General features: G+C 37.2%; 2 protein-coding genes across 4 annotated transcripts; one reads left to right on the forward strand and one right to left on the reverse strand.

The window, feature by feature from the left end:
- Nucleotides 1-3621: 3621 nt before the first annotated feature.
- Nucleotides 3622-56147, forward strand: SLC30A6 (solute carrier family 30 member 6). 3 transcript variants are annotated; one of them, XR_008915485.1, is made up of 15 exons: nt 3622-3882; nt 10313-10399; nt 12154-12238; nt 12898-12940; nt 20253-20318; nt 25667-25747; nt 34959-34994; nt 35920-36014; nt 38375-38423; nt 43034-43153; nt 44282-44384; nt 45378-45425; nt 46225-46293; nt 50248-52634; nt 53498-56147. XR_008915485.1 is itself a non-coding variant. In XM_056813239.1 (14 exons), the coding sequence occupies exons 1-14, from the start codon at nt 3880-3882 to the stop codon at nt 50740-50742; spliced, it is 1380 nt and encodes a 459-aa protein (XP_056669217.1). In that variant the 5' UTR covers nt 3788-3879; the 3' UTR covers nt 50743-56147. The 3 variants fall into 3 exon arrangements, 2 of the variants coding, with proteins under 2 accessions (XP_056669217.1, XP_056669218.1); XM_056813239.1 differs by having other exon boundaries at nt 3788-3882; nt 50248-56147; XM_056813240.1 differs by lacking the exon at nt 3622-3882 and adding an exon at nt 3899-4261 and having other exon boundaries at nt 50248-56147.
- On the reverse strand, nt 54553-92706 carry NLRC4 (NLR family CARD domain containing 4). The gene is given in 18 exon segments (XM_056817410.1): nt 54553-54621; nt 54624-54739; nt 61481-61634; nt 61636-61649; nt 62088-62180; nt 89776-89905; nt 89908-89959; nt 89961-90058; nt 90061-90097; nt 90099-90200; nt 90202-90244; nt 90247-90282; nt 90285-90469; nt 90471-90649; nt 90904-91101; nt 91103-91245; nt 92570-92666; nt 92668-92706. Coding segments are annotated over 18 exon segments (1785 nt in total).
- Between the last annotated feature and the right edge of the window lie 37300 nt (nt 92707-130006).

Consider the following 130006-nt stretch of genomic DNA (forward strand, 5'->3'; position numbering starts at 1 on the left):
AAATAACAACTGTAACAAATAGAGTCAGGATCTATCAAATTCTTTGCCTTGTTTATGGTTTCTCATCTATAATGCTTTTATAAGTAATATCATGGAGATTTTTCATGGGATCTTTATTTTACTCCAAAGAAAGCAATGATTTTATTTTTACATATTCTTTACATAGTCTTTGGAAAAAAGCAAGATATAGAAATAAAGACAATAATAAATTTGCATCTGTCTCTTTCCACTAACAATAAAATTAGTGATAATTGATTGTAATCTTAGACTGATTCCCTCCATGAATGTTATTGGTTATTGTATTATTCTTTGGTATTATTTGAAACCACAGAAATTTTGACTGCCCTAAATTGCTGGATATTTCAAGGCTTATTTCATTTGAGAAATGAGGTTTTTTTAGCTATACTCTACTCTAAATTTTTTGTTTAGGCTGGTCTCTAATTCAACAAACATTTATTATGTTAATAGGGCCCCAGTGATAAAAGGAAAAATTGTCCATGCCTTTAAGGAGCTTCCAGTATGGAAGTAATTAATGGTGGCAGGAGAAGTAAGTGAATATATGTTTAGAAATAAATACAAAGTAACTTTTCCAGAACAGCTATTTATTCAGTAATTTCAAAAAGGAGAGAATGCTAATGGAGGGGTTGGCTAAAAGGGGGAAGCAGATAGCACACAATTAGAAAAGGCCTCTTGTGCTTTAAAAAGCTAGGGGCCTTAACTGCCAGGCTAAGGATTTTTCATTTTATCCTAGAGGCAATAAGAAATCATTCTTGAGGACTGATAGGGGGCTTTAGGAATAATGCTTTTTTCAGCTGTATGTAGAATGGACTGAAAGGGGGAATTCCTGGAAGCAGGAAGAAAATTTAGCATGCCAAGACAGTAGAAAATGAGAGGTGATAGAGCCCACATTGGGTTATAGTTTGTGTGGATGGCCAAAGCAGGACAAAAATAAGAGATGCTAGAAAGTGTAAAAATTAAATTTAAGGTTGAGACTGAATATAATAATTATTTGGTCGCCAAGGATTTTACTTATAAAATCCTAAATTGAAACACTCAGGTCAGAATGGAGTTTTATGGTGATTTAATTACAACAGGAGGAAGAAATTAAGAGGGAGAGAGAGAGGAGAGAAGGAAAGGGAGTTAACTCAACTGCTGCGGCGCCGTAGAAACTCAAGGGTTTGGCCTGGGAGCCAAAGGAAAAAGGGAGTCAGTCCTTATCACTCACCCACGTGCCCGATTGAAGGAAAGCTGTTTGAGGGGCTCCTCCAAGCTCAAGCTCTAGGATAGAACTGGCATCTAGCCCTCTCCACAGGAAGTCATGAGAACGCCAGAGGCTGTTCTCTACCTCACTTCCTGCGTCTCACATGTGCCAATGATGGCTCAAGCTTGGCTTAGGACAGCCCAGGGGGGCAGTTAGTTGTTTCTGATTTGTCATTAGCTAGCACATGCCTGTGTAGTGTGGGTGTGCACATTCCTGGGTGCTAGACCAAGCAAGATGGAGGAAATTTAAAAATCACAAAAGGGAAGATCAAAAAGCCTTGGCAACTTTTTGGGTATGAGGGTTGCAGGAAAGAACCCACGTAACTACAATGTTCCAAAATTGGATATCTGAAAAGATTGTGGCGCCCTTGAAAGAAATAAGGAAATGTGAAGATGGGAAATGTTGTTTGGGCCTATTTGTAAAGCTTCTAAGGTATCTGGGGGTAGGTACAGGTTGTTGGGAGTACAAGATTGAGGAGGGCAACAAATAAATATAGATTGGAGTTAAGGTCTCCTCAGCTTTGCTAGAATTCTCAATAAGCACACATTCTAATAACCAGGGGAACAAAATCTATGAATGGTTCATTGCAAGGCTGATGGAAAGGTCCAGGGGGTCCACAGGGTAAAATGGTTGGGTAGAGGTCAAAGTCTAGGGGTCCTGGTTTTAAAACAAAAAAGTAAATAATTTAAAATTTTAATTATTGGAAAGCCTGATAAAGTTGTATTTATTTATGCAAACTAATATTTCTTAAAACATCTCAAATTTGCTAGTTATCTGGGACACAAAGTAATTGAGGGATAGTTTTGTGCCTCAAGGAGTTTTCTGCTGACAGTTGACAGCTAGGTGGTACAGTGGATAGAATACCCAGCCTGGAGAAGACTCCTCTTCCAGGGTTCAAATTTGGCCTCAGACACTTACTAGCTAGGTGACTGGGTGACTCTGGACAAATCATTTAATCCTTTCTGCCTCAGTTCCTCATTTGTAAAATGAACTGGAGAAGGAAAAGGCAAACCATTCCAATGTCTTTGCCAAGAAAAATACAAATAAGGTCATGAAGACTCACACATTATTGAAAAACAACACAAATTTACAAAACAGGCACAAGAATAACACATAAACATTAAGTGCCTACTATATACAATATGCTAGGTGCTGGGATTATAAAGGCAAAAATGAAATTAGTCCCCACCCATGAGGTACTGACATTCTTATACATACAAAGATATACAGAAAATATATTCAAGTATTTTGGTAAGGGGAGGAAGTACTTTGTAGCAGTAGACAGTGGGCCGAACCATGAATTCCTCAACCTCCATTTAAGGAAGGGTATATGTACAGACATATAATTTACTGCCCTGTTGCATTCATTTTGGATTTTTTTTTTTACTTTTTCCATTGCTTCCCCTATTAGGTACCTTCCCAATCTCCACATCTTTTTCCTTCCTTTGTGTGCTATCTTCCCTTGTTTGACCATAAGATCATAAAGGTTTGAGCTAGGATCGTGGTTATGAATGAAGAACACATTTACAAGAGATGATGTGAAGGTAAAAAGATTTAGCAGTGAGTTGAGGAGAATGAGTAATGATGCAGCCATTACTGAAAAGTGTGAGCCAGGTTTCAGTTGAGCAATACCAGGGATGGAGTCATTTAGACTTATCTTCCTGAGTTCAAATCTGCCCTCAGACACTTATTAGCTGGGTGACTCTGAGCAATTCATTTAACTCTGGTTGCTTCAATTTCCACATCTGTAAAATGAACTGGAGAAGGAAGCAGCAAACCACTTCAGTGTCTTTGCCAAGAAAACCCCAAATAGGGTCACAGAGTCCGATTTAACTGAAAATGACTGAACTGAACGTTTCAGTAAGAACTAGTAGATGAAAGGATCGAGAAAAGAAAAGATTTAGGATGAAGTTTGGAATAGGCATTCTACAGGGTGAAAAGGCTGGATGGGGTTAGGATGAAACTTTGAGGTATTAGGGTTGAGAGGGATAAATAAGGAATCAATTGGTACAGGGTTGTTGAGAGTGATTTCGATGATGATCTACAGGACTTCGGAGTTTAATTGTAACAGGTATGACCAGATGAGATTTCAAAAAAGGCTTCAGACAAGTCTCCTATAAAACCCTCGCCCTTAAATAAAACACCCCGTCAAAAAAAGTTTTAGACAAGTCTACCATAACACACACATAGAGACATCCCCAAAAAGCCGTCGGACAATTTCCGATAAATGGGATGCTGGCTTTGTCACTTATTAATCTCTTAGGGCTCAAAAACTAACTTCCCTGAGATTTACTTTCAAGTTATAGCACGTGACACGAAGCCAGGATCTCCAGCCTCTTCGTCGCTGCTGCCGGTAGAAACGCTTGTCCTCTCCGTCAGTTAGGGAAAATGAAATGTAGCTTCATTTCTGCAGCCTAAACTGGATCAAAAAACGGAATAACTACTCCAACACGCTCACTCTAGCAGCTCCCTCCCAGACCTACCGTCCTCACTTCCGGATTCCTCTACCTCGGCCAACCGCAGGCATTTGTCCCACCCCTTCCGCTCGGAGGGGGCGGGGGAGCAGCCGGCCTGCCGCAGAACGACTTCCGGCGGCGGGAGCTGCGCGGCCCCTTATCATGGTGAGTGGGCTGCGGGCCCGGGCCTGGAATCGGGCCCGGGGTATGGGGTCTCCGGCGCTGCTCTGGGAGCGACGATTTCCCGGTGCCGCTGCACTGGCGAGGTTGGGCGGGGGCGGTGCGGCTGTCTTCCGTCCTTCGTCTCTCCGGAAGCGAGGCTACTGCTGCTTCCTGGAAGGTCTCTCCCACCCCCTCCCTCGTCGCTCTCAGCTTTCTCTTCCAGTCTTGTGGGGCTACATCCTCTTGTTTTGTCGGAGCTGCGAGCAGCTCTGGAGTTCGGCCGCTCCTGCTTTCACTGGCCTGGGGGCAGCTGCGGCTGTCCTCTGGATTGGAGTCGACGTCCCGCGCCCTCTGGCTGCCGAGTGCCCTGAGCTGTCCACAGGTGCCAACGACTCCGCTTTGCTTTTTCCTTAATGTGAAAAATAATTGAATTAAGAGCCAGCTCCCAGGGGGTTAGAGGACATTAGGAAAGAGTTTTCAGAATAAGAATTGCTAGTAACTCGAGGAGAGAATCTACGATTTATTAATCAACCGCAACGTCCCAGGCTTTAGGTTCTCCCTATCACTAATAAGAAAAATACCTGTCAAAACCACTTAAGATTTCATCACCTCATTTCCCCCGAACTGTTAAAGATGACTATTCAGGAAAAACCAACAAGCATTTATAAAGTGCTTACTTAGTGCTAGATCTTGTGCTAAGATCTGGGAATACAAAGAAGGGCAAAAGCAGACAAACTCAGTTTCTAATGAGGGAGACAGTACAAATGTGTGTATACCAGGTATACATATATAGAATATAGTAGACAACACAAACATATATGTTTTTTTATTTTTTTAACATTGTTTTATTTGGTCATTTCCAAACATTATTCATTGGAAACAAAGATCATTTTCTTTTCTTCCCCCCCACCCCCACCTCTCTTATAGCCAACATGCAAGTTCACTGGGTATCACATGTGTTCTTGATTCAAACCCATTTCCATGTTGTTGGTATCTGCATTAGAGTGTTCATTTAGAGTTTCTCCTCAGTCATATCCCCTCCACCCCTGCAATCAAGCAGTTGCTTTTCATCAGTGTTTTTACTCCCACAGTTTATCCTCTGCTTGTGGATAGTGTTTTTTCTCCTAGATCCCTGCAGATTATTCAGGGACATTGCATAGACACTAATGGAGAAGTCCATTATGTTTGATTGTACCACAGTGTATCAGTCTCTGTGTACAATGTTTTCCTGGTTCTGCTCCTTTCACTCTGCATCACTTCCTGGAGGTTGTTCCAGTCTCCATGGAATTCCTCCACTTTATTATTCCTTTTAGCACAATAATATTCCATCACCAACATATACCACAATTTGTTCAGCCATTCTCCAATTGAAGGGCATCCCCTCATTTTCCAATTTTTGGCCACCACAAAGAGTGCAGCTATGAATATTCTTGTACAAGTCTTTTTCCTTATTATCTCTTTGGGGTATAAACCCAGCAGTGCTTTGGCTGGATCAAAGGGCAGACAGTCTTTTATCGCCCTTTGGGCATAGTTCCAAATTATCCTCCGGAATGGTTGGATCAATTCACAACTCCACCAGCAATGAATTAATGTCCTTACTTTGCCACATCCCCTCCAGCATTCACTACTTTCCTTTGCTGTCATGTTAGCCAATCTGCTAGGTGTGAGGTGATACCTCAGAGTTGTTTTGATTTGCATCTCTCTGATTATAAGAGATGTAGAAAACTTTTTCATGTGCTTATTAATAGTTTTGATTTCTTTGGCTGAACACTGCCTGTTCATGTCCCTTGCCCATTTATCAATTGGAGAATGGCTTGATTTTTTGTACAATTGATTTAGCTCTTTGTAAATTTGAGTAATTAAACCTTTGTCAGAGGTTTTTATGAAGATTGTTTCCCAATTTGTTGCTTCCCTTCTGATTTTAGTTACATTGGTTTTGTTTGTACAAAAGCTTTTTAATTTGATGTAGTCAAAATTATTGATTTTACATTTTGTGACTCTTTCTAAGTTTTGCTTGGTTTTAAAGTCTTTCCCTTCCCAAAGGTCTGACACATATACTATTCTGTGTTCACCTAATTTACTTATAGTTTCCTTCTTTATGTTCAAGTCATTCGCCCAATTTGGAATTTATCTTGGTGTAGGGTGTGAGGTGTTGATCCAAACCTAATCTCTCCCACACTGTCTTCCAATTTTCCCAGCAGTTTTTATCAAATAATGGATTTTTGTCCCAAAAGCTGGGGTCTTTGGGTTTGTCATAAACTGTCTTGCTGAGATCTTTTACATCATGTCTATTCCACTGATCCTCCTTTCTGTCTCTTAGCCAGTACCAAATTGTTTTGATAACCACTGCTTTATAGTATAGTTTGAGATCTGGGGCTGCAAGTCCTCCTTCCTTTGCGTTTTTTTTTTCATGATTTCCCTAGATATCCTTGATCTTTTGTTCTTCCAAATGAACTTAGCTATGGTTTTTTCTAATTCAGTAAAAAAGTTTTTTGGTAGTTCAATGGGTATGGCACTAAATAAGTAAATTAATTTGGGGAGGATTGTCATTTTTATTATGTTAGCTCGTCCCACCCATGAGCAATCAATGTTTTTCCAATTGTTTAGATCTAGTTTTAACTGTGTGGTAAGTGTTTTGTAGTTGTGTTCATATAGTTCCTGTGTTTGTCTCGGCAGATAGATTCCTAGACTTATGCGGGTTTATTTTGTATCCTGCAACTTTGCTAAAGTTGTTGATTATTTCGAGTAACTTTTTGGTTGATTCTCTAGGATTCCTTAAGTAAACCATCATATCATCTGCAAAGAGTGATAGCTTGGTCTCCTCATTGCCAATTTTAATACCTTCAATTTCACAAACATGTATGTTAAGTCATTTCAGTCATGTCTAACTCATAATCCCATTTGGAATTTTCTTGGCAAAGATACTGGAATGTTTTACCATTTCCTTCATCTCTTTTTATAAATAAGGAACAGAGGCTAACAGTTAAGTAACTAACTTGCCCAAGTCACAAAGCTAGGAGAAAGTGCCTGAACCTTATCCACTGTACTTAGCTGCCCCCATTAGGTATTGTAAACCTCAAAATTTCTTAGACTTATAAATGTTGGAAATTTCACCATTGGGAAATTTCATACTTGAAAAATTCCCTATTGATAGTGGGTCTTGGCTATTGGAATGTGAACCCCTTTGGCATGAGAGTTTCCCTCTCCTCCCTTCTTAAGATTACTTTAGGACAGAAACCTTTTGCTGAACAATGGAAAGACTTTGACCTATGCTTAAGCATAGAACAGGAATTTCTTTGAGTCATGATTGATTTTAGAATTGATACAATGGAGATACTTGGAATCAATCTCCACCCTACTCAGTCCTAACAGGATTGAGGAAGGGCTGCAGCATAGATCAAAATTTAATTATTCCAATCTCTACCCTACTCAGGTTAACAGGATTTAGAAAGGGCTGTAGCAAAGGATCAAAGATTTAATTATTTGAGAATATGACCTTCAGCAGACATGTGCAAAGCCAGAGACCTCTGGGCGGTCCTGGGTTAAGCTGGAGCCTCCATTGGCACAGGGAAGACATGGACAGTGATTGGTAGATGTGAGAACTGAGGGGAGGGAACTTGGATGGTTTCCTTAAAGAGAGAGGGGTCTGAAGACTGAGAGGGGGGTTTTAGGAGTTTGTCGGAGTGGTTGCAGTGTGCTCTGAGAAGCTTGCTCGGAAGGAAGCTGAAGGTGGGGGCTCTGAGACTGTTTCTCCATTTTGGTCACGTGAGTAATAGGGACTGATCTCCTTTCTTTGCCCCAGCTATCTAAGGGCTTGGGCCTTTTGGCCCAGCCTAAACAGAAGGGGTATTTAAGCCCTATTCTCTTCTCTCCCCTTTCTCTCTACCTCTATCTATCTCTAATTCCTTTCTTCCTCCTGTTTGTAATTAAAACTCCATAAAAGGTTGACGGCTGACTTGAGTTTTCATTTAGGAATTACATAGCTGAATTCCTTGGCGACCTTAAATTAATATATATATCAGTCTTTTAAAAGTTATTTCCTTGTCACAGTATACACATATTTATGTATTGTCTCCACTATTAGATTAGTTTGAGAGCTGGGATTGTTTGTATTTGCCAATAGATAGACATAAGACTGAAATTGGTGGTAATCAGAGGGGAGGCCTAAGCGCTTTGGGGGGGGGGGGGATTTGAGAAACTTGTTGCAGAGAGTAAGATTTTAGCTGAATCTTGAAGGAATTCAGGGCAATAAACTTGGATTAAGAAAGATTATTGGGGGCAGCTGGATGGTTCAGTGGATTGAGAGCCAGGCCCAGAGATGGGAGGTCCTGGGTTCAAATTTGACCTCAGACACTTACTAGCTATGTGACCCTGAGCAAGTCACTTGACCCCCATTGCCTAGCCCTTACTACTCTTCTGACCTAGACCCAATACACAGTATTGGTTCTACCAGAAGGTAAGGTTTTTTTGTTTGTTGTTTTTTTTAAAGGAAGGTTATTAAAGAGTAGTTATATCTGTAAAGTGTATTAAAATCTGGCTTCAGTCATTGGTTGCAACTATTTTCTGTGACTTTTTTCCCTCATTTCTGAAATGAAAAGACTGAATTCAGTGATCTCTAAAGTCTTTTCTAGCCCAAATCTGTAGGATGCTAAAAAGTTTTTAAGTACTCTCTGGGAGAACTAGAAGCCAGGATGATGTATATTTGCTTTGGAATGTTATATTTACTTTTTCCTCACAGTTTGTGTTCCTGGCACTTAACAGAGTAACTGGCACATGTGACAGTACTCAATAAATGCTAGGTGATTGAATAAACAATTCTTATTTTTGTGTGCTGATTATTTTACTCAGTAAAACTTAAGGGTAGAAACTGTTTGGTTTTGTCTTCGTATCTCTTGTGCATCAAGCATAATTCCTAGCACATACTAGGTGCTTTGTAAGTGTTCGTGAAATTGAATTATTGAACTGAGAACAGTGATGTCTCCATGAATAAGAGTGTGTGTGTGTCTGTGTGTATGTATTTAGGAAGCTATTTTCAACTTTGTTTCAAGATTTCTAATCTTGTAACATCTCCAAGTCTCTGTTCCTTGAAGGATTTTGGCAACTATTTTATTGTGGAGGATATCAATTACATGGCCACTAAGTATTCTCTGTATAATTTCCAGAAAAATTATTTTGTTTAAATAAAGACATATGTTGGAAATACTTCATATTTATCAATTGACTTGTTTTTTTATAATGTTGAAAGTTCTGGCTTTTCCTTCCCTCTAAACCTATCAATTTTATTTTGTTATTATTTTCACACAACTAGGAAGTGTTTGAGGTCAGGTTTGAATCCAGCTACTCCCAATTCCAGGCTCAATACTCTATATCCACTGTGCTACCTAGTTATCCTCCATACCCATCAGTTTTGAACTTTTTAAGCTAAAGATTCTTTAGTCATAGAGCATAGACAATCGTTTTTTGAAGTATTTGGTAATTAGAAATCTGTAGCATCAAGATGAAAGATTTTGTAAAAGTCAGTTTACAAGTCCTCCCTCTCTGTCTCTGTCTCTCTTTCCCTCTCTCTCTCCCCATCTCACCTATCAGATTAGTCAATATGGCAGTAAAGGAAAGTGGTAAATGTTGGAGAGCATGTGGCAAAATTGGGACACATGCATTTTTTGTTGGAGTTGTGAGCTGATCCAACTATTCTGGAGGGCAATTTGGAACTATGCCCAAAGGGCTATAAAATTGTGCATACCCTTTGATCCTGTAATGCTGGGTTTTCATCCCAAAGAGATAATACAAAAGGATAAAGGACTGACTTGTCCAAAAAATATTTACAGCACTCTTTTGTGGTGGCAAAGAATTGGAAATTGAGGGGATGTCCATTAGTTGGGGAATAGCTGGACAAATTGTGGTACATGTTGGTAATGGAATACTACTGTGCTATAAGAAATGATAAGCAAGATGATTTCAGAAAAAAACTGGAAAGATCTGTGGGAAGTGATGTAGAACAAAATAAACAGAACTGGGAGAACATTGTACACAATAACAGCAATATTGGATGATGATTATTTGTGAAAATTTGGCTACTCATTAATTCAATGATCTGGGACAATTCTGAAAGACTTATGACAGGGAATGCTATCCACCTCCAAAGAAAGAACTGCTGGAGTCATCTTTCACATCAGTGTATTTTTGGTTTTATTTTGCAGTTTTAGTTATTATGAGTTTGCTCTTACAATAGTGACCAGTATGGAAGTGGGTCTTGTATGACCGTTTCTTTAAATGGGAGCGGGGGGAAGTGCTGCTTTATGACATGAATGCAAAAAGAACAGACTCATTATTAGCATTTACCACTTTAGAGTGAAACATAGATAAAACTGGATAAAATGTTACACTTAAAATAGGAAAGAAATACTTATTTAGGCTATATTGTTTCTTTTTACAGGGGACAATACATCTCTTTCGAAAATCACAAAGATCTTTTGTTGGAAAGTTATCACAGGAATTTAAATTGGTAGCAGCAGACCGAAGGGTAAGTCAATTTTAAATATATAATCATAATTATAATTTAAGGGAAGTAAGTAAAAATCATTGGCTTAATTTCAAAACTTGATTAATGTTTTGTTTTTTTTAAACCCTTACCTTCTGTCTTGATTGGCTCCAAGGCAGAAGAGTGGTAAGGGCTAGGCAATGGGGGTTAAGTGACTTGCCCAGGGTCACACAGCTTTGAAGTCTGAATCCAGATTTGAACCCAGGACCTCCCATCTCTAGGCCTGACTCTCAATTCACTGAGCCACCCAGCTGCCCCCTTACCTCTCTGCCTTTTGGTGTTTTTCCCATCATTTTAATTTCCCTTAATTGTGCTGACATAGTCTGGGGTATATCATGTCATTCATAGATCAAGCATCATATTTTTATTTTTTTATTTTTTTTAAGCATCATATTTTTAGAACATATTTAGAACACTTTTTCATGTGATTATTGATAGTTTTGATTTCTTAATGTGAAAAATGCCTATTCATGTTCCTTAACCATTTGTCAATTGGGGATTGACTTGACTTTTTTGTAAATTTGACTTAGTTCCTTATATATTTGGGAAAATAGACCTTTGTCCAAGAGAGTTATGTTATAAAAAATTTTCCCCCAGTTTGTTGCTTCCCAACAAATAATATTTTTTAAAGAAAAAAAAAGAGAAAAAATTCAGCAAAACCAAGAAATCTAAAAATGCATACAATGTTCCATACCTGTGGACTTGCCAGCCCTGCAGAGGAATAGGCTAGGAATGTCTTCTCATATTTCTTCTTTGAATCCATAGTTTGTTTTTTGTAATTTTGCAAGTGTTCACTTTTGATTGTTTTTTGGTTCCTTCCATTTATGTTGTTGTCATGTCTATTGTTTCCTTGCCTTTACTTACTTTGTTCTGCATTATTTCTGGTAAATATTTTTCTGCTTTTCTGTATTTGTCATATTCATTGATTTTTATGACACATTCATTTTCCATTACATTCATGTATCACAATTTCTTTAGCCATTCTCCATTAGATGGGCATCTACTTTGTTTCCAGTTCTTTGATGCCACAAAGTCCTACTATAAAGGTTTTGGTGTGTGTAAGGGCTTTTTAATTTTTTTTTTAATCACTGACCTCCTTAGGTTATAAGCCTATTAGTGGGATGTCTAGATCAACTGTATATGGACATTTCAATCACTTTATTTGTATATCTGCTTTCCAAAATGATTGTACTGACTCACTGTTCCACCAACCATGCACTGGTGTGCCTGTCTTTCTACAGCCCTTCCAACATTGACTATTCCCACCTGTTGTCATCTTTGTTAAATTGCAGAGTATGAGGTGAAACCTTGGGATATTTTTGATTTACATTTCTCTTATTAGTGATTTTGAGCATTCATTCAAATGGTCAGAATTTATTTTATTTTTTAAAAGAAAAGAAAGTTAATAAAGGTGGGCAGTTTCATATACAATTCTTTTTTTCTGTTCTGCTGTGTAGATGTAAATACTCATTTGGTTTTTGTTAAGTTCAGAATTTAAAAAATAAATTCAATTTTTTTTCTAAAAATAACCATGAAAATACAAATTCGATTGCATATGTATATAGCTTAAAAGAGCTAACACAAGAATTAGTAATTTTAGTAAGATGGAAAACAAGAAGGATATAGCACTGTGGACTTTCTATAGTTCTGATAAAATAATGCAGTCCCTTTGATCTAACTTTCTTGGTGTTTTTGTTTTTGTTTTTTGCAAATAAATACAAATTTTTCATTCACAGTCCTGGAAGATCTTGCTTTTTGGTGCTATAAACTTATTGTGTACTGGATTCCTGCTTATGTGGTGCAGTTCTACTAACAGTATAGGTATGTTACAGTTTTTAATTTTAGAAAGTTTTACTATATATATAGGCTTCTGGTTGTAAATAGAGTGTGCCTTATTTAATACCCTAGGTGTGGTCCAGAAATGTGTATACATTTAATTTTTGTGAATTAACATTTTAAATGTGCTTTAAGGACATATTTAAAGGATAGTTGATAAATATTGCCTCCTTAAGGCTAAAATTAGTTTTTAAAAATGTGATTAACCCCCTTAATTTTATGTTTAATTTTTAGATACATTTTCTCAAAGCAGAGAATACTTGTGACATTTGGTACCAATGATCTATTATTCTTATAGGATTGTTTTTCTCTGACTTTTAATTTATAGTTATGGTTTTTACAGCTATGTAAATGTTTGTTGCGTTTACTCAGACCAAAATAAAGTAGATCTTCAGTTTTTATTTAGTTAATTAAATATAGTCTTTTCAGTTTAAATGTACGAATAAAACCCAATTTTCTTTTGTTGTCTACCTTAATTCAACTAATTAGAAAATTGCCAAAAATAGGTGTAGACAGCTAAAGGGTAATGACCTGAATAATAAAAATTGTGGTGACTTGACAATGAAATGTTCTCAAGAGAGTTAATTCTTAACAATTATCCCAATAACACTACTTTTATCTTTTTTCCATTTTCCCCCCAACAGCTTTAACTGCCTATACGTATCTGACAATCTTTGATCTTTTCAGGTAGGTTTTTATTTTTATTTTTTATTTTTTAAAAAACTCTTACCTTCCACCTTGGAATCAATACTGTGTATTGGTTCCAAGGCAGAATAGTGATAAGGGTTAGGCAATGGGGGTTAAGTGACTTACCCAGGGTCACACAGCTAGGAAGTGTCTGAGGTCAGATTTGAACCTAGGACCTCCTGTCTCTAGGCCTGGCTCTCAATCCACTGAACTACCCAGCTTCCCCCTTCAGGTAGGTTTTTAAAAATTGAAATCTTTCTGCTCTCATAGAATTACTTCTTTTCATTAAGGAATAAAGGGATTTTCCTTTTCAAAAACATAAAATGGGTTTTGACATATAAACTATTGAATGAAATGAGCCAGAGATTTTGCTGCTATATATGTACCTCCCCACCAAAAGGTAAGTGATTAAAAAATGGCCTCATTTACACCAAAATAAACATAGCAACACTTACTGCATTAATAAAGAAGTTGGGTGGGATGTTTGTTGATTGAGGAATGGCTAAACAAGATGTAGTACATGAACGTGATAGAATATTATTGTACTATTAGAAATAAATATGATAAATACAGAGAATCATGGGAAGATTTATATAATTAAGGTAAAATGAAGCAAAAGCAAGCAGAAACAGAAAAACAATATATACAATGATTATAATGATGTAAATAGAAAGAACAACAAAACAATTAAAAATGTGTGAAATTATAATTATCATACTTGGCCCTAAAGATGACTTAGGAGAAGTCACCTCCTCCCCTTCTTTGCAGAGCCAGGGAACTGTGGATAGGAAACACTGAAGATGTCAGACTCTTTAAGTGTGTTGCTAATGTTAATTTTGCTGAAAAAATTTTTTTCTCTTTATTTTTTGATATCAGGAGTGGCTCTCTAGAAAGAAATTAGGCGATTTAAAAATAAATACTATCAAATAAAATGTACATTAAAAAAGAAAAGTAATCAGGATAAAATAATCCTTATTGTAAAAGTTAAATAAGAAAGACATAAGATTTTAACTTGAAAAAGAGTTTTTCAAAGTTCCTTTAAAAATCTCTGCCATAATGTATTTTAAGAGATTCAGTTTTAAATTCACTACATTCAGTAAATATTTGTCATAGACCTACCTGATGCAAAGCAGAATACTGGGGAATGTAGGGGTATGAGATGTATGTGGAGGGAATACAAAAATTAAATTTTAAAGATCTCTGCTTTTAAAGTAGGAGAGGTAGACACTTCCAAACTTGGACTGAAAGCTTGTTAAATTATCTGAAAGCATTAGGGAAAGTAAAATAAAAGTATGGCTTAAATGAAGAGAAAGAGCAGTTATAGTTTCCTCAAAATGCAACAGTATGCTTGAAAAAAGTGGCAATGTAACACATTTCATTTAAGACAGTATAACTTAGCTAATACTGATGTAAAGGGATATTATCTGACTCTAACAGACTAATGGTTAGCTTTAAATAGTCAATTCATAAAAGAGGAATCACAAATAGTAAAATATTTGGTTTCACTAATAACAAATAATTAAATTAATTACAGAAATAAATAATAAATGATTAAAGAAATTAAAACAGGGTTGAGTTATTAATTCACATCTTTTAAACTAGTAAAACCAATAAAAATTCAATATTGTTGAGGCTTTAGTAAAATATGGGTACATTTATACACTCATGTGCTATTTTTTTGGAAAGTAGTCAGGCAAAAAATGAATCCTAAAACTCGCCTGATTCTTACTAATCCCAGTATTGAGAATATTCTTCAGTGATTTCACTGATGCAGATATTTTCTCTACTGACAAAAGAGCTCAACACTTCCACACTTTAGTATATATTCATGAATTTTGGTGCCAGGGATTCTGGCTTTTGAGATTCAGAATATATACTAAGAAAGTACATTTTAAAAAAAATTATTGTTATTATTTTGAACTATTTATAGCAATCTTCAGTTAATCAGCTGTTGAAATTAGGCATATAAATAGTCACAATCTTGAAATTTGAACCTTTTATTTTTTTCTTAACATGGAAACATAATATGCCATACATTCAAGAAGTTATCATCACCTTCATATTTTCACCTCTTTCCCTTTTCTACCCAGCAAGCAACCTTTTATTCATCCAACAAAAGAAAAAAATAATTGTTCAAAACCAACACATCTGTTTGACAGTATATGCAATATTGTACCCCCAAAGACACCCCTTCATCCCCTCTCTAGCCCTCAGCAAAGAAGAAGGTGGAATTTCTCAACAATTCTCCAAGGCCAGCCTTTGTCAGTTTCATTAAAAATATATATATTCTTAGCATTTATTGTTTTGTTTTGCTTTCCTGGTTCTGTTTATTTCACTTGTCAGTTCATAGAAATCTCCATACTTTTCTGAATTCTTCATGTTTTTCATGGCTTGGTAATATATTTTATTGTATCTACATATCAGAGATTGTTTAGTTATTTTCAAATTACTGGACACCTATTTTGTTCCTGATTCTTTGCAGGAGAGAACAAAAAAGTGATATTATGAATATTTCCTTTGATCTTTTGACTTTGTGTAATTTGCCTAGCAATGTGTAAGAATTTTAAATTTAGGTTTTATGCTAATTATGAGAATTCTATAGTAATATTGTGGTCACCAATTTAAAGATATAGCCTAAGTCAAAATGACTTTTAGTAGCTTTATTTGTAAAGAGATGGAAAGAGTGAGAGTAGGAAAATGTAAGAAGGAGGTAGAGAATTATCTATCCTATCACCATAAGCACTGCTCTGGTGTGGGGCTTAGCCCCAGCAGGGCTTGATAATCTTCAGCTAAAGGACCAGGTGGTATCTTTAGCAAGGATTTCACCAATGCAGTCTCCTCCAGGAAAAGGAAGGCATCTCTGGAATAAATCTCTCCAGAAGCCAGGAAAGGCAGGCCCACTACTCACCCAGCTCACTGGCGCAGGATCCAGTGAGAAGTCCAAAAAGAGAAGTCCCAAGGTGAAATCTCAGGAGTAATCCAAAGGAGAAGATCCAAGCTGAAGGTTCAAGCAGAAGAACCAATTCAAAGATCCCCTGAACAGGAAGTTCAGGACTTTTTATAGTCCTTTTCCCATGTCACTTCCTGTCCCTTTCTCTACTCTTAGGGAACCATTTGCAGTCTTTTAATTTGCCTAGCACTGCCCAACCCTCTTAGGCAGTGGCCTCTGGAGTTGTCACCCACTCTAGCAAGTGACTTGCGACCTCTCTTACTTAGTGTTAAGTAGGGGTGCTTAAGTTTTTTATTGATTAATTTAAAAGTTGTTGATTGATACACAAAGTTTGATTCACTCTTCACAAATGGGATCTTGGGTCAAAGGTATAGATGGGTTACTAATTTTTTTTTTGCATAGTTCCAAGTTATTTTCTGTATAATGATTAGACTAATTTAGAAGTTCGCCAATAGAGTATTAGGATTCCTGATTTCCTGCTGATCTTTGTCCACCAACATTGATTGTTTCTATTTTTTGTCTCAAGTTGCTTTATTTGCATTTTCTTATTAGTGATTTAGAGCATTCCTTCGAGTGTTTTTGTTTTTGTTTTTTTTTTTTTGGTTTGTTTTTTGTTTTTAAACCTTTATCTTCCTAGAATCAACACTGTTTATTGGTTCTAAGGTGGAAGAGTAATAAGGGCTAGGCAATGGAGGTTAAATGACTTGCCCAGGGTCACATAACTAGGAGGTGTCTGAGACCACATTTGAACCCCAAGACTTCCTTTCTCCAGGTGTGGCTCTTAGTCCACTGAGCCACTTAGCTGCTCCTAAGAAATTAAAGTGGTTTTTAAAAGCTTACAGTTCTTTTTTTGGAATTGTTGGTTCATATCCTTTGACTAATTAACCCTTGGTCAGTTACTCTTGACCTTATTTATTCTTTATATATTCTATCAGACCTTTGCTAGAAAATTTGATATAATTATATTTAATAAATACAATATAAAATGCTTAATAAATAAAATCTTTTAAAAAGTGTTTTCCTTCAGCCCACCTCTGATTTTGTTAGTAATTCATTGTTAATAATTTAAATTAAAAAAAAAAGACTAATGTTTACAAAGACCTGGGCATTCTCTTTATGACAGTGACAAAATGAAAATAACCCAAAATTCCCAACATGGAGAAAATGGCTACCCTGTGTAAAGGATAATTTTAGCGTTGTGACCTAAACTATATTAATTATTGGCCGCCATGAATATCCCAAATAACAAAAAAAAAATTTATCCAAGTCAGTCTGGAAATTTATGGTGATTTAATTAATATAGTGGAAAGGAATTTAAGAAGAAGGGAAAAGGAAAAGGGTGTAGGATTTCTCCCGCCTGGCTTGTGCTGGGTGGGAAGATTAGAGGCTCTAGAAGGTAAGGTTTTGGAGAATAAAAGATGAAGGAATCAGCCTGAACTCCAAGGGGGCTCAGCCAAGATGCCTGAACCTGAATTAGCTCAAGGACAAACTCACCATCAAAATCCAGACAAATACCTGCCACCACACCAAGATGTCAGAACGCTTAGCACTCTGCCAGCCAGAGATGCCTCTCCAGGAAAATTGCTGAAGAAAGCAAGTGACTTGCCCTATATAGACGGTTTTACATCACTTTCCTGCGTCTCTTCTGTACCAATGTTAGCTTGGCTTGACTTAGGACAGCCCAGGGGTCTGTCCACTGTTTCTGCACATGTCTGTTGAAGGCCATTTTCTCAAATACGTAATCCTTGAGTATGGTACAGACATTCCTGACTTTGTTAAACTAAGTAGGGTGGAGAAATGTAGAGTTCCCAAGACTTGATTCTGTTAAACCAAGTATCTCCATTGTTACTAATCAGGAGATAGCTAAATCAGATCTTCTAAAGTATGGTCTGAGTAGGGTGGAGTAGTTTTAAAATTCACACCTGACTTTGGTATATCAGTGCAGTAGACTATTGTGTTGCCATAAAGCAATACAAAAACAAAGCTGATAAAGAAATATAGAATATCTCTAGGACAAGGTAAAAAAAATAAGGAATATTTTACTCATGCTGAATATACCTATATGGGGAGTGCCAGATAAATTAAGCACATTGCCTCTAATGATAACAAAATGTATATATGTAGATAATAAAACAGTATGTATAAAATAATGATAACAAAGATGTATGTATAAAAATATACACCTTATAACTGAATTTGCAGTTTTAGAAACATACCCAACTGTCCAGAACTTAAGAAAACCATTAAAAGTGCTTCAAAAACAACCAAAACATCAATGTACATTGGAGTATGGTCAATAGTGATCTGTTTGTTAAAAGTCTTTTGCCGAATAAAGCTAATTAGAATAAACAAAGCAGTTCTTAATGTCTTCCCCTCCCCCCCAAAGCAATGTTTAACCAAAAATAAATTTTCGCCAAAGTATATAATAGTATTCAATCTATTAGGCTTCATTAAAGAACTAAATAGTCTTCTCAACTTTTAAAATATTATCATTTTGCCTTTGGAGATATTCATTTCATTTACTCTAATTAATCATTTCCAGCTCAAATGATAGTTAATTGAGAGAATCTAATTATTTTGATGGTGAGTAAAAATTGATGCACATCCTGTTGATGAATAAGCTATAATATTTTCCTGGTTCCCCGACTCCCAAGTCCCTTATATCTCTAAAATGTCTCATGTCACAGAGTAATTGATTTCCTACCTATTCTCCACAGGAACTTGTTACCCAAATCCCCAGTATATGAGAGTGAAACATTGTTTTCCTCATTTCCCCATGAGTAGCAAATTCTTTAGCAGGCTGCAGTCTCTTTGACAGTGCCACTGTGAGTAGGTTTACTGTCATAAAAATTCCATTTTGGTGACTATAGACTTTCGTTACCTCTCCCTGCTCCCTTCTGGTTTTTTGTTGTTGTTGTTGTTGTTGTTTTTTGTTTGTTTGTTTTTAATATCTTCTGAGATCCAGTGACACTGGCCTCCTGGCAATTTTTTCAGCAAGATACTGGACTCTGGACATTTTCACCGACTATCCCCCGGGCCTAGAATTCCCTCCTTCATCTCTACCTCTTGACTTCCTTCAAGGCCCACCTAAAATCTCGCCTTCTACAGGAAGCCTTTCCTTATCCATCCTAATAATAGTGCCTTCCCTCTGTTGATCATCTCCAGTTTACTCTGTATGTGCCTTGTTTTTTCATAATTGTTTGCATGTTGTCTCCTCCATTAGGTCATGAGTTCCATGCGGGCAGAAACTGTCTTTTACCTTTGTATCCTAACCTCGCACTTAGCACAGTGCCTGGCATACAACAGGTGCTTAATAAATTAACTTTCTGGGATACAACCTTAACCTGGATCTCCACAGAGGAGAGACCCCCCCCCCCTCCATTTTGTTGGGCACTCAAAGAGAATTTTCACCAAAAATTCACTTGAAGGATAAGAATTAGACATAGCTAAATGTACTCACAAAATGAGTACAGCCACTCAGGGCTATTTGGCCTGGGGTTTGTTTAGGACAGTGGTGGTGAACCTTTTCAAGATGTAATGCCAGGCCCTGTCCCCATCCTCCTAGATCAAGTGCTTTGTTGGCCCTCCCCCCCAGACTTTGTGCCGTGCCCTTCCCCCTATCACTCCACACAGGAGAGGGAGAAAGGGCTCCCATTGGGCTGCCGGGCAAAGGGGCGGGGGATATGAGAAAATGTCATCAGGCATTATGGAGAGGGAGAGGGGAGCAGCTCTGCCTGAGTCCTCTGCCTTTCTAGTAATGAACTTGGGGGGCGGGGTGGGGGAACTGTATGCCCATAGAGAGTGCTTTGCGTACCGTCTTTGGCACCCGTGCCATAGGTTTGCCATCACTGGTTTGGGGAACAGTATTATTCATAAGATGGAGCAAATTGTATACATTTTCCCCATGTAGAATGCTAATATAAATAACTATGGGTGTGTTAACTTTTCAGTTATTTTCAATATTGAGCATGTTAGTAAATATTATTTTAAGTTATCTTTCTATATCTTGATAATGCCAACATTATGAGGTGAAATATAGTTAAATTAGAAAATTGAGTTAAGAATTTAAATATCATTTCTATCTAAATAACTGTAAAATGTTATAGTCTTGTGGAAATCATCTGTTTGGTTTCTCTGTAACTTGCCCATAGTTTTTATACAATGCTTGAAAGTTGTCCTATAAAGATCTAAGTGCAAATTTTAAATTAAAATAATTCTGTTAAAAGGGTTTATTATTAATTTAATATGGGCAACCACAAGTATCCTTCAGAAACTTGTTAATTATGAAACTCTTAATAATATAGATCTTTAAATTGAAATAGACAGCTTCTAATTAAATGTATTTTCATTTTTTAAATTCAGTTTAATGACATGTCTGATAAGCTACTGGGTGATGGTGAGGAAACCAAGCCCAGTCTATTCATTTGGGTAAGTGAACTTTATTTCCTGCTAAGTGGTTAGTTATAAAATCAACAAATATAATATGTAGTTTTCAGAGCTGTTATAAACATAGAGGGGGGGAATAATGAGCAAAATAGCTTTTAGTGAAGATAATAGAATGATTTTTCTAAGATATAATTCAAAAAGTATGGAAAAAAAGTAGAATCTATCTTGACCCTGGCTATCTGTCTATACCTCAGACAAGATACTCTATTTCTTGCCTCCAGGGTTTTTCATTGGCCCCTATGCTTGTAGTGTTCTTCTTCCTTATCTCCACCTCCTGGCTTCTTTGACCTCATTCAAGTTCACACTAAAAGCCTATCTTCTACAAATAGCCTTTCCCAGTTCCTCTTCATTCTTTTTCCTTCCCTCTGTTAATTATTTCCTGTTTATCTTGCATATAGTTTTTTTGCATGCTATCTCTTCCATTAGATTGGGAATTCCTCAAGGTCAGGGACTGTCTTTTGCTTTTCTTTATATCCCCTCTACTTAGTACAATGCTAGACAGACAGTAAATGCTTAAAGAAATGCTTATTGATGTCATTGGGGAAAAGCTAATGCATCTTTTAGTGGTGGAAAATACAAAGGACCTTCACATGTGAGTTATTCCACGTGTTATGATAAATGTATATTTTGGAGTTAATACAATATAGTATGACAAGATTCTAGGGATAGCAAGTATAGTAGCAATGGATTTATACAGAAATTGAATTTAATCTACCAGCTGAACTTATAGTTTTCCATTTTAACAAAGTGAACTTCAAGTAACTTAAACTTGAGCAAGAAGAGAACTTTCACTGAAAGTGTGATAGATCTTGACAAAAAAAAGGTTATAATTTTTTCAGAAAAAACATCTAATGGAAGAATAATGGATTGGCATTGTCAGTAACGAAGATATCTGTATTGAAATCTATAAAACTGAGTAGAAACATAGTAAAGAACATTGGTATAAAGATTTTTTAAAAGAACAATTGAAGCAATATTGTTTTAGAACATACTGTGGACTATTCATCTAGATGATAGATGTAAATAATAAATGTTTCCTTTGTATCAGTTATGGATTTGGCACAGAAGCTATGAATAGTGATGAAGTTCAAACATCTAGACATCTGTTAGAAGTTTAATTCTGCCCCCCCAAAAAAATGGCAAAATTTTCCTTTTTCTAATTGACATTTTAGCCCCTAAAAGTAGAGAAGGCCATCAGAGGGATTTATGCTTAATCAGCTTTTAAATAGCACTTTCTAAGTGCCAGGCATTATACTAAGTACTTTATAAATATTATCTCATTTGATTCTTGAAATAACCCTGGGAGGTAGATGTTATTATTATCCTCATTTTATAGATGAGGAAACTGAGGCAGAGATTGAGTGTCTTGCCTGTCACTTACAGTGAGTAAGTGTCTGAGGCCAGATTTGAACTCAAGGCTTCCTATCTCCAAGCCCAGAGTTCTATCCACCGACTCACCTACCTGCCTCTAAAGCAGCAAAGGGGAAATTACTGGTGATAGAAATGACAGAAACTTTGGGAGAAAATTTGTTTCATCTTTAAGTTTATACTAGTAAGGATTCAGAAAACCAATAGATAGATATGCAGACATGTCACCCCAAACATACACGTGTTGACAGGAAAAGTTAAGGGTGTTTACATCAAGATTGACTTCTTGAAGTTGCTGTTGCTTTATAGTTTAGATAGAAAAAGAAATCAGGGAGGAGTGTGGTGAATGCGGACTATGGTGGTGCAAATGTGTAGGGAAGGAATAAGAATTTGCAAAGAAAAATTTAATAGTCCATTCTATGGTAATCTCTCACTCTCATGATATCTCCTGAAATGATGGGAGATTCTAACAGGTTGGCTTTGGCTTTGGGATAGGCACACTGTGATGTATGTCTTCACAAAGAGAGTCTTCAGTATTCCCTCTTCTCATAAAATAAGGAGAATTATGTTGCAAATAGCAAGAAAAGAGATCATCTGGACAGAATTCTGATACTTTCTAAAGGAACTAGAATGGCTTTGGGTCAGTTAAAACCCAAAGGAATTGTCATATGTAATGGTTCCTAGAATGTCCCCTTTTCTTTTCCATCTTTAGGTTTGTTGCCCAAGGACTATGGTTTATAGATTTAGAGCTGGAAGGAGTCTTAAAAGTTATCAGTCTAGTCTGTCGCAAGGAAAATGAGACCCAGAGAGATTGTGACTTTTCCAAGGTGGTATAGGTAGTAAGTGGCATAGTTGAGATTAGAAGTCTAGACCTCTGAATCTGATTTCATTGTCCTTTTCACTGCATCATTCTGACTTTGAGATCTCTAATCATCTCAATTATTTTTTCCTGGAATCTTCCTATAATAGTTTTCCTTCTGAATCCAATCCTTGGCCATTCACTTGTAAGGCCAAATTCCTCAGTGACTACCTTTCTCTGGTCCTTAATGTGTGTTTTTTACATATTAACATTACTTTTGCCCATTGTCTCATTCATTTTTCAAGGCAGAACTGATTGAAAAGTATTCACAGGTGTGATTTCAGAACCTATTCTTAGTCCATGAATAATAAGAGAGGTGCTGGAAGATCAGACATACACAGATTTTCAAAGTGGGAGAAATAGATTCTGGAGTTTATAGATTATTTCAAATATGAATCTGGTTGTTATAGACATGATAATAGAAACTACAAATTAACTAAAATGTGATGCTGATGTCCAGCACAGTTGTAAAACACATTATTGTATATATTGTAAACTTTTAAAAAGAGTGCCACAGTCAGTAGTAGCCAAATTGGGAGTTGTCATGCCAAATGACCCTTTTTCCCATTTTTCAATAAGATCACCAAACTGGTCTATCAGGAGAATGCCATAGACATATCATAATATAGACATAATATGTCTTAATTTTAGTAAAACAGTTGAAGACTCTCCTTATAGCTTTGTATAGCTTAATAAAACATATAATAGCATATTTAAAGTGGATTCACAGTTTGTTAATCAAAGTAGCCAAAATTATTTGATTAATGATTAGTATGGAAATGTCTAATATACTACCTCCTATTTTTACATTTTTCTAAATAATGTGGATGAAGATTTGGGAAGCACACATTTCCAAATGACACAAAGATAAGATAGCTAATAAAATTGATAAAAGGATCAAGGTGCAAAATTATTTTGACAGATTGGAACATTTCACCGAAATCAGTTAGAGGGACACAATGGAATGTAAAATCTTGCATTTAGGTTGCTTCGGAAGATACTGAGCTCCTTGTTAGGGCAGGATTTTAAGCAGATGCTGGAGGCCCATTTCAGAAGAATGCTTTAGAAGGGATTTCTATATTATTGAGCTGAGATAGATAACCTTTAAGGTTCCTTTACCTATAATATTATGTAATTGTAAAGTCTGAATTGCTAATAGCATTTCAGCTTGGAAATATGATCCTTGTTTTTTGTTTTTTTTAATTTAATTTTTTAGCTCCAAATTCTCTCTTTCCCTCAAGCCCACTCCCCCACCCTTTGAGAAGACAAGAAATAAAAAATTCATTATACATATGAAATCACACAAAACATTTTCTCATTAGCTATTTTCTGGGGTGGGGGTTGGGGTAGCAAGAGAAAGCTGAAAATATATGCTTCATTCTGGAGGCTGAGTCCATCACTTATCTATCTGGAAATGGATAGTATTTTTCATCATGAATCCTTTGAAATTGTCATGGATCATTGTAATTATCAGAATAGTAAAGTTTTTCACAGCTGATTATCCTTAAAATATTGCACTTATTATATAAGTACATTGTTGTCCTGGTTCTGCTTACTTCACTTTGCATCAGTTAAGTTTTTCTGAAATGATCCCCCTCATCATTTCTTTAAAAACCCTTACCTTCTGTCTTAGAATCAATATTGTATATTTCTTCCAAGGCAGAAGAGTGGCAAGGGCTAGGCAATGAGGATTAAGTGACTTGCCCAGGGTCATACAGCGTGGAAATGTCTGCGCCCATATTTGAACCTAGGGCCTCCCATCACTAGGCCTGGCTCTGAATCCACTCAACTACCTAACTGTACCCCACCCCCCATGTCTTAAAGGACAATAGCATTCCAACACATTCATATATATTATACCTTGTTCTTCAATTGATGAACATCCATCCCCTCAGTATCCAATTCTTTGGCACTACTGTGAATATTTTTCTATATTTGAGTCTTTTTTTTTTAACCCTTACCTCCCGTCTTGGAATCAATACTGTGTATTGGCTCCAAAGCAAAAGAGTGGTAAGGGCTAGGCAATGGGGGTCAAGTGACTTGCCCAGGGTCACACAGCTGGGATGTGTCTGAGGCCAGATTTGAACCTAGCACCTCCCATCTCTAGGCCTGGCTCTCAATCCACACTCAACCCAGCAGCCCCCTATTTGAGTCTTTTTTTCTTTAATATCTTTAAGGTCTAGACCTAGTAGCATTATTGCTGCATTAAAATGTATGCATAGTTTTATGGCCATTTTGGAATATTTTTAAATTGTTCTCCAGAATGGTAGGACTAATTCATAGCTTACCTAGTCGTGCATTATTGTACCTATTTTCTCACATCCCCTCTAGCATTTGTTATTTTTCTTTTCTGGAGGAATATGATTCTTAAATCTTTTAGTTTTCACAACATCAACAAGGCATACTATTTATTATCCTTCAAAAGAACTAGACCACCTTACAAAAACACCTTCTTCCTTACACACTTCAGAAATTTTATCTCCTGCTCAGCTTAAAGCAAGATTTTAAAGACTAAAAAGAAAACATAGAGTGAGGGCCACAGAGTTAGAAGAAACCAGATTATTTTTGTTAAATATTTTAAGTTGCTTATATATTGGCTCTAAAAGCTATCTAACATTATGTACCTCTGATCTAATCTTATTGGGCTCTAGTCTCTAGTTTGAAAAATGCCAACTTAGAGAAAGTAGCAGTTTAATTTGAAAGTGTAGTCTTATATCTGTTTTGATTCTATTTGTTTAGACTAAAAGACCAACTTGTAATCAGGAAATCTGAGTTTAAATCCTACCTCTTATACTGACTAGCAGTGTTATCCTGGACAAGTAACTTTATTATTTCTTCACCTGTAAAATAAAGGGCTTAGACCCAGATGTGTGATACTAAAAATAAAAAATTTTTAAAGAAGAGGGAAAGTAGTTTAATATGAAAATTATATGCAAAATCCAGAAGACAGTAAGATAAATGTTTGCCCTATTGAAAACAGTTGTTTTTTTCTATTTTTCTTTGTTTCTCATTTCTATAGAAATGATCTGTTTTAGAGATACTTAATGTTGGATCTTATTTAATATTTAAAATTGAAGTAATCAGCCTAATTTTCTGATTATAGGTTTGAAAGATTAGAAGTCCTGGCAGTGTTTGCTTCCACAGTCCTGGCACAGCTGGGAGCTCTCTTTATATTAAAAGAAAGGTAAGAGTATTCTATAGAAGTTTAATTCCAACTTTTATAGCCTTTTAAGGTTTAGTTCTGCTTATGACATCCTTTTAGAGTAGTGGCAGTGGCTACTTATTAACTATTCATATTCACAGTCATATCACTGTTGAGTTGCCAGATATAGTGATACATTGTATACCCATTAAGAGTGTACAGTCTCTATATTCCTCAGTAGAAAAGTTGTTTTCAGTTCAGTTCATTCTAACTCAGTAGTCATATACTAAGTTCTTACTATGTATATTGTACCATAGCAGATACTTAGGTTACAATGATAAAACACATTGTAATCTTTTACTTAAAGGAACTTAATTTTAGCAGCAGCCATGACTTGTATAATATAAGTTAAAATGTAATATATTTATAGGAAAGATCCATTAGAAAGTCAATGAGATGAGCTAGTGCTTGTTGAAAAGATATGGGAAAACTCCATAGTGTAGAATTAAAATGGTTGATGCCATAAACTGTAATAATTAAATTGGTTGATGTTATAAACTGTAGTGAGTTAAAATGGTGGAAGATATAAATTGTGATAGATATAAGAGACAGTGAGTAAATTGTGACCGCAGGAAATATGTTTTCACTACAGTGTTTTGTTTAAAAATCAAATATAAGGTGGTCGCCAGGGAATATATTCCCAATTATTCAAATACCCAAGTCAACTGGGTTTTATAGAGATTTTAATTAATAATACAATGAGTAATCAAAGAAAGAGAGAGAGAGAGAGAGAGAAAAAAGTATAAGTATGAAGGGCCTTAAGCCAACATGGCCTAGACCTGAGTCTTAAGAAAGTGAGAATCAGTCAGTTTTTATCACTCACCACAAGATTTGTCTTAAGCAAGGATGTCTGGGGAATAGAGTCTCCCCAGAGGGAGTTCCAGCCAGAGTCAGCCTCCCAAGGGACTTCTTCTCATGAGATCTTCAAAGGGCCTCCTCCAAAAGGATCTATCTCCAAGGATCCTATCTCCAAGCCTCTATCTCCAAGGATCTAAGGATCTCCAAGCCTCCCTTGCTAAAGAGATACCTTTTCTTATATAGGGTTTTTTTTCCTATGTCACCTCCCCTAAGTTCTTCCATCTACCAATCACCGTAGATGTTTCCTAAAGGACAGCCCATCTGAATTCCCGGCAAGTCGACTAATCCTCTCAGTAAGTCTGAACCAGAGAAAACACAGCCGAGTCGACTAATCTCATTAAGAGAAAACTTGCCCGACCCTTTTAGGTACCTAGCATCCCATTGTATCAATTCTAAAAAACAGGCATGGCTCAAAAAACTCCTTGCCTTATTATAAGCATGGGTCCAAGTACTTTCATTGTTTAGCAAGGAGTTTTCTCCCCTAAAGCAGTCTTAAGTACAGGTGGAGTAGATGTCCTCCCATTTCTGATCCTGGTGAGTTCTCACATCAAAATGGGGAATGTTTCCAGTAGGGAATTTGTTCCAATGGAGGATTCCTCAATGCGAAAATTTTTAACATTCACAAGTCTGAGAAATTTCAAGATTTACAATAGAATATGTAGCACCTGAGCTTAAAAGAAGAGAATTTCAAAAGAGTCCATGAGAGGAAGTGGGAGAAAGGAGGTCAAAAATGGAAAGTGCCTTATTTAATTTGTCTGAAACGTAGAATATTGTGTGATATGGAAATCACTTTTAAAGACTGATATATATTAATTTAAGGTCACCAAGGAATTCACTTATGAAATTCCCAAGTGAAACACTCAAGTCAGAATGGAGTTTTATGGTAGTTTAATGACAACGAGAGTAAGAAATTATTAGAGGGAGAGAAAGAGGGAGAGAAGGAAGAGGTTAACTCAACCTCCTGGCAGAGCCTGAGGGAGTTTTAGGCCTTGGAGGGCCAAGGCAAGGAAGGGAGTCAGTCCTTTCACTCACATGACCGATTTGAAGGAAAGCTGTCTGCAGGCCTCCCTGCTTGAGCTCCAGAATCAAACTGAGTCTAGCCCCTGTCCCCAGGAAGTGAGCGAACTCCAGAGGCTGTTCCCTACCTCACTTCCTGTGCCTCACATGTGCCAATGATGGCTCAAGCTTGGCTTAGGACAGCCCAGGGGGGCAGTTAGTTATTTCTGATTTTTCATTAACTAGCACATGCCCGTGTGGTGTGGGTGTGCACATTCTTGGGTGCTAGACCAAGCAAGACGGAGGAAATTTAAAAATCACGAAAGCCTAGGAAAACAGGTTAGAGTTTAGATCATGGAAAGTCTCAAATTCCAAAATAGGTAGTTTATTTTTTACAAAGCTACTAAAGGTTTTGAGTAGGGGAGTGACTGATCAGACTTATTTAATAGAAATATTACTTTGTTATGTTGTGAAGAATGTATAAGAAAAGGATCATATGTTTATAGTTGAAAGGAATCTCATAGACCATCTAGTCTTTTTTTTTTTTTAACCCTTACCTTCTGTCTTGGAATCAATACTGTGTATTGACTCCAAGGCAGAAGAGTGGTAAGGGCTAGGCAATGGGGGTCAAGTGACTTGCCCAGGGTCACACAGCTAGGAAGTGTCTGAGGCCAGATTTGAACCTAGCACCTCCCGTCTCTAGGCCTGGCTCTCAATCCACTGAGCTATCCAGCTGCCTCCCTGACCATCTAGTCTTATCAATGAGAAAACTGAGGCTCTAGGAAGTTAAGTGATATGCCTAAGGATACCTGGGAGGAGAGACTTTAGAGACATTAAAACAAGTTAAGAGGTCTTTGGGAAAAAAATCTTTTATAGTCTAGGAAAAGGACAGCTTAAAATTAGCTGTCAGTAAACTAAACTGCTAGCCATGTTGGATTTTTGGAGGATGTTCTAAATTTAAGACTTGGAATGTATTTTTAAATATTTGAATCGGTTATATACCTATTCATATTTTCTTTTGAAAATATTTAATATTAGGCTAGAATAGCAACAATGCCTCCCAGTGCCTACAAGACTAATTTCTCTTGATTTTTTTGTCTGCCATAAGATATTAATTAATGATGTCTTTGTTATAACAAAGGTTATGATCTGTTTCTTCAGGAGTACAAACACATGATAATAGAAATTAAATGAACTGAGTGAACTAATAGAAAATTAGGACTTCAGTGATACCTTTCTTGTTATTACTTGCAGATATTTATGTAGCTTGGTTCTCCAGTGTAAGATTTAAATTAATATCAGTAACTCCCAAGTATTATATTTATGAAGTTTATTAATAATCACTTGAAATAGAAAGAATAAAACTAAAAGAAATAGAAGTTCAAACCTAATTATCTAACAAAAAGTAAACCCACATAAGTTCTCCTGCCTCTCCAAAAAGCCCTCTTCAGCAGCTGCGATTACACAAAGAGAGAGCGAGGGGCGGAGCTACACAAAACTTATATCCTCCCTACCTCAGCACATAATGTGAGAAGGAAAGTGGGATGCTGGGAGTTAGAGTCTTGAGAAGCAGATTCTAATTACACACCTACATGTCACACTACTCCTCGGTTTCCTTGACTTGTTCATCATTTTCCTCTGGCTACTTAACTATAAATGTTCTTTAGGGATTTTTCTTTGACACTCTTCTCTTTCTTTTCTCTTTGTCACTGGTGTTATCTTTCATTTCTATGACTTAAATGATTGTCTGTATTCATCTAACTGTCAAATCTTTATATTCAATATCAATTTCTTTCTTGAACTATGATTCTATATCTTTAATTTCTTACTGGATGCTAAGGTGTCCTTATTGGACATCTTAGCCAGGATGTGCTTCTAGCACACGAAATTCAATCTAACCAAAACTTAATTTATCATCTCCCCAAACCTTCCTCTCTTTTCAACTTTGTTGTTTTTGTTAATGGTATTATCATCCTCTCATTCATCCAGATTGAAAACTTCATAGTCATCATCTGACTTTTTCCCTTTCTCACTTTATCTAATCCATTCCTGTCTTATCAATTCTACCAGCACAGCATCTCACTTTCTTTTTTAAACTGTTACCTTCTGTCTTATTGGTTCTAAGGCAGAAGAATGGTAAGAGCTAGACAGTGGGGGTTAACTGGCTTGCCCAGGATCACACAGCTAGGAAGTATCTGAGTCCAGATTTGAATCTAGGATCTCCTCTTTCTAGGCCCGACTCTCAATCCACTGAGCCACCTCGCTGCCCCCCACAACATGTCTTAAACATAGCTTTTCTTCTTCGTTTACATTACTCTCAGTCCAGTTCAAGTTCTCATCATCTGTAATCTAGACTATTATAATATTTGCTTAACTGGTTTCTTTATTTCTACCTTTTTGCCCTCTTTCCAGTCTATCTTTTGAATAGCCTCCAAATTAATTTTGGTGTCCAGATCTAGTTTGATTATATCACACTCTTATATATAAAAACCTTCAGTGGGTCTTAATTTCCTTTAGGAAAAAGTTAATACTCCTTAGTGTTTAAGCCTCTCTATCACCTGACCCCATTCTATAATAATAATAATAGCTCATTTTTATTTAATACTTTAAGGTTTGCAAATCGATTTGTCAGTAAGCATTTACTAAGTACTTACTATCTGTTAGCTATGATAAGCACTGGTCATAAAAGACAGAAAATCAAGCATTCCTTGTTCTTAAGGAGCTAATACTCAATCATGGAAAGATAATTAATGCTACACAAAATAAACACAAATTAAATTCAAGGTAATTAAGTATAAAGCAGTTAGAAAGGGAGCATAATAACATGTAGAAGTTAGTGCTTAAATTTGGTCTTGAAGGAAGTTTTAGGAGGCAGGGATGAGGTGGGAGTATATTCCAGGCACTAGGAATGGCCTATACAATGGCATTAAGATAGGAGATGGAGTATTATGTGGGGAAGACTAGTTTGGCTGGACTGTAAAGTGACAGATTTTGGAGGGAGAGAATAATACATAATGAGTCAGAAAATAAATGTTGGACCAAATTATGTAGGTCTTCAAAACAAAAGTTTATGTTTCATCCTGATAGTAATAGAGTACTACTGTAGTTTATGGAGTAAGACTCCATAATTAAGTAAGTAAGACTCCATGCTCAGACATGTCCTTAAGAAGACTCATTTTGGCAGCAGTGAAGGAAATGAATGGAATAAAGTAAGTATTGATGTGGGAGGGAATTATGTGGTCATGACAGTAGTGCAGCCAAGATTTGATAGGGGCCTAACCTGAGCTGATGCCTCTGTTTAGTGAAAAAGGCCTGACTGCAAGAGATGAAGTAGAAATAGGAATATGTGAAATCATTTTCTCTTTAACTCTCCTCCTCAAAAAACAAAACAAAAATCAAACACATACATGTCCGATTCTAAGCTCTGAAGCTACAAATTTTCTCCCCCAGACTATGAAACTGGGTTCGGTGCTCTCTTTTGTTGAGAATAACAGGCAGGGCCTGATCAGCTATTTGGCCCACTCTAAAGATTAAATTTAATCAGCAAGCTCTAGCCACCATGCACTAGGCAGCTGTGTTGGCCCAGCCGTGTAGTGGGGAGGAAGGGGCTTCTTGGCATCCTTAAGACCCACCTCTTCTTGTGATGAAGTAATGAGGGGGAAGTTGATGATTTTCCAATCAGAAATGTCTGAGGAGACTGAGTTAACATCACAAAGGGTATATTTAAAATTTTTGGCACAAGAACTCTCTCTTTTACCCTGCTCATGCTCTTTGGTGGCCGCCATACAGATTACAGAGTGAGTCTGCTGACTACTTTATATTTTCTTGAGCAGCTAATTAAGAAACTAACTTAAAAATTAAGAAATACTGCCTCTCCAGCATTTAATCATTATAAATGGCAAGATTTGGGAAATGATTACTTATGTAAGTGAGGGAGAGTGAAAAGTCAAGAATAGTTCTATAGTTATGAACGTGGAATATGGGAAGAATATATATATCCAATAAAATCTTTCCCTTCCTTTAAGGCTTGTCCTGCTTCCTCCATGAAGACTATCTCAATCACTTAGCAGATGATCTCTCCTACCATCTGAGAACACTTTATATTTCTTCTTTACCTACCCCCACCCCCATCACATTCTATTTCAAATTATACTAAAATAGATTTTTAAACTTCTTAAGGATGGAGACTGTGTTGCTTTTCAGAGTTGGAATGGACCTCAGCTGCTAAATAGTCTAACCCATACACAAGTGGAATCCTCACTCTAACATAACTGACAAATGATCATCTCTCCTATACCTCTTGAGGCAGGTCATTCCACTTTTGGAGAATTCTCATTGAGAGGCAGTTTTTTCTGACATTAAGCTTAAATTGGCCTCTTTACTACTGCCATCCATTGTTCAATGTACTGTCTTCTCCCTTTTTTTCACAGGCTAGTCCTTCACACTCTTGAAGATAGCAAGCATGTTCCTTCTGAGTTTTCTTTTCTCCAGGCTAACCATGCCAATTCTTTCAACTGATCCTCATGTAACATAGACTAAAAAATCTTTTTAACTACTCCAGTTGCTTTCCAGTCTGTCACTGTTCTTTAAACTGTGGTATTCAGAACTGAATACAGTGTCCTAGACATGGTCACTCCAGGGCAGAACATAGCAAGACTATTGAGCCTATTGATTCTTTATTCCTAGAAACTATGACTCTCTTAACACAGCCCAAGGTCAAATGAGCTTTTTTGTCTGTCACATCACACAAGTGACTAATATTGAGCTCACTGTTCACTAAAATACCCAAGTATTTTTTCAGAACAATAGTAGTCTGATCATCTTCCAAAGACAGGATAAATTGGTGATTTGAGAGGGAAGGCATTAGCATTAATGGGGAATGTTTAAAGTCTTATAGCAGTTGAGATTCTAGGAGGTAGCTAGGTAGCTCAGTGGATTGAAAGCCAGGCTTAGAGATAGGGAGGTCCTGGATTCAGTCTGGTCTCAGATACTTCCTAACTGTGTGAACAAGTCTCTTAACCCTCATTGCCTAGCCCTTACCACTCTTCTGCCTTGGAACCAATACACAGTATTGATTCTAAAACAGAAGATAAGGGTTAAAAAAAAAAAAAGGTTGAGAATCTAGCCAAAATTTTAAGGCCTCCAGAAAAGCTAGGAGGCAGAAGAGAAAAGGATGTTTTCCAGCCTTTGGGGATAGTCATTGAAGCTCAGAATCAATAGCTGGAGTGTTTTGTAGGAGGAACAGCAAGGAGAGCCCTGGATTAAAATAAGGTGAGGATAGGAATGAGGTGTAAGAAGACCAGAAAGGAAGAGAACTAGGTTATGAAAAGTTTTGAATGTCAAACAGAAGTTCTGGAAGTAGTAGAGTGTTGGCTGAAGTTTATCAAGGAAAGGGATGCATCAGGGTCAGATCTGTGCTTTAGAAAAACCATTTTGACAGTTAAGCAGAGGAGCTGGAGTGGGAAGAGACTTGAGGCAGGGAGACTGGATAGCAAGTTATTGTAACAGTCTAGGTGTGAGGTGATGGCAATATCAAAAGAGGGAGAAAAAAAGTGTATGCAAGAAATGTCGCAAAGCTAATTCTTATTGGCTCCTGCAAATACTGTTACTGAGGGTACAAATACAAAAACAGAACAGCTCCTGCTCTCAAGGAGATTATGTTCTGTTGGGAGAAGAGATAACATGCAGATAAATAAATACAAAATAAATTGGGAATAGAGGTGGAGTATTCACAACTAGGAGAATCAAGAAGGTTATTTTGTAAAAGGTGGCCTTGAGCAGGGCTGTGAAGAAAAGTAGGGTTCTCTGAGTCAGAAGTGAGCAAGGAGAGCATTCCAGGAATAACAGGTAGCCTGGGCAAAGGCATATAGACAGGAGAAGGAATGTTATCTTCAGGGAGCAGTGGGCAAGTTGGGTGGATCATAGAGTTAGTGAGGGAGAATAATATGGATTTTAAATGCCATAAGTAGATTGATTAATTCTTAGTATGGTTTCTCAAACTTTCTAAATAGAAACTTCACTTTAAGTAGAAACTTATTTCAGCATAGAATATCTCTTAGTTCCATAGTCTTTTTTTTTTTAGATTCTTTGATTTTTTTTTTAATGTTTAAGTTTACATGCTCCTCCTTTAAAACTCTACACTGCTATCTCATTGAACCTTAGACATGACCATGGGCTCTCAAAGGTTAAGCTAATGGATTATACACTTTTAGAATTCTTAATGAGCAGGCAAATCTTTGAGTTTGAGCCCAAAGATGGATTGTATGTCTGACATCTAGGGACAGCCTAAGTTTGGAGAGGCTCAACTCCAGACTGACCACATCAACTCTCAAAGAACTTCCATTTAGAGCAGTTGTGATCTGCATTAGTTGGGGAAAAGAACCCACCATGATGAAATCAGAAGTCATTGATATATTTTCAAGGTAAATTTTATGGTATAAAAGTCAGCTATCAAGTTTAGATGAAATTCATTTTGTGGTTATTTAGAACTCTTCTGGAGAAGCCTTTAGGAGAAAATGAATCTTCATTCTTAGTCACGGAAACTCAGCATACCTCTAAAATTAACAAAGGGCAAATACTCTGAAGGTTGTAATGGCTGGGCCTATGTGCTAATGATCATCATTGGATACAGAATTAAGCTCTTAGTGCCAGTGCTTCTACAATTGCATTGGAGGAGTCTGACAAGCACTGCAGTGTTCAGGCTTTCTAGGTGAAAGTATCTGATAACAGAATTTGTATTATACCATAATCACCTAATAAAGGTGATTGTAGAATCTGTCTCCTGGACTACTGTCAGCATTTATGAGAGACAAAAATAGAGAAAGAATTGGGAAGGCATAATAGCAAAAAGGTAAAAGGAAAATAGAGATTCTATGCATACTGCCTGGGTCACTACATATCCTACATCATATATCATCTTTGGAAGAGTATGTGAGCTAAATATTCATCATCATCATTAGATCTATAAAGTGACTTAAAGGGATACTAAATTGATTAATTTGGTTTTGGGATAATATAGGCCTTTTTTCTTCTCCTTTTCAATCCTTTTTTGATGCTTCAAAATTCATAAGAAAATGTATAAATGGAAGGAAAGGAGACAAAACTCAAGTCAGTGAGATTCTTCTGCTTCTAATAAAAAGATTAAAGTTATTGAGTAAAAATAAGATTTGAAATTAATCTGTGGATTTGTTAGTTGCCATTCTTATTCAAAAGTTAACATTTATTATGAGAACTGAGTAATTTTGTTTTGTTAGGTTTGGATAGGTCAAACATAATAATTTTTCCCTTGTAATAATTTATAGAATTTATTTAACAAAATTTATATCATTTCTTTCTTTAGTGTGGAACGTTTTTTGGAGCAGCCTGAGATACATACGTAAGATTTTATTTTTTATATCATTTTTATTTGACTTTTAATTTAAATGTTTAGCTAACTATTAATAGACAGTAATTTTTTTTCTGCTGAAGTTTAACATTTGAATTTTCTAAGTGCTTCAAAGACAAGATCCCAAAGGTAATTTTATTCACTAGGCTACCTCAGTATTTTCTTCCTTAGTCTCATTTAATTTCCCAGTCACGGCCCTGAGGAATTATGCAATGAGTCCTAGATTATATTTCCCATGATAAGCAGCACTCCTCTGTCTTTTCATTATGCTGAATTGTGGACACAGGGAGGGGAAGGTATAAATAAATATATACCCATATAAAATATTTTAAATTGTTATTATAAACTACAAAAAAATTGCCAAGAAGATAGTCCATGTATACCCTCATATATGATCCTAAACTATATATTTTCAAGGGAAATATTCATTCAGTTTGAGTTTTTACATGAATATTTATAAAATACCATGAATGCTAAATATTCTTTTTCTATACTACTTGAGAAGCAGTATACAGTAGTAGATGAAGTACTTGAACTTGTCTCCAGATTTTCCTTCCAACAATTACTAATTTGTAGCCAAGTTCCTATCTTACAGGGTTGTTATGAGACTCGAATGAGAAAATGTGTGTAAAACACTTTGCAAACCTTTAACTGCTTTATAAATGTTAGTTATTTCTATTAGTACTTAGGATGAACAGAAGTATATGGTCCAGTATTTAGGACACTTGAGAGGATTCTGTAAACTAAGTTCAGATTCTGGTTTTGAGTCTTGAATCATTGAAAGACATCAAGCAAATAACGTTATCTCTCCATTTTTCTGTTTTTCCATCTTATGGGTATAGATAGTGAAACATATCATGTGATACTATCCATTTACTGCCAAAAGAAAATAAAGGTGAATTTTTTTTTCTTTTAGGGGACGATTATTAGTTGGCACTTTCGTGGCACTCACATTCAACTTGTTTACAATGCTTTCTATTAGGAATAAACCTTTTGCTTATGTCTCTGAAGGTATGTTTTTTATTTGCCAAAATTAAGAAAATCCAGTAAAAAGATCAGTTCTTTTTACCTTGATTGTTTTCTCAGTCTCTCTTGCAAAATAGTATTTTTTTCTAACAGAGAATATGGCATAGTGGAAAGAGAGTTGTCCTCTGAGTTAAGAGGACAGAGTTTTGATATATACTACTTGTATAACCCCAGCAAGTCCTTTAACTTCTCAGAACTCCAGCAATTTTCTAAGGCTAAAAGTTGAGGAATAGGTGTCAAAATGCATTGGTAAAGGAAGTTTCTTCCCTGTGACTCCTTCATAGGAAAAATGCAGATCCAAGCCAAAGTTTTTTTTTTTAATTTCTAAAAGCTTCATTATACCTAAAGTGTTAGTCACACACATCAAACATAAAATGAAAAGAACAAATACAAAAATTGTGTTCTGAAAAGAAGAAATACAAAGAGTCTTAACATGTCTGGTACCGGTTTTAAAGCTCAAAATACAATAGAACTGGGGGCAGCTGGGTAGCTCAGTGAATTGAGAACCAGGCCTAGAGACGGGAGGTCCTAGGTTCAAATCCGGCCTCAGCCACTTCCTAGCTGTGTGACCCTGGGCAAGTCACTTGACCCCCATTGCCTAGCCCTTACCACTCTTCTGCCTTGGAGCCAATACACAGTATTGACTCCAAGACGGAAGGTAAGGGTTTTTTATATAAAAAAAAAATACAATAGAACTTTGTTAATTCTGACCTTACTAATTCAGTTTTGGACTAGACTGAAATATATTAATATGGTTTATAAAGGAAAAAAAGGTTTTGCCCAGCAAATAAGTAAGCAAACAGCCTTTTAAAGGGAATTTTTAACCTTAAAAGAGTTATATTTGGGGGCTAATACAATTTAAATAAATATTTAAATAAAATAATTTTGTTAATTACAAATAATTTTAATCCAGTTAAAACAAGTCCATGAGATTGTTTATTGGGAAAACACTTTTAAAGTACATATACTTGAAAATAACAAAATTGTTTTTCTTTCAAAATATTTTGCAAGTCAGAGGTTTTCTTGATTCAAACTGGCTTTCACTTTAGTGTTCCAGTTAATAAGGTTTAATTAGGGACCTGTAACATTTTGGAATCCCTTAAACCAAGAACAGATAGATGGAAATGATAGGAGCTGACTTGGGTAATGAGGCAGAGCCATTGGTGACATGTCAGGAAAGCTGGGACATTCAAGGAGACTTGTAGTAGGACAGGCATTCTTTATCTAAGGTCTGTGGACTTAAAAAAAAAAAATCTTGGTTGCTGAATTGCAATCTATCTGTTCCTTTGTAATCTGGTGTATTTCATTTTATACATTTAAAAACATGATTCTGAGGAGTCCATAGTTTTCATCAGACTATCATAAGAGATTTATGACAAAAAAAAGTTAAGCTCCCATATAGTAGCGGAGGAAGTCTTAAAATTTTGCATACTAGGATAACCTGGAGAAAATAGCTGCTGAAATTCTTATTTAAGATAAACACCTTCATACATCATATTTCCTATGATCCAGAATTTGGGGCCTAGTGGCCCCAAAAATAAAGAGATAAAATTTGAAGCGAACAGATTAATGGCATTTATGTAAATCTGAATGAAATAATCTAGACGGTTTTGCTGAAATGGGTTTGTATAGAACACCTGTATTCTATAAATTAATTCATTTTTTCAGGCCAAACAGAAGATATTGTAGCAAAAGAGTCTGTTGCTTCAGTCTTTTATCTTAATGGTCTACAATTTTGTTCAATTCAACAAGCATTTATTGAGCCCCTGCTGTGTGAAAGGCTTTGTGTGCTAGGTGTTAGAGGGTACAAAGATAAAAATAAAAAATATTCTCTGCCTTCCAGGAGCTGATAGTCTATCATCAAAACAGATAAAAAGAGATAATTTGAGGGAAGAAGAAAGAATTAACAATTAGATCAGGAAAGGCTACCTATAAGTGGCACATGCAGAAAGAAAGCTATCTAAGGAATATTATCAGAAGTACCTTTGCATATAACTTTGCCTAGTATTCATTAAACTTTTAAAAAATTATTTATTTATTCATTTGTTTGCTTTTTGAAGCCCTTACCTTCCGTCTTGGAATCAATACTGTGTATTGGTTCCAAGGCAGAAGAGTGGTAAGGGCTAGGCAATGGGGGTAAGTGACTTGCCCAGGGTCACACATCTGGGAAGTGTCTGAGGCCAGATTTGAACCTAGGACCTCCCATCTCTAGGCCTGGCTCTCAATCCACTGAGCTACCCAGCTGCCCCCTATTCATTAAACTTCTTGAAAAGTTTAGGAAATGAGGAATGTTGAATTATTCTCCCTTGATGTCATGTTAATAATAAATCTCTTATTTCATATAGCTGCTACTACTAGTTGGCTTCAAGAACATGTTGCTGATCTTAGTAGAAGGTAAATTTTAATGAAGTTTGGTTAAAATTGAATTATACAATAATACATAATTTTTTTAATTATTTCATAGCTTTATTCCATATATATAACAATACAATAAACTATCTGATGGTACAGAAAATTTCTCCTACAATCACAAAATATTCACTTAAAAGTTCATTTCCAGGAAAAATGGCTCCCTCTACTTCTAGATCATCCTTCAGCTTATCTTGACTTTGTTTTTGTTTTGCTTTTTTTTAACTCAAGATCAATCTAATGAATCAGTCATCTGGGTGTTCAATCTCTGTTCCTCACCTCTTGATAAAAAGAAAGGGATGTCATGATGAAAATGTTTGGTATTTTCAATTCCACCTATAATCTATTATAAAAGTGTTATTCTGCAAGCATTTAGTTAAGAAAAAAGGTAAACAATAAAACACAATTTTTCTTTAAAAAATCCAAGCTTACAATAAGGGCATTTATCAGTCAGTATGCAAGGATTCACAATGGCCACTTGCTTTTTCTTCTAATTGACAAGTAGCACAAGTAAATAGCAAGTGGGTTTTGAAACCCCCTCATGTTCTTACAGTAAGCATTTTTGATATAACTGAAGACTGAAATTCCAATCAGTGAATGCAATGCATCTTTATAGGTTATTTTCTGTCCTTGTTTTTTTTTTTTAATTTTAATATTATTTTATTTGGTCGTTTTCATACATTATTCACTGGAAACAAAGATCGTTTTCTTTTCCTCCCCTCCCCTCCCCCCCCCCCCCCCCCCCCCCCCGCCTTTCCCTCTCCCATAGCCGACGCATGATTCCACTGGTTATCACATGTGTTCTTGACTCGAACCCATTTCCCTGTTGTTGGAGTTTGCATTATAGTGTTCATTTAGAGTCTCTCCTCAGTCTTATCTCCTCCAACCCTGTAGTCAAGCAGTTGCTTTTCAGCGGTGTTTTTACTCCCACAGTTTATCCTCTGCTTGTGGGTAGTATTTTTTTTTTTAGATCCCTGCAGATTGTTCAGGGATTGCATTGATACTAATGGAGAAGTCCATCACCTTCGATTGTACCACAATGTATCAGTCTCTGTGTACAATGTTTTCCTGGTTCTGCTCCTCTCGCTCTGCATTACTTCCTGGAGGTTGTTCCAGTCTCCATGGAACTTCTCCACTTTATTATTCCTTTTAGCACAATAGTATTCCATCACCAACATATACCACAATTTGTTCAGCCATTCCCCAATTGAAGGGCATCCCCTCATTTTCCAATTTTTGGCCACCACAAAGAGTGTAGCTATGAATATTTTTGTACAAGTCTTTTTGTCCATTATCTCTTTGGGGTACAAGCCCAGCAGTGCTATGGCTGGATCAGAGGGCAGACAGTCTTTTATCGCCCTTTGGACATAGTTCCAAATTGCCCTCCAGAATGGTTGGATCAATTCACAACTCCACCAGCAATGAATTAATGTCCCCACTTTGCCACATCCCCTCCAGCATTCATTACTTTGCATAGCTGTCATGTTAGCCAATCTGCTAGGTGTGAGATGATACCTCAGAGTTGTTTTGATTTGCATCTCTCTGATTATAAGAGATGTAGAGCACTTTTTCATGTGCTTATTAATAGTTTTGATTTCTTTGGCTGAGAATTGCCTGTTCATGTCCCTTGCCCTTTTGTCAATTGGAGAATGGCTTGATTTTTTGTACAATTGATTTAGTTCTTTATAAATTTTAGTAATTAAACCCTTGTCAGAGGTTTTTATGAAGATTGTTTCCCAATTTGTTGCTACCCTTCTGATTTTGGTTACATTGGTTTTGTTTGTACAAAAACTTTTTAATTTGATGTAATCCAGATTATTTATTTTGCATTTTGTAATTCTTTCTAATTCTTGCTTGGTTTTGAAGTATTTCCCTTCCCAAAGGTCTGACATGTATACTATTCTGTGTTCGCCTAATTTTCTTATAGTTTCCTTCTTTATGTTCAAGTCATTCATCCATTTTGAATTTATCTTGGTGTAGGGTGTGAGGTGTTGATCTAAGCCTAATCTTTCCCACACTGTCCTCCAGTTTTCCCAACAGTTTTTATGAAATAGTGGATTTTTGTCCCAAAAGCTGGGATCTTTGGGTTTGTCATATACTGTCTTGCTGAGGTTGCTTGCCCCCAGTCTATTCCACTGATCCTCCTTTCTGTCTCTTAGCCAGTACCAAATTGTTTTGATGACCGCTGCTTTATAATATAGTCTGAGATCTGAGACTGCAAGACCCCCTTCCTTTGTGTTTTTTTTTTCATTAATTCCCTGGATATCCTTGATCTTTTGTTGTTCCAAATGAACTTTGTTATGTTTTTTTCTAAATCAGTAAAAAAAATTTTTGGAAGTTCCATGGGTATGGCACTAAATAGATAGATGAGTTTGGGTAGGATGGTCATTTTTATTATATTGGCTCGTCCTACCCATGAGCAGTTAATGTTCTTCCAATTGTTCAAGTCTAGTTTTAGTTGTGTGGAAAGTGTTTTGTAGTTGTGTTCATATAGATCCTGTGTTTGTCTCAGCAGATAGATTCCTAAGTATTTTATTTTGTCTTGGGTAATTTTGAATGGGATTTCTCTTTCTAGTTCTTGCTGCTGAGCTGTGTTGGAATTATATAGAAATGCTGATGACTTATGTGGGTTTATTTTGTATCCTGCAACTTTGCTAAAGTTGTTGATTATTTCAATTAGCTTTTTGGTTGAGTCTCTAGGATTCTTTAAGTAGACCATCATGTCATCTGCAAAGAGTGATAATTTGGTCTCCTCCTTGCCTATTTTGATGCCTTCAATTTCTTTTTCTTCTCTAATTGCTACTGCTAGTGTTTCTAATACAATGTCAAATAATAGAGGTGATAATGGGCATCCTTGTTTCACTCCTGATCTTAATGGGAATGGATTTAGTTTATCCCCATTGCAGATGATATTAGCTGATGGTTTTAGATATATACTGTTTATTATTTTTAGGAATGACCCTTCTTTTCCTATGCTTTCTAGTGTTTTTAGTAGGAATGGGTGTTGTATTTTATCAAAGACTTTTTCTGCATCTATTGAGATAATCATGTGATTCTTGTTGGTTTGCTTGTTGATGTGGTCAATTATGTGGATAGTTTTCCTAATGTTGAACCAGCCCTGCATCCCTGGTATGAATCCTACTTGATCATGGTGGATGACCCTTCTAATCACTTGCTGGAGTCTTTTTGCTAGTATCCTATTTAAGATTTTTGCATCTATATTCATTAGGGAGATTGGCCTATAGTTTTCTTTCTCTGTTTTTGGCCTGCCTGGCTTTGGAATTAGTACCATGCTTGTGTCATTGTCCTTGTTATTTGAGAGGAACTGAGATACTATTGTCACCATCCAAATCCTCTAGTGTATTAAAAAGTGGCAGTAGTTACAATTATTCAATTTCACCTCCTTTCTGGGGCTTTTTACAGTAGATTCTTAAGTATAGTTCTCAATCTTGGAAACATAGCAATGACACAAATACAAAAATGCTCAATTTTTTTTTGCCTGCTTTAAAAATATGGTCAACATACCATTTATTTTTTATAGTACAACAGTAATTTTGTGCTAAGAATTATGAACCGTTGACTCTAGGTACTTCTGTTCACAAAGAGAATCTGATAACAGTTGAAAAAATTAATGCATTTCTTTAAAAAAAAAACTTGTACCAATTTCTTATTAAACTGAAATGACTACAAAAGGAATGACAAATGACTTGACAAAAAATGCACTAAAAATTTTGAAAAATTTAGCCAAGAGTAGTCAGAATTTCAGTTTACTAATATTTACACATTTTCTGTCATATAGTTGAAGCTATCACATACAAGAAATCAAAAAATAAATCACCTTGAAACCTAATTAAACTGCATATTCTAGGAATACAAGCTCTATAATTTAAAAAAAAATGTTGCACACAGTAGTTAGTTGAGAAAATCTGTTCCTTCACCTCTTGGCTTGTGAAAAACGTTTTCAAGAGTTCACTCTAAATGATTAACAAAATCTTTAACTATTACGTGCAGTTGGTATTTTGTTTTCCCCTTCTATTTCTTCCACCCCTGCTTGGGTCATAAGGTCAGCAATATTTTTCTCCAGCCAATGCAACTGCTTATATAATCAATTCAGACAATTATCTGGTCTGACATGGTCTGAAATTTGTCCTGCATCTATCTGCTGGAGAAGTGTATGAACCACAGCAGTCAGGTCCTGTACAGTTTTGGGGTCTGTCTCCGCCATTGCTCCGGCTCCAGACTTCAGTCGGTTTCCCAACTCATCTCTATGGCCAATAATACAGAATTTTTAAAAGTACAAGAAATTAATCTCTACAGAAACTGTAACATTCTGCAAGTACATGAACAACACAGAAGGGAGTTTCTTGTTCTAACTTTACTGTTTGTTGAATTTGTTGAATACAGATAAAATAAAATTTAAAAACCCAGTAGACTTTTGTCAATTATTAAAATTATTAAGAGCTTTGCTTTTCAAAATTTTCCTTTTATAAAAACAAGATAGATTATGTGTTACTGAAGTACAATTCATTTTTTTTAAACAAATTCTTAGCAGAGTAGTACTAATGCATACTACTTTGATTTGTTTTCCCCTATAGCTTGTGTGGAATCATTCCAGGACTTAGCAGTATATTCCTTCCTCGAATGAATCCTTTTGTCCTGATTGATCTTGCTGGAGCTTTTGCTCTTTGTATTACATATATGTTAATTGAAATAAAGTAAGTATTTTTTTTTATTTCTATTAGTACTACCAACTTCTCTATGGACCTGATTTACAAGGGAGCTTATGTGATGTTATATGAATGCCCCTGGATTAGAAATCAAGAAACTGGGTTTTAGTTCAACTGATTCACTAATGAGCTGTTTTGCCTCAGTCAAGTTTTTAACCTCTCTAGTCCTCAGCTGCCCTAGGGTTAATATGAGAATGGGAACTGATAACCACTAAAATTCCTTCCACTTTAATGATTCAAGATTTTTATAATTAGTAAAAATACTAAAAGTTTAATGTTTTGTGAACTATCACCAGAAAAAGAAAACAAATTCATTTACATGAGCGCTGGAAGGAAATTTGGTCAGCAAATTATGAAGAAAACTATACACCAACTATCCGCTTTAAATGACTAATACCCACATTGCTTCTACACTCATCTGGCAGCTATTGCTATTAAAAGAATGCCTTTATTGCTACTAAAGCCTTCCTTATTTTAGAGAATAGGGGCATCAGTTACCAGAGAAATACTGCATATATTGAAAAGCACTTGGGAAAGGAGTATGTATGAGGAGCCTATGACCTTGGAGCATTGGACCATATCATAAAGGAACTTCTGAACAAATCAAGCCATTGGTGGGATTTTGTACTCTAGCAGAAAAGCCTCCATCTTAAAAGGCTAGAAAACCCACCCCAGGGAGTCTTAAGCTTTCTGTACTAACTACAGAGATAAGTTAGTATCTCTGCAGCAAATTGAATGAACCCTTAAATTCCTTTTTTAAAAATACACACTATAAGCTGATTTTGCTTGAGAGAAATAATTAGTGGTGTATTCTGTTTGTTTTAAACATTTGGATAGAATTGAAATAGATGTTTGAGAAAGAAGTTAATCAATATTATTTGCAACAATTATTTAATTTATATTTATATATACATAGGCATACCTTATTTGTCTACATACCTATTTGTAGGGGGAAATTTAATCCTGAAAAACTGGGAATTCTTTATGTCTTTTCCAGTCCTAGTATTGGCCAGTTTTAGTAATAGCACACACTTTAATTACAGGTTACAAGTAGCTTGGATTACAAAGTGACTAAGGGAACTTTAATTTGCTCTTTTCATTATTTTCTCATTTCAGTAATTATTTTGCAGTAGACACTGCTTCAGCCATAGCTATTGCTCTGATGACATTTGGTACTATGTATCCGATGAGTGTATATAGTGGGAAGGTGTTACTCCAGGTAAGAAAAGTTTTCTTAGGTTGCTTCTCCTCTAAACATGCTTGCTTGATATAATCCTTTTTTCTTGAACCCTTTTCATATAAATGGGCAAAATACCTTATAACTTATTGCCTAGATTTGGATACACTAAAATCAAATTATTTCTCCTAAAACATGATATCTGGATACAGTAAAAACTCATAGCTAACTGATATGATGGGTATTCGTCCTATAATATGATGTGTAATGTAAGGCACAACCAAATTAGTGAGACTTTCCCTATACTGAATATGTTAAAAGAAAAAGCAATGCAGCATCTCATTTATATTTTATGTGTGTGTGTGTGTGTGTGTGTGTGTGTGTGTGTGTGTGTGTGTGTATATATATAGGGAGAGAGAGAGAGTTTAGATTTCATAGACTAGTTACTGGTAGTTAGCATTTTATATTTACTGAGTACAAAATCTATGATTTCTTTTGCTATATATATGTGTGTGTGTGTATTATTATGTATGTATATATGTATATGTATTATGTATAATATATATATATGTTTCATATTTCTATTCACAAATTACCCTGACCTTCATGCAACCAGCTGGTCAACCAGGATTATCCCTGGGGCCAGGACAAACACTTCACTCCTCCTTCTTCCCAATTTCCACCCCAGTTTCTTCAATTACACATCACCTACTTTCGGAAGCAGGGGGAAAATGACACTTTTGTAACCACTTTCACAAAGTTTCTAGATGTACATTTAAGTTTTTGAGCAGATGGCCTCAACAAATGAGCTAATTTAAGCACGGGCTGATAGCCCCAGGAATCTGTATGATAAAACTGTGGATTGTTTTAGCCTAACTTCCCTATCCTGTCCCCAAATTTAATTGTTGTTGTTGTGACCTCAGAAGCAACACTGTAACTTAGAGTTTTGCTATATCACTATATTCTTATAGTTTGAGTCATTGATTCAACTAATCTTCTGTCATGTATTGATCATAATTTATTGTTTTCTTCTAGACTACACCACCTCATGTTATTGGACAATTGGATAAACTTATCAGAGAGGTAATACTAGGTGATATTTAGAAGGGCTACTTAATAAAATCATCAATATTGTGAAATTATGCCTAAGGAGTAGGTATGAATAGCATTCTGTTGGACTCCAGGTAGAATTGATCCAAAGTATATATTTCCATATAATCATTTTAGCAATATAGCCTAGCTAAGAGTAATAACATGATAACAGAAGGTAGATAAGTCAAGAGGGATGGATCATCAACGCCAGCCAGTGAGTTTACTAAAGATTGGTATTGGAGAGGATATAGTGACATACCTTGTTTCAGATTGACTTTTCACTTTTGTCTGTTACAGTTGTCCTTTCACCCATTACCTAGGCTTCAGTAGTCCCTGTATCCATTGTGTAGAGTCTATAACCCTTTCTCCAAACCTAGCATTGTGGGAAGGGCTTCACTACTTCAGAGCCTTGAGTTTTGAATTTTTACCAGATTGCTATTTCATTTTATAAATTTACTAGGTATAGATAACATACCTATGACTTGATTGGTATAAGGGAGTTCTTTTATCAGTACAAGGTAGTGCCTTATCTGCTATCTGCAGTCTTAGAGAACTTCTTAGAGCACTGAGATGTTAAGAAACTTGCATTGTGTCACAGAGACTCAAATCCACATCTTTTTGGTTAAGGCTAACTCCCATTCATTACTGTCTCCTCTAAAAATTCACTAATGCTAGTTAGTAGAGGCACAAGAAATAATGAAATTTTGAATATGAGGAAACAGTAGTTGTTAGAAGATAGAGCATGTCAAACATAAAAAGATGGACTTTATCAGTTTTTTTTAATCTTTAGGTTTCTACCTTGGATGGAGTCTTAGAAGTCCGAAATGAGCATTTCTGGACACTGGGATTTGGTTCATTGGTAAGTTTTCTATTGTGTCATATTTGTAATAAGTTAAAATGTAACATTAAAAAGAAAAATTTTAGACATTTCTTTGATATCTATTTCATACAGTCAAATCTGAATTATTGAAGGGTTTGAATTTCATTGTAACTCTTAGAAAGTAGTCATTTAGTAAACTTAAGTGTTGAGTAATTTTTCTCTTTCCCTTCTCACCTTCTTGTTCCCCACTCTCACTAGATGAATCATTTCAGTTGTTTCTTTTTTCATTTTAATATATTTTATTTTGCTAAATATTGCCCAATTATATGTAAAAAACTTTTTTGAGTTCCAAATTCTCTCCTTCTCACTCCTACCCCTTCCTTGAGAAGACAAGCAATTTGATATCAATTTTTACATGTGAAATCATACAAAACACATTTGTATTATTAGCCATTTAGCAAAAGAAAACATAGACAAAAAAGCAAGAAAAAAATGTTTAAAAGTAGAAGATGGATAACATTTTTCATCATATATCTTTTAGAATTGGGTTGGATCATAGTTATTATCAGAGTAGCTAAGGCATTCATTGTTGTTCATCATACATAAATTGCTTTTACTTGATGTAGCGTGTTCTCCTGGTTTTACTCACTTCACTTTGCATGAGTTCAAATAAGTTTCTTCCCAAGTTTTTCTGAAAACATCCTGCTTATCATTTCTTACACCACTCTAGTATTCCATCACAGTCATGTACCACAATTTAGCCCTTTCCCAATTGATGGGCATACTCTGTTACAACAAGAGCTGCAATAAATATTTTTTGTACAAAGAGGTCCTTTGCCCTTTTTTATTTATCACTATAGGATGCAGACCTAGTCATAGTATTGCTGGGTCAAAGGGTATGCACAATGTTATCTCCCTTTGGGCATAGTTCCAAATTGTTCTCCAAAGTAGTTGTATTAATTCTCCATCAACTCCATCAACAATGCAGTAGCGTCCAAATTTTTCCATATCCCCTCCAGCATTTGTCATTTTCCTTTTCTGTCATGTTAGCAAATGTGATGTGTAAGAAATGGTACTCAAAAGGAGATATAGGCTTTACAATTGCCAAACATTGTCTGGTTCCAAGTCTAGTGCTAGCACAGGTGGCCCCTGTAATCGCTTTCTGATCAGTTGCCAGGTCCCCTTGAGAGCTCCTGATGCCACCACCTAGTTCTACCTTTGATGTTTCATTCATATGGGCTCTAGGCTAGCTTCTCCCCCCCCCCCCCCCAATGTAACAGATCCTTCTTTCCAACATAATTTGTCTTGGGCTGGAAGAATGTTTCATCCTGACCTTTTGTCAGCTTTGCCACTCCAGAATTTGATTTAAGCCATTATTTTAAAACTGTTTGGAGGGGAATGTTGGGAGCTCAGTTAAGTGCTTCCTCTTGTCTTCAGCCCTCAAACTCCTGAGTTGGAGCGAGAAGAGACTTAAGACAGGGAGACCACTTAGAAGGCTGTCATGATCATCAGACTTAAGATGACAGCAGGGTTCCACACAGACCAGCAGCTGTGTGAATAGAGAGAAAGGGACATATACGACAAATGTTGTGGAGAAAAAAACAAAATAAAACTTGGCAACAGATTAGATATGTAGGGTGAATGAATGAATGAATGGCCTGAGTTTACAGGTCTGAGAGACTAGGAAAGTCATTGACAGGTTTGAGGCCTGTCATTTACCTATATCCTGGTTTAACCCATCTGCTGAGATGGTCTTACTGGACCACTGGAACCACAGGTGAGAGTTGAATGTGACCTGTCCACTAAAGATGGATGAGCAACCTTGAAAAAATCTTGGCAAGCCCTTACACCAGGGTTGGTTGTCCTCCCTGAATACTCTATAAACCCAAGCTATAGAATATAGGCTATTGGGTGGCACATTATAAATCAAATCAATATCCTCCTGGAATAGTTTTTAGAATTTTAATGTTTGAAAGGAGACCCTTGGTTGAAAAACCTGGGTTTCCAAAATGATTCATTCACAAGAGTTTTGAGTTTTTGTACTATAAAATGGGACCCTCACACACAGAGAGCCTTGGAAAAGGGGTGGGGGGTGCAGCTGGGTGGCTCAGTGTATTGAGAGCCAGACCCATAGATGGGAGGTCCTGGGTTCAAATTTGGCCTCAGACACTTCCTAGCTGTGTGACCCTGGGCAAGTCACTTAACTTCCATTGCCTAGCCCTTTCTACTCTTCTGCCTTTCAAGACAGAAGGTAAGGGTTTTTAAAAAGCAATAAAATAAAATGATTGCTTGAAAGAACTAAGGGTAATAAGCTAAAGAAGAGAAAAAATCAGGGCACTTACTGTCTTTAAATATTTTAAATATTAATTAATACTTGTGTAATACTAAAAATTATTAGATTTAGTACATTTGGCAGAGGGCAGAAAGTGGATCAATAAGGAGATTTAATTAGATTTCAGTTCAATATAAGGACTAATGAAACTTGTCTAAAAATGTAATGGGCTATCTTGGGAAGTAGTGAGTTAAAGTAGAAAATAAACAATCCCTTTTTAGAGGATGCTTCTGTTAGAGGTTAGACTATATAAATGGCCTAGTTGGAATGTCACTTTGAACTCTAGAGATTATATGATTCTATGTGTTTATAATATGGTTGAGGAAATAAGACACATGAAATGGTAAAGAAAAGATTATATTTAACACCATTGTGTTCTATAATAATATTCTAAATTTTTCAGCATAAAAAACAAATCAGTATATAAAATGTTAGTAGCACAGTCAGTAAATGCAGAGATAAGAGAGCTCACTATTGACTTTTCTATACCATAGCTCTAAGGAGAAAGTGGACTTTGAAGGATGAGTAATGGTACAAAATAAAATTTTCTGAGGAAGAGAATAGTATTTTGAGCCAAAAGAATAGCATAAGGAATGAGATTGAGGAAACTATGAACATAAATTGAAAACAAAAAGTAGCTTGTACTGACTAGAACAAACTGTTCCTCTTAGAGAGTAAAAGAGGTGGTGGAGCTTGGTCAGGTTATGAAGAGCCTCAAAAAAATTGGGGGGAAGTGTTATGACTTGGCAATAGGAAATCATCATAGGATCTTAAACAGAAATAACATTCAAGGTTTTTAACAGTATTAGTGTATTAGTCATGTGCAAGATGAAGTGAAGTGGGAGAAAGATGACCAAAAAGGGGGCAGCTGTAAAAGCCCACAGGCCACTTTCTGATGAAGAACTAGATTATGGTGGTAGTGAGAGAAAAAAGGATTCTGGAAGCAAACATTTATTAAATGCCTTGTGTTTGAAAGTGCAAAATATAATAATGAATTCTTGCCCACAAGGAACTTAATGATCAATTTTGGTAAGTATGATGCTCAAAAATAACTGCAGTACAAATTAGACCATGATTGACTGAGTGAATTAGAAACAAATTTTTATGAGTGTTTTAGAAAGGACAAATTTCGAACACTGCATAAAACAATTGACAAGATGTGATGACTAATTGGTGTGGGAGGTAAAGGAGGATTCACAGGTTACTCTGATGTAAACTAAAAAAGAGTCAAGGAAAATTTAAGCAATTTATTGCCAGCCATCATGTCTCAAATACTGACTACAAGATTGACTAAAGAATTTCTGATAGGATTCTCCAGTCAATATTGAAAAGGCATCCTAAACCCTTTTTTGTTTTAGATGGCCTAATTTGTGGGTCATTTTAATAATTGTTACCATTTTTCTCTTCTGGAGAACTGAGTGTATTCAAAAAACCTACATATCCTCTCTTAATTGCTGCCTGTTCTTTTATTTACCATGCAAAAATGGTTTTACAAACTTTTTCCCCATGTAGTCTTTGTTTATGAGATGTTAAGGAATTAATTATACCTTCCCTTTTGTTTAAGAAAATATCACAACCAAATCATAATGAAGTTTTTCTTTCTTACCAACATCTTAATTTGCCTTAGTCAGACTCTTCCTTATGTATTTACTCTCTTTTAGGCTGGATCAGTGCATGTTCGAATTCGAAGAGATGCAAATGAGCAAATGGTTCTTGCTCATGTAACCAACCGACTCTACACATTGGTGTCAACTCTGACTGTTCAGATTTTCAAAGATGATTGGATGAGGCCTGCTTTAATATCTGGACCTGTTACAACCAATATGCTAAACCTGTCAGATCATCATGTAATTCCAATGCCACCTTTAAAGGGTGATGAATTGAACCCTCTGACATCTACTCCATCTAAGCCTAGTACCGCACCTCCAGAATTTTCTTTTAATACACCAGGGAAAAATATGACCCCAGTTATTCTTCTGAATACACAAACCAGGCCTTATGGTTTAGGCATTAATCATGGATCCATACCATATAACAATATGTTCAGCCAAGGATTTGCAACACCAGGAATGGGAGCAACTCAAGGATTCAGGACTGGTTTTACAAATATAGCAAGCAAATATGGAACTAACAGTAGAGGGCAGCCCAGACCATGAAACACTGACATTTGATCTTATTTATTCTTATTAGGGGTATCAACTTTTTGACCTCTGATATCTTTAGCTGTCTGAACATGTCAATATCTGATCATTCATTCTAAATGTTTGAGAATTGATGGTCTAATCCCCATTTCATGAAGCCTGTGAAACTATATTTTCATAAAATGCATTTAAGCTAATGAAATTCTCCTGAATTTGCAGAGCTTAAATGGATTTTCTATATAGAACGTGTGTTCCTCTAAATTCAGATTTTGCTTCTCTTTCATTTTCTGAATTTGATTGCAGTATGATGTTGTGTTAACTTTATGAGGAATCACTTCCCAGAGTGGCAACATTTCATTTTCTTGCTAAAAAAAAAGATGTTTTCTTCACTTGAGATTATGAATCTGTTTCCTGAATAATGGTAAGAATTTCAAGAATAAGAAAAAATTACCATTATAAAAGTAAAGGTCTCTTCTACAGCTTTTCCAAAGTCAGTTATATTTTCTTTGGGGCCACACTAGCTTTTGGAAGTTATTGTGTTTCAAAGTAAAATCAAGTTTTCCTTTTACTTGAAGTTTTCTATACATATTTTACTGACCAATAAGACTTTAAAATGTCATGACTAGATTTTTACCATGGTTTTTAATGTTTAAATTTAGCTATTGATAAGGATTTTCACTAATTTTTCTGCAGTTTTAAATGAACCACACTTCTCTTCATTACGTTTTTGGTTAACTTTTTAACAAATTATTTGTCAACGTGCTATGAACAGTACCAGGTTTCTATTCTATGATTACTCCAGTAAAGAATTAATGGTGGAAACAGCCATAATTATACAACTTGTATAATTTATGACCCTTTTACTAGTTCACTCTTCTGTATTCCATGAACACAGCTGTATTGGCTATATCATACTTGCAAATTCGCTTAAGTGTTTTGTTTTTACACTATATGATGTCACAAAACAAAACAGACTTTAGATTGTTATATTACATCTCCTGAGGGCAGAATTGTACTTTATTGCCCTGCTTTATCAGGAGTAGTGAAATAGTAATGGTGGCAATATTTTGAAAATGGCATAAAATATTTTATTTATTTTGAATATGTTCCATGTATGTATCATGTGGACTTTCCAGAATAGTTAGTGATGCTTTGTATAAAGCACAGTAATACCCAAATGTTCTCTTAAGTGGAGTCAGCTTTATATGACCTCTATGACCACTGTTTTTAAAAAAAGAGATTAATGGGTAAATGAAGTTAAATTTCCTCATTTGCCAGGGTTCTTCTAGTAGTTATATTCTTGATGTTCCACTTGGTGCTGCTTTTAAGGACGCATGATCTCAATACTTTGACATCCATTCATAGAAGATTTTCATTGAATTCAAAATATTCATGAAGACTATGAAGCCTTCAACAAAGTATCAAGCCTCTCCCTGTCACATAGGGATTATGAGATGGAGGCTTGGAGCAAGTGGGACTGAAGAAGTCATTTTGAAATCCTTTGAAAGACCCTCAAAAGCCTCAGGATGAGGTCTAGTCTACTGATATCCAGAGGATAACAACTCTGGAGTGGAGTTGTATCATCCAGTGGAAATATTTAGCCACATCCTAATAACTTAGTTGGTGAGAAGTCATCTATCTTTCACATTATAATATCATGTTGAAAGTTGGGGGCATAGGAGAAATCTATTCAAAATTGCATATGACCCCTAAAGAGAATGAGACTTACTAAAATTGGGTAAGGCAGCTTTTCCTCTCTCCTGTCTTATGCTATACCACACCTATGGCAGTACCTGTTAAAAGGCTACCACTAGAAGAAGGGCTTACCGCCAGTGACCGAACAAACATGCCTGGGAATGTCTTCACAGAGACCAGAAGAACTTCCATATCTTAAGAGGTGGTAAAAGGTATGTTCTCCATGTGATTTCTTCTTTCATCCCCTATACACAACTTCTACTTCTATGAGAGTAATGGTATTTGGGTGCTGATGTTGAGTCTGTGAAGCTTACTTCTTCCACAGCCACTCAGAGATGGCCATCTTTACAAGTGCCCCATCAAAGGTGCTTTAATTATGTTTACACTAGTTGAGAGTAATTATTCAAAGTTGTCTATGGGATGCAAAAGCAGAACTAGCTCTACTAGCTGATGTTCCAATGCTGCAATTTTCTTTGGGCAATGCTAGTCTATTATGCATTTTATTTCAAAAAATATATTTTCTAGACTATTCAACAGGAAAAAAAGTTTTGCTAGCAAATGGCCTGTAAAAGCCTTGATATTGTTTAATACTGTCTGTAGATATCTAGGCATGAAATTTGAAAGGATAAATATCATCTAGTTTGAGTTCGATGAAAATTTCTCTAAAGATGTGATCAGCAGGCATTGATCTGAGCAGAATCATGTGTGTATCAGTGCCTCCTTGCTGAATAAAGAATGTTGAGCCCAGAATTTTTTTTTAATTGCAGTGACTACCTCAACATAATGGCCAGCTTTAAACCTATACTGACACCAAAGCCATTAATTCGAGCTGCCATGGGAATGGGAGGTGGACAATTTGGTGCTAAATGAATAGTTAGTTTTTTCCCTAGACTTAACATGAAGGTAAAGATAGATTTTTGAACTAGCACCATATTTTCTTTTTAGATTTATTATATTTTTTTGTAGAGTGGGCATTAGAGTGAGGGGTGCTAAAATTATTTGGACGGTGTGCTTTTGATTCCTATGGAATGCAAAGAAACATGGATTTCTCTTTTTCCTTTTCATATGACTGAAGCCTGTGATTGATGATTAAAAAGGCATAGCAGCTCCTCGACAGAAAACTTAGATTTCCTGCATCTGATTCACTCTATTCTGGCTGAGTTATGAGCAGCTGCTGATTTTCTACTAGGGTGAAGGATACTGATCCATCTCTAATAAGAGGTGTGTTTTAAAAAACATATTCTGTATTATTTTAATTAAGCTATTTGAGCCTAAGAATGTTCAGGAACCTTTTACTCTGATTTTAAGCAATTATTGCACTCATTTTGGTACATTTCTTCAAGTCATTTATGTAACTGATATTTTTTAGAATATAGCATATACAAGGCACCATGCTAGATATTGAAGCAAATACAAAAATGAGTCAGATGTCAATTCAGTTTAATTGAACTAATATCATTAAGCACTTACTACATATGAGATACTGCTAGTTGCTGGCATTACAAAGACAAAGAAAACCAACTTTACCTTCATGAGGCTTATCATTCTGATAAGAGATGATAGATATAAATAGCTGCAGTTCTTCTATTTAGTGACCCGTTTAACTTTCATATTTGTTTCATTTTTAGCTAGTAAATATGGGATTACTAAGTAGGGAATGAGCATTCCGAAGCTCAAAGTGGAAGGGAAAGAACAGATTTTTCATTTTACATAATCTTAGAGATAACTGTAGAGACTATTACATATTTAACAGTTATTCAGTATTTCAGGATGCAGAGCAGTATTTTTAAATAGTTGTATGTTTAGACTTTTTAAACAGTTTCTAGTTTAAATTTACTAGATTGCATCAGCTAGGTGGCTCAGTTGATTGAAAGGCAGACCTGGAGTTGAGAGGTCTGGTTCAAATATAACCTTAGACACTCCTAGCTGTGTGAACCAGGGCAAGTCACTTAACCCCAATTGTCTAGCCCTTACTGTTCTGCCTTGGAACCAGTACTTTAGTATTGATTGCAAGGCAAAAATTAAGGGTTTTTAAAAGTAATAAATACATGTACTAGATTTAATAACATTGAAATCATCATTAAATGACCATCTAACCAGTCTGATTTCTTGCAAATAATTTAGCTTTGGTTATAGATGACCACATTTCCTGGCCAACTGGGGATCAGGAAGCAATTCTTTGGTAATTAAGTAAAAAAAAAAATCAGTTCCCTGAGATTCAGTAATGTGCCCATAAAGGTAAACTGTCGATTACTTCTCACACAATTTCCTGCCAAATCCAACTATTGGAAGTTTTCCAGAAGTTTCTTCTCAAAGAATGTTTGAAGCAAACATTAGTTGCTCGAAAGCCATGTTTTTGTTTTTGTTTTTGTTTTTTTATTTTCTTTCCTTTGTACATAGAGCTAATTAAAAGAAACATTTGACCTAGTTATTTGTAAATGCCATGTTTGGACTAGTATTGAGTGCCAGAAAGCAGTGTAGATATTTTATTTTCAGGGTAACAAGGTGCTACATGATTTTATTGAGTAGAAAGTGACATAATCAGACTTGTGCTTTAGGAAGATTATTTTGATAGCTAAATGGAGAATGGGCTTGGTCTGGAGATACTTGAAATAGGAGACCAACTATGAGTCTTTTGCAATAATCCAGGTATGAAATGATAGGGATCTGCACCAGACTGGTAGCAATGTCAGAGGAGAGAAGGGAGAGTATACAAAAAATGTTACAGTGGCAGAAACGATGAGACTCAGCAAGTGATAGAATATGACCAGGGATAAGAGAGATATAGAGAATGAGCTGTCAAACTTGGAAGACTGGGAGAAATAATGGTACCATCAGTCATAATAGAGAATTTAGAAAGAAATGAGAGTGTGTAGGGGTAGGAGAGATACTGAATTTAGTTTTAGACATGTTGAGTTTAAGATGCCCAAGAAGTATCTGATTTGAGATATCCAATAGACAGTTTGAAATACAAGATTATAAGAGAGAAATTAGGGGTAGATAAACATCTGAAAATCATTTGCATAGAAATAAATTCATGAGAGCTGATGAGATTACCAAGTGAAGAAGTATATAGAAAGAAGAGAATAGGGGCTAGAAAAGAACCCCAGGGACTTCCACTATTAGTGGGCATGGTCTACATCAAGATTCAGAAGAGGAGACTGAGAAAGAATTATCAGATAGGTAGGAAGACAATCAGAAGAGAGCACACTGACATGAAAAGAAGAGAGTATCAAGAAGGTGATCAGCAGCATCAAAAGGAAATGGGACTGCCAATAACATTAAAATACCAAAATAATTAAAATGATACCTAAATTAATGTACTGATCTAGTACCATGATCCACCATGATATACTAATAGGGAAACCACTAGTACTTTATAGAGCTAGACAAAATCATGACTGTAGTATGAATGAAGGAGAATATTATGTAATATTGCTGAAAAGATTGTGAAAACCTTTAACTGCCCCCAAAGAGGACCTTATATCTGATCCTAGAGGTTATAGAATTGCACCCTGGACTTATCTAGTCTACCCTCACACCAGGTACTTTTGTCTCCCCCTACATTCTGTGCCTCTTTTCATCTTATGTGTTGCCTTCCCAGTTAGAATGTAAGCTCCATGAGAGCAGGTCCGTCTTCCTTCTTGTATTTGTATTCCCAGCTCTTAGTGTAGTGCCTAGCAAGTAGTAAGTGCTTAATAAATGCTTATTGATTTAGAGGGGAACACCTGGAATTTATTATAATCTGGATATGCACCAGCCAACTTTGGTTTCAATACACTTCATTAGGAGAGGAAAGACTTCCATTACATCTTATCAGAACTAAAGGTTATCATTTTGTCCCCCTGAATCTTAAGAAAAATTCTGGCAAACTAAAGGGTTCTCATCCTATTTGACAGTCCAGAAGCCATGTGAACAAAAATGGAGTCTCCTCTCCCATTCTCCCTGCAGAGAAGACATTTGAGATCCGGTCAAAAGCAGTGAGCTGTGGTTCTGGATCAAAGCCACCCTAAAGGAATAGACAACAAAAGTAATTCAGTTGCCAAGATGCCATTCTCTAGAATGGCATGGGAATCAGATGACGGGGAACAGAGTAACGATTCTCTATGAACAAGGTAGGCTGAAAACAGGCCTCTGCTTCTAAAGCAAACAGGCCACCCTATTCCTATTTGGAAAGCTACTGAAGAAGATCAAGTATAAACAGACTGAAGTGGTTTCTGGGACTTCTTGGCCTCCTTGTAACTGCATTAAACTATGAGAAGCAAAATCAAGTTTTTATCAGTCACCACATCTTCATGATCATACAGTAGTGATCATCACTAATGTTTACATAGTGCCTACTGTGTGCCAGGCACAGTGCTAAGTTAAGTGCTTAACTTATATTATCATTTGTTCCTCACAACAGCCCTGGGATCTTGAGACTATTATGTACCCCATATGCTCAGTGGCACTGCTAGTGTTTGAGGCCATCTTAACTCTTCCTAATTCTAGACCCAGCACTTAATCCACTGCACCACAAAATGTGTAGATAAAATAGTAAGATCCTATTTATTGTTTATGTTAGTTGATTATTTAAAGTATATCATTAATCCAAGGCAATAAGCACTATTTTACATACATTGGGCAAAGTTCTAAAGATACAAAGAAGTTCAAATTTATAATACCTGCCCCACAAGCAGCTCACATTCTAGTGGTGAAAACAACATGCAAAAAATTACACATTTTGTATGTATATATATATGTGTGTGTATATATATATATATATATATGTAATGTGAATTTAAAGTGATATCAAAGGGAAGGCTCTAGCAGCGGGGGAAATAGGCAAACTTTTGACTCAGTAGAGCAAAACAGAAGTGTAAAAATTCTCCACTAAATTGTATCCTTTTTTTAATGGCACAAAATATTCTTTGCACTATGAACCATGAAGATGACTGATTCTCTAATGATCAGTCTCGGGTGAGGAACAAAACAGGGAAATATATGCTAGCCAAACTAGTAGATGACTATATATCCTGTTTCCTTTTATGTTGGGGAGGAATTGTGGGTAGTTCTAGAATGTAGTTCGGGGGGGGGGGGGGCAGGATATGATAGTGAATGGCTAACTATTCACTCAGAGGAGATTGTTATCTATTTTATCCTAAAGTTTGCCAACTTTGACTGCAGGATCTAGGAAGGGGCCATTCTAGAGAAAGGACAGCCATAGCCAGGCCTTGAAAAAGCACTAGGAAAGCTATTAAGGCCTGATAACAAAACAAACACAAGGAAACAACAGTGACTGGAAAACAAAAAAGAGCAAACCAAAAAATGCCCTGAGTTAAAAAAAGAAACCTGTTGCTGATTTAGTCATTATTGAACAAGTCAGCCAGAAAGTGTCATTACATTTATACTGCCTTATTGATTAACAGTGTTTTATTGTTTTTAAGTAGCTTGTGTACTGCAAGTATATAAAAAGCATCCAAATATTAATGAAAATGCTAGAAATTCTCCAATAAGATGCTATGGAATCTTCATGGAAAACACCCACTACTTAACATGCCACCAACACAATAAAATAACAAAAGAGAATCTAGTATTTCTTAGGGAGATTACCCAATGCTGTTATGAGTCTACTTAGCCCTAAACCCATCATCATCTCTTCTAAATGAAATAAGCATTTACTTATTACCTACTATGTGCCAAGCACTGTGCTAGATGCTGCAAATAATGGCATAAATCCTTGCTCTCCAATAGCTTAGAAACTACTGCTCTCCAGGATCATTCTCAGAAACAGCTTCCTTTTCATGAATTTTCTCCCTTTTCATTGGTTGTAGTCATTGTGCATATTGTTATCTTGGACCTGTTTCATTCTACATTAATAAGGTGATCAACAAGCTTACAATGTTTTAGGCACGGTGTTAAGGCTGAGAAAACAGAAAGACAAAACGAGAGCTCCCTGCCCTCAAGGAGCTTCTATTCTGTTGGGAAAAAGAGAGCAAGTAGATGGAAGGTATCCTTAGAGGAGAAGGCTTTTGGAGGGAAGTGGCTAAGGGGGGAAGTGGGGAAGACCATGAAAGATGTCCACAGAAGGTACTCTGAGCTGAATTTTAAGGGCAGATGTGGGGAGATAGCCCATTCCTGGCACTGGGGACTGCTAGTACAAAGGCAGAAGTGTTGTGTATATATAAACCAGGAACCAGAAGGTGGCCGATGCTGCTGGATCATAGACTATGGAGAGGAATAAGGTATAAAAAGCCTGGAAAAGAAGGGGCTGAGTTGGGAAGTACTTTACATTCCAAGCAAAGGGTCATTATATTTGAGTGCTGGGGTCACAGGATCAGACTGTGCTCTAAGAAAACCCAACACCTGGGTATGGCATGAATTAGAGTGGCTTGAGATAAGGAGAATGATTTCAGTAGTCCGATTCATACCAATCTCCTCATGTTTCTCTTAGTTACTTGGATTTATCCTTTGTTTTTACATCATAGCATCCCATTACATTCATGTAGTGCAGATTTTCCTCACCTCTTTCAAAGGAGTCTTTCTGACTACCAAATGTGGTCATGATGAACTCCATCTGACGTTCTCATTCCCTTGACACCAGGCACTGGGCCTCCCAATTATGTCAGTGCTTCAGTAGTCTCCCAGTTTCCCCTTCCAAATTTGTGAATCATGAATGGAGTTATTTGAATTATATAGAGCCACTGTTCCCACCATTTAGGATAGGGGGGTTGACAGGGACTGAACACAAACTAAGGACTGTACAAGAGAAAATTTGAAACTTCCTACCACAAAGTGCTCTCAGATTTTCAAAGCTCACTATATTACATTATCTCATCAGATCTTCACAAGGACCTTGTAAAATAGTTCAGTTTGTAACAGTTAAAATTTAGGGAAACTGCTGGGGCAGGTAGAAATTAGTTTCTCTCTGCAAGGAGTATTATATTTTATAGAGGTTTATTAAGGATTAAGGATTAAAGAAAATACAGAATAAGGAAAACGTGCCTAGGCCAGAGGCCTAGACAAAACCTCACCCACATTATGGAAAGAGCCATGTCTGCTCCAAAATGGAAGTCCAAAAAAAGATCCAAAAACCTTTGCCACTCCAAATAAATCCTTCCTCAATCTTGGCCCACCTCAGAATTCCCGTAAGATTACAAAGCATCTTGGGGAAGTGGAGCAAGGGCTTGTGGGGTTTGAAGTCCAGAGTTCAAATCTCAATTTTACATTCCTCCGTTTGATCCTCTGGGAAGAAGTCCTTCCCCAAAGGATCATAAAAACATAATCAATTTAAAGATTACAATAATTTGAGGATAAGAGAAAAAAAAGAACAAAACCAATAATTACTGGATGCATTGACAGAAAGCCAGTTAGGGGGCAATCCCCTTTGGCATAAAAGTATACATACAAATAAATGTTCAATCAACCACACCCAAAGTTCAATTTTGTGCAGCTTGTGGTCTGGAGGCTTCTTCATGGTGGCTTCTCCAACAGTTCAGTTCTGGATTCAGAGAGGTAGCTTCTTTTTTACCTAAAATTTTTCTCAAAAGGAATTTAAACTTTGAAATTTAAAATAATAATATTTTTTTACATTCCCCCCATTAAGAGGGTGACCGCATGTCCTCAGGTCTGGCTCTCAGTCCATTGAGCCACTCAGCTGCCCCTCCAAAGTTGAATCTTTGGACTGAGTCTGCTCCCTGACAGGCAGGTGAAGTCAATGAAATTACCAGAAGAGTCAAAAGGTATCCTTGTAAACAGCCCATTGCTATTAAGTTTCTGTTTGAAAAATCTGTTTCTTTTCCTCTCCCTTTTTCTTTCTAGTCTCTTTCCCCTGCTATGATCCACCCACGAGGTCAATACCCCCATCCACCATGGAGGCTTAGCCTAAGGGAAAATTACCCGGTCTCCTTTCCCTCTCGTCTCTCCCCTCCACCCACGTGGCCAATACTGTTACCAGCTGGTCGTAATGAGTCCTGAGCAATCTGCTCCAAGGATCTGGGTGATGAGCTGGCTAGGGTCATGCTCGTGGGGCTGGGGCTGGGGCTGGGGTGATGAGCTGTCTGGGTCGGAGGCCAGATGGGTGAGAGACAGACCGCTGGGGTGGGTAGGGCCGGTATACGGAGTGCAGACAGATAGGGCCGGGAGCCGGAGCACAGACAGGTAGGGCTGGGAGCTCGGGCACCAGGTGAGAGGCCAGGAGCAGAAGCAGGAGCCAGAGAGGGCCGCAGGCAGGAGCTGATCAAGATAGTTTTCTAAAAAGGCATCTTGGAGAAACTGGCTTAAAAAAAAAATTCTCTAGGCTAAAAAATTTGAGAAGTTCTCATCCAATCTAGTGGTCGCCATCTATAACAGTTAAAATTTAGGGAAACTGGGGCAGGTAGAAATTAGTTTCTCTCTGCAAGTAGTATTATATTTTTTAGAGGTGTATTAAGGATTAAAGAAAATACAGGATAAGGAAAACGTGCCTAGGCCAGAGGCCTAGACAAAACCTCACCTACATTATGGAAAGAGCCATATCTGCTCCAAAACGGAAGTCCAAAAAAAGATCCAAAAACCTTTGCCACCAGCTTAAATCCTTCCTCGATCTCGGCCCACCTCAGAATTCCCCTGAGATTACTAAGCATCTTGGGGAAGTGGAGCAAGGGCTTGTGGGGATTGAAGTCCAGAGTTCAAATCTCAATTTTACAAGTTACAGGAAGGGTTCCTAATTTGGGGGGGGGGGGGGGGGGTTTACCAACCTTATTGGCAATCTTGGTCCTTTTCTCAAAATACTGTTTGTAAATGCATAAAATAAAATTAGCTATATTAAAATATAGTTATCAGTTTTTAAGTTCACAGACTCCAGGTTAAAAAACCCTATGCTATTTTACAGGTGAGGAAACTAAGTCTCCAGGAAGTTAAATGACTTCCCACACAGCTCAATAAAAGTCAAAGGTGGAATTTGAACCCAGTTCTCTCCTCATTTGACATCTAGTGCTCTTTCTATTACTAGAAGGATAATGAAAACTTCGTAATTTTTGTCTAGAGCTGGCCTCATTCTTTCATGTTCATTCCATATAGTTTTCCTTCTAGCACTCACCCAACATTTGGATCTCAGCATATGTGAGAATCCATTCCTTTAAGCCAACTGTGATGAGCTGCAGCAGTGATTGCCAGCTCTCTAGAAGTCTTATTAGGCACAGATGTATGTCACATCCCCAGGAGAGCAGCAGTATTGTTGACTATTTCAGGACAATTTAACCTATCCCCTGAACCAGCAGGAAGTAGTTCAGTGCAAGTAGGCTCCAACATCAAGATGATTCATTCTGAAATCAAGAACAAGCGAATCCTGTGTATAATGGCTACTTGGTTCATCCCTGGGAGATACATCAGGAAAAAGGCAGGAAGCCTTGGAGGTTGCAAATACTCTCATCCTGCCCTGCCTGAAGAGGTAAAATGTTCACGGCGTAATGAAAAGGGATTTGCTGGTAGAAGCAGAGACATCTGTTCTCCATCCTAGACACAATGACACTTAGAAATGGGCTAAACTTGTTCATTTCTGTGCAAGTGGAAAGCTACGAGATGAACAAAAGAGACCACAGATATCTCCTATAATTGGATTGTTCCTCCAGGGCCAAGATCATATCTGCTTTCACTACCCTAGTCTATACATGCAGATGCTCATTTTCAGCTGTTCTCTTTCATACCTGGTTCACATAAAGCCTCTTTGACATCTGTATCCAGCTGGTTTTCAGATATGTCAAATTTGCTTAGCTTTGGCAAATTGTGATGATTCTGAGCTAGGAAAAGAAAGTAATTCCCATTAACAGTTGTTTACAAAATGCTTTCATAATGGAACAGAGATAATCTGGGAAATGCCTGATTTGCGGAACTAGGGCACATTCTATGGAGTTGGGCATATGCCTTCCTTTTACAGAGGCACTTGGGCATGCTTGGACTACCCAGCAATTGTTCCTGACTGCCCCCCCCCCCCCCCCATTTCTGTGGCTCGGCTCCAAGATGGCTGGAGACTGAGAGTTAGCAGGAAAGTCTTGAAGAACCTCATTTCTGAGCAGTCTATAAAGAACCATTATAGAAATGTATCTGACTTTTTTGTTTTGGAGCCCTTTCCTTTGCAGAGCAATGCTCAACCTTGGACTTCCAACAGAGAGCCAGAGCACATATTGAACTCAAAAGAAGGTGCCTTAGTCCAGCAAATCAGGTCCTGGTCATTCTTTTCACAATGATAACTCCCATTTATAGAAGATGTAGGACAAGAGTTCTTTATCTTTTTTGTTTCATGACCCTCTTTTGCAATCTAGTGACATCAATGGATCCCTTCTTGGAATGTTTTTAAAAAGACAAAATAAAATACAGAAGATTGCAAAGGAAATTAATTATATTGAAATATAGGTCTCAAAATGTTTTCAAAAACAAGTTCACAGACACCACATTTAGAACTCGTGCTACAAGGTTTTCAAAGCATTTTCCTCATGACAACAAATCAAAATTTTCATCATAAGAACACTAGTGGGGGGGGAGTGGGAATAAAGCGGATAAAAGAAATAAACTGAGAAAGGAAGATAAAGCTGACTATTTTCTATAATCAATAAAGGCAGAATACATAAACATATATTGCTTGGCTTGGTTCAAAAGGTTGCATTTTGGTTCATTCCTATTTTCTGACTTTCTATCTTGCTTCTTCTAAACTGATTACAGAGTGAAGTCTATTTTTGTTGTTGTTGTTTGTTTTTTTGTTTTTCTTTTTTGAAACTGAACTAAAGAGAAAATTTCCTCTGGGGAATTTTTTAAAACTCATAAAATAATACCAAAAAAGAATACCATCCCTCGAGTCTGTTACCATCAGTGTTGTTTAATATCCTAATATTTGGATACACTGTTTCTACATGGGTAAAATGAAGGGAACTACATACTCATAAAACTCCTGAAAATGGAGATTTCTACTTGGAATAATCTCTCCTATGAACAATAAGCTTTTCATTTGGAAGGAACTGTGTGTGGGTGAATTATTTACATACTAAGTGGTGGATTTAAAAAATGTCTTCTCAAAACGCTTTCTTCCATGATCATAGAGAACGATAAACAATACAGGTAGAACCCCTAGGACTGGTATTGTTTTGTCTTGTCTTGGTGATCTTGGGAAAAGATAGAAATGAAGGGGATAATAAAGAAGAAGGGGAGGAAAGGGGAGGAAAATCATCATAATAATATACATGCATAAGATGGAACTAGCCATAAGCATTTAAGTGTATACTATGTGCTAGACATCGAGTTAAAAACTGGAGATACAAAGAAAGGAAGCATTTTACAGATGAGGAAACTGAGGCAGAAAGTGATTAAGAGACTTGCCTAGGGACATACAGTAAGGGGACAGCTAGGTGGCACAGTAGATAGAGTTCCAGCCCTGGAGTCAGGAAGACCCAAGTTCAAATTGTAAACCTCAAAATTTCTCAGACTTATGAATGTTAGGGGTTTCCCCCATTGGGGAATCTTCCACTTAAAAAAATTCCCTAGCAGATGGTGAGAACTCTACTTGAGTGTGGGGGCTCCTGGCTATGGGATTGTCCCTACTCCACCCTACTTGACTGTTTTAGGACAGAAAATTGCTTGCTAAACAATGAAAGTACTTTGATCCATGCTTATGGAAGGGACAGGAAGTTCTTTGAGTCATGACTGTTTTAGAATTGATACAATGGGATACTAAGTACCTATAAAGGTGGGGCAACTTGTAAACTACTTAAACATAAAAGGGTGATAACTTATTCAGAGGTTTTTTCTTAATGAAACTTGTCGACACAGCAGCATTTTTTCCTGACTTACTAAAGAGATTAAAACTACTCAGCTGTGAATTCAAAGTGGGCGGGCCTTTAGAAACATCTACAGTGATTGGTAGATGTAAGGACTTAGGGGAGGTGACAGAGGAAATTTTGCCCTTAAAAATAAGAGCTTGGATCTCATTCTGGGAGGATCTCGATTTCTGACTCATTCTGAAGGAGAGTTCCTTGAGGATCTCCTCTGAGGGACTCTGTCCCTCTGGGGTAGGAGCTCTGGAGGCTCTTGAGAGAGGCCCTTTGAAGCAATCTCTGGCTGGAAGACTCTTTGAGGAAGGACGCTGGCCTGGTGTCACTAGTATCCTTGTTTAGTCAGACCTTGTGGTGAGTGTTAAAAAACTGATTTCTCTTTTAAGACTCAGGTCTAGGCCATATTGGCTTGAGGCCCTTCATACTTATTCCTTTCTTACTCTCTCTTTCTTTGATTACTCATTGTATTGTTAATTAAAATCTCTATAAAACCCAATTGACTTGGGTATTTGAATAATTGGGAATATTTCCCTGGCCACCACCTTATATTTGATTTTAAAACCCAAGACACTGTAGTGAAACATATTTCTGCGGTCAAATTTACTCACCCTCTCTTATATCTATCACAATTTATATCTTCCACTATTTTAATCACTACAGTTTAAGACCTCAACCAATTTAAATCTCACAAAATCTGACCTCAGACATTTATTGTGTGTGACTCTGGGCAAGGCACTTAACCCTCTTTGCCTCAGTTTGTCATCTGCAGAATGAGTTGGAGAAAAATGGCAAACCATTCCAGCATCATTGCCAAGAAAATCCCAAAAGGGATCACAATGGAGTTGGACACAACTAATCAACAAAACAATACTACACAGCCAGTGTCTGAGGCAGAATTCCAGCTCAGGTCTTCCTGACTGCAAGCCAAGTACTCTTTCCATTGCACTACATATCCATTTAAGATGCATAAAAACAAACTGTTCTAATAAAAGCCAAATAGAGTAGTTTTTTTCTTCAAACTACTATTTCTGGCTTGAAACCTTACCCCAAATATTTAGAAAATATTACAGTTGAATCTTTGCCATTTGAATGCCAGCTTTCTGGAAGACTCAGACTTTTGGAACAGTCCTCTGAACTGGTGACCAAGCATGGAGAGAATACAACTGCAGAGAGGAGAGAAATGGAATGTCAAGGTGTGTGTATATGTACAAAGTAAACCAGTTTGGCTTTTCAGTATTCAATGAGTGTGTGAAAGACAAGGAATACTGTGAAGTAAGACCCAGAAGGTAGCCTTGAGCCACATTGTGCCAGTCTGAGAAGTTTGCATTTTCTTCTAGAATCAATAAAGAAGCATCACAGGTTTTTAAGCAACAAGTGAAATGGATCTTCATCATAATCTCCTTGATTCAGGAAGAAAGGACTAAATTATTTTCCATTAAGAAAGCAAGGAAGTATATGATACATTTCAGATGATTGAAAATTACTTATGTTTATGAATGGAGGAAAAATTCATGAGGAAATAAGGGAGAAAGGATCAAAGAAGAGAAAATATGTAACTTTTATCAAATAAAATTTAAAATGTTTTCCACAAATCTAATAAATCAAGATCAAAAGGGAAACAGCAAACTGCAAAAATAGTTTAACAACGAATTTCTCTGTTAAAGGTCTTTTCTTTTTTCACAAGATATAAGGAAACAAATCAAATTTATAGAACTAAAAGCTATTATATTCCCATTAGACTCCGAGTTCCTTAAGTGCAGACAGTCTCTTGCCTCTCTTTATATCCCCAGCACTTCACTCTGTATTTGATACATAGTAAAAAGACTTAATAAATGCAAATTAGTTGATTGATCAATTCCCAATTGATAAGTAGCCTAAGGATATAAATGACTAGTTCTAAGGCAAGAATCTGAGGCCATCCCTAGATATGAAAAATAACTTCAAATCACTAATAATTTAAGAAATGAAAATTAAAATAATTCTAAGATTCTACTTCACATTCATCAGATTGGCAAAGATAACCAAAAAAGTAAGTGAAGAATTGGAGGGGCTGTGGAAAAAACAGGTTTATTTGTATACTGTTGGTGCACCTGTGAATGAATATTTTCTGGGAAATGTAAATCTTGAAATCTTTCAGACTTGTGAATGTTAAAAATTTCCCCATCAGGGAATTCTTAATTGGAACAAATTCCCTACTGAGAAACATTCCCCATTTTGAGGTGAGAACTCGCCAGGAACAGAAATGGGAGGACCTCTACTCTACCCGTACTTAAGACTGCTTTAGGAGAGAAAACTCCTTGCTAAACAATGAAATTACTTGAACCCATGCTTATAATAAGGCAAGGAGTTCTTTGAGCCATGCCTGTTTTTAGAATTGATACAATGGGATGCTAGGTACCTGAAAGGGTCGGGCAAGTTTTCTCTTCATGAGATTAGTTGACTCAGCTGTGTTTTCTCTCGTTCAGATGTACTGAGGAGATTGGTTGACTTAGCAGGAATTTAGATGGGCAGTCCTTTGGAAAGCATCTACAGTGATTGGTAGACTTAGGGGAGGTGACATGGGAGAAAAACCCCTATATAAGAAAAAGCAGAATCTCTTGAGGAGATACCCTTTTGGAGAAATCCTTTTGGAGGATCTCTGATGAGGACCTCTTGGGAAGAATCTCTTAAGAGAGGCTCTGGAGAAGGGAAGCTCTTGGAGGACAGTCTCTAAGGAGGTCTCACTGGAGCTCCTCTAAGGGGACTCTGTCCCTCTGGAGGCTCTGGAGAGAGGCCTTTTGGAACAGTCTCTGGCTGGAAGGCTCTCTGGTGAAGTCAGCTGAGATGAAGCTGGCCTGGTGTCACTAGAATCCTTGTTTAGGCAGACCTTGTGGTGAGTGTTAAAAGACTGACTGACTGATTCTCTCTCTTAAGACTCAGGTCTAGGCCATATTGGCTTGAGGCCCTTCATAATTATTCCTTTCCTACTCTTTCTCACTTTCTATAATTCCTCATTATATTATTAATTAAAAATCTCTATAAAACCCAGTTGACTTGGGTATTTGAATAATTGGGAATATTTTCCTGGCGACCACCTTATATTTGATTTAAAACCAAGACACTGTAGTGAAACATATTTTCTGCAGTCAAATTTACTCACCCTGTCTTATATCTATCACAATTTATATCTTCCACTATTTTAATCACTACAGTTTAAGACCTCAACCATTTTAAATCTCACAGAAGCAATATGAAATTATTAACAAAAGGTTACCAAACACTACATGCCTTTTGATCCAGCTAGACTACTGCCAAGTCTACACCCAGAGGAGATGAAAGAAGAAATGGTCCAACAAAAATATTAATAGCTCTTTTTATGGTAGCAAAAAAAAAAAAACAACTGGATACTAAAGGAATGCTACCAATTGAAAAATTGCTGAATAAATTTTGGTACATGATTATGATGGAATGCTATTGTGCTATAAGAAATGGGAAATAGCTTATTTTAAAGGAATGTAGAATGATTTGTGCCTAATGAAGTGAGTAGAGCCAGAAGAATAATTTTCAATATTATCTCAATAATTAAAAAATGAACAATTTTGAGGACTTTCATAAACTAATGAAGAGTAAAAAGAGCAGAATCAAGGGAATGATTTATACATCAAGAAAATTACTTTTAAGTCTGAATTCAGATCAAAGCATACCATTTTTCACTTTATTTTCTTCATGGTTTTTTTTTTGCAGGTATGATATGTGTCTTCTTTCACAAAATGAAAAATATGGACATATGGTGTATTCCACAAAAGCACTAGTAAAACCTGTATTAGATTAACTGTCTTGAGGAGAGGAGGAGGGAGAGATCTGGGTTGAAAATTTTCAGAAAATATATGAAAATTGTTTCTACATGTAATTGAAAACATTTTTATTTTTTTTAAATTTTATTTAGTTAATTTAGAATATTTTTTCCATGGTTACAATATTCATGTTCTTTCTTTCCCCTTCTGCCAGTTCTCTCCTGTAGCTGACACACAATTCCGCTGGGTTTTACATGTGTCATTGATCAAGACCTATTTCTGAAAACAATTTTAAAAAGAAAATTACCATAAAGACAGAAAACTTTTTTTAAAATTTTATTTAATTAGATGATTTAGAATAATTTTCCATGGTTACAAGACTCGTGTTCCTTCCCTCCCCTCCCTCCACCCACCTCCTGTATCTGACGCACAGTTCCACTGGGTTTAACATGTACCATCGATCAAGACCCATTTCCTTATTATTAATATTTGCACTAGGGTGATCTTTTACAGTCCACTTTCCTAGTCATATCTCCACCGACCCATATGATCAAGGGGTTGTTTTTCTTCTGTGTTTCTACTCCCACAGTTCTTCTTCTGGATGTGGATAGCATTCTTTCTCATATGTCCCTGTGAATTGAATAGTTCTGGATCACTACATTGCTACAAGTAGAGAAGTCCATTACATTCTATTGTACCACAGTGTATCAGTCTCTGTGTACAATGTTCTCCTGGTTCTGCTCCTCACTTCCTGGAGGTCATTCCAGTTCCCATGGAATTCCTCCACTTTATTATTCCTTTGATAACAATAGTATTTCATCACCAACATACACCACAATTTGTTCAGCCACCCCCCAATTGAAGGGCATCCCCTCATTTCCCAATTTTTTGCAACCACAAAGAGCACAGCTATGAATATTTTGGTACAGGTCTTTTTCCTTATTATCTCTTTGGGTACAAACCCAGCAGTGCTATGGCTGGATCAAAGGGCAGACAGTCTTTTATCACCCTTTGCGCATAGTTCCAAATTGCCCTCCAGAATTGTTGGATCAATTCACAACTCCACCAGCAATGAATTAATGTCCCCACTTTGCCACATCCCCTCCAGCATCCATTACTTTCCATTGCTGTCATGTTAGCCAATCTGCTGGGTGTGAGGTGATACCTCAGAATTGTTTTGATTTGCATCGCTCTGATTGTAAGAGATTTAGAACACTTTTTCATGTGCTTATTAATAGTTTTTATTTCTTTGACTGAAAATTGCCTGTTCATATCCCTTGCCCATTTATCAATTAGAGAATGGCTTGATTTTTTTTTTTGTACAATTGGTTTAGCTCTTTATAAATTTGAGTAATTAGACCTTTGTCAGAGGTTTTTGTAATGAAAATTATTTCCCAATTTGTTGCTTCCCTTCTAATTTTGACTGCATTGTTTTTGTTTGTACAAACCCTTTTTAATTTAATGTAATCAAAATTATCTATTTTGCATTTTGTCATTTTTTCTAACTCTTGCTTGATCTTAAAACCTTTCCCAAAGGTCTGACAAGTATACTATTCTGTGTTCACTGTAAACCTTAAAATTTCTTAGACTTATGAATGTTGGAAATTTCCCCATTGGGAAATTTCATACTTGAAAAAATTTCCTACTGATAGTAAGAACTCTATTGGAATGTGAAACTCCTTGGCATGGGAGGATCCTTCTCCTCCCTACTTAAGACTACTTTAGGACAGAAACCTTTTGCTAAACAATGGAAAGGGCTTTGACCTATGCTTAAGCATAGAACAGGAAGTTCTCTGAGTCATGATTGATTTTAGAATTGATACAATAGAGATACTTGGAATGACAGAACCAGGTCTTGGAATTTACAATCTCCACCCTACTCAGAGTTACAGGATTTAGGAAGGGCTGCAGCAAAGATCAAGATTTAATTATTTGAGAATATGACCTTCAACAGACATGTGCAAAGGCCATAGACCTCTGGGTGGTCCTGGGTTAAGCTAGAGCCACCATTGGCACAGGGGAGACATCGACAGTGATTGGTAGATGTGAGAACTGAGGGGAGGGGAGTTAGATGGTTTCCTTAAAGATAGCAGGGTCTGAGGACAGAGGGAGGAGGTTTTGCTCTGAGAGGTTTTGCTCTGAAGGGGTCTGAGAGGAGAGAGGTCCTGGAGGGAGAACTCCTGGAGAGATCTGAGAGGAGGGCTTGCTCTGAAGGAGGCTGGAGGTGGAGGTCCCTGAGACTGTTTCTCCATTTTGGTCACGTGAGTGATAGGGACTGATCTCTTTTCTTTGCCTCAGCTATCTAAGGGCTTGGGCCTTTGGCCCAGCCTAAGCAGAGGGGGTATTAAGCCCTATTCCCTTCTCTCCCCTCTCTCTCTCACTCTCTCTCTCTCTCTCTCCCTCTCTCTCTCTCTAATACCTTTCTTCCTCCTGTTTGTAATTAAAAACTCCATAAAAGGTTGACTGCTGACTTGAGTTTTCATTTAGGAATTACATAGCTGAATTCCTTGGCGATCTTAAATTAATATATATCAGTCTTTTAAAGTGATTTCCATATCAAATTGTGGCTGACCACATGGGAGTCTAAAGAATTCTCTCAATAAACTTCTGAATTTCCTTGCCTTTTTACTCTACCTTCTCACCACTTAGTCCCTTTTAATAGCAAACTTGGCTTAAAGACACAGCTGCTAGAACACGTGAGTATAAAAAACTTTTTCTCTCTTCTCTTTTCTCCTTAAGTTAAATTGGAATCAGCAGTTTTTCTTTTTCTTCCCTTTAATCTTAAGGGACAGCTGGGTAGCTCAGTGGATTGAGAGCCAGCCCTAGACACAGAAGGTCCTAGGTTCAAGTCGGACCTCAGATGCTTCCCAGCTGTGTGACTCTGGTAGTTAGATAGAAAACAGTTGTTTTAAATCTCAGCAACAGGACCCTAAAGTCCTGGCTGGAAGAGCTGTTTCTAAATATCCTTTCCCTTAAGGAACAACTTCCTAGATTAGGGAAAAAAAACCCTGTGGAAAGTTTGTTGCTTTTCCCTGCTCCCCACGTGTTTTGTGAAGACTGTTAGAGAAATAATTACAATATATATATAAATGAGTACTACATTCTTTGACATTTATATGGCAGCTGAAGAATTAGGGGCATTGATGAATGCAGGATACCTCCAAATTTTTATATTAATAGGTACTGTCATTTTTGTAATCCTCAATACTATATTTAGAGATGCTAAAATAAAAAATATTGAGGATAAAATAGAAAATATTGAGGATAAAATGCAAGCCCAATTAGAAGATCTAAAATGTTTCTTACAGGATCAATTGGCAAACACCCACTCTACCAGAAAGAGACCTGTTTCTGAACCTTTGAATGAGGAAATTTCCTTCCCTGAAATAGAGATGGAAAACACCTTCCCTATAGCCCAGTTAACAGACTGCTTATCTCATGTAGTGCAAATCTTGACTGAATTTAATCCCCAAAACCCTTCCCCTGCAATCCCAGTTTCTCATGTTCCCTCTCCTACAGAAAACCAAATTCTAACTCAAAGGAGATCTTGTCCTCCTAGAGAAACCTGTCCTTGTCAAACTGACCCACAAGTACAAAATTCAACTAGAGGCCTTTTTCCCTCTAAGAGAAGTACCTGAAATAGGATGGAATGGGGATGTGGTGACTTTAAGACATAGGATACTGTTTGCTCCCCAAGAAATAAATGAATTTAAACAAAATTTCCCCACATATGAACAAGATCCTTTTCTAGTAGCAAAAAAGATGGGAGACATATTTTTTCAGTATAATCCATCTTACAAGGACGTTGAGAACTTGCTACAGGCTTTTTTAACTGAACGTGAAAAAAATAAAATAATTGCTCATGTCAACAAAACCCGGGGGCGTAATGTAGCATATTGGCCATCTCAGGATCCCGAATGGGACTATAACAATCCTGAGGATTATCTACAACTATACCGTTGTAGAGAGGCCATCCTCACAGCAATGAAGGAATGTGCAGACAGTACAGATAAGTGGATGGAACTTGAAAAAATTAAGCAAAAGGAGGAAGAAACACCCTCCAGATTCATGGATAGAATAATCGAGTTTGGGGACAGATACTTAGATTGGGACCTAACTAAAGAGAGTAGCTTAAGACAAGTTAGAAGGATCTTTGTAAATGACTCTTGCAAAGCAATTAAGAATTATTTTAGAACACAATGCCCAAGATGGTCAGATATGGACCTTGAAGAATTGCAAAAAACAGCTATATGTTTTAAAGGGAAACAAAGAAAAGGAGGAAGAAAATAATGATGACATGGAGGAAATGAAGAAAAAAATGAGATATTTAATAGATAGGATAACTAAATTAGAAAGTGGGCATGATAATGAACCAACGACAATTGCTCCTCTCCAGAAATCCAATTATCAATCCATTACTTGCCACTTCTGTGAGAAGAAGGGCTACAAAATGATGGAATGTAGAACCTTTCTTAAGATGATTGGAAGGAATACACAGTTTAATAATAGCTTTAGAAATAATAACTATAGAAATGATGATAATGGTCATAGAAACCAGAATTCTAGAAATTATAATAATGACTATGAAAATAACTATAATGAATATAGAAATAAGAACTTTAGAAACCAGAATTATAGAAATAGGAATTGGGAAAATAATGACAAAGCTCCAAATGAAGAAAATTATAATGATAATGAACAACAACAATATATGAGAAATGGCACTCATCCAAAAAATACTTGAGGTAATAATGACCCTCAGAGAGGTGCCCTTCAGGGGGGTGCCCAAGGAATATCCCAAACACAATGATGGTGTCCGGGGGGGGGGGGGCTGGGGCACAGGAATCAGAGGATACAGCCTTTGATTTCCCAGACCCTGATGTCCTACTACCAGTTCTCCCTATCCACTGCCCTCCCCATACTAATGAACCCCATGTTACCTTAAAGGTGGGTAACACCTATTATGATTGTCTATTAGACACTGGAGCTTCCTGGTCTGTATTAAAGAGAACACCTGATTTACAATGTTATTCTGTTGGCTCAGAGAATGTAATGGGAGTATCAGGAATAACCCAACAAGTTAAAAGACTTTCTCCTAGAATGGTGTCTGTAGGACCCCTAGAGATACAACACTCTTTCCTTTTGATGCCTGACTCCCCTTTAAATTTTCTGGGGAGGGACCTTCTATGCAAACTCAGAGCCACAATAACCTGCTCCCCAGATGGCTCATTATCATTAGAAGTACCAGAGGAATCTTTAAATTTACTCCCTGTAATTCTCTCAGAGAGTCAGGAGAAAAAAAGAGCATCCTGTCTTTGCAATACCTAAAGATATACCGGAATCTCTTTGGGCCACATCTTCTTCCAATGTAGGTTTACTTAAGTCAACTGTTCCTGTGCAGATAAAAACTAAATCTAGCCCACCTCCTTCTATCCCTCAGTATCCCCTCGCAAAGGAGGCAATTGAGGGTATTACACCAGTTATTAACTCATTAATAGAACAGGGAATAATAATCCCTTGCAAATCTGAATACAACACACCCATCCTGCCAATTAAAAAACCAAAAAGAGGGCCTGATGGCCAGCACCTCTATAGATTCGTACAGGATCTAAGGGCAGTGAATAATCATGTTATAAAGAGACACTCCGTAGTTTCTAACATACATACTATTATTTCATCTATTCCTAGCACGGCTACATACTTTACAGTAGTAGACTTGTGTTCAGCTTTCTTTTCCATACCTATACATGAGAACTCCAGGCATATTTTTGCTTTCACCTGGAAGGGCTCACAATATACCTGGTGTCGGCTGCCACAGGGTTATGTCGAAAGTCCGAGCTTATTTGAGCAAATTTTGAGCCAAGACACAGACAATATAACATTTAAAAATAGCAAATTAATCAAATATGTAGATGATGTACTCTTGGCTTCAACAGATGCAAAAACATGTCAAGAAGATAGCAAACACCTTCTTTTGGAATTGCACAAAAGAGGACATAAAATCTCTAAGGATAAAGTTCAGTGGTATCTCCAAAAAGTAGAATATTTGGGATTCATCTTGACTGCGGGTTCTTGTTATATTTCTCAAAAACAAATTGAGAATATTCAAAAATTGAGTGCTCCTACCACTAAGAAACAGCTGAGAGCAATTTTAGTAGCAACAGGATTTTGCAGACAATGGATTCCTTGCTATGGGGAAATTACTAAACCCCTTATAGCATTAACAAAGGATTCAGTTCCTGAACCCCTCAAATTAGAGCCTGAACACTTGTCAGCTCTATCAGATCTAAAAAAGGCTATCATGTCTGCCCCTGCTCTAGGCATCCCAGATTACAACAAGCCATTTACTTTATATGTGCATGAGCGAAGAGGAGTAGCCTCTGGTGTGTTAACTCAGACTTTGGGACCTTCTCAGCACCCAATTCCTTATTATTCTGCCCAACTAGACCCAGTAGCAGCAGGAGCACCACCATGCCTTAGAGGAGTAGCTGCTATAGCCTTACTAGTAACAAAAACCATTGATTTAGTATTGGGATGTCCATTAACAATAATGTGCCCACATGAGATTGAAGCATTATTGATAAAACAAAGAACACAGGCATTCTCGGATCAGAGAATTAAAAGGTATGAAATAACCTTATTAAATAGTGAAAATATTACCTTGAAACGCTGTTCAACTCTTAACCCTGCCACCTTGCTTCCAGATTTACCTACTTCAGGAGAACCATTACATAACTGTGAAATATTAGTGTCCATGGCAGAAAAGCCTCGAGATAATCTCTTGGACACTCCCTTAGACAATGCAGATCTGATTTTATTTACCGATGGTTCCTCTTTTATGAGGGATGGCATACGTTACACTGGAGCTGCCGTAGTCTCAGAATTTGCCACTGAATGGTCAGCTTCACTACCTTCTAACATTAGCGCTCAAGGAGCAGAACTCATAGCTCTAAAACAAGCTTGTATAATTGCCAAGGATAAAAAGGCAACAATTTATATGGATTCTAGATATGCTTTTGGCATTTGTCACTCAGTCGGGATGTTCTGGAGGAAATGACCGAGCAGATGCCGCTGCAAAACTAGCAGCCATAGAAGGACCTGGATTAATTTTAACATTAACAACCACTGATAATTTAAATTTATCACTTTCCTATACTGAAAAGGAAGTGGAAAAATGGAAAAAAAAATTTAAAGCAAAACAGATTAATGGAGTATGGGTGTCATCTGAAGGAAAACCCCTGCTCCCTAGAAGTTTCTATAACCAAATTTGCCAATCTATTCATAAAAACGGTCATTTTGGCACCCAGGGCATCGTGGACTCTGTTAAGAGAGTATGGATAGCCCCTGGTATAACTACTATAGCCTCTAAAGTGTGTTCAGCCTGCCCTATCTGCCAGGCATATAACCAACATGCATATCGTGGAAAAGCCTTTGGGGGACGTCCTCTGGCTTACACACCTTTTGAACATCTACAGATAGATTTCATAACAATGCCAAAGGCTGGACGTTATAAATTTTGTCTGGTCATAGTAGATCAACTAACCAGATGGCCGGAAGCATTTCCTACGACCTGAGCCACAGTAGATTTTGTTGCAAAGATACTTTTAAAGGAAATTATTCCTCATTTTGGCCTGCCAGCACGTATTGACTCCGATAGAGGGAGTCATTTTACCGATTCTGTCTTAAACCAAATATATTCTTGCTTGGGGATAACTCCCAAATTTCATATTCCATATCACCCCCCGAGCTCAGGCCAAGTGGGGAGGATGAAGAAAGAACTTAAGACTATGATTGGCAAATTATGCACTGAGACCCATTTAAAATGGCCTGAAATTCTCCCTCTGGCCCTATTTTATCTTAGAAGCAGGCCTAGAGGAGACTTACATATTTCACCATTTGAGATGCTTTTTGGACATCCGCCTATACAGGCTAAGCCTTTCTCCCTGGCTTATACATCGCTATTAGGGGGAGATATTACTATTGCTTCCTATATACAGGAGTTACAGCACAAACTATGTGAACTTCATGAATCCGGAGCTCCAGTACAAGCCGGACCATTAGACTTTTCTCTGCATGACCTGAACCCAGGAGATAAAGTTTATAAAAAGAATTTCAAGCGAACTGGAGCAACTCAACCTTCATGGGAAGGACCATTCCAAATATTATTAACTACTCCAACATCTATAAAGATTGGAGAAATAGACTCTTGGATTCACTGCTCACATGTGAAGAAAGCATCTTCTGCTGAGACTGATTGACTCTATCCTATCATGTGAATTGTGACTATATCTTATCATATGAATTGGAGATAATAATCCGTAGACAAATGGATGCTGTTTTTTCAAGAACACATTGAATTACTGATTTTTTTTCTTATTTTTCTTATTTTTTTCTTTTATTTTTTGATCAGAATATTTGAATTTTTTCTCATTTTTTGTATTGAAGGTACACATAATTAATATTAATATTATTTTTTTCCTGCAGTAATACAAGTTAATATATATATACTCTTGCTATAATATCAATATATGCCTAAAAGCTTTAAACTATGGGAACCTGCCATTTATTGATAAAATATTATAGGACTGTGATTAATGTTTGTGTCTCATTCCAGGAAAAGGGATAAAAAACAAGGAGCACAGACTAAACCTGAATAGTGCCAATAGAGCACACAAGAAATATTAAAGTGAGACTCGAGGTTGCGACACTTAACTTATGTTTAAGTCGTAGGACTTCCTTGTATCTACACTCTTTAAGAAGTACTCAAACAAGTACAAAGCTTGACTATCATGCTGGCTCCCTATATCCCTGAGAATGACCAAAAAAAAAATCAGACGAGGGAATGACATTTCCCCATCAAAATAGAATTCTAATTCTTTTCTTATATTATGGCAACTTCCTGTAGTATTGGCTACAAATGGCTAAGTGAAATATTACTGCATTCTGTCCTACATACTTGTGGGATAGAAATTACTTTAAACTGGACCTATACAAGGCCCATTTTGAATTTTTCTTATGTTTTTGATTATTTTTCTATTCTTTTGATAATTGACACATATACCCCCATAACTGAACATTGCATTCTGAGCTAAATTTGAAATTTTTTAATACTTACTTCAGGGGGGATTATATTTTAGTTTAAAACCTAAGAATTTTTTAGTTTTTTTTTGTTTAAGATTGTATTTTTATAAAAATCCAAGAATTTTGATTTTTGTTTAAGATTTTACTGTTATAAAAATTCAAGATGTTGATTCTGTTCGAGAAAAGGTCTTCAAGAAAGAAGCTTGAAACTTTTATATCCAGAGAATGAACTGTTGCATAAAGATGCCGAAAACCTACACTTCATCAAGAAGATCAAGAATGAACTTTGGATATGATTGATTGGACTGAACTTTTGATTGAACATTTATTGTAATTGTACACATTTATGCCAAAAGGGACTGCCCCTAATTTGGCTTTCTGTCAATGCACCTAGCAAAACATTGGTCTTGCTTTCTTTTCTTTTCTATTTCCTCTCTCACTATTCTAATTCTCTTAGGAAATTGAATATTGTGTATATCTATAGTTAGAATTGAATTCAGAATTACAAAATTGATTATGTTGTTTGATCAATGGGGAGACTGGTTTCCCATGATCATCAGGGGGGATTGTAAACCTTAAAATTTCTTAGACTTATGAATGTTGGAAATTTCCCCATTGGGAAATTTCATACTTGAAAAAATTTCCTACTGATAGTAAGAACTCTATTGGAATGTGAAACTCCTTGGCATGGGAGGATCCTTCTCCTCCCTACTTAAGACTACTTTAGGACAGAAACCTTTTGCTAAACAATGGAAAGGGCTTTGACCTATGCTTAAGCATAGAACAGGAAGTTCTTTGAGTCATGATTGATTTTAGAATTGATACAATAGAGATACTTGGAATGACAGAACCAGGTCTTGGAATTTACAATCTCCACCCTACTCAGAGTTACAGGATTTAGGAAGGGCTGCAGCAAAGATCAAGATTTAATTATTTGAGAATATGACCTTCAACAGACATGTGCAAAGGCCATAGACCTCTGGGTGGTCCTGGGTTAAGCTAGAGCCACCATTGGCACAGGGGAGACATCGACAGTGATTGGTAGATGTGAGAACTGAGGGGAGGGGAGTTAGATGGTTTCCTTAAAGATAGCAGGGTCTGAGGACAGAGGGAGGAGGTTTTGCTCTGAGAGGTTTTGCTCTGAAGGGGTCTGAGAGGAGAGAGGTCCTGGAGGGAGAACTCCTGGAGAGATCTGAGAGGAGGGCTTGCTCTGAAGGAGGCTGGAGGTGGAGGTCCCTGAGACTGTTTCTCCATTTTGGTCACATGAGTGATAGGGACTGATCTCTTTTCTTTGCCTCAGCTATCTAAGGGCTTGGGCCTTTGGCCCAGCCTAAGCAGAGGGGGTATTAAGCCCTATTCCCTTCTCTCCCCTCTCTCTCTCACTCTCTCTCTCTCTCTCTCCCTCTCTCTCTCTCTAATACCTTTCTTCCTCCTGTTTGTAATTAAAAACTCCATAAAAGGTTGACTGCTGACTTGAGTTTTCATTTAGGAATTACATAGCTGAATTCATTGGCGACCTTAAATTAATATATATCAGTCTTTTAAAGTGATTTCCATATCACATCACCTAATTTACTTATTGTTTACTTATTTATGTTCAAGTCATTCACCCATTCTGAGTTTATCTTGGTATAGGGTGTGAGATGTTGATATAAAGCTAATCTCTCCCATACTATTTCCCAATTTTCTGAGCAGTTTTTGCCAAATAGTAGGATTTAGTACCAAAAGCTGGGATCTTTGGGTTTATCATAGACTTACTGAGGTCTCCTACCCCAAGTCTATTCCACTGATCCTCCCTTGTCTCTTAGCCAGTACCATATGGTTTTTATGTGGTCATCACTGCTTTATAGTACAGTTGAAGATCTCATACTGCTAGGCCCCCATTCTTCACATTTTTTTATTGTTTCCCTTGATATTCTTGATATTTTGGTCTTTCAAATAAACTTTGTTATTGTTTTTTCTAATTTTATAAAAAAGTTTTTTTTGGTAGTTTGATAGGTATGGCACCAAATAAGTAAATTAGTTTGGTTAGGATTGTCATTTTTATTATATTAGCTCATCCTACCTATGAGCAGTTAATATTTTTTTAATTATTTAGATCTAGTTTTAACTGTGTGAAGAGTGTTTTGTAGTTGTGTTCATATAGTTCCTGTGTTTTTCTTGGCAGATAGATTCCTAAGTATTTTATACTGTCTAGGATGATTTTAAATGGAATTTCTCTTTCTAATTCTTGCTGCTATGATATGTTGGAGATATATAGAAATGCTGATGACTTATGTGGTTTTATTTTGTATCCTGCAACTTTGCTAAAGTTGTTGATTATTTCCACTAGCTTTTTAGTTGATTCTCTAGGATTCATTAAGGAGACCATCATATCATCTGCAAAGAGTGATAACTTGGTCTCCTCATTGCCGGTTTTAATACCTTCAATTTCTTTTTCTTCTCTAATTGCTACTGCTAGTGTTTCTAATATAATGTTAAATAATTGAGGTGATAATAGGCATCCTTGTTTCACTCCTGATCTTATTGGGAAGGCTTCTAGTTTATCCCCATTGCAGATGGTGTTTGCTGATGGTTTTAGATATATACTGTTTATTATTTTTAGGAACGACCCTTCTATTCCTATACTTTCTAGTGTTTTCAATAGGAATGAGAAAAGATGAAAAACTTTGAAAGCTGTAAGAACTATGACCAGTAAAAAGTAAAAAGATCATCCCTGGTTCTGGAGGAATAAATATGCCATATACCCCTGGTAGAAAGGTGATAAATTTAGGGTACAGAATGAAATAGGCAGATATATATAGAGATAAAATATGTATACATTTTGTATCTAGCCAATGGTAATTTGTTTTGCTTGTCTATGAATATTTGTTATAAGAATTTTGTTATTTTTCTTTCTTTTCTCCCTGGAGAAATGGGGAAGAAATAAAATAGATTTCTGTTTAAAAAAATAAAGCAAAAACAAAATACTTTAGAGAGGTGTGGGGCAGGAGGACTATAGATGTGGAATACCGCATTCCCTTTCCTATGAGGTTAATGTATTGATTTGTTGTTGTTGTTCAGTCACTTTCAATCACATCTGACTCTCTGAACCTCATTTGAAGTTTTCTTGGTAAAGATACTGGAATGGTTTGCCTTTTCATTCTCCCACTCAATTTATAGATGAGAAAACTTGAGGCAACAGGCTTAAGTGATTTGCTCAGAGTCACACCCTTAGTAAGTATCTGATGCCAGATTTGAGCTCAAGAAGATGCGTCTTTATGATTCCAGGCTCAGCTCTTTATCTACTTTACCACCTAGCTGCTTCTATTTTGATAGTTTACTTAATTGTTTTACTTTGTCATGAGAGATATCCCAAGGGGTAAGAGTGATTTAGAAATTTTTGTAATGTAAAAACAAAACATCAACAAAAGAAAAAAATAAATTTAAAAACATTTCAGACAGATTTCTAGCACTTAACATAGTTAATGCTCTGTTATCTGAGTGAGTGGAATAAAAATGACCACTCACCCCAAATTACAATTACAAACTTGGAGTCAGATACTGAGAGCAGAAGAAACAGGCCTTTATTCTTTCTCATGAGAAAGGGAAAAATGCCCTACTTGCAAATGCCGATGTATGGGTGTAGATTCAAACATTATATAGACCCTCTCCCATCCTCTGTATTACATCCCCTTGTCTAGGGGCCAGGACTTATAATATAGGCAGGAAGTCTACCCCAAGAAGAAAACATATATATATATATATATATATATATATAGTAGTCTCTTGGTGATTGAGAATGACTATTGTCTTTGTGCAGTTTCATCTACAGTGTACCCTCATGTGGCTTTGGAGTCCAAAGACTGAGGCACAGAGTTTGTGGCACATGGGGCATGGGACGCCAGTTGTTACGGGAGGTGCGGTTGTGGCCTGGTGTCAGCGTTCACGCGCAGTGGAAAGACGTCGACGTCGCTCATCTTCAAAGGTGGTGGCAGCATGGTGAATGTGGGTTCACCAGCTGCTTCTGTCAGAGGCAGCGAATTCTAGTTGCTTTGGTGTCATGCCAGCCCACTTCAAGTTGGACTTTAGCTGATCCTTGAATCTTTTCTTTGATCGGCCTTGTTTCCTGAGTCCAGCTGACAGTTCACCATAGAATACCTGTCTTGGTATTCGCTGCGGATCCATGCGGATGACGTGTCCAGACCATCGTAGCTGGGTTTTGAGGACCATGACTGGTGGTTGGCTCTGTCGAGGACTTCCTGGTTGGTGATTCGGTCCTGCCATCGGATCCTCATGATTGACCGGAGGGAGCGTTGGTGGAATTGCTCCAGCTGTTTCATGTGCTTCCTGTACAGTGTCCATGTCTCACAACAGTACAGGAGCGAGCTGAGGACCACTGCGTTGTACACTTTGAGCTTCGTCACAGTGCTTACACGTGACTCTGTGACAGCTGTCTTGCCACTAGGGTGCACAGGATCCAAATTCCCTAAATAATTTACTTCAGACATCCCTCATAATCCCAATATAGTTCTGGGGGATAGAGTCAATGGGCAGCTGAGAGTTCACTCACATTAGAGTTAACAAACATATATGTATGGCAGTAACACAAAGGTTCTTATCTTAGAGTCCATAAATCTGTTTTAAAAAATAGTTTGATAAATGTATTTCAATATTATTGCTTTCCTTGGCAATCCTATGCACTTTATTTTATGCATTCATAAACCAGACTTCCAAAGAGGTCCATAAAACAAAAAAGGTTCACTGAGAGTCTGCTGTTCCACTTTGACATATTGTTAGGATCCTCCTGCTTGAACAGTAGTTGTTAACTCAATGGTTTATTGCTGTCCAGTGAAAACAACTCCTGGACTAGGTATATATTTCCTTTATCAATGATTCTGTCTATGGTCATGTGTGAAAGGGAATTATTTATCTTAACATATCTAGTCAAGTACTTGAAGTGCTCCACCCTTTTAACTTGATCAGTCAGGTACTTGAGGATCCTTTTGATAAAAGTTCACACCCTCAGAGGACAGGAGGTGGATCCCATAGGCACTGCCCACAAATTAAGAAACTATGATTGATTCCTGAGATGTGATGGGGAGAGTTGATGGGTGGGAAAAAATGCATATAAGCAGGAGCCTCTGGGACCTTCAGTCTCTCTTTTGGAGGCTTAGTCTTGTGACAGCTCAGTCTTTTGATTAGGCATTCAATTCTGCCTTGGATTCAGCATTGGTGGCTTGAGGAGTTTGGCTTTGGTGACTAGTTTGGGTTGAAGAGACCCTGATTGGAGACACTGGCTCTTTGGCTCTTCTCCTGACTTTGTTGGGATTCTCTCTTTGATGAGGCACTCGGATCCAGACTTAGTTAATTTAGCTATGCAATATTTTCTACCTCCTTGCTACATATCCCCCTTTACTATCTCTACCTTGCTGTAATAAAGCTACTAAAGTTACTAGCAGTCTCGTGACTTAAGAGTTAATTTTTATAAATGGCGACTACAACAATTTTTTAAAATTTTATATTGGTCAATCCCATTTTAATTATTTCACATGGAAAATATAAGGTTAGCCTCAATGCTTGTGTTATGTTTGATAGAGTTAATTTATATCAGTATTCCTCCACTAAGATTCTTTAGATTTCAGACTGTGTATAACAGAAACTCTGTCTAGTTCTATTACACTAGAAAGATGTCATGTGGAACCAGTGTGTCTATTGTCTAAGATCAGCTTAAAACACAGAAAACTAAATTTTGCATCAAATGTCTGGCTGCCAGTAATGGATGTTTTCCAACTGCTGCAGCTTATAAAACTACCAAGACAAGGAGTTGTAATAAAAACAAAAAAGCTGTAATGGGGGTGGGGTAAAGGAAGCCCCACATTGATAAAATAATGGGTTCTTGAAATATTCCTTTTTTTCCTACAGGATCTGAAGCATTTGATGAGCATTGTCTTATAAATTCCAAGTAGATGTCTTACAAGAGTAGGGAGCTAGACCCAGAGCTAGTCATAAAGCCAGAACACAATGATCTGACTGCCCTCTTGGTAAATGTCCACACTTTCAATTAAGGCTTGTTTAAGATCAATGAGGACATAGCATGTCTGGATCTTTACAATAAGGGCATGCCAAGGATGTGGCCAATGTGGTCCAACAGGAGCTGATCCTCAGGCTGAGTCCTAGTGCATGGCTCATTTGGTGAAAAGGCTCAGATCAGAAGCAGTGATGCTACCTGGTGGTTTAAAAACCCCATTTAAAATGTTTCTTGGGGATTAGAAGGGAAAGGACAAACAGGGGAAAATTTTTATAATAAATTTCTCTGCTAAAGGTCTCATTTCTCAACTATATACAGAACTAAGTCAAATTTATAAGAATACAAAGCATTCCCAAATAACAAATGGTCAAAGAATCTGAACAAGCAGTTCTCAGATGAAGAAATCAAAGCTATCAATAATCATATAAAAAATGTTCTAAATCCCTCGTGATTTGATTAGAGAGAAATGCAAGTTAAAACAACTCTGAGGTACCACATCACACCTATCAGATTAGCCAGTATGACAGTAAAAGAAAGGGATAAATGTTGGAGGGAATGTGGCAAAATTGGTACACTAATGCATTGCTGGTGGAGTTGTGAACTGATCCAACTATTCTGGAGGGCAATTTGGAATCATGCCCAAAGGGTTATAAAACTGCGCAGACCTTTTGATCCAATAATACCACAACTAGGTCTGCATCCCAAGGAGATTTTTAAAAAGGTAGTGGAGAAAAGGACCTCCTTCTACAAAAATATTTACAGCAGCTCTATTTGTGGTGGCAAAGAATTAGAAACTGAGGGGATGTTCATCAATTGGGGAATGGTTGCATAAATTATGGTATATGCTAGTGATAAAAAACTATTATATGAAACTTTGAACAGAATTATTTCAGAAAGAGCTGGAAAAATCTACATGACCTGATACAGAATGAAATAAGCAGAACCAGGAGAACATTGTCCATAATAACAGCATGTGGGATGATCAACTGTGAAAAACTTAACTGCTCTCAACAATACAATGACCCAGCTAGATGGCTCAGTGGATTGAGACCCAGACCTAGACCTAGAGATAGGAGGTCCTAGGTTCAAATCTCTCCTCAAACACGTCCCAGCTTTGTGACCCTGGACAAGTCACTTAACCCCCATTGCCTAGCCTTAACCATTTTTCTGCCTTGGAACCAGTACACAGTATTGATTCTAAGGGGGAAGGTAAGGGTTTTAAAACAAAACAAAACAAACAAACAAAAAAATACAATGTCCAGGACAGTTCTGTGGGACTTTACAACAAAGAACACTATCCACCTCAAGAAAAAGAACTATTGGTGTCAGAATACAGATCAAATCATACGATTTTCACTTTAGTTTATTTGGGTCTTTGTTTTGGAGTTTTGATTTTATGTGAATATCTCTTACAAAAAATGAACACTATAGAAATGTTTTGCACTATAATACACATATAACCCAGATCAAATTGTTTATCATCTCTAGGAAAGGAAAGAAGGGACAGAGACAATTTGAATCTTATAACTTTAGAAAACATATATGCAAAATTGTTATGTATAACTGGTAAAATTAAGTATTGTCCAAAAAAAGATACCTAGCCTAAAAAATAATAAAATAAAATATTTCTTGGGGCAGAAGTTAAAGAATTAAAGTGGCAAGATAAGGAATATATCAGTAAATACAACTCTATATAGAGTATTCACATGCATCCTTCTCTTTATGTTCTTCTTGTTAAAAAGGAAATATTTCAAAAAGGAACACACTGATTTACAGGAACAGATTTTGTATGATCAATAGTAAAACCAGAAAAGTACTTTCTAAATTATTTTAACTCATCCTTTTGAATATTTTCTGATAGTTAAGGCAAAGTTGTCATATATGCTCAATTATGAACAGTGGCTGCTGGCTGAAAAGATTAAGAGAAAAAATGAAAGGAATGAGATGTTGATCATTGTGTTGACAAGAGTTTTGCAGTCTTTCAAAATGGTTCATCTTTATAATTATAAATTATTTTCCAGTTTCTTTTCACTTAATTTTGCATTAATTCATATAAGTCTTCCCTGGTTTCTCTAGCACTGTCTCCTTTATCACTTCTTTCAGCATTATCACATTCATTTATATAACACAATTTGTTTAGCCTTTCTATAACTGATGAGTCGCCTATGTTTGCAGTTCTTTGTCATCACAGAAAAAGTTGATATAATTGTTGCAGACATTCTGGAATAAATATATCTTTTCTAATTTCTTTGCTCTCTTTGGGGCATAGCAGTAGTAGTGGTATCACTTGGACAACAAGTATGCACAGTTTAGTAACTTTGGAGATATAATTCCAAATTATTTTCCAGAATAACTGGACCAATTCACAGCTCCACTACAAGTACATCAGTGTGTGGTGTTTCACCTTAACCCATCCAACATTTATAATTTTTCTTGTCAGTTTTTCCACTATCTTGTATAATGACTGAGATACTTGAGAGGCAGTATTACTTAATTTTAAGTTGTTGTTAATTGACTGCTTAATACAATCTAAAATGTTCACTTGATTCCATATCCAAACAGGTGCCCAAGAACACAAGCAGCATAAAAGAAAGAGACAGACAGACATACAGACAGAGAGAAAAAGAGAGAGGGAGAGAAAGGGGGGGGAGAGAGAGAGAAAGAGAGAGAGAGAGACAGAGAGAGAGAGACAGAGAGAGAGAGAGGAACAGAGAGACAGAGACAGAAAGACAGATAGAGACAGACAGAGAGAAAAGAGAGAGAAAGGGAGAGGGAGAGGGGGGAGAGGGAGGGACAGAGAGAGGGACAGAGACAGACAGACAGAGAGACAGAGACAGAGAGAGAGAGAGACAGAGAGCATGATCAAAGACAGAGGCAAAAGAGAGAATTCCTCTTGTATAGTCTAATATATACCCCTTGCAACCTCACCGTTCTTTCCCTCCCCTGGACATCAAAAGATATCTCTGATCGGTAAATAGCCACTGAAGAGTTGAACTGGAAGACTCCAACTCCTCCCTCATTATTCATCATGGGAAGAATCAGGTCTCAGGGATGCCAACATGCCCTAAAAGTATGGCTGGGTCACCATACTTCCCAGTTTGGAGGCTAGAGCCTGCTGACTTTTCTTATCTAAAAGAGTTCTTGTTTACAGATAAATAAGGAGCTGATCTCTTTCCCTCTATCAAAAGCCAGTCCACTACAAGAAAAACCACTATCCACATTCAGAGGAAACACTGGGAGTAAAAACAGTGGAAGGAAAACAACTGCTTGAATACATGGGTCCATGGGATATGGTTGGGGATGTAGACTCTAAATGAAGATCCTAATACAAACACCAACAACATGGAAACAGGTTCTGATCAAGGACGACTGAAATTGCAAGTTGGCTGCCAGAAGGGTAGGGGGAGGGGAGGGAGGTAAATAATGTGATTATTCTAACCAAGGAATAATGTTCTAAATTGACTAAATAAACTAATTCAAATGGAAAAAAAAAGTCATTCAAAGTAAAAAAAAAAAGCCAGCCCAAAGAGATGCCTTGAGGCTTGGGAGTAAGTTACTTTATCTTGGAAGCTGGCTGACCTTCAAAATCTGAGGTTTAAGAAAAGTTCCATATAAAAACTCTTGTAATTCAATATTAACTTTCCACATTTGGTATAAGGAAGTATCTGAGTGTTGCTTTAACTTTCATTTTTATAATTGTTATATATTTTGAGTATTTTTTTCATATGGCTATCGATAGCTTGGATTTCTTTTTGACTATCAATTTAGAAATAGTCCTTATTTTTATGAATCTAAATCCATTTGAATTCCATTTCTGGTAAATAATGAGGCCTTACCCAAATAGATGGGCCTACTTCTTGCTTCAGAACTTTCCTCTGCAGAGCTATAAATAGAATGGGACACCTAGGTCTTTGTATGTACAAGGCGGGGATCTTGGCCTCATGCCTCATGGTCTAATGGAGAGACAGAGGGGAAAGAGAGGAAATGGAATGTCCCAGGCCTTCAGAAGGAGGAGGAGAAAATAGCCACTTCATTTTTTGGCACAAGCACACCTGGAAAACCAGGGGGCACACAGGGATGTGAAGCTCCACACATTAATTCTTCCCTGGCAACTCCTAGTCAACTGAAGTCCCTTTTCTTTCTCCAAACAACCCTGACTATTATCCTAAGAATAAGGGCTTTTTTCCTGGTATGACTTCCTAGTGGAGATCATTCCTTGTCTTTGGAGAAGGCCTGTTATAGAAATCTCAGACCTTCAGAGAATGAATCCACCCCCCACTCCCACCCCAATAAAGTCTAGAGAAGCAGTCCAGCTTTTTTTCAAGGGCCAATACCTTGAAGTGACCTCATTCTGTGAGCAGGTCCTGGTCTATAGTAATCACTTGAGTCTCTCCAGGGCTCGAACCTGGGGTAGAGACTTGGGGTTCAAGTAGGGAGGATTTCATGGACTCTGAAGACAAACTCCACTCCTCCCCCAACACACATACATACTCCAACCTGTAAACCTTAAAATTTCTTAGACTTGTGAATGTTGGAATTTTCACCATTGGAATGTGAACCCCATTGGCAAGGGAGGTTCCTCCTCCTCCTTTGTTAAGATTACTTTAGGACAGAAACCTTTTGCTGAACAATGGAAAGGGCTGCAGCATAGATCAAAATTTAATTATTCCAATCTCCACCCTACTCAGGGTAACAGGATTTAGGAAGGGCTGTAGCAAAGGATCAAGATTTAATTATTTGAGAATATGACCTTCAACAGACATGTGCAAAGCCACAGACCTCTGGGCGGTCCTGGGTTAAGCTAGAGCCACCATTGGCACAGGGAAATTGATGGACAGTGATTGGTAGATGTGAGAACTGAGGGGAGGGAACTTGGGTGGTTTCCTTAAAGATAGCAGGGTCTGAGGACTGGAGAGGTTGGTTGGAGAGGTTTTGCTCTGAAGGAAGCTGGAGGTGGAGACCCCTGAGACTGTTTCTCCATTTTGGTCACGTGAGTGATAGGGACTGATCTCTTTTCTTTGCCTCAGCTATCTAAGGGCTTGGGCCTTTTGGCCCAGCCTAAACAGAAGGGGTATTTAAGCCCTTTTCCCTTCTCTCCCCCTTCTCTCTCCCTCTCTCTCTCTATCTCTAATTCCTTTCTTCCTCCTGTTTGTAATTAAACTCCATAAAAGGTGGACTGCTGACTTGAGTTTTCATTTAGGAATTACATAGCTGAATTCCTTGGCGACCTTAAATTAATATATATCAGTCTTTTAAAGTGATTTCCTTATCACAAACCTCTGGCTGTGATTGAGAAACTTAGACAGGCTGTCTGTTAGCCCTGACTCGTGCCTTGAAGGAAAACACAAACCATCCTGTTAGGGATGTAGGTGGTCAGGGTCCTTTCACACCTTTCATGGTCCCATCCTGGGAAGTAGTAGGCATTCTCAGTGAATCAATTGTATTAAATCAAGATCACTTAAGTACAGGAAGCTAGCAGGCACAGTGGATAGAGCGCTAGGTCTGAAGTCAGGAAGACTCATCTTCCTGAGTTCCAACTGGCCTCAGACACTTGCTATCTGTGTGACCTTGGGCAAGTCACTTAACCCTGTTTGCTTCAGATTCCTCCTCCATGGAATGAGCTGGGGAAGGAGATGGATAACCATTCAATACCTTGGCCAAGAAAACTCCAAATGGGGTCACAAAAAGTCAGACATGACTGAAACAACCGAACAACAACAACAGTACCACTCAGGTAATTGTAGTATCCATGGCACTTGGTGTCCAGGGAGGCTTCCCACAACTGGGAGCTGTGACAAGGAAATCACTTTTAAAAGACTGATATATATTAATTTAAGGTCGCCAAGGAATTCAGCTATGTAATTCCTAAATGAAAACTCAAGTCAGCCGTCAACCTTTTATAGAGTTTAATTACAGACAGGAGGAAGAAAGGAATTAGAGATAGAGAGAGAAAGGGGAGAGAAGGGAATAGGGCTTAAATACCCCCTCTGTTTAGGCTGGGCCAAAAGGCCCAAGCCCTTAGATAGCTGGGGCAAAGAAAAGAGATCAGTCCCTATTACTCACGTGACCAAAATGGAGAAACAGTCTCAGAGGCCCCCACCTTCAGCTTCCTTCAGAGCAAGCTTCTCAGAGCACCTCTCCAACCACTCAGAGCCAAAACTCTCCAACCACCCCCTCAGTCCTCAGACCCCTCTATCTTTAAGGAAACCATCCAAGTTCCCTCCCCTCAGTTCTCACATCTACCAATCACTGTCCATCAATTTCCCTGTGCCAATGGTGGCTCTAGCTTAACCCAGGACCGCCCAGAGGTTTGTGGCTTTGCACATGTCTATTGGAGGTCATATTCTCAAATAATTAAATTTCGATCTATGCTGCAGCCCTTCCTAAATCCTGTTAGGACTGAGTGGGGTGGAAATTGTATTTTCCACGACCTGATTCTGTCATTCCAAGTATCTCTATTGTATCAATTCTAAAATAAATCATGACTCAAAGAAATTCCTGTTCTGTGCTTAAGCATAGGTCAAAGCCCTTTCCATTGTTCAGCAAAAGGTTTCTGTCCTAAAGTAATCTTAAGAAGGGAGGAGAAGGAACCTCCCATGCCAATGGGGTTCACATTCCAATACACTATCAGTAAGAAATTTTCCAAGTATGAAATTTCCCAATGGTGAAATTTCCAACATTTATAAGTCTAAGAAATTTTAAGATTTACAGAGCCCAATGAGACTTCCATGCTGACAGATAGTTGCAAGATGTTTCGTGATAATTCTAGTGGCCTCAGTCAAAGACTCACATTTGTAGACAATCATGTTGCTGTAGGTTGTTGTGATGCTGAAGATGGTTTTACATTTTTTTGCAGGTAAGCATTCCCTCTGGTCACCTTCTCTGACTCCTCTTACTGTAAGCCGTTATCCAGCTATGTAGTCTTGAAATGACATATGAAAGAGCTTGTACTGTGGCCCGAGTCTTTGAGCTATTTGTCTTCAAAGGAGCCCAAAGTACTCAGCAGAACATCCTCATTTGCACTAGAAAGGTTCAAAATCAAACCTATGGCCAAATACCCCACTGAGAGCCAGGTCTCCAAAGTGGTCTGTCCTCTGGGAGAACCCACTCTCAGCTACACCTTTTATCCTGTTGGTCTTTCCACACTAGCAGATTATAGAAGGTGTAGAGCAGGGAAGCCTAGTATTTGGGTGGAATTCATTTTCCCTCATTTGATGATCATCATCACAAAGAAAGGAATCTATGTTAGTTTCTTCAGGAACTTGGACCTCTTGACCAGGAGGAGCCAACCATGTGCCAGATCCTTCATGGAGACTTTCCGAATGAGAGCCTGGGCACTGTCTTCAGCCAAATGCCCTTCTTCAGCAACTAGCACTCCAGATTGCCTCCTGTGTCTCATGTAGTGTTGTCATGGTGATGATGACTGTGTTCTTGAAGTTGTCATTTTCCTTAATCAGGGTTTCTATGTCTAGGCAGCTTTGGGGTTTGAACTCATTATAACCATTCAATAGGAAAAGAAATCTATTCCTTAGTTTCATCAGAGCAGACAGAAAGTTTTTCTTTCTTAATATGTCTAGTCACTGTGGGTTTTTAAATTAATAATCAATAACTATTATATTTTATAAAGCTTTATTAATAATAACTAAAGCAAAAGAACTGCCTGAACTCAGTCTGGTCTTAGATCAAAAAGAGACAAGTGGGAGGAGTTACAGCCACTTAAATAACAATAACATTATCATGACAAGGTGGAAGCACAGGAGAGATTAAAGGGAATTTTGGGAAATACTAAGGGACTTCTGGGGGATGAAGTCCAAAGATATAAAATCTCCATTCATATATCACATAGGATTTCAAAAAGCCCTCCATGAGACCATGGAGGGCTTAGCCTTAAGAAGAAAACAAGCTTGAACTTGGCCAAAGTCAGGCACTCTCCTTAGGTCCACAGCTTAGCAATTCTTTAAAGCAATGTAGATTTCCTTTTCCCAGAGTCTCCTTCCATGATACAATGATTTTTAAAGGTTTATAGAAGAAGGTGCTAAAGCAGGCTGTTCCTTTCAGTGATGACCATAATCCTTCCTCCAAAGGATGGATTCTGCAAAAGTGCTTTTCCAGTTAAAGATGCAAGCAATGCCATTACCCAAGAGATGGAAGTTTAGGAAGAGTAGTGACGTTATCAGTCCTTAAATCTTGGACCTACTCATCGAATCCTTTTTCTGACACCAGTTGGAGGAGACCTAGAAGGAAGAGGATATCAAGTTAAAGAGGACCAACTTCTGTGTCTCCCCTCAGCCTCAACCAGTACTAGAGATGGTGGGGAAGGAAAGGAGATGAGTTCAGAGACAATTATGGTGGACTTTTTATGGATTTATTTCTGTTCACCAGTAAGGGTAACAACTCCTTTCCAACCTTCTTTCTGTCTTCCCCTTCTAAATCTTCTTGTCTTTCTTTCCCCTTTAAAGCCCAGAGCAATGGATGGGTAGGATTCAGTTTGAAGAACTATTCTAATTCTCCATACTATCTCCTAAAGCATGCCCTTGACTCAAACCATACTTTTGTGAGCATTTCCTAACAATACAATTCAATGAAGAAGAAGAATAACAGTACCTAGTTTGTATATAGTGTTTTAAGATTTACAAAGTACTTTATAAATTTTATCTCATTTTATCCTTACAACAACTATCTGGGGAAATAGGTATTATCATTACACCCACTTTAGAGATGGTAAAACAGGCTGAAGGAGGCTAAGTAGTTGTCCCAATGTCACAGAGCTAGACAGAGAGTAAGGCAGAATTTGAAATCAAGGCTTCCTGACTTAGTCCAGAGCTCCTACCAAACTGTATCACCAAGAATTTGTCATTGTGGACTTTCACTTGTGATTATCAAAATGCAAACTAAGAGAATTCTCTGCAGGTTGGAGGCAAAAGCACAAATAGTAAGCTGTACTTGAGATAAGACAATGTTATCTGGGGTTCCTGGAAAGAAGCACACCTTCAGATCAACTTTTTAAGCTAGGATGTTCCCAAAAGAATGCTGGAGCCAGCTTGAATTGGCTCAAAGAGCCAATTGTTAAAATTTCATTATGAGCATTTCTACTTCAGGAATCAGCAAACCTTCAGATCAGGGTTTGATTTACTATTTATTTATCTATTGTCTGTCTATCACCATTTAGTTTTCTGCTAACCTGATAAAGTTATTTTTGGACATTTGGGTAGCAGTGGATGGAATAAGTAGTCATTTCGGTCATTTACCCTGTGAAAGAATCCCTAGAGATAAAAGTTTTTAAGACCAAGGTTTGGTTCAGGTATTTGGCTCCTAATTCACTCAAAGTCTTTCAAATTCTATGTTTGGCTCTGGTGTCTATTGCTATATCAGATAGAGCTCATTAGCACCAGAAAAGGCCAAAGATGGGGCTGCAGGGATAGTAAAAACAGGTTATAGTCTGAGTCATGGCTCATCTGAACTAATTAACCACTGATTAGAGACAAAAACAAATTAAAGTTTACTTTGTCCATGCAAATCCTGAGACAGAGAATAGTTCCATTTCTCCAGAGATTTAAAGAAAAGATTACAGACTTCCAGGCCATTCTTCTAAACCATTACAAATGATTTCTCTTGAAGCAACAAATACTTCTGATTCCATGTTTACAATGTTTAATACAAAAAGGTCATTCTGAATTTGCTTGCCATTTATTCCCACTAAGGCAGCTAGGTGGCTGAATAAAGATCCAGGCCTAGAGATGGGAGATCTTAGGGTAACATTTGGCCTTAGATACTTCCTAGCTATGTGACCCGCAGCAAGTCACTTTACTCCAGTTGCCTAGTCCTTACATCTATTCTGCCTTGGAACCAATACTTAGTATCAGTTCCAAGACAGGAAGCAAGGGTTTCAAAAAACCCCAACTATTCCCATCTTTTGGATAAAAGCCCTGATTTTTCTTTAGGAAATTCCCTGAGGAGAGGGAAAAAAATTTTTTGGAGAGAAAAAGAAAGCACTTTGGAGAGGGGAGTCTATTGCCAAAATCTAGAGATTCCTTTGGACTCATGTCATGTTACTATTTCAATGTCAGATGTTCTTATTTCTTAACCCCTCCTCCCTCTTCTATCAGCTTGAACAAATGACATATCCTTGTTCTCAATTCTTGCTCTGGATAGCCATCTTTGCCTTTCTGTTCTAACTATGCATGTTTTCCCAAGTTTTTCATTCACTTGTTCAGTCCTATTCAACTCTTTATGATCCCATTTGGGGTTTTCTTGGGGAAAACACTGGAGTGGTTTACCATTTTGTTCTCCAGCTCATTCTACAAGTGAGGAAATTGAGGCCAAGAGGGGTAGATGACTTGCCCAGGGTCACACATCTGGTAAGAATCTGAGACAGAATTGAACTCATTTCTTTCTGACTCCAGATCCACTCTCTTTTGCATTTCTCTAATTTATAATGCATATCTATGCATTACCTAGCTTTTGTACTAGTGGGGGATCAGGAACCAAAACTTGACAGGTCTCAGAGAGGGAGAGAACATATAAAGAGAAGCACTACTTACTCTCCCAGGCAGACCTGCCCCAGAGAAAGTGAAGTTGGATCAATGTCCAGAACTGAAAGGTAAAAAGGAAATCCCCTTCAATCTCTGATTTCTGTTCTCTTCCCTGGATGACTCCCTTAGTACATTTTGAAGAATGAAATGTTTAGTTCTTCTGTAATTTATAAGATATATTTATTATTTGGGGATTCAGGAATGTTAGGTTTAGGGAAAAGGGAAAATAGGAAATCCCTATTTCTATTTTCAACCTAAATTCCCTTCAGGGGTTGAGGACTCAGGTCCCCTGAGTCCCTGTGGACCATTGTGGAGTCAGGCCGGTATAATTTCCTAATATAGAGATACAGCTTTTGATGATATCAATGGAAAATCTTCTGGGTGGATAGTCTCTTGCCTTCCCCCAAAGGGGAAAAAGTCTCTATCCACCACTATTGAGGAAAGGTGGCTAATCTAAGTTCTTCAGATCGATGAGGGATTATGGCAGGTTAAGCTCAGTGAGGTTGCTCCTTCCCCTTTCAGTTCAGAAGGGATAAGAAGTCCTTTGCAACTGTCCATCTGCTTTTCTTGACTGGAGTTTCCAGTCCCATCCCCTGTTGTGAGCCAAAGTTCCATTTCCTTCTTGCATGAGGTTTCCTTGTAAATCAAGTACTTGCAGTGCAGTCTGCACCTCTCTTGTCCACACTTTCATTCACTTACTTATATGTCAGGAATACCTAGATCCCCTTCTCTCTATACTCGATCACTTCTCTGTTCTCAAAAAAACAATGTAGCCAAAATAGATGAAAAGCAGGAAATTGGGGTGGGGTGGGGTGTAGAAATCTTTATTGTAAGTTTCTCTTATATAAAGGTCTCATTTCTCAAACACATATGGAACTAAACCAAATTTATAAAAAATAAGAACCATTCTACAGTTGATAAATGATCAAAAGATGTGAATAGGCAGTTTTTAGAAGAACATATCAAAGTGTTTCAATAATCATATAAAAAGATGGTCCAAATCACTAATAATTAGCAAAATGCAAATCGAAATTACTCTGTGGTACTACCTCACAACTATCAGATTGGCTAACATAACAGAAAAGGAAAAGGATAAATGTTGGAGGGGATGTGGAAAAATAGGTACACAAATGTATTGTTGGTGGGCTTATGAATTGGTCCAACCATTCTGCAGAACAAATTTGGAACTATGCCTAAAATGCTACAAAACTGTGCATACTCTTTGACTCAACAATATTTCTAATAGGTCTGTAATCCAAAGAGATCAAAGGAAAAAGAAAAGGAACTCTATGTACAAAAATATTTATAGCATTTCTTTTTGTCTTGGGAAAGAATTGGAAATTGAGTGGATATCCAGCAGCTGGGGAATGGTTGAGCAAGTTTGGGCATATGAATGTAATGGATTAATATTGTGCTATAAGGAATGGTGAGTGGGATGGTTTCAGAAAAACTCAGAAGACTGTTAAGGTTAATTTTTACGGTTGATACAGAATATATCTTTTTGTGGTCACCAGGGATTTAAATTCTAAATCCCAATGAAATGCTCAAGTCAGGATGGAATTTTATGGTGGTTTATTTACAATAAAAGGAAGAAATTAAGAATGAGGGAGAGAAAGAGAAAGGGAAGATCTGCTCTGGCCTGGTCTGAGCCAGGGGGAGTTCTGAGGCCTCAGCCAAGGGGCCTTCCCAGAATATAGCTTGGCTTCCAGCCACAAGGCATCCTCTAAGATGAGGGGCCTCCTTGGAAGATAGTGCCTCCAGAAAGAGCCAAGGAAAGGAGAGTCAGTCTTATCACTCACCACGTGGTCATCTCAGGGAAGCAGTCTGAGGTCCCATGCCCCAGCCCTCCAAGTCCAGTACCACCACCAAAGTCCCTCTGATAGGAAGTGACATGAAATATAAAAGCAGCTCTTTACATAACTTCCTGTGTCTCACATGTACCAATGGTGGCTTAAACTTGGCTTTGGACAGCCCAAGGGGTCATCAGTTGTTTCTGATTTGTTACTTGCTAGCATACACAAGTCTTAGACCTTCCTCCTCCAGTCTTAATCCTTAAGTGGGGGTGTATACATTCCTGTTTGCTAAAATTCTAAAGACTAAGCAGGGTGGAGTAAATCTACAATTCACAAGACTCATATGAACTGATACAAAGTAAAGTGAACAGAATCAGGAGATAATTGTACATAGTAACAGCAATGTTGTAATGAGGAAATGTAACTGTGAAAGATTTAGCTGCTCTGATCAATACAGTGATCCACAACAATTCCAAAGGACTCATCATGAAAAATGCTCTCCACCTCCAACAAGAGAACTAATGTAAATTGAAGGATTTTCACTTATCTGTCTTGCTTTTTAGAGTGGAGTAGGACATGGCTAATATTTAAATATGTTTTGTATAACCTCATATATTTAATGGGTATCATGGGTAGCGAGGTGGCAAAGTGGCTAGAGTGCTGGGCATGGTGTTAAGAACACCTGAGTTCTAATCTGGTCTCAGATACTTACTAGCTATGTAACCCTGGGCAAGTCACTTAACCCAGTTTGCCTCAGTTTCTGCATCTATAAAACAAATTGGAGAAGGAAATGACAAACCACTCTAGTAGCCTTGCCAAGAAAACCCCAAATGGGGCTATGAAGAATTAAACATGACTGAAAAATAGCTAAACAACAATTTATTGCTTGCCTTTGTAGGGGAAGAGAGGAAGGGATAGAATTGAGAATTGAGAATCAAAAGAATAGATGTTAAAAAGTAAACTTTTAAAAAGCTATGTATAAATTAAAGCTTTAAAAACAGATTTAGGGGGCAGCTGGGTGGCTCAGTGGATTGAGAGGCAGGCCTAGAGACAGGAGGTCCTAGTTTCAAATTTGACCTCACACTTCCTGGCTGTGTGACCTTGGGCAAGTCACTTAACCCTCATTGCCTAACCCTTACCTCTGTTCTGCCTTGGAACCAATACTTATTATTGACTCTAAGATAGAAGGTAAGGTTTAAAAAATCAAACTGATTTTTATATATCACAGGAACTCATGGAATCATAAATTTAGAGTTGGGAAGATGCAACAGGTCATTATAGATGAGGAAATTGAGCCCAGAGTAGGTGCGTGGTTTGCTCAAATTAACCTAAAAAATGACAGAACTGAAATTTTAACTTACATTCTCTGATTTCAGATTCAAGCTCTTTATACTATATCAGGCTAGGAAATTCTTTTGTAAAGTGAAATTTTTTTAAAACACAAATAATCACAATAAATCAATCTGCTTTGTAAATGTGATTTTCATTTACTACCAAAACTGATTTATTTTATCTAAGAAATATTTCTTAGTGAATCCTCCTACATACCATAATAATGTAATCTGCCCTGTGATCTTTAGTACTCCCTGGCTCTGACTTAGAAGAACAAAAGTAGCCCAAGGACATGCGTGCTGTCTGCACAGCAAGCAGTAAACCTTCAACTCTTCCCTGGTTAAGTTGGGCCTTCTGCTAACTCAGCTGAGGTAACTTCATGTCTTATACCAGAACGAGAGTCAAAAGAATGTGGAAGAATCAAAAAAGGTTCTTTTCCCCTAACCATTCTCCACCTCCACCCCTCACCCTGGAGTTTGCAGATGTTGTAAAATGAGGAAATCTGGAAATTTTACATTATTTCCTTTAGAATGATTAACAAACATCTAAAATATTAAGTTAAGATACTGGACAGGAAGATTAAAAAATGAATAAGATAAAACTAAAATTTGATCCTATGATTAAATCCTATAATCAGATTAGCTGACTGGAAAATTTAAAGCTGGTGGGATCTTAGAGATCATTTCACACTTAAGGAAAATGGCCTGGCAAGGTTAATCAGCTTCCCCAAAGTTATAAAATCAGCAGTTTGGAAATAAGAGCAAAGATGGGTAATGCAGAAGGCAATACAAATATAAGACATGACGACTCTCAGGAAAGATTCCAAAATAGTATTATGAAGGTGTCTATATGTTAATGCACACAATATAAATAATAAAATGAACTGGAAATTTGACACAAGAAGATGAATACATTCTTTCAAACATCCCTAAAATAGTAGGATGGGATTTATGTCTTAAATATGGCAAGAAAAAGGTATATATTTTGTTCAAAAGAAACAAATAAGGGAGCAGTTGGGTGGCTCTGTGGATTGAAAGCCAGACCTAGAGACCAAAGGTCTTGGGTTCAAATCCAACCTCAGGCACTTATTAGCTGTGTGACTCTGAGCAAGTCACTTGACCCCCATTGCCCAGCCCTTACTGCTCTTCTGCCTTGAGTTCAATACATAGCATTGATTCTAAGATGGAAGGTAAGGGTTAAAATAATAAATAAATAAGTAAACAAATGTACTTTATAAAGACGAATAACTTTGAAAGATTTAAGAACACTGATGAACACAATGACCAACCACAATTCCAGAGCACCAGTGATGAAGCATGTTGCCCTCCCTCTGACAAAGAGAGCAGAATAGAATGTATATTTTGTACATAGCCAGTGTGAGAATATATTTTGCTTAAAATTATATATTTATTATAAGGTTTTTTTTTTTCTTTCAATATGGGGTAATGGAGGTGAAAGAGAAAAAACAGATTTTTGTTCTTTGAAAATAAAAATATATATAATAAGGGAGATGAGAAATTAGGATTTTATATTAGGAAAGCTTTTGTTTATATAGAATACCCAAACCTGTGGATAGAAATACAGTGATTATTTGCATGAGGACAAAAGGAAATGGAAATAAAACATTGATGTGAAAGTACACCTAACCTAACCAGAAGGATTATTTAAACAATATTTTCATAATATCATATTATAAAATGTACACAGAAATAATAAAGTAGGAATAGAGTAACCAAGTAAATAGTAACCTACTGGAAATTAATTCTGATTCTTGGCCAATGTGTTTAGTTATGTATAATATAATAATAAATATGTATAATAAATAATTAAATATAATTATTTAAATATACTGATTTGTCACAAAAGAGCTTCTCTTGAAGAGGGTTGTGTGTGGGATGAGTTAGTGAAAAGTGATAGAGATTTAAAAAAAGAAAAAACATGAATAAAGCAAAAAAATAGAAGAAAGTAAAAAAGTTCAGAAGGGGCCACAAATAAATGATGATTTTTGTTAGTGCAATACTAAGTTGGTGATGCACTTTTATAAGACAAACTTTTACATAGTAATATAGTAGTAGAAGTTTATAGTTTTATATACATCCTTTTAAAAGCATATCAGAAAATTTTCATAGTAAAAAATAAAAACAAGGTTTCCCAAAAAAGGAAAGAAATTAATTCTGATAAAAACAAAATATATACAAAATTCTTGACCTGTTCACAATTTTATCACTCAGCAAGTTCAGGAAACATCCAAGAATCTCTACTTGATTCTGATCAAGAAAGAACTGCTTAATGCTGTGAAAGTGACTGGAGTTTGAATGACTACAAAGAAAGAGACAGGATATTTGGTGTGTTTCAGGAAGGCAATTCTCTTTCTGTAGACAGCAAGAAGGGTCCCAGGCTCTCATCCCCATTATGCTGTGGGCTGGAAGAAGGAAGAGGGGGAGAGACTTGAGAGATCATTTTCTGACCTAGCACTGCGATTCCAAAGGTCTGGTTTTATTTGGGGGATTTTCTGTGTATCCCTGTTAGTGTTCCCCTAGATTGTGGGAGTATGGATAGGTCTTCTGCATTGGGTTGGTGTTACAAGTTACTCAACATTTTGGACAATAATAATGTTAAGTAACAAGATCAGCCTTCCAGGCTTTAATCTCTGTTACATGACATTATCCCATGCCTTGTCAGGTCATATGGGAAGTTGAAGGACCTTAGCACCTCCAGGAAAGGTGAGCACATCATCTTGGAGTTCTTTATAATGAAAGGAAATCCTGGACTAATTAAATATGTACCCAAGATCAATGTTCTACAAACACTTTGATTGTCCACTCCTATCATTAAAAAAATTTGCACATATATCTTTAATATATGTGATTATACTTACATATAAATTAAATACCACATAGTACCATTCTAACAATGACATGCATTATAAAAAGTAAACAAGGGGGCAGCTGGGTTGCTCAGTGGATTGAGAGCCAGGTCTAGAGATGGGAGGTCCTTGGTTCATATCTTGCCTCAGACACTTCCTAGCTGTGTGACCTTGGGCAGGTAACTTGACCCCCATTGCCTAGCCCTTACCACCCTTCTGCCTTAATGACAGAACAGTATTGGTTCTAACACAGAAAGTAAAAGCTCTAAAAAGATTAAAATTAAACAAAAAATTGACATTAAAAAAGAATGATCGTATTTTATCCTAGAGTTAATAGGTTGGTGTTTTAGGAAAATTACTTTGTTGGCTGTTGGAAATTGGAGAGAGGAGAGACAAGGCAGGTAGACCAAGTAGGAGGCTCGCAAGATTTAAAGCTATTGACAAGAAATAAAGGGAAATGAGGTTCCAGAACAGGGTTATTGGAATACGGCATGTACTGGGGTATCTTTATGGTAGGTGAGGGATGGATGCCTTGGCAAGGGCTTAGGGGTTAGCAAAGGATGATGGACTGAATGAAATGAGGCCTTCTGTTGTGTATCATGTAGGGGAAAGGGCTTAGACATTAATTAGGAACTTGTTCTTTGCCTTTATGAAGTAACTAAGGACTGGATGCTTCTATGGGCTTGGCTAGGTTAGTGGGGTCCAATAGTCGCATGACCTATAAAATCCCCAATACATCACTAATTCTGGTCAGTCTTATCTGCCTCATTGACTGTGGAGAGTTCTGAAACATTGACTGTATTTGAGCCCCTTAATAGTCTCATGAGATTCTTCATGGATAATGTGGACTGGGTAATGGGACTAGACCTGGAATTCAGATGAGTTCAGAGAGATGGATTCAAATCCTGCCTCAGACACTAATTAGCTTTGACTTTTTCACCTCTCTCCTAAACTTGGTTTTCCTATCTGTAAAATGGGTATGATAGTAACAAAAATAATGGTTCTACCTAAATTACAGGGCTGTTATGAAAGTATTCTTCAATTCTCCTGACTCTGTATCTTTGCCACTGTAGAAAAGGCAGGCACTTCCAGAATAGGAGCTTGAGAAAAGCAAATTGAGAGAAGTAATTACATACAGGAGATAGGAAGAATTCTTCCTGCCAATTCCTTTGGATTCCAGCTCTGCCATCCTAGAGATTGCTAAAAGTAGATTCTCCCTCCCCCTCTCCTCTTCCATCCCTATAATTATTCTAGTTCCTAAAGATTTCATTTAATCTTGGGCATTTTTCCTTTGCTCTTATCTATATAATTTCTGTTGGCTGCTTACTTTGATAAAGGGATATCCTCATAATTCATGATGGTCTTTGGAGTAACCAGAAGTTAGTGAGAAGGAGCTAAATGGTCAATAATTAGATAAATATTATCCTCTCTATGAGAAGATGCCTTTTTTCTGAGCCCCTTATTATGCTCTTAGACCACAGATAATTGATATATGTTTAATATCATTCTAGCCAACATCCCTCTTAGTGATAGCAAAGTACAGGAGAGAATTACCTTGCCCCAGCAGTCCTGGATCCTTTATGCTTCTTCCCTATGAGGCTACTGGCAGTGTCTGTATGGCCCTTTGTTTGCCCTTTGCAAAGCTGTAGATTACAGTTGCCCTTGATGATGGGATAAACTACATCTCAGATCACTTATCCATGCCATATGCAAGTTAGCCACTTTATCTACCAACCACTTATGTCTTACCAAAGTAATGGTTCTTTTTTTTTTTAAACTCTTACCTTCCACCTTAGAATCAACACTATGTATTGGTTCCATGGCAGAAGAACAGTAAGGGCTAGGCAATGGGAGTTAAGGGACTTGCTCAGGGTCACACAGCTGGGAAGTGTCTGAGGTCAGATTTGAACCCAGAACCTCCCATCTCTAGGCCTGGCACCTAATCCACTGAGCCACCCAACTGCCCTCTCCTGCCTCCCATAGTAATGGTTCTTACAGGTTATTCAGAGCCAAGGCCAAGTCCTTCAGTAAAGTCCAAGCATCACAAAATTCAGCATTCAAATAACTCTATAGATAAAGCTTGTCCAAAATTGTAATGTTTAAATTTAGTTTGGTTCCCACCCACTGACCTCATAGTACCAGCTCTCTGTAATCTAGCTAGCTAGTGGCTTCTCCTTCCTGAGGATAAAGATATTTTTTTTCCTTTCATCATCTCACTAATTTTTATATCATGTAGTTTTGAGGTCTTCCATGAAAGAGGAAAGGGATGACCAAACTTTCCTATAGCTGTTACAATTAACTTCCTTCTTTTCTTCTTCCTTACTACAAATGATAGTGCAAGAAAAGGGATTTCTCAAATTCCCCCAAGACTAGGGAACCAACCAATCTACAAGTATTTATGAAGCACTTACACTATGGATATTGTGCTAGGGTCTGGAGGCACAAAGACAAAAATAAACCAGATTCAAACCTAAAGGAATTAACATCCTGTCAAGGGAAAGCAGCATCCACACAAGTGAACAGATTGAAAATATACAGAGAGCAAACAGTAGCAAAATGTGTGGAGTGGTGAGACACTAGCAGCTGGGAGAATTCAAGAAAGATCTTACTTAGGAGGGAGGCACTTGAAAGTAACTTTGAAAGAAGTTAGAGGCTACAAGAAGAGGTAAGGAATAAGTTCAAAGTGAAGCCATCCTAACATGACAGCAAAGGAAAGTAATGAATACTTGAGGTGATGTGGCAAAATTGGGACATTAATGCATTGTTGGTGGAGTTGTGAATTGATCCAACCATTCTGAATGGCAAATTGGAACTATGTTCAAAAGGTTTTAAAAGACCATCTGCCCTTTGATCCAGCCATAGCACTGCTAGGTTTGTACCCCAAAGATATAATAAGGAAAAAGACTTGTACAAGAATATTCATAGCTGTACTCTTTGTGGTGGCCAAAAATTGGAAAATGAGGGGATTCCCTCTGATTGGGGAATGGCTGAACAAATTGTGGTATATGTTAGTGATGGAATACTATTGTGCTCAAAGGAATAATGAACTGGAGGAATTCCATGTGAACTGGGACGACCTCCAGGAATTGATGCAGAGTGAGAGGAGCAGAACTAGGAGAACATTGTACACAGAGACTGATACACTGTGACACAATCAAATGTAATGGACTTCTCCACTAGCAGCGATGCAATGATCCAGGACAATTCTGAGGGACTTATGAGATTCTATCCACATCCAGAGAAAGAACTGTGGGAGTGGAAACAGAAGAAAAACAACTGCTTGATCATATGGGTCAATGGGGATATTATTGGGGTTGTAGACTCTAAATCACCCTAGTGCAAACATCAACAATATGGAACTAGGTCTTGACCAATGACACATGTAAAACCCAGTGGAATTGTGTGTCGACTATGGGAGGGGTCTTGAGGGAGGGGAGGGGAAGAAGATGATTTTTGTAACCTTGTAAAAATACTCTAAATTAATAAATTAAAAAAAAAATTTAAAGTAAAGCCATCGATTGATTCACAATTAAAAAAAGATAAACCTTTTACAAAAAAACTAACAGTGACTATGGATGCAGTCAACTCCAACTTTAAACTCTCAGTCAGTCAGTCAACAAGCATTTAATAAATGCCCACTCTGTGCTATGTGCCTTGGCAAATGTAGAAGAATACATAAATATTTAGTTTCCTTAGATCCAAGGCATCCTGGTTACTAATCTTTACTTTAGTTGTTGTTATATATTATAAATAAATTAACTTTTCTATAAATATTCAGTCTTCACATAGTCATATACTGGCCTAGTGAAGGGAAATTATTACTGCCTTTCCTTCAGAGAGGAGAGCTGAAAGATACTTTGTGAATATCAAGCAAAGTATTTTACCACAGCATCCTCCTCAATAACATCATTTATAATCCCAGTACTTCAATATAAAGCAAGCTATATTCAGGATGAACAGAAAATAACTAACAGTAGGAAGGCACTAGAATTAAAACTGGTTAGGAGTGGATTCCTGTAAAACAGTGGCTCTCAACCTTTCTAATGCCATGACCCCGCAATACAGTTCCTCATGTTGCAGTGACCCCAAACCAAAAAATTATTGGTAGCTACTTCAAAACTGTAATTTTGCTACAGTTATGATTCAGAATGTAAATACCTGATATGCATTATGTATTCTCATTGCTACAAACTGAGAGGTCGAGAACTGTTGCTATAAAAGGTAGCATTTTATTTAGTTGGTACTTAAAGGGGACCAAGGAGGGGACAGCTAGATAGTTCAATGGATAGAGAATGGGACATGGAGTTGGAAGGACCTGGATTCAAATCTGGCCTCAGATACTCCCTAGCTGTGTGACCTTGGGCAAGTCACTTAACCCCCCATTGCCTAGTGTATTGTGAATTTTAGATTTTCTCCACCCTGTTTAGTCTTAGAGTTCTAGCAACCAGGAATGTATACACCCCTACTTAAGGATTAAGTATTGAGGAGGATGGCCTATGACCGACATGTGCTAGCAAGTGACAAATAAGAAACAACTGACAGACCCCCTGGGCTGTCCTAAGTCAATCTTAAGCTACCTTTGGTACATGTGAGACAGAAGAAGTGATGTAAGAATGGTCTATATATTTCACATCACTTCCTCTTGCTAGGGTCTGGTTCATGCTCTCTTGCTCTTTCTCGGAGACATGGCTCTCTCTTGGAGACATGGCTCTCTCTCAAAGACATTGGGTTCTTTCAGTGTTGGGAGCTCTTGGTGACATTTTTAGCGTGCTTGGTGAGTGGTTTAGGCTGATTCCTCTTTTCCTTTACCTCCTAAAGTGCTATCCTCCTAGGAGGCCCCTCATCTCGGAGGAGGCCTTGTGGCTGGAAGCCAAGCTAAATTGAGAAGATCCCTTGGCCTAGGCCTCTGAACTCCTATCTGGCTTGCCAGAGCAGTCTAATTCCCTTTCCTCTCTCTCTTCTTCTTAATTTCTTCCCTCTGTTGTAATTAAATCACCATAAAAATCCCAAACTGACTTGAGTATTTTATTGGAATTGAATTTTTAATTCCTGGCAACCACTGGTATAATATGTTAAATAACAACCCTAATTTTACCCTTAATAGTATAAAAGGGAAAGGCCAGAAGCAATGGAAAAACTAAATTTGACAGAGAAGAGGAAATGGAACCCCAGCTGACTTTGAGGGATGGGATGGAAATTTTCAACCAAGCTCAAAAAGACAGCAATTGGGGGAAACCAGGGGTTCTTTGCTCCTGGAGCTGAGGGGGAGAAGGAACTAAACCTCTGCTGTGAAGATACCCAATTCCCAATTTCTCAATTCTTTTGCCTTAGCTACAGAAATCTTATCTGTCAACTGGTGACACTTTTAGGATAAAGGCTTTTATCTGTTGGGGGAACCTCAGAGCTTATCCTGAAGAAAGACACACTGTTTCAAACCCCCAAGATCTGTATAGGAAATAACTAAGGAGTTCCTTTTCCCTCTGTCCTCATTACCCTTCAACTCTTTATACCTAAATAAATAGACAATCTTGATTTTAATAGAGATTTTAAATCAAACTCAATGTGTTAGGAGAGGAACTTCAAAGAACATCATTTCAAGAAGGAGGTTGAGGGGAAATTTCACTTACCCTTTTAGTCTAGTCAGAACTGACTCCATTTGTTAACAGCCAACTTGAGGAAAGGGAAGGAAAGAAGGAAGTGTTACCTTATATTTGATCCCCAAGTGTCTAGCAACTTTGGTTCCTTCTTCAAAGTCCCCCACTAATACACTAGCCCTTACCACTCTTCTGATTTGGAACCAATATATAATATTGATTCTAAGAAGGAAGGCAATGGTTTTTATAAATTAAAAATAATAATAATAAAGGGAACCAAGGAGGCCATTGAAGTAGAGGAGGAAAAGCATTCCAGTCCTGGGAAGCAACAAGGAAGAATGATGGGAGCTGAGTGTCTGGAAGTATCTTGCTCATGGAACACCTATGAAGCCAGTGTCACCAGAATGAAGACTAAATGTCAGAGAATAAGGTGTAAGATGACCAGAAAAACAGGAGGTGCCTAGGTTTTGAAGGACTTTGAATGTAAATAGAACAATTAATGTATCATAACTTTTCTAGTCACTCCCATAAATTCCTTCCAATTCTCATTTGCTCTTCCTTTAATACAGTTGCTCTGTATACATACTCCATTTGATGGTTTCACTTTACATTATCTCATAAAGGGCTTGCCAAATGCTCCTAGTTACCCAGGCTTGCAATCTAGGTGTCATCCTAAACTCTTCACTCTCTTTCACCTCCCAGATCCAATCTGTTGCCAAGGCCTATCAATATCAACTTTGCAACATTTCTCACATACAGCCTCTTTTCTCCTCTGACATTGTCACCCCCTTACTGCAGGTCTCCTTGTCTCACACCTATATTTTTGCAATAGCCTGCAAATTGATCTCCTAGATTCAAGCCTGCCTTTATTCCAGTCTATACTTCATTCAACTGTCAAACTAATCTTTTTTTTTTCCTTTTTAACCCTTACTTTCTGTCTTAGAATTTAAACTAAATATTGGTTACAAAACAAAAGAGTGGTAACATGTAGGCAATTGGGATTAAGTGACTAGAAATATCTGAGGCCAGATTTGAACCCAAGAACTCCTGTCTCCAGACTTGGTTCTCCATCCACTGAATCAACTAGCTGTGCCCACAATAGGTGTTTAATAAAAACTAGTTGGTTGGTTGGCCTTTTGGGAGTAATCATAATTCCCTTTTCTAATATGTACTGTCACTCATCAACTCTTACCTAGACCATGGCAGTGACCTTTTTATTAGTCTCCCTGCTTCAAGTCTTACCTTACTCTAATCCATCCTCCACAGAGGTACCAAAGTAAATTTTCTTAAGTACAGATCTGACCACGTCACTCCCCCACTCAATAAACTCCAGTGGCTTCCCTTTGTATTGTGGATAAATCATCAACTATTCTGTTTAGTTTTTAAAGTCCTCCTCAATCTGTTCTCAAACTATCTATCCAAAATCAGTATTCATGATCATTTCCATTCCCATTCCAAATGAATTGACTTCTCTATTCCTCAATCTATCCTCTATCTCCATTTACAGAACATAAAATGCAATAAAAATAGTAATCCATGCAGAGACCACAAACAAAAGGCACAGACCCAAATGGAGACAATAATGAAATCTTAAAAACATAGATGAATCAAATAAATTGTGGAAATAATAATTTTTGGAAAGAAAATTATTCTGTTGTAATAATATGTCAAAATTTATGGGATGTGGCTAAAATAACTTTCAGGGAAGAAATCACATTCCATACATTAATAAAACAGAAAAAGAGAGTACTTACTATGTGATAGGCACCACACTAAGTGCTTTATAGATATTACCTCATATAATCATCGCAACAACCCTATGAAGTAGGTGGTAATATTACTCCTTTTTACAATTGAAGAAAATAAGAAAGACAATAGGTAAGTGACTTACCCAGATCAAATAGCTAATAAGCAACTGAAGTCATATTTGAGTTCAGGTCATACTGACTCCAGGCCCAAAACTCTAATCCATAACACTATTCAGCTGCCTTTCCAGGAAGTTGAGAAATAAGAATAAGGCATGGGCTTTTGGGGTGCTAAGTCTATTAGGGAAGTTAAAATTCATACCCAAATGAATATAATACATCGAGTGTAATAAGGACCTGTAAAGCTATAAACAAACTACTTTGAGACATCAAAGGAAGGAGATGGATTATTTCTGGCCAGTGGAGAGGAGGGTGGAATCTGGGAAGATTTGTGGATTACATAGTTGATATTTGAGCTGGGTCTTGAAAGTAAGGTAGTGATAAAGGACTAAATTTTCTGACTGTAAGAAATGGTATAATCAATCCAGTGGTGTCAAATTCCAATCAAAATAGATCCCTCTGGCATATTAATTTAGAAAACCACAAATTAAGATTATATTGTATTCTATTTTTATTTATTTTGTTAAGCACTTCCTAATTGCATTTTAATCTGTTTGGGGCCCCATGCCAGAGTTTTCTGGCCAGGTGCTGCTATCAAGCCTAGATTTTGACACCTCTGGTGTAAGCAAAGGCAAGGAGGCAGAAAGATTTGGATTTATTTTGAGAAGGCCAAACATTACAGTTTAGCTGGAACCTAAGGTTCATGAGAGAAGAAGTAGCTTAAATATATACAGCATCCTGAGATTTTTAAGCATTCTCTTCACAGATAAGAGAACTAGTACAAATATTATAATCTTTTTATAGATGGGGAAACTAAGCCTCCCAGGACTCTTTTCACTAAACAATGCTGCCAGAGTTTCTAGATAAAGCTTGTCCTGGTAGGTTGGAGTCAGCTTTGGGAGCAGCTTTACTGCCAAACTAAGGTGTCTCTGAGGTTTCTTCAACATCTACAAATATTCTGTCTATATCCAAGTTTAGGTTGTACTTAGCAGAGAGTAAAGAATCATTGGAGGTTTCTAAGCAAGGAAGTGGCATGATCAGAATTATATGTTAGGAAGATTAGTCGGGCATCGATATGAAAGATAATTGGAGAGTAATGGAGGCAGGATTGGAAAGGCTGATTAAAAGGCCATTGAAATATAACAGGTAATAAAGGTCAGACCTCGGGAAGTAGGAATGGAAAGGAACAAGAGATAGAAGAATGAATTAATTAATTTAAAAACTGGCAGAGGGAAGAGAAGTCTATCCCAGGAGTCCATCTGTTCATTCATGGTGCAGCTGAAAGTATATTGGCTTGAAAATTGGATCACAGTTCTATGTCTCTGCCAAAATGACTTGAGCAGACCATTTAATCTCTCTTGGCTTCCCTTTCCTTATCTATAAAACAAGGGATTAAACTGGATGATATTTAGAGGGGTTTTTTTTCTGGATCTAATTTTGTGCTCCTCTGAAATCAGATAGCGATGTGGAGAATGAGGCAGCTATGTGGCTCAGAAATAGAATGCTAGACCTAGAGTCAGAAAGTTCTGAGGTCAAATCCAACCCAACATACCCTCCAGTTGTGTGATCCTGTGTAAATCATTTAACCTACATTTGCCTCAGCTTTCTCATCTACTAAATAGGAGTAATAATGGAATATTCTCCTAGGTTTGTCATGAGGATAAAATAAGTTAATATTTGTAAATCATTTGGCATACCTTAAAAAGCTATATGAATGCTAGCTCTTAAAGAGGGCATTAATGTCTGATCTAGGCTGTAGAAACCAAAAGAATTTTTAAAAAATCATCATCATCATAATTGATATCTGATCCTCAATGAAAATGGCCTAAAATAACCATAATATTTGTTCCATATGTAAGAGGCAGTGTGACATAGTGGCTAGAGTGCTGGACTTGGAGTCAGGAAGAAGAGGGTATGTATGAATCCTGACTGTGTGACCATGAGGAAAACACTTATCCTCTCTAAACCTCAATTTTCTCATCTGTAAAAGGGTGATAATAATGGTACATGCTTCACAGGAATGTTGAAAGAATAAAATGAAATAATATGGTTGATGTATTTTGCAACCCTCAAAGTGCTATATAAAATTCTGACTGTCATCGTTAGTGATATGCTTGCAACAATGATATAGTTGAATTATTTTTAAAAGATTCATATTTAGAATAATATACATTTAGAATAATGCTTTAAGATTTGCAAATATTTTGCATGTATTATTTCTTTTGATTTTCCTTATAACTGTTGGTAAATATCATAGTTATTATTATCCTCATTTTATAAATGAGGAATTTGAGGCAGAGAGGGGTTAAGTGATTTGCCTCTGACTACAACGCTTGCTTGTGGCTTCAAGAATCAAACCTGCTCTTGACTGACTACAATTCTATCACTCTGTCCATTAGACTATGTTGCCTTCTGTTAAAGGGAAATTAGCAGGAGCAAGAGCAATGCTACAAACCAGGAGCAGGAAGTCCTTCAGGGTAGAGGCAAGGGCAAGATTCCAGGCTCTGGAGAAGTGACAGGCAGTTTATTCTTCTGGGAGAGACAGTTAAGCAGTCAGAAGAGGAGTTTCTGTCTGGTTCTTCTAGAGAGGACCTAGAGAGCTAGATATTCTCTCTCCAGTGGCTTTCCTTGTGATTCTGCCTCTCTTTGTGGATCCTGTTGATGCTGAGAGTGATTTCCAACAGAGCTACTCAAGAGTCCAGAGGACAACTGTCAGTGAGAGCCTTCCTTTGAACCCAGTTCCTGTTACCTTCAGTTCCTTCCCATTTTATTATATATTAACTAAGGGGGTTTAATTTAACTAGTTGTAGGAAGTAGATTTGTAGGTAGACAAGTATTAGATAGTGTAGATTTACAACTTGATTTTTGTTTTAGATAAATCATCCCAATTCCTTTCCTTTCCTTCCCTTACCTTAAAATAAATTATTATTTTAGTTATATTTATGTATATAATTTCAGGTTACTTATTTCACTTCCCATATATTTCTCTGTAAATTTTTTCTAGTAAAAATCTAGAAAATGTGCCACAAGTAGTATTCCACTACCACATTCTGGTTCTGAGAGCTTGTTTGGTTCTATCATTTATTAAAAATAATATACTTCATATCTTGGGGGTTGCTGGAATGTACTTCTCTTTCAGATAGCTCAAATTATACTTCTCTTGGGTCATCTTCCTTACATATGCTATAAAGAGTTCTTTATATGTCATCAAAGTATCCAAAGAACTAAATAAAATCTTTTCAATAGTCACTGGGTAGGGGCAGCTAGGTCAGTGGACAGAAAGCCAGACCTGGAGATAGGAGGTCTTGGGTCCAAATCTGGCTTCAGACACTTCCTAATGTAATAGGATAATTGTTAAGAGTTAATTAAGAGTTCAGTAGGAAATAGAGTTAAGTAACATAAGTTATTTTAAAGATGCATAAGAGGGTTAAGTTGGGGTTCTTTAAATAGACTCTTAGAGATGGATTGTGGATAAGAGAATTTTCCCAGTTGCCTTAAGAGACAACTAGTTACCCAACTGACTTTGCACTTTTGGGGGCTGCTCTTGTCATGCTAGGAGGTCTCAAGAGCAGCTTGGCTAGAATGGGAAATTCTCAGTTGCTTTCTACATTAAAAATTCATCTAGCAGACCATAATAACAGCAAATATCTTTGGATAAAAATTCATTGCAAGTCCATCTGGTTTCCTGTGAGTTTGGAGGAAGGCTGTGAAGATTCTGAACTGTTTTTTTCCCAACTCTATAACTAAGAAGAGAAACCAACTTACTTTTTTGTGTATAAATTGAGAAATTAAATAGAAAATTAGTGTCAGTCACAAATTAGATAGAATAAGCCATTAAAACATATTTTATCTGTTATTTTCTTGATACTCCACAAACATGAATGATATTCAGTATCCTTACCATAAAAATTGACTATGTAGTAGGCACAGAGATATTGCAAACAAATTCAAAAAGACAGAAAGTCAATACATCCTTTATAATCCATAATGTAGCAAGAATAAACATTATTTAAAAGACCACAACAAAAAATACAAACCCAAATAGAGACTTAATGAAGAAATCTTAAATAATGAGTAAGTCAAAGAACAAGTCATAGATATAATTAGTAACCATGTAAAAGAAAATTATAATAGTAAAACAACATGCCAAAATTTCTGGGATGTGGCTAAAGTAGTCCTCTTAAAAAATTATATCCACACATTTACACATTAACAAAAGAGAAAAATAAGATTAATGAACTGAATAAGAATTTCTTAAATTAGAGAATCAACAAATAAACCCAAAGTAAACACAAGAGGAAATATTTTAAATTAGAGGAGAAATAGATAAATTAGAAACAAAAAACAAAAATCTGACCATATTATACTTAGGTACATGCTAACAAAACTGACAACACAAAAGAATTAAAATAATATATTCAAAGATACAAAATGCCAGGAGCAGTTGGGTGGTTCAGTGGATTGAGACTCAGACATAGAGATGGGAGGTCCTAGATTCAAATCTGGCCTCAGACACTTCTCAGCTGTGTGACCCTGGGCAAGTCACTTAACCCTCATTTCCTAGCCCTTACCACTCTTCTGCCTTGGAACCAATACACAGTATTGATTCTAAGACAGAAGGTAAGGGTTAAAATTTAAAAAAAAAAAGACACAAAATGCCTAAACTATCAAAAGACCATATGGATAAAAGCCCTGGGAGAGGATTCTGACAAGGAGGGGATTGTGGGATTTTTGTACTGGCATTAACTGTCACTGACTCCCCTGCTTTTGACTGAGCTGGAAGAAGGTTTTCTTCTGGAAAATTTTCCCTTTGCAGTTCTAATCTTGTGGAAAGATTAGTGATTCCTTGGTTTGAGAATCTGCCTTGGAGTAGACCATTTTCCCTGAGGTATAGAGACTATCTGCCTGTCATCCATCTGCCAGAAATTCATTTGGCCTAGGTAATACCAAGGGTTGTCACCTGGGACTTTGTTGTTATCTAGTGATGGACCTCCGGCTTTAGGTAAAGAACCAAATTCACCTGTAAGTCCTTTCCTCTTCCTCTTTTTGTTAATCCATATTAAGTAGGTTAGTTTACAGTCAGATAGCTTTTGGATTCTTAAATAAGAGCAGGGAGACATAAGAAGGACTTAAGAAGATCAGAAGAGCAAACCCCATGGGGGTGGGTCTTAGATTGGAGGGGAGGAGCTATAGATGGATAGATTTATGACTGTATTTATCATTTCCCTATCCTTAATAAACTTATTTTTACTAATTTTAAGGGTTGTGCTTTTCTGGCCCTGGCTAGGTTCCTAGGTGGGTTTTATCATCTCCCATTCATCTAGGAAGGATTTTTATTTCAACTCTTAAAGAAAAGTAAGTACTCATTTCACAAACTACTCTCAAAAATTAAGAAAGAATCTTTTTATGGGATGAACACAATTCTAATACCTAAACTAGATAAAGTTAAAATACAGATAGAAAATAGGCCAATATCATTAATGAATAGTGAGTTGAAACATTTAAATAAAATCTTATAAACCAGATTTCAGTGAGTTAACCAAGAAACCATTCATCTGATAAGGTGGGGTTTATACCAGTGATGCAAAGATAGTTAAACATTAGGGGAAATTAATGTAATTAATCATATTAAAAACCCAAATATCCAAAACTACATGATCATTTCAATAGATGCAGGAAAAGCCTTTGACAAAGTTCAGCACTTTTATGCTTTAAAAAAATAGGCATAAATGACCCAGGGCAATCAAGAGGAAATTAGGAGAAAAAATGCTGTTCACATCCAGGGAAAGAACTGTGGAAATGGAAATACATCAGAAAAATGTTTAATCAATCACATAGTGCATGGGGATATGACTGGGATTTTGATGTTAAAGAATTGCTCTACTGCAGATATGAATAACAAGCAAATGGGTTTATACATGTATAATCCAGTAGAACTGGTTGTTGGCCTTGGGAGGGGATAGGAGAAAGTGGGGAGATCATGAATCATATAGCCATGGAAAAATATTTTAAATTAAAAAAGGGAAAAATAAATAAAAATAAAAAATAGGCATGGGAGGACCTTCTATTAATATTATTTTTAAAATCTACCTAAACCCCAAACTATCAATTACAATGAGGATACACTAGAACCTTTTCCAATAAATACAGAAGTCAAAGTAGGATATTCCCCTTTCTTTACTATTATTTGTTATAGTTCTGAATATGCTAGTAATAGCAAGTGAAAGGAATTAAAAGAATAAAGAGAGATAAAGAGAAGATAAACTTTCCCTGTTTGCTGATGATTTGATGGTTTACTTAGGAAAACCCTAGAGAATCAGTAATGATACCAAGTGAGATAAGTAATATAATCAGCAAAGTTATAAGTTACAAAATAAATTCTCAAAAATCAATAGCATTTCTATGTAACAACAACAAAACCCAAGAAACAATAATAGAAAGGGAAATCCCATTCCAAATAACTACAAAAATGCATAAAATATCTGGGAATTAACCTCTCAAAGCACTCAAAAGACTTATAGAGATTCAATTACAAAGAACTCCTTTAAGAATTAAAAGAAAGGGGACAGCTAGGTGGCTCAGTGGATAGAAAGCCAGGCCTAGAAATGGGAAGGCCTGGGTTCAAAGCTGATCTTAGATATTTTCTAGCTGTTTAATCCTGGCCAACTCACTTTACCCCCCCTTTTGTGGACCTTACTAATCTGCCTTGGAACCAAAACACAGTGTTAATTCTAATATGGAAAGAGAGGATTTAAAAAAAACTGAGGAATAACTTTAAAAGCTGGGGAAATATTCAGTGTTCTTGACTAGGCTGTACCAATATAGCAACAATGACAATACTACCAAAATTAATTTAAACTTTTAATGCTATGGCAATAAAATTACCTAGAGAATAAGAAAATAAAGGAAAAAAATACCTAGAGAATTGGGCTTGTTAAAAAACAAAAACAAAAACAAAAGCTCTAGAATATCAAAGGAAATGATGAAAAAAATTAAGGACAAAGGGGGAATAGCACTTACAGGCCTTAAAACTATATTATAAAGGAGCAGTCATTAAAACCATCTAATATTGGCTTTGGAAAAAGTATAGATTGATCAATGAAAAGACTAACCAAAGGAGACTTAGAAACAGTAGCATTCAGTACTTTTTTTTGATAAAGTAGAAAGCACAAATTACCTATGGAAAAACTCAACATTTGATAAAAATAACTGGAAAAACTAGAAAACAGTCTGACAGAAATTAGCCTTAGAACAACATTTCATATCACATTCTAAAATATATTCTAAATAGATATTTGACCTTAATATTAAAAATCATATCATAAAAAATTAGAAGAGAAACAGATCATGTACCTCTCATAGCTATGGGTAAAATGTATTTTTAACCAAATTACAGTTTGAGGCAATTACAAAAAAGAAAATAGAAAGATTTGATGACCTGAAACCGAAAAGCTTCTGCCTAGACAACATTAACATACCTAGAACAAGAAAGGAAGTGGTCAAATGAGAAAAAATTTATATCAAATTTATCTGATAAGGATATGGTATTCAAGATATATAAGCAATTAATGAACATATGATTAATAGCCACTTTTCAACAGTTGAATGGTTAAAAGATACAATAGTTTTGAAAAGAACTGCCAGGTATTCACAGCCACAAGGAAAAAAACTCCAAAACACTGATAATAAGAGAAATACAAATCAAAACTACTTAGGGATTTTACCTTACACCTGGAAAATTGAGAAAAAATACAAAAAATGATAACAGTCAATATTGGAGAGGTTGTAGGAAGATAATCACACCCCACATGGCTGGTAGAACTGTGAAATGATACAACTATTTTGGAAAATAATTTGGAATTATTCAAATAAAATGACTAAGATGTCCATACCTTTTGAACCAGAGATTCCATTACTCAGTTTATATCCCAAAGAAGTCATTAATAAGAAAAAAGATTCCATACATTCCAAAATATTTATAGCAGTTGTATAATTAAAAATATGTTACCCTAAAAAAATTACCTTTCCCAGGAGCCCAATGACTTCCTGTCATTACGTACTTTCTGTAGTCAGGGGATATTAAGAGGGGACATGAAGGGTTCCACCTCTTTACTTCCTGTCCCAAGCTTGGTGGTGGTAAAGAGTGCGTTTGAATTGGCAGATCAGTCATGGGCATGAGGTCTTTATTGTGTATCATCTTCATTCCTTGATTTCTAATGGTCATTAATAAATCTCCTAAAAATATAACATTTTTTATTATTTGACATGAATTTACATTTTTACACAGTACTTTTTGTGATAGTTAAGAATTGGAAACAAGAAGATGCCTATTGATTGGGGAATGAATTGTGGTAAATGGTAAATAATTATAAAGGAATACTACTATTGTGAATCTTGAAATTTCTCAGACTTGTGAATGTTAAAAATTTCCCCATTGGGGAATTCTCCATTAGAACAATTCCCTACTGGGACCATTCCCCATTTGGAAAGTGAGAACTCTACTTAGATCAGAAATGGGAAGACCTCTACTCCACCTGTACTTTAGACTGCTTTAGGGGAGAAAACTCCTTGCAGAACAATGAAAAGTATTTAAACCCATACTTAAGCCATGCCTATTTTTAGAAAGGGGTGCTAAGTACCTATAAAGGTCAGGCAACTTGTGAACTTACAAGGAGCAAAGAGGTGAAAACTTACTCAGAGCTTTCCTGATGTGAATTACTCAGAAGTTTTAGTCTACCCAGAAAAGGTGAGAGCAAGATGTGAATTAAGAAGGTGATAACAAAATGTGAATTAAGAATGTCCAGTCCTTTGGAAAACGTCTACTGTGATTGGTAGATGTAAGGACTTAGGGGAGGTGACATAGGAGAAATTGCCCTTTGAATAAGAGCTCAGATAAGAGCTCAAGGGGACTGATTCAAAAAGAGTCAGTTGGGAAAGGCTTCCTTGAAGGGTCTCTCTCGAGACTCTCTCAGGGACAATTCAGATTGAAGATTGAGCTAGTGGAGGCAGCTGAGATGATTCTGTCCTGGTGTCACTAGATTTCTTGCTTGGACAGATCTTGTGGTGAGTGATAAAAGACTGACTGATCTCTCTCTCTTAAGACTCAGGTCTAGGCCATGTTGGCTTAAGGCCCTTCATACTTATTCCTTTCTTACTCTTTCTCTCTTTCTTTAATTCCTCATTGTATTATTAATTAAAGTCTCTATAAAACCCAGTTGACTTGGGTATATTCATAATTGGGAATATTTCCCTGGCGACCACCTTATATTTGATTTTAAACAAGAAACTGTAGTGAAAACATATTTTCTGCGGTCACAATTTACTCACCCACTCTTATATCTATCACAATTTAAGTCTTTCACTATTTTAATCACTACAGTAACAACCTCAACCATTTTAATTATTACAGTTTATGTCTCCCACTCTTTTAACTGCCACAGTTTATGGCAGACAATTATTTTAAATATAACACTATGCTGTAAGGAATGATGCATGTGACGAATTCAGTGGAATGTGGAGAAACATATGAATTGATGAAGAGTGAAGTAAGCAGAGTCAAGAAAAAAATGTACACAGTAACTTCAACAATGTAAATGGAAAAAGACAACCACATGCTAAAAAACAAGAGTAAATATAACAAAATTATAACAATTATAACAATCAAGTGGTATTGGAATGAAGAGATATGAGAACCCCTTCATAGAGATGGGAGATCCAATAGTTGTTACACATTGCACCTTTTCAATATATTAACCAGTTATGCTGACTTTTTTCCCCTCTCCAAATACCTCCATACACACATATATAATTTATAATATGGGATGCCTTGTGGGGAGGGGAAGGATGAGGGACACATGGCATACTATGATAATATTAAAAACAAAAAATATAAATTAAAACATTTTTAAAATTTATTTATTTAGTCAATTTAGAACATCATTCCTTGGTTATAAGAATCATATTCATTCCCTTCCTTCCCTCCCCCACCCTTCCCGTAGCTGAGGTGCAATTCCACTGGGTTTTACATGTGTCCTTGATCAGAACCTATTTCCATTTTGTTGGTGTTTGCATTAGGATGTTCATTTAGAGTCTACATACCCAATCATATCCCCCTCAACCCATGTAATCAAGCAGTTGTTTTTCTTTGCTATTTCTGCTCCCACAGTTTTTCCTCTGAATGTGGATGGTGTTCTTTCTCGTAGATCCCTTCAAGTTATTAAGGATCACTGCATTTGAGGCATCCCCTCATTTTCCAATTTTTTGCCAACACAAACAGCAAGGCTATGAATATTCTTGTACAAGACTTTTTCCTTATTATCTCTTTGGGGTACAAACCCAGCAGTGCTATGGCTGGATCAAAGGGCAGAAAGTCTTTTATCGCCCTTTGGGCATAGTTCCAAATTGCCCTCCAGAATGGTTGGATCAATTCACAATTCCACCAGCAATGCATTCATGTCCCAACTTTGCCACATCCCTCAAACATTCATTACTTTCCATTGCTGTCATGTTAGTCAATCTGTGAGGGCTAGGCAGTGGGGCTTAAATGATTTGTCCTGGGTCCCAAAACTATGAAATGTCTGAGAACAGATTTGAACTGTTAAAGGGAGAGGGGTTTTGGGGATGTGACAGGATGAATTGTTATGGGCCAGTATTAGGTTGTAAACTGTGGATTGAAAGGCCAACAGGAACTCAAACTAGGGCAGAGCCTGGTCTGAGATCAAATGCATAGACCACTCAATACCAAGAAAAGTATTTTAATTAAACAGGGACAGATTGAAAGGGGAATAGGGTAACCCTGATTCTAATTTCCTTCTAACTAAAGTCCCCAAGAGCTAATGTCTCTACACAGTGAGTCTTCACAGAGTTGGTCTACACTACACCTCACCTCACTGATCTAGCTAATCCTGCACTAAACCACTTCTTTGTACATAGTGAAGGGAAATGGTCTGTGGCAAGATTAGCAGGGCCCAGGAAAAGATCCCAAGTCCAAATGGATTTAGATATCACTTACAACAGCTGCACTTGACAGGATGTTGAGTCAAGTGTGAATCTTAAAAACTACTCAGACTGTACCTTAGAAGATTTGGTCTAGCTATTCCCTTATTGTAACAATGGAAATACTTGGTCTAACAAGAATCAAGAATGTACTGGGAACTTTTAAAATTACTCCACCCTACTCAGATAATGCCTTAGGGGAAGATAAAGTTGTAAACTCCTGACTGAACAATGAAAGTCCCTAACTGATACTTTATAGTAAAGCTAGAACCTTAAGTTAGGTCTATTTTTAGATCTAATACAAAAAGGTGTTAAGTACCTCTAAAGGTTAAATTAGTACTTAAAAAAAGGTCAAGTAACTTACAAAAGGCAAGCTTAACAAAGAGGTGTGAAGTACCTCAGAAGATATAATCTAACCATAGAAGGTGAGAACCAAAGAAGATTAGAACTGAAATAAAAGAAGTAAACTGAAAGGAAACTACTACTTATTGAGATAGTGAAGTAATCTGAGGGGAACCTGTTTCTTCAGCAATGACTGTTGTTCTCTGGCTTCGATTTGAGAGAGCTGCTACAGAAACCTGAAGCTGCTTATTTGTAATGGAGGTAGAACAGAGAAATGCTGAGGGATGTTGCCACATAGGGATGCTGGTACACAGGAGATACTGTTCTAGATAGATACTGGAGGATATTCTGGGGTTTGCTTACTGATCCCTATTGATTGCTGATGGATCAATCTATTTCCTAATCTCCTTCCCCCTTCAACTCCCTCCCTTTACCAACCCTCTCCACCCACTTCTTGAAGCCTTTGGCTCCTTCCCTCCCTCACTTGAGTAAACTATAAAGATATTCTTTTCCTTTTCTTTTTCAAGTCAAGAGTTTTATTGGGATAACAGGATGGGAAACTGAGGTAAGAAGGATGAGAATTTCCCTACTCTAAAGGAGGATTTGAGAAAGTATCCCAGTCACAAACTATGACTCTAAGACAGTTAGGGAGGTGGAGGACAACTGTTTGAATCTTTCTTCTTCACCAAGAAAATCTCTTCTTCAGCCTGGCTTGTCTCCTTTCTCAGCTTCAACCCCAGAAAAAAACAAAGTTCAAAGTCTCTAAGTTTTCTCTTGGCCAGCTCAACTATCAAATAGACCACCAACTCAAAAGCTTCTCTCCTGGTCAGCTTCCACTGCTCAGAGCCAGAGAGACAGAGAAAAAGTCCCAAAAGCCAAGTTTCCCTTCTAAGTGTCAACTTCAACTGCTCAGAGCCAGAGAAACCCCAAAAACCAAATCAGCCTCAGAAAGGTCTTTTCAGCCAGGTTCAAACCTCCAGGGAAAGAGAGTGTGACTTCCAGTCAGAGCCAAAGTCCAGAAGCCAAGGTTCTCCTCTCAGGGTGGCCAGCAAAAGCCCCCAACTGCCACTCCTGGGAACATTCCATTGAAATCTTCTCTTGACTGACATCTAGAGCTAGGTCTCCAACCCTGCATCTTGGCCCATAAGTCCTGCAAAACCTCTCTCTCTCTTCATGTCTCTATTACAGAACTAAGAATGGGCAGTCCTGGGAAAAAAGCATATACTGTGATTGGTAGACATGAAAATTTAGGGGAGGTGACATAAGAGAAAATTTTCTTTAAAAGGAAGGGTAGAAAAGTCAGTTCAGGGTAATTGGAGTTCAGGATATTCAGTGAAGGAGTGGAGCTTGCTTGGAGATGGTCTTGTGGTAAGTAATAAGACTGACTCTCCCTTAGGCTCAGGGAGGCCACTTTGGCCTAGGCCTTTAACTACTGCTTGGTTCAGCCTGAGCCAGAGCAGTTTAAATTAATTCTCTCTCTCTCTCTCTCTCTCTCTCTCTCTCTCTCTCTCTCTCTCTCTCTCTCCTTCCCTTAATTCCTTCTTTCTTTATTAATTAAAATCTCCATAAATCCCAGCTGACTTGGGTATTTTCATATTTGGGAATTTCCCATGGTGACCACTTACTTAGATTTTAAGTCAAAACACTAAAAATTATCCTTACACAGGCTAGTTCAAGGATCTTCTTCACCGGAATCATAGGTCTTAATAGGAAGGACAGGTAAAGGTAATCTACAAGGTAGGTTGACAGCAAAGCCTCACAGATGCTTGCAGTAAGCAAACCACCATGGAGACTCTAACTGCTTTCCAGTTTTCAGTTCAGCCCTCTTTTCAACATTCCAGAATTCTTTCCCTGCCTCCATCCTCTTCATCTGTCCCCTGCAGACCTTCCTCTCATGCTTATAACCTTTCTTACTTATAACAGAACCCAGGACCTCCCATCACTAGTCCATGACTCTCAGTCCAGTAAGCCCCCTTTCATCTACCTTTTTTTAAGGACTTCCAGTAAGGTGAAACCTCACTAACTCTTAGGACAATCCATTCCACTTTGGATGATTTTTTTTATCACTGAGGGACTTAAATACCATGAGAATATAGCTTTTTAAATGTTCTCTTTGAGAGAATAATCTCTACGCTTTTTTTTTCTGTAGGTATTTAAAAGAGATCTCAGACCCAGTAATGGCCCACTTGATTACAAACTTTGGAGATAGACACAAAGAAATAATATAAATTCCACACACCCTGGTGAGAGCTTATGACTAAGGTGCACAAGGAACCAGCTATCCTTTAGTCATTAGTGTAAGGCTTCAAACCCATTGGTGGGTTAGTGGAATGTCTACTCCAAGCATGTGAAGATTTCCCCTGGTAAAATGGGGGGATGAGAACAATTTTTTCCAACCACCATGAAGACAGCTGAAGCAGGCATGTAGAGGCCTAGAGGTTGATCAGACACTGAAGTTGCCAAAGTCATCCACCTCATCCATGGCCATTGTCAATTGTCTTGATTTTTTGCCTTGCCAAGGGACTTCAATGACTCTGGAAGAGACTAATATTGACAACTTTGTGCAATTCTGCCTCACCTAAATCCAATTCAAATGCAAGTCAAGATGTCACCCAGTGACTTTGGTCCTCTTAAAAAAAAAAAAAGGACAAATACCCCCTGGAATAGTGACCTAGTTGGTGTACCCTTTTCCTTTCATTAATCATTGTTGACAAAGAGAAATATGCATAAAAGTCTGGAGGCAGTGAACCTCAGAGAAGAAAAACTTGCCAAACAACTAGCAAAAAGAATATTTACTGAAGTAACATTATGTGAAGAGATACCTATCTCTATCTCTATCTATGCCTGAGAGTAGATTTTCTTTTTGAAAAATTTATTTAGTCAATTTAGAACATTATTCCTTGGTTACAAGAATCATATTCTTTCCCTCCCTCCCCCCACCTCACCCCTCCCACAGCCATTACGTAATATCACTGGGTATTACATGTGTCTTTGATCATGTATTTTAACTTTTAAATCCAAGATTTTTGATTTTTTGTTTGAGATTGTATTTTTGTAAAAATACAAGATGTTTATTTTGTTCAAGAAAAGGATCTTCAAGGAAGAAGTTTGCTAACTCCTAAATCCAGAGAATGAACTGTTGTAGAAAGATGCCAGAAAACCTACATTACATCAAGAAGATCAAGAATGAACTTTGGATATGGTTGATTGAATTGAAGTTTGTTTGAGCATTTATTGTAAATGTACACATTTATGCCAAAAGGGGACTGCCCCTTATTTGACTTTCTGTCAATGCGCCTAGCAAAATATTGGTTTTGCTTTCTTTCCTTTCTATTCCTCCCTCACTACTCTAATTTCCTCTTAGAAAATTGAATATTGTATACATCTGTAGTTAGAAGTGCGTTTAGGACTACAAGATGATTATGTTAAATGGGGAGACTAGTCTCCCAATGATCATCAAGGGGAATTGTGAATCTTAAATTTTCTCAGACTCTACCTTGGAACATTATCTTAAGGTTATAGTTAAGGTTATTCCCCATTTAAACAATGGAGGTACTTGGTCAGGAATGTATTGGGAACTCTAACATTAATCCACCCATACTTAGGCATACTTTAGGGGAAGATAAAGTTGTAAACTCCTTACTGTGAGATTTAAAATAGTGAAGCCCATAAACTGTAGTGAGTTAAAATGGTGGAAGATATAAATTTTGATAGGTATAAGAGAGGGTGAGTAAATTTGACCACAGAAAATATGTTTCATTACAGTGTCTTGGTTTTTAAATCAAATATAAGGTGGTCACCAGGGAAATATTCCCAATTATTCAAATACACAAGTCAACTGGGCTTTATAGAGATTTTTAATTAATAATATAATGAGGAATTAGAGAAAGAGAGAAAGAGTAGGAAAGGAATAATTATGAAGGGCCTCAAGCCAATATGGCCTAGACCTGAGTCTTAAGAGAGAGAATCAGTCAGTCAGTCTTTTAACACTCACCACAAGGTCTGCCTAAACAAGGAATCTAATGACACCAGGCCAGCTCCATCTAAGCTGACTTCACCAGAGGGAGCTCCAGCGAGACCTCCTTAGAGTTTGTCCTCCAAGAGCTTCCCTTCTCCAGAGCTTCTCTCAAGAGATTCTTCCCAAGTGGTCCTCATCAGAGATCCTCCAAAAGGATCTCTTCAAGAGATTCTGCTTTTTCTTATATAGGGGTTTTTCTCCCATGTCACCTCCCCTAAGTCCCTACATCTACCAATCACTGTAGACACTTTCCAAAGGACTGCCCATCTGAATTCCTGCTAAGTCGACAAATCTCCTCAGTAAGTCTGAACGAGAGAAAACACAGTTGAGTCAACTAATCTCATCAAGAGAAAACTTGCCCAACCCTTTTAGGTACCTAGCATCCCATTGTATCAATTCTAAAAACAGGCCTGGCTCAAAGAACTCCTTGCCTTACTATAAGCATGGGTCCAAGTACTTTCATTGTTTAGCAAGGAGTTTTTTCCCCCAAAGCAGTCTTAAGTATGGGTGGAGTAGGGGTCCTCACATTTTCTGATCCTGGCGAGTTCTCACATCAAAATGGGGAATGTTTCTCAGTAGGGAATTTGTTCCAATTAAGAATTCCCTGATGGGGAAACTTTTAACATTCACAAGTCTGAGAGATTTCAAGATTTACATTACTAAACAATGAAAAAGTATTTAACCCATACTTATAGTGAGGCAAAAGCCCTTAAGTTAGGGCTGTTTTTAGATCTAATACAAAAGGGTGCTAAGTACCTATGAAGGTCAAATGAATCACTAAAAGGTCAGGCAACTTGCAAGAGGCAAGCTTAACAGCATAAAGGTGTATAAATGGAGATTTTGAACCTTTGGACTTCATCCCTCATAAACCCCTTGGTATTTCCTAATTCCCTTTAATTTCTCCTGCACCATCACCATCAGATACCACAATTTATTCAGCCATTTGTGATATGGAAATAACTTTAAAAGACTGATATATATTAATTTAAGGTCGCCAAGGAATTCAGCTATGTAATTCCTAAATGAAAACTCAAGTCAGCAGTCAACCTTTTATGGAGTTTTTAATTACAAACAGGAGGAAGAAAGGTATGAGAGAGAGAGAGAGAGAGAGAGAGAGAGAGAGAGAGAGAGAGAGAGAGAGAGAGAGAGAGAGAGAGAAAGGGGAGAGAAGGGAATAGGGCTTAAATACCCCCTCTGCTTAGGCTGGGCCAAAGGCCCAAGCCCTTAGATAGCTGAGGCAAAGAAAGGAGATCAGTCCCTATCACTCACATGACCAAAATGGAGAAATAGTCTCAGGGGCCTCCACCTCCAGCCTCCTTCAGAGCAAGCCCTCCTCTCAGACCTCTCCAGGAGCTCTCCCTCCAGGACCTCTCTCCTCTCAGACTCCTTCAGAGCAAAACCTCTCAGAGCAAAACCTCCTCCAAGCAAAACCTCCTCTCCCTCTTTCTGAGCAACCTCCCCCCAGTCCTCAGACCCCGCTATCTTTAAGGAAACCATCTAAGTTCCCTCCCCTCAGTTCTCACATCTACCAATCACTGTCGATGTCTCCCCTGTGCCAATGGTGGCTCTAGCTTAACCCAGGACCACCCAGAGGTCTATGGCCTTTGCACATGTCTGTTGAAGGTCATATTCTCAAATAATTAAATCTTGATCTTTGCTGCAGCCCTTCCTAAATCCTGTAACTCTGAGTAGGGTGGAGATTGTAAGTTCTAAGACCTGGTTCTGTCATTCCAGGTATCTCTATTGTATCAATTCTAAAATCAATCATGACTCAAAGAACTTCCTGTTCTATGCTTAAGCATAAGTCAAAGCCCTTTCCATTGTTTAGCAAAAGATTTCTGTCCTAAAGTAGTCTTAAGTAGGGAGGAGAAGGATCCTCCCATGCCAAGGAGTTTCACATTCCAATAGAGTTCTTACTATCAGTAGGAAATTTTTCAAGTATGAAATTTCCCAATGGGGAAATTTCCAACATTCATAAGTCTAAGAAATTTTAAGGTTTACACATTATCCAATTAAAGGGTATCCCCTCATTTTCTAATTTTTTGCCACTACAAAAAGGGCAGCTATAAATATTTTTGTACAAGTCTTTTCCCTTATTGTCTCCTTAGGGTGCAAACCCAGCAGTGGTATGATTGGATCAAAGGGCAGGCAGTCTTTTAAAACCCTTTGGGCATAATTCCAAACTGCCTTCCAGAATGGTTGGATCAATTCACAAGTCCACCAGCAATGCATTAGTGTCCCAATTTTGCCATATCTCCTCTGACATTTATTACTTTCCTTTGCTGCCAATCTTCTAGGTGTGAGGTGGTACCTCAGAGTTGCTTTGATTTGCTTTTCTCTAATTATGAGAGATTTAGAACACTTTTTCATGTGCTTATTGATAGTTTTGATTTCTTTATCTGAAAACGATCTATTCATGTCCTTTGCCCATTTATCAACTGGGGAATGGCTTGATTTTTTTTTTTGTACAATTGATTTAATTCCTTATAAATCTGAGAAATTAGACCTTTGTCAGCACTTTTTGTTATAAGGATTTTTTCCCAATTTGTTGCTTCCCTTCTAATTTTGGTTGCATTGGTTTTGTTTGTACAAAACCTTTTTAATTTAATGTAATCAAAATTATTCATTTTACATTTTGTAATATTCTCTGTCTCTTACTTGGTCCTAAATTCTTTCCTTTCCCATAGATCTCACAGATATACTCTTCTATGTTCAACTAATTTGTTTATGGTTTCCCTCTTTATATTTAAGTCATTTACCCTCACTGAGTTAATCTTGGTATAGGGTATAAGATGTTGATCTAAGCCTAATTTCTCCCATACTGTTTTCCAATTTTCCCAGCAGTTTTTGTCAAATAATGGGTTCTTGTCCCAAAAGCTGGGATCTTTGGGTTTACTGTATACTATCTTGCTGAGGACATTTACCCCAGGTCTATTCCACTGATCCTCCCCTCTGTCTCTTTAGCCAGTACCATATTGTTTTGATGACCATTGCTTTATTATACAGTTTAAGATTTGGTACTGCTAGGCCATCATCCTTCACTTTTTTTTTCATTAGTTCCCTTGATATTCTTGATCTTTTGTTCTTCCAAATGAACTTACAAAGTCCTTTTAAATACCTTATGTCCATGCTGAACTTGATTGCTATTCCAAACTCTTACTACTCCATCTCTCTCCTCTGCAAATTATTAGTATTAATATAACTCAGCTACCCTATGGTCCTGGAACTTCCCCCTTCGCCTGGGGTCTTTTCATCTGCAGTATCCCTACAAGATGCTGGCTATGATTTTTATTCTCCATTTGTTTATGTTTCTGACTACAGATTTTTCCATCATGGCCCCAAGCCTTCCTTCAACTATCACTTTCCAGTTCCCTTTTCCTGTTGTATTAGAAGGTAATAAATTATTTGAGATCAGGAACTGCCTTTCTTTTTGTTTGCTTTTATATCCCTAGCACTTAGCACAGTGTCTGGTACACAGAAAGTGTTTGAAAAATGCTTGTTGCCTTTTACAAAAAGAATAAGAAAAGGAAGGAAACAACCATCTATTAAGTACTAAGCATTGTGTTAATTTCCTTACAATTATTATCTCATTTGATATTCATAACCCCCTTCTAGAGTGGTGCTCTTATCCCTATTTCATAGTTGAAGAAACTTGAGACAAAGACAAGTTAAGTGACTTGTTCAAAGTCCCATAATAAGAATTAATCTGGAGGCCTAATTTTAACTCAGATCTTCCTGACTCCATGGCCAGTGCTCTGTCTACCAGCTACTTAGCTACTTCTCAGACAATAAAAAGTATGATTTTAGGGGACATCTGATTGATCAGATTTTGCCGTGCCCATAATGAATTTAACTAAGCAGACCACAATGAGGATAATTGCAGTTTAGGCAGAAATCTTGGTTGCTGAGGAAAAGGAGGTAAAGAAAGTCTGTGATTAACTGATAACTCCTTGACTAATTCAATATTGAGGACTTCAATGCAAAGCTGTACATGAAGGAGTATAGTAAAAAATAAGTAGTAAAATATAATTCTAGTTTAAGAAATAAAATCATTGATGCAGCAGAGGAATGTGTTTTTTTCACTCATCTCTGGAATGTGTCAATTCTCCCCACTTTCTGCCTTCTTTCTACTTCCACAAATACCTTGAGATACCTTGTATTGTTCTGAAATCCACTGAGCTTAGCTCTAAGTAAAAATGTATTTCCATGGAAAACTAACTTTAAAGAATATGTATCTAATATATACTTAAAGAACACATACTGAGGAAAGTGGTTGCAATATTTCAAACCTAAAGTCAGGCAAATTAGAGACAATGTTTTGGGCCCTTCCTTAATAACCAACAAGTGGCATATTTGTGGAAGCAAAAGAGGAAGCAAATTCCAGAAATAAGAATCATGGCCTGAAAATATGTTGTCCTCTCTGTGACCCAACTACTCTTTGGTCAGTTTTTTTTTCCCTATATCTTCACCCAAATCTTGCATTCTTTCTATGCAGGTGATTCTCAGATCTATTTGTCTCACTCTAACCTCTAGGTGTTGATAGAGCACTGGGATGGAATCAGGAAAACTCATCTTTCTGAATTCCAATCTAGCCTCAGAAACTTATTAGCTGTGTGACCCTGGTCATATCACTTAACCCTGTTTGCCTCGGTTTCCTTATCTTTTGGGTTTCAGTGCTTAGTAGCATTAGCTCTGAGAAATAGTAAGCTTTTTCACTCATTCATTCACGAGAGAATGTGTAGGGTATCATAGAAAGGACTGAGAAATAAATGAGAAAGAAAGTAAAGACATTAGTATAATCTAGATTTTCTTTCTAGATTTATTCCACATTACTCTCAATGATCTTTTTGTGGTCTAGCCAAACTAACTCATTTGCTGTTCTTCACACTCTCATAACTCTCACCTCTTTGCCTTCATGTATACTATTCTGTATGTCTGGAATATACTTGCTTCTCATAATTTCTTAGAATTTCTAGCTTCCAGAGGCAGCCAGGTAGCTTAGTAGATAGAGAGCCAGGCTTGGAGATGAAATGTCCTGGGTTCAAGTCTGGCCTTGAATACTTCCTAACTGTGTGACCCTTGGCAAATTACTTAACCTCAACTCCCTAACCTTATCACTTTTCTGCTTGAAACTGATACTTATTATCAAATCCAAGTACCAAATCCTTCTAAATCAGAAGATAAGGATTAAAAAAATAATAATAATCTTTACCTTCCTTTAAAGTTCAGCTAAACTTCCCCTTCTACATTTTCTAATCTTCTAGCCACTAGTATTTCCCCAACTGTTCTTTTAACTTGTGTTTTCTCTTGCATGTAATTTGCACATACTTTTCATTACATAAACTGGGAGAAATCAATTGGCTAAATGTCCCCCATCCTCCTGAAGTACATAACTAACTATAATAATATGTTACTATTACTATAATAATCTAAATAAGTACATTAGTGTTTGTTTATGTAATTGGGAGGGATTCATGAAGGGCCCTATATCAATTAATTTCCCTTATTCCACCTGTGAAAGGCTTAAGACTTTAAGGGGGAGGTAACAGAGACAATAAGGTGTTATAAGATGCTATATGAAAGACAGTTAGCCTTGGAAATCAGGAATAAAGTTGCAAAGAGGAACAGGTCAAGGAAGTCCAGATTAACAACCAGCCCAAGAAAGATGCTGTGTATAGTGGGGAACAGAATGAACATACTAGGAGAAGAGAGGACTTTGTGGCCTGGCAACAAAAGAGGTTAATAATGAATTGCCAATAGACAAAGTACTGGTCAATCTAATTTAAAAAAGGAAAGAAGAAAGGCAAATTAATAGCATCAAGGATGAAAAGGGGGACCTCACCTCCAATGAAGAGGAAGTTAAGGCAATCATTAAAAACTACTTTGCCCAACTACATGGCAAGAAATATATAACCTAGGTGATATGGATGAATATTTACAAAAATATAAATTGCCTAGACTAACAGAAGAAGAAATAGATTTCTTAAATAATCCCATATCAGAAAAAGAAATCCAACAGGCCATAAAAGAACTTCCTAAGAGAAAATCCCCAGGGCCTGATGGATTCACCAGTGAATTCTATCAAACATTCAAAGAACAGCTAACCCCAATACCATACAAACTATTTGACATAATAAGCAAAGAGGGAGTTCTATCAAATTCCTTTTATGACACAAACATGGTACTGATTCCAAAACCAGGCAGGTCAAAAACAGAGAAAGAAAACTATAGACCAATCTCCCTAATGAATATAGATGCAAAAATGTTAAATAGGATACTAGCAAAAAGACTCCAGCAAGTGATCAGAAGAGTCATTCACCATGATCAAGTAGGATTTATACCAGGGATGCAGGGCTGGTTCAATATTAGGAAAACCATCCACATAATTGACCACATCAACAAGCAAACCAACAAAAATCACATGATTATTTCAATAGACGCAGAAAAAGCCTTTGATAAAATACAACACCCATTCCTATTAAAAACACTAGAAAGCATAAGAATAGAAGGGTCATTCCTAAAAATAATAAATAGTATATATCTAAAACCATCAACTAATATCATCTGCAATGGGGATAAACTAGAAGCCTTTCCAATAAGATCAGGAGTGAAACAAGGATGCCCATTATCACCTCTATTATTCGACATTGTACTAGAAACACTAGTAGTAGCAATTAGAGAAGAAAAAGAAACTGAAGGTAAAGCCTCCTGGCCAGCAAGAAGCTTTATGGTAGGAAAATAGGAAAGGGATAAATGTTTTTGAATCTCACGAAGGGCGTAAAAGAGCCGACCTTTGAGATATGAGTAATGAGTCAGTAATCAATTATTATTAATATTCGGGAGCCACAGCCATGCTCCGACAACTGGACATTACTTTTAAGGCTATTCCCATCCAGTGATCCCAATTCAATATTGCACTGGTCAGAGGATAATACTAGCTCAGTAGGGAGAGAGATTAGAGACTGAAAGAGTTAGACAGTGCTAGGTATTAGCATAGGAAAAGAAAGAGACAGAGAGAGAGACCTGACCGAAGGGCCAGGCCTCAGGAAAGAAAGAGAGGAGAGAGAAAGGGGAGAAGTTGGTCTGTAGGGCAAACCTCTTGATGTCCTCGAAGTGGGCGGAGCTGGCTGTGTTCCTACCTTTTATTCTCTTTGATATGCAAATGAACTCAATACATATCGATAAGTTACATGATGCCTCAATACATATAGATGAGTTACAATGTGTATTGCCATTGGATAATTGCAAATTAGGACAAGGTGAAGGTGGGGTTATTATCCTCAGGTGAGTGAGACAAAGGGAAGCAAGGTTTCACGCCCTAACTTCAGACACGCTGGAAATAGAGTTCATTGCCATGCGCAGAATGGCCATGTGCTCACTCACAATCCTTATCTCTCCACAATACCTATGGGCTGGACTGCTAGAGAAGGCATTAAAATAGGCAAGGAGGAGTCCAAGTTATCACTCTTTGCGGATGACATGATGGTCTACTTAAAGAATCCTAGAGATTCAACCAAAAAGCTAATCGAAATAATCAACAACTTTAGCAAAGTTGCAGGATACAAAATAAACCCACATAAGTCATCAGCATTTCTATATATTT

Source organism: Monodelphis domestica, chromosome 1, assembly GCF_027887165.1.
Source record: "Monodelphis domestica isolate mMonDom1 chromosome 1, mMonDom1.pri, whole genome shotgun sequence".
Taxonomy (NCBI): Eukaryota; Metazoa; Chordata; class Mammalia; order Didelphimorphia; family Didelphidae; genus Monodelphis; species Monodelphis domestica.

Bases quoted from the DNA above. Each gene is read 5' to 3' on its own strand.
- SLC30A6 (XM_056813239.1), top strand. The intron at 20,319-25,666 runs GTAAGTGAACTT...TTCTGATTATAG, and splicing joins AGCCCAGTCTATTCATTTGG to GTTTGAAAGATTAGAAGTCC. The intron at 46,294-50,247 runs GTAAGTTTTCTA...ACTCTCTTTTAG, and splicing joins CACTGGGATTTGGTTCATTG to GCTGGATCAGTGCATGTTCG.